The 127,963-nt window shown below is 37.6% G+C and overlaps 4 protein-coding genes and 1 pseudogene across 9 annotated transcripts in view; 3 read left to right on the top strand and 2 right to left on the bottom strand.

Annotated features, from left to right (window-relative positions):
* The window catches only part of GRAMD1C (GRAM domain containing 1C), an 87,095-nt gene extending 84,766 nt beyond the window's left edge, over positions 1–2,329 (bottom strand). For 3 of the 4 annotated variants that reach the window (XM_040621253.1, XM_040621254.1, XM_040621255.1), the window contains exon 1: positions 985–2,329. In XM_040621253.1, the coding sequence (XP_040477187.1) occupies positions 985–1,011 (27 nt within the window). In that variant the 5' untranslated portion in view covers positions 1,012–2,329. The remainder of the gene's footprint in view (positions 1–984) is intronic. The other variant, XM_040621256.1, reaches the window with a different exon arrangement.
* Positions 2,330–23,572: 21,243 nt separating this feature from the next.
* Positions 23,573–80,578, bottom strand: ATP6V1A (ATPase H+ transporting V1 subunit A). The gene is made up of 15 exons (XM_008708237.2): positions 80,480–80,578; positions 53,669–53,763; positions 50,821–50,949; positions 48,704–48,918; positions 48,284–48,421; positions 45,917–46,068; positions 42,209–42,371; positions 41,354–41,462; positions 36,574–36,696; positions 36,365–36,479; positions 35,289–35,352; positions 33,705–33,908; positions 30,427–30,521; positions 28,929–29,100; positions 23,573–25,930 (listed from the first exon to the last, which is right to left on the bottom strand). Exons 2-15 carry the CDS (start codon positions 53,751–53,753, stop codon positions 25,838–25,840), a joined length of 1,857 nt encoding a protein of 618 aa, XP_008706459.1. The 5' UTR covers positions 53,754–53,763; positions 80,480–80,578; the 3' UTR covers positions 23,573–25,837.
* Positions 80,579–81,307: 729 nt separating this feature from the next.
* Positions 81,308–107,629, top strand: NAA50 (N-alpha-acetyltransferase 50, NatE catalytic subunit). 2 transcript variants are annotated; one of them, XM_040621251.1, is made up of 5 exons: positions 81,308–81,637; positions 102,373–102,506; positions 102,927–103,046; positions 103,476–103,542; positions 104,611–107,629. In XM_040621251.1, exons 1-5 carry the CDS (start codon positions 81,630–81,632, stop codon positions 104,786–104,788), a joined length of 507 nt encoding a protein of 168 aa, XP_040477185.1. In that variant the 5' UTR covers positions 81,308–81,629; the 3' UTR covers positions 104,789–107,629. The 2 variants fall into 2 exon arrangements, with proteins under 2 accessions (XP_040477185.1, XP_008706461.1); XM_008708239.2 differs by having other exon boundaries at positions 81,309–81,637; positions 102,370–102,506.
* Positions 95,387–95,477, top strand: LOC121100603 (annotated as a pseudogene).
* Positions 107,630–122,709: 15,080 nt separating the features above from the next.
* Positions 122,710–127,963, top strand: part of USF3 (upstream transcription factor family member 3) — a 50,817-nt gene continuing 45,563 nt past the window's right edge. For both annotated transcript variants that reach the window (XM_040621250.1, XM_040621249.1), the window contains exon 1: positions 122,710–122,940. The gene's annotated coding sequence lies outside the window, so the exon portion shown is untranslated. The remainder of the gene's footprint in view (positions 122,941–127,963) is intronic.

The raw sequence follows: 127,963 nt of genomic DNA, 5'->3' as shown, positions 1-127,963 counted from the left end.
TCGGGGGGGGGGTAGGGGGAGGTTCATTCTGGCTTTATAGAGTGCCTGCAATAGGATCCTACCTCTTTAACTTATTGTGTGATCTTGGCAGTTAGTCTAAATCTATTTTCTCCACTCTATAGTAGGGGTAATAACTCTCTCTGGTTTATAAATTCATTGAGAGCAGGGATCATGTCTCTGTTGCTCACCATCTTATCTCAACACCCAGTGGCAGCGACTGGGGTGAATAAATAACTGATTGGGTTCATTAATATCTATCATGACTATTTCATAGTAATGACTTGAGAATCAATTGAAATAGTACATTCATTTGTTCATTCAACAATTATTTGAATGCCTCTACAATTGTGTAAATTGCAAAATGCCTCTCAAATAAAAGGTATCGCACTGATTGCAATTCTCTAAAAGTAAAATCGATACACACAACCAATATAAAAGTAATGAGCATCGTGTTCAGAAATGCAGGTACTCCTGCAACAAACGTAGGCCTTCACCCCAAGATTGACCAGCAAGTTCTTCCGTTTACCAAATAAGGCAGTAAACAAATAACAAAACTAGTTGAAACCAAAAGCTTGGTTGACAGCACAGTGATTTAAACTCGAGTTCTGGGCCCTTTATTCAAGAGCTGATAGGGGAAGCGGGTGAGACTGGATCGACGCGATGTTGGGTCAGAATCGCGACCACTGAGCCTGGGTCAGTGGGGCCTGAGGCTGAGACGTCTGGACTAGGACTTTCGGAACCAAATTCCAGCTCTCCGCGCCCACAGAGAAGCAGATGTTCCACTGTCGCCCGGAGGGGAAGGCTCGCAGAAAGCACAGGAAACCGTTTCCTCGGTAACAACTTTCCAAATTACTCCAAAGAGCACCAAGATAAGGGAAGGAGGGAATTAATTATCATAATTTGAGAGGGTTCAAACCACTATCCTGAAGAAAACTGCCGGTCCAGCCACCCTAGGGAAGCCGCCCCAAGCGAGGCGCCGCTTACCTGGCGGACAGTCAACGCGCCCTCCATCGCGGCTCCCTCCGCCGCAGCGGAACCGCGCACGCGCGCCCCGCGCGAGGAGGGGGCGGCCCCGCGCCGACCCCCACTCCACCTCCCCGGCGCGCGCTCTGGACTCTGGGCCCCGCGCGCCCCCGCAGCCAGATCTTCGAGGGCCACCTGGGGTCCTGGCGGCGTGTCTTGCGCCCTCTGGCGGCAGTTGCCTTTGGCTAACTCGTAAGGATGTAATGTTACTTTGTCAGCCTGGAGTCCAGTCCTTACTAGGGATCAAGATGAGGCCCCGTCCTTACCTACCTCCCAATCTCAAACTCCCGTGCCTGTGGTGAAATGACTTCCGGGCACAAGTCACTCTTCAGAAAGCACCCCTTCCCCTCTCTTTCTCACAATACGTACTCTGCTCCAATGTGCAAAATAGTGAATTGCGTGACAGTCTTGTTCCTTCAAATAAGGGCTTGAAGTTACTCATTAAAAGCTATTGAGTGTTGCAGAGCCTGGTTCCCTCCCTTCCAAAAGAACAGCTATAAAAGACATTCTAGAGCAATTGAGGAATATCAAATATGAAATATATGTGAAAGTTAGTGTTATGGAAGAAGTTACAATTTGTGGATAAAGTTATTGATATTCATTTGTGAATAATTAATACTTTGTGGAGATATTGGAGAATGTCTTTATTCTCAAAAAATTCGTGCTCAGGTATTTAGGAGTGACATGTCATGATGCCTGCAACTTGATTTCAAATCCTTCAACAAATATAGATACCATAGGCTGAAGGTGTCCTCCCCAAATTCATATGTTGACACGTAATCCCCCTCCACCGTATGTGGACACTGTAAGAATACTGCAGTCTATGAACAGGATGTGGGTTCCCACCAGACACAGAATCTGCAGGTGTCTCAAGCCTGGACTTCCTAGACTCCAGAACCGTGAGAAATGTTGTTGTTTAAGCCACCTAACCTATGGTATCTGTTGTTCTAACAGCCTATACAAACTAAGACAATAGATAAAAGAAGAAAGAGCAAAATAGCAAAATGTTAACAATTATTCCATCTATGTGGAAGGTATACCACTATTCAGCTGTACCCTTTCTATTTCTGTATGTTTGAAAATAATCATAATGTAAAGTTGCAGAGGGAGAGTCAAATCCACTTTCACGAAAAGTCAGATACTGCATATTTTTTAAAAATGTATTACATGTTAAAGAATAATTACCAAATAAGGTAATCAAGAAAGGATATGCTCTTGTCTTTGTCCTGCAAAACTTAGCATAAATTGTGTTTTCCTTCAATGTTGTGTACAAGAGTAGGCTGAATCAAAAATGCCTATTTTTCGAATTGAAGTCATGCCAAGAACTCTACTTTGGATTGAAAGAATTTAATATTGCCAAAATTTTTTTAATGGTACGAGATGAATGTGGTTATTATGTAAAATATTTTAAAACTATTTAAAATTTTTAAATTTTGAAACAATTCAAACTTACAGAAAAGTTGCAAATATGTTACAATAAGCTTTTCCCTGAGCAATTTGAAAATAATCAACAGTGTGCCCTATCAATTCTGAATACTGAGATGTGTTTCTCCCCAACAATCATAATATGACCAACAAAATTGGGAAATTAATATTATATTACTCTCTTCTAATTCTCACACTACATTAAAATTCAACCAATTGTCCCAATGATATCCTCTGTAGTAAGAGAATCTAGCCCCAGATCACATGTTACCATTTGTTACCATATCTCCTTCAATGTGCAATATTAAATGCCCCCTGCACAGACTCCCTCTTCATCCATCCCACCCTAACACCCGTTGCCCTGGAATCGTGGTCACTGCATTCTGTATGTACACCCTTCTTACTCTGCTCAGATTCTAAAACCCCTCACAGTGCCACCCCACTAAATGGTTTAAAGTATTTGTAAAGGAGGAAAAAAATGAGAATAACGATCCAGGGTTGGGCTAGGTGAATCATTATTTAGGTTTTAGACCCAACTTTTAAAGGATGACGTAGATTTTATTTTTTTAAAAAAGATTTTATTTATTTATTTGACAGAGAGAGAGCATGAGCAGGGGGAGTGGCAGGCAGAGGGAGAGGTAGAAGCAGGCTCCCCACTGATCAGAGAGCCCTACGTGGGGCTTGATTCAGGATTCTGGGATCCTGGGATCATGACCTGAGCTGAAGGGCAGACGCTTAACCAGCTGAGCCAACCAGGCACCCAAGGATGACATAGTTTTTAAATAGAGACTTAGAAGTTGAGGAGATAAAGAGGAAACAGCAAAGACTACGAAGGAATAGCCAGTGAGGTAAAAACCTCAGCCTGATGCCAAATAAAGTATTTCAAGGAGGATGAAAAAATCAGAGATGTCAGATATTGCTAACAGGTCAAGTAGGGTGAGAACTGAGAATAGTTCTGTATCGCTCTGTATTTAGCAATCTGGAGATCATTAGTGACCTTAACAAGAACAATTTTGGTACAGAGGAGATTCAAGAGAAAAGGAAAGGGAGTAGAAGGCAGTATGTATAAACAACTACTTGGAAGAGTCTTGCTCTAAATGAGGCAGTGAAATCGAGTGGTAGCTAGAGGGGAGATTTAGGGTCAAAGGAGGATTTGTTCTTTTGCTTCATTTTCAAATTTTTATTTGTTTTTTCTAAGATGGGAACAACAGCAGCATATTTGAATACTCATGGGAGTGATCCAACAGAGAAGTAAAATTTCGGATGCTGGAGAGGTAGAGAGGGCTGCTGGAGTGAAGATCTTGAATGGATAAAGGGGTAGGATCTGCTGTGCAAATGAATGGGCGGGCCTAGAATAGGAACGTGGACTGGTCATCCTTAGTATCACCAAAGAATATATGTCACAAGGGCAGGTAAGTGAATAGATGCAAAGAGTTGAGTCTGTGCAAGTTGTTTTGAGATCGCTTCTCAGTAATCCCTGACAGCCGGGAGATGGCAGGTACTCCTAGCAGGCCACAGTGGTCTGTTGAACACAAAAAGTCACACGTAACACCAGTGTTTTTAAAAAGCCACTCTACGACCATGATAGAGCAAGACCAAAATAAGTCCAGTCCATAATCATGTCAACAGAGAAAAAATGTGGACATGGTTCAAACCACATAAAGGACCAAATACCCCCCCGTGCTGGCTATTGGAGTCACTGCTGCTTCTCTGTCAAGTACAGTTTTCACTGCACTTTGTTCCTCCCACCTTCTACATATGATTTATTAAAATACCTAACCATAGAAAAGGCAGGAGTGCCCGGGTGGTTCATTTGGTTAAGTGGTTAAGTGTCCAACTCAATTTTGGCTCAGGCCATGAGCTCAGTGTTGTGAGATCCAGCCCCTCATTGGGCTCTGTGCTAGGCATGTGGCCTGCTTAAGATTCACTCTCTTCTCTCCCTCTGCTCTTCCCCCTGCCTCTCCCTCTCTCTAAACAAAAACAAAAACAAAACAAAAACCAGCTGAGTCTCAGTAAGAGAGCTTTGTGACATTTTCTTTTACTCTGCTACCATCCCCCACTCCACAACAGCCCACATTCCTGGTTCAAGTTCCTAGCCTTGGAAGGGGTAGCACAGAACTTATAAAGAATTGGGGTTGCTTGCTTTGACCTGTCTGGTGGCTCCCTGAAGGACAACTCAATGATTTGCCTTTATTTCACCTAACTCACAACTCTCGCAGGGATGGGACAGACACCTTAAAGGGGAGGGCTGGTAGCAAACAAATGAATTAGCCACTGCAACTGGGAGCAAAGGAAAACAGTTGAGGCAAACAGTGGGCTATCTGAAAAGTTTGGGAGGAAAGGCTGGGGAGTGAGGTCTTTGAAAAGCTCCTCCAAATTCCAGGGAATCTAGAAAGTCACACACATGCACAGAAGCATGCACAGAAGTGACCTAAGAAGGCCCTAAACTCTTGCCATGAGGCTCTGCACAGCAGGAAGGCAAAGCAAGTCTGAGCTGTAAACTGCCAGAATGAATGTTGTAGGCAGGCCAAAGCACCACCTGCAGAGACTACGGATGGATCTTTCTTTCTTTCTTTCTTTCTTTCTTTCTTTCTTTCTTTCTTTCTTTTCTTTCTTTCTTTTCTTTCTTTCTTTCTTTCTTTCTTTCTTTTTTTCTTTCTTTCTTTCTTTCTTTTCTTTCTTTCTTTCTTTCTTTCTTTCTTTCTTTCTTTCTTTTCTTTCTTTCTTTTCTTTCTTTCTTTCTTTCTTTCTTTCTTCTTTTCTTTCTTTTCTTTCTTTCTTTCTTTCTTTCTTTCTTTCTTTCTTTCTTTTTTTTCCTTCCTTCCTTCCTTCCTTCCTTCCTTCTTTCAGTTTTTGGAGTTTAAAAATCTCTGTCAAATCACTAGCTGACCACTAAAATAACAGAACAGAGATTTCTATGGCCACACATGATGAAGAGCATAAATTTACAAAAGTAGTTCAACTTATGAGTAGTCAAATTTATAGAGCCAGAAAATAGAATGGTGGTTTCAAGTGGCTAGAGGAAGGGCAGAATGGGGAGCTATTGTCTAAGAGGTATGGAGCTTCAGTTTGGAAAGATGAAGAAGTCCTGAAGGGGGACAGTGGTGACGGTGGCACAGCAACATGAATGTACTTAATGGCACTGAACTGCACACTGAAAATGGGTAAAATGGTAACTTTACCTTATGTATCTTTTATCACAATAACAACAAGTGGCTAGAGGAAGGGCAGAATGGGGAGCTATTGTCTAAGAGGTATGGAGCTTCAGTTTGGAAAGATGAAGAAGTCCTGAAGGGGGACAGTGGTGACGGTGGCACAGCAACATGAATGTACTTAATGGCACTGAACTGCACACTGAAAATGGGTAAAATGGTAACTTTACCTTATGTATCTTTTATCACAATAACAAAAACAAGAAGTACTGGAATGAGGAACAACAACAAACTCTGGGAAGGGGGGGCAATCTGATTTCCCAGAGTAGCCACATTATAATATTCAAAATGTCTAGTTTTCAAAAAAAATTACAAGGCTTCTGTAAGAAGAAACAAGAAATCATGGCCCATGTACAGGAAAAGTTAATCAAAACTGTCCCTAATAAAGCCCAGACACTGAACAGACAAAACTTTGAATCAACTATTTTATATATGCTCCAAGAACTAAAGGAAACTATATACAAACGTGGAAACTATGAGAACAATGTCTCACCCAATAAAGACTATCAATAAAGAAATTATGAAAGGGACCACATAGGACCTCTGGAGTTGAAAAGTACAATCACAGAAATGAAAATTTCACTAGAGTGATTCAATAGCAGATTTGAGCCAGCAGAGTCAGCACACTTAAAGATAGGTCAATTGAGGTTATCATTTCTGAGGAGCAGAAAGAAAAAATGAGCAGAATCTGAGGGATCTGTGGCACCATCAAATGGACCAACATACATACAATGGACGTCTCAGAAGGAAAGGAGAGAGAGAAAGAGACAGAAAGAATATTTGAAGAAATAATGGTCAAAAAAATAAGGAAACTCTTTGCTGATTATAGAAAGATCTACAAAATATATTGTTAAAGAACAAAAGTGAGGTGCAAAACTACAGATAGTATCAAATGTGCATGCTATGAACCTAACCAAGAGAAAACATAAGACAAATTTAAGTTGGGGGACGTTCTACAAATAATTGACTTAAATTCTTCAGAAATATCAAGCTCTTAAAAGCCATAGAAAGTATACTATTGCTCCATATTAAAGAAGATGAAAGACATATGGCAACTAAAGAAGATGAAAGACATACGGCAACTAACTCTAACTACAGGGTATGCTCTCGGATTGGATCCTGAACCGGATTTTTTTTCTCTATAAAGGACATTATTGGGACAACTGGAAAACTTTGAATAAAGTCTACAGATGAGGTGATAGTATTTGTTCAATATGAATTTCCATTTTTGAAATTACTAAAATACTACAGTGAGAATGTCCTTGTTTGCGGGAATATACTGTTGTATATTTATTTATGTTGAAGTCATGTACTTAGGTTTAACTCACTCTCAAATGACTCAGAAAAAAAGTGTGTGCAGGGAGAGAGAGATTAGTTAAGCAAATAAAGCAAACACAGAAATGTTAATAATTGGGGAATGTGAGTCAAGGGTATATGGGAAATCTTTATACTACTCTTCAACTTTCCTTATTTCATAAAATTAAGAACTGTTACAACCTGTCAAAATAAAGCCAAACCAGCCTGCGCAGGTGTGTGTTTTTCTGCAGTTGCACTAGTATAATCACAGAAAGGGCTGAGCTGGATTTCATTAGAGTTGAAGTTTACCAGGGGAATATGCTAAAGCAAGAGGGGAGCAAGGGAGATGAGTGTGCATGTGTGTGTGTCAGTAATGATTGTCCATGGAATCCAAACTGAGTCAGAGGCAATGTAAGGTTATACGAGTGTGAAAGACAAGTGAAAAATACTAAGCTTAAAGGCCGGTAAATCTAGTTGGGGTTAAAGGATGGCTGGTAATAGACAGCTACAATTAAGAGTTGTCAGCTCTATGTAAACAATGTGACAAGAAGAATCTCATTCTGTTTCTCACCTGGCAAAATTCATAAAAATTTGGATAAGGACATTAATTTTTTTTTAAGTTTGTATTTAAATTCCAGTTAGTTATTTGAGACACAAAGAAAGAGCACAGGCACAAGAGGGGGTGAGGGAGAAGCAAACTCCCTGTTGAGCAGGGAGCTAAGCAGGGAGCCCGATGCAGGACCCAATCCCAGGACCCCAAGATCATGACCTGAGCAGAAGGCAGATGCTTAACGGACTGAGCCACACAGGCGCCCCTCTCTTACCACATATTTGCTAAATGTCTTGTATCTGGTCTAAGGGCCCAAATTATGGTGAGCCCTATGCTTGCCAGGATGCTGGAAGACCCTTGCCCATTGACTTCCTTGGAAAGGATTTCTGTAAATGCTCAGGGAAACTGAGGCCCTATCATGACCCGTAGGCTCTGTTGAGTCGATTTTCTCCTGGAAGCCATTAGCCGATGGTGGGAGCACTATCCTCCCTCCCACAGAAAGATTGCTGCTTGCTGCTTGCTTGTTACTCTGCTGTTCTCTTCTTTTTCTTTGTTTTAAACTTCAGAATATATTATTTAGAGATACATATGTAGGTGGCGAATCTATGAATTTTTTTTAAAGACTTCATTTATTTATTTGAGAGAGAGAGAGATTGAGAGAACGAGTGGGAGGAGGGGCAGAGGAAGAAGCAGATTCCCTGCAGAGCAGAGAGCCCAACCCGGGACTCAACTCCCAGGACCCCGGGATCATGACCTGAGCCAATGGCAGACGCTTAACTGACGGAGCCACCCAGGTGCCCAGCAAATCTATAAATTAAAAGAAGGAACTGGTCAACACAGATGTCAGAGTAATGTTTATCTTTAAGGGAAGGAAGATGGATGCAATCGATGGAGGGCAGGTTTCTATGATACTTAAATGTTCTATTTCTTAATCTGAGTAATGGATACATATATATCTATATTGTTAAATTGTCCATGTAAATATTATATGTTCTTCTATATGCATGATTTATTTCATGGTATTTTTAAGTAACTAGAAAACAATTAACAGAAATAATTATCCTTTTATTTATAGTGTTGCTTATTGAACATTAGATTGACAGAAGTTTTTGTTTTGATTTGAATGGTTTTTGTAAGGTGCAAGTGGCTGGAATATATTTTTAACCTACTAGGGAAAAGCCAGTAGAGAAGTTTAACAGAGAGCCAAAAGAAGTTAAAGACCAAGAAAAGATTACATTTTCTGGGAGAGGAGGAAGAGATCCACTGGACAGAACAACTTTAGAGACTGGTCAAGGTGAAGGATACATGTGAAATAGAAGCTAGTGTTGGGGTAAAAGAGAGAAGTGCAAACTGAGAGACTGGCTACGTCATTTGCTAAAGGTATTGGGTTTCTAGATTGCATTTCATTGAACTGTGAATTATTTAAATCCGCCTGGAGCCAATTTCTGAAATGGGATGCCTTATATTAATTATCTAATGGAGCACTATAACTTATGATGTTAAATAAATAAACATAACTGAATTCGACCCGTCATCCCTCTCACCCCTCTCCTATCCCTGTGCCTTAACCACATCTATAACTTCGCAATTTTAGCATTGCTATTTCGCATAGGAACACTTTGCTTTTACAAAGATATAAGCAAATGTTTCACACTACTGATAGTGTAATTGAATTTAGAGATCATCAAACATATTGAGACAATGTTTTCTTTCATATAATATTCTTCCTGAAAATCAGATATATTTAGAAACTACATTGTCCATTTTATTGAATCTAACAGGCCATAGGAGTATCATTTTTAAAAAAATCTCTAGTGAGATCATTTGCAATTTAGCAGTTATAATTCATGGATAAGTGTTAATTCTGCCTACTAAAGGTAAGACTAGAAACTGTGTTCATTGAGATTAGACCTCAATGATAAATACATTCAAATTTTAAAATAGGTAGTATTTTTTGTGTGGCTATGTTTGTCGGAAGCAGAGACTACTAATACCAGTGCGTAACTTACCTTGGCCACACGATGGTGCATTTAAAATTAAGTACACCCCTTGGAAAATAGCATCTATATGTGATTCAGATCCTAGAACAGAAGAAAGATACAGAAGAAAAAGATGTGGACATGAATTCTCAATTCCCTTGAAATGAAGGCTACAATTTCTTTTTTTTTTTTAAGATTTTATTTACTTATTTGAGTGAGAGGGGGAGAGTAGGAGTGAGAGGGAGAAGCAGACTCCCTGCTGAGCAGGGAGCCTGATGTGAGACTCTATCCCAGCACCCTGAGATCATGACCGAAGCTGAAGGCAGACGCTTAACAGACTGAGCCACCCAGACACCCTGAAGGCTAAAATTGCAAGACCATCTTTTAGTGAAAACTCAGAACAAGATGCTTGCCTGACCATATTCAACATGGCTGGAAAAATCAGAGTATGCAGTCATTTCTACTCAGTGAGGATTTCTGTGGAAAAGAAAATGGAGCAGAGGGAGGAAATGGAAGGCAATGTATTCAGTTCAGTTCCCTGGAAGCTGAGTGTGAGCGGAATCATGTGAGTGATTTCCTGAGGGGAGTGCTGCTCTGAAGAAATGTGTAAGGGAGTGAGGGAAGCAGGAAAGGAGAGGAGACACTGATGAGGGATGTTGAGACTGATTCCACAGGGAGCTCTAGAGAATGAATGTTCTCACAGACTCATGTCTCCTTGAGGCAAGAAGATTGGTCTTTAATACTCTCATATTGGCTTGTGACCACTGAGTACGGGGGCCGGGGGAGCACGGACACAGAGTCCATAACCTTCTAGACATTGCCAGATGGGCCACTTCCTGTTGGTTGAGGGCAAGTTTCAGTACAAGTGTGCTGTGAGTTCTTGGCTGCCAACACACAGTTGGTCTGGTAAAGGAGCTATGGCCGGTTTACCAACTGGGACAACTACAAATATTATTTTTATTTGTGCTCTTTCTTCTTTTATCCTAACACCTCACCATTTACTTCAGATATGTATTTTAACTACAGAACTTTTTGGTAGTAGCTGTTAATACGTATTTAAACATCTTTTTATTTAGCATCTGGGTTCCTTGTTATCTAATACTTTTAAAAAGCAAAATTGAAAAGTTAAACTACTTTTCATAAAAGCCACTGGAAGTCTTCAATCTAAATAATGTATGTAGTTGGGTGTTTAAGGGAAAAGGCTTGAGTCAAATAGAAGTGGGTTTAAATTCTGGCTCCAATGTCTACTAGCTGTGTGATCGTGTGCAAGTTTCTTCTATGGGCCTCATCTGCTTATCTGGGGAAAAAAGAGGAATAATAGTTACTCCTTCTCAAAGTTGTTGTGAGGTTTAAAGAATACATGATAGAGTCCCATTTCTAGTTTTGGAAATAAGGTGGGCCACATCATTGGACAAAACTCCCACTAAGAATAACTAAAAACGTAAGATATTTTCAGAAATCTTCTGCAAATCATCAGAGATCTGACAAGATAATAAGAGTTATCAGGCCAATGTCTAAGGAACACAGAAAAATGAGTTGAGTAATGCAGCTGCTTTTGCCCTGAACCTGGCCAAACTCTAAGGTTTAGTTTTCAAGGCCCAGTGAAGAGAATGACAGAAGACAAAATCCCAGTGTGGAGACTCTAATGGGAACCATCTTCCCACAAAGCAGGGAGTGAACTTGAAGAAAACCCATCCCATATTCTCACCTACAAGAAATTAGAAGGTAGTTGGGGAGCACATACGTGAAAGTTTGTAATTATAAACCAACCATTATTCTGTCTTGCAGACCATATTCACACTCATTGGTCCAAAGAAACTTCAAGCTGTGAATTTAATATAAAGCCATCCTGGATGTCCTTTTTTCTAGAAGAATCTCACCTAACAAGTGTAGAAGGGATGATAAAATTGGATATCACAAGCATGAAATAATGAGCCTACACTTGTACTCTCCAATAGAGTAACCACTAACCACAATTTGCTATTTAAATTTAAATTAATTAAGGGGTGCCTGGTGGCTCAGTCCATTAAGAATATGACTCTTGGGGCGCCTGGGTGGCACAGTGGTTAAGCGTCTGCCTTCGGCTCAGGGCGTTATCCTGGCGTTATGGGCTCGAGCCCCACATCAGGCTCCTCCGCTGTGAGCCTGCTTCTTCCTCTCCCACTCCCCCTGCTTGTGTTCCCTCTCTCGCTGGCTGTCTCTATCTCTGTCAAATAAATAAATAAAAAATCTTTAAAAAAAAAAAAAGAATCTGACTCTTGATTTTGGCTCAGGTCATGATCTCAGGGTCATGGGATCGAGCCCCAAATCAGGCTCCAAGCTCAGCACAGGGTCTTCTTGAGATTCTCTCTCTCCCTTTGCTCCTCCCCCAGCTCATGTTCTCTAAATAAATAAATAAATAAATAAATAAAATCCTTTAAAAAATAAGTAAGTCTAAGCTAATTGATATTAGAATTCAGCTCCTCAGTCACAGCACTACATTTCAGTGCTCGATTGAGTAGCTACCATACTGACAGCACAGATTTAGAACATTTCCATTAACTGAAAGTTCTATTGGGCAATGTCGATCAAGGCAATAATCATCAATGGCTGCTAAGATCATTAGGTGAAATATAAGAGTCTTATAGTCAAGATCGGCTGACAACATGTAAACCCATGATCAGTTTTAACACACACACACACACACACACACACACACAGGATTTGTTTAAACACATAATCATCATAGGACTTGCATTCACAATCTAAAACAACTACAAGTCAACAAGAAAAAGCAAGACAGCTCAATTTTAAAATAGGCAAATTACTTGAACAGGTATTTCATACACCCAGTAAACATAGGAATGGCCCTCAGTCTCATTAACCATAAGAAAAAGACAAATTAAAACAGTAAGATGCCACCAACTACCCACAGATGGATTAGATTACAAAGATTGACAATACCAAGTGTTGATGGAATGTAGAGAACTAGAATTCTCATTTGCTGTTGTTAGGAGAATAAATTGGTAGAATCACTTGGAAAACTGTCAATAACTACTAAAGTTTTAACATAAGCATACCCTATGTCATAGTGCTTCCACTCCTTGGGCTATGCCAAAAATATGCATTCAAATGTACACCAACAGACATATAAAAGAATACTCATAGCAATATTATATGCAGTAGTCCCCAAATTGAACCAACTCAAATATTTATTATCAGCAAGACTGATAAATAATGATATAGCCACACAATTGAATATATAGACGGATGAAAATAACAATAAAATAATGGCTACCTGCAAAAACACAGATGCTTCTCACAAATAGGATTCGGAATGAAAGAAAGCAGATAATAGGGAAACATTCTAATAATTCCATTCATAAAATATTCAAATGTAAATGCCATGTCTTTAGACCTCAGTATTATGGTTACCTCTCGGGTGGGTTGGTGGCTTGGAGGGTCTTGTGGATGCCCCTAATGATCTGATTGTATGTCTGGTTGTTATTTACTTATGAGTGGTCATTTGGTGAAAACCCAAGCTGCACTTTTCTGTTTGTACACTTTAATAAGAGAAGTTTACTTAAAAAGATACCATATATACTGACATGCATAAATGAAGTGGATGAAAGAAGAAAATAAATGAATCCATGAGGAAGCAATTAGATCCAGAATATGGGGTGAAGACAAATCTATGACATGAATAAAAAAGAGGTCCACTCTAGATTTAAAAAACTAAAGAGGCATCAGAACCAAATGTGATGTGTGGATCTTATCTGTATTCTGATTTGAAAAAAAATAAATCCTAAGAATTTATTTAAAAACAATTGGGGAAATGTAAATACCATCTGTGTATTAGCTAATATTAAGAAATTATTTTTGCTAAGCATGATAATCGTGGTTATGGGGTTATGTAACTGTCAGTTATTGTGGTTATGTAAAAAAAAAAAGGAGAAGAAGAAGAAGAAGAAGGAGGAGGAGGAGGAGGAGGAGGAGGAGGAGGAGAAGGAGAAGGAGAAGAAGAAGAAGGAGAAAGAAAGAAAGAAAGAAAGAAAGAAAGAAAGAAAGGCCCTTACTTTTTGCAGATGGATTTTGAAATATTTAGTGGAGAAATTTCATGACAGGTATGGTTTGCTTCAAAACAGTTCAGCAAAAATAATAAATAAAATGTGGCAAAATATAAATAATTGTTCAACCTAGTTAACTGACATCTTGAGTCTTTTTATTGTTGTTGTTTTTAATTTTATTTTTTAATGTAATCTCCATCCCCAACGTGGGGCTTGAACTCATGACTCCAAGATCCAGTGTTCGATCATCTGAGGCAGCCAGGCACCCCTGGAGTTTATTATACCATTATCTCCACTTTTCTGAATATTTGAAATTTTTCATGAAAAAATTTTGTAAAAATTGAGTCTTGTGGTTATACGGGGTTAGGGATGGGTTGGAGAGCAAAGGGATGGTAGGAGGGAAGGAGGTGTGGTTACAAAAGGTCAATAGCAGGGATCCTTGTGGTGTTGGAACTGTTCTGTATCTTGACTAGTGGTAGATACCTGAACCTATATATGTGATGAAATTTCATAGAACTAAATACACACACACACACACACACACACACACACACACCAAGAGAAGGCAACCTGGGGAAATCTGAAGGAGACTGGTGAATTGTATCAATGCTATTATCCTGGTTATGATATTATACTATAGTTTTGCAAGATGTTACCACTGGGGGGAATTGAATAAAGGGTACATGTTATTTCTACATCATGTCCTACAAGTGCATGTAAATCTACAATTATCTAAAAGAAAGTTTAATTTAAAATTAAAATAAAAAATAAGTAAAAATAAAACAATGACATAGCCATGCAACATACCAGGTCTTTAGAAATAGTGATACAGAAGTTTATGCAGACAAATGGTTAGCTCTCTAACATGTATTATTAAGTAAAAAAGAAACCAGATATATAATAACATGTATATTATGCTTCTGAAGGTTTTTAAGTATGTATTTGTGTATATGGGAAATTTCCGGAAGTAAACAGAAAAAGTAGTTGCTTTTGTGAAGTATACCTTATGCTAGGGTTTTGTTTTTGTTTGTTTTTTGTTTTTAAAATTTTGTTGTGGTAAAACATATATAAATGCAAAACTTAACATTTAATTATTTTTAAAAATATTTTATTTTTTTTATTTGTCAGAGAGAGAGTGAGAGAGCACAAGCGGGAGGAGTGGCAGGCAGATGGAGAAGCAGACTCTGCAATGAGCGTGGAGCCTGATGTGGAACTTGATCCCAGGACCCTGGGATCAAGACCTGAGCCAAAGGCAGACGCTTAACCAATTGAGCCACCCAGGTGTCCCCTTAACTACTTTTTTTTTTAATTGTAAGCTCTACACCCAACATGGAGCTTGAACTCACAACCTGGAGATCAAGAGTCAGATATTCTACTAAACGAGCCAGCCAGATACCCCTTAACATTTTAACTATTTTTAAGTATACAGTTTAGCAGCATTAAGTACATTCACGTTGTTGTGCAGCCATCTACAGAATTGTTTTCATCTTCCCAAACTGTAATTCCATACCCGTTAAGCAATGATACCCATACCTCTTTCTCCCAGCTCCTGGCATCCACCAGAATACTTTCTATTAATTTGGCTACTATGAGAACCCCACATCAATGGAATGCTGTTGTATTTTTCATTTTGTGACTGGCTTATTTCACTTAGCAAAATAACTTCAATGTTCATCTATGTTGTAGTATGTATCAGAATTTCCTTCATTTTTAAGGCTGAATAATGTTCCATTGTATGTACAAACCATGTTTTATTTATCCATTCATCCAGTGGACACTTGAGCTGCTTCCCGCTTTTGGTGATTGTGAAAAATGGTGCTATGAACATAGGTATTTAAATAAATATCTCTTCAAGTCCCTGTTCCTTATGTCTTTTTGAAACAAAAATATTTTTAGAGAGCTAAATACATGCATTGCCTATAAAAATATTAAATGCTTAAGAATAAATCTAACAAGAATTGTACTGGACGTCTTTAAAAAAATTTTTTAAATAGATATAAAGAAGCTTTAAAGAAGATAAAAATAAATGGAATCATGTAGCATGTTCATAAATTGGAATATTCAGTATTTTAAAATGTCAAATATCCCTCAAATTTAGATTAAATATAGGGGTGACTCAGTGGCTCAGTCAGTTAAGAGTCTGACTCTTGGTTTCAGCTCAGGTCCTGATCTCAGGGTCCTGGAATCGAACCCCACATCAGGCTCCACACTCATTGCAGAGTCTGCTTGTCCCTCTCCCTCTCCCTCTGCTCCTTCCCCCGCTTGCGCGCTCTGTTTCTCTCTCTTAAATAAGTAAATAAAATCTTCTAAAATATTTAGATTAACTAGACATCTAATTAAAATTATATCTCATTCTAGAATTGCAAGGAACAGCCAAAATTAGAACAGCAAAGTGGTAAGATTTGTTCTGTTATATATCAAAATTTATTATAAAACTGCATTAGTAAAAACAGAGTAGTAATAGTACAGAGATAGACAACTACGAGCAATGAAAACTGATAGGCAACTCAGAAATTCCTCACTTATGTGAACTCTTGATTTAGGACAGAAGTGATACTGCATAGCCATGGGGAAAGGACGGGCTTACAGTAACTGGTTCTGCAAATATCACGCATTCCTGTGGAAAATGAAATTGGATTCTTCTACCTTCCACCACACCTAAATGTGAAAGACCAATAATTTAAACTTCAGAAGATAATATTAGAGAATGTCTTCATGAATTCCAGGATTTTCAAAACAAGACACAAAAAAGTCCCAATCATGAAGGATAAGTAAATTTGATGATATTAAATTTAAAACTTTTATTAATGTAGGAACAGATAATTATAAACAAGTGCTTAACCTATGTAAATGTCTGGTGGAACATGTGAGATTCATGAGGAAGACAGGGTGACTTTTTATTCCTTCACATTTCAAAATATCTAGTGTCTTTGGCCCTGCCCACTAAATGCCACTGGCAAAGAAGTCCCCATTCAAAACATGCACATGGGCACACACACACACACACACACACACACATGTTCACTGTGACTCATTTTAAAGACCTTCATAAATTTCCCAAACATCCCTAGGGATGATGCCACCATCATCCATTACTAAGAAACTGATCTTTGAGATGATGATGAGATTACCATCATGAGAAAGTCATGATCGTGGTTCATGGCTTCCTGGAATGAAGGTTACATCTTCCAATTTGTTTTGCAGATAGATATGGCCTTGTAACTAAGTATGGGCCAGTTTTATGTCGGAAAAGGATGTTTTTCTTATTCCTGATGGATGGAATATGCTTTGTAGGCTTGATGGCAGGAGCTGGAGCAGCCATTTTGGACTTGAGGATGAAAGACATGTACTGAGGATGGAGAACAAACAAACTTGAGTACCTGAAAGTCATGATCCATTTTACCAGTCCTGGGATGCTTACATTTTTGTAAAAGAGATAAGCTTTGACCTCATTTTAACCACATTATTTTGGATTTCTGTTACTCAAGTTAAACCTAATCCTGACTAAAACAGATATTTTTATCATCCCTATTTTACAGATAAGAAAACTGAGAGGTTCGGGGCGCCTGGGTGGCGCAGTCGTTAAGCGTCTGCCTTCGGCTCAGGGCGTGATCCCGGCGTTCTGGGATCGAGTCCCACATCAGGCTCCTCCGCTGGGAGCCTGCTTCTTCCTCTCCCACTCCCCCTGCCTGTGTTCCCTCTCTCGCTGGCTGTCTGTCTCTCTGTCAAATAAATAAATAAAATCTTTAAAAAAAACCCAAAAAACTGAGAGGTTAAATTAATTGCCCAAGGTTGCACAGCTAGTATGTAGCAAAGCTGGGATTTGAAAACCATACAGTCTAACTTGAGATCTTATGCTCTCACTGACCATGATATTTTGTCCCTGCTCTTAGACAAAGGGGCAAGAGCCTACTAGAACAGGAGCAATGGATGATGGGGATGATATTGAAAACAGCCGTGGTTTAAAGCTCTAGTAAGAAATGCACATATATATACATTTAATTAAACATATTATTGTCACTGTCATTCAGGAATTCTTCTCTCAAAAAAGCAAGCCCATTGTTCCTGTCATGTGTGGAGTAAATTATTTTAATGAAGTATCTAATTTTCGGTTCATAACATTTAAATTGACAGGATTTATACTTCATCCCAATTTGCTGTAAAATCAAGGTGCATCTCTCCCTTTCTGCTCAATATATAGACTCTATGGATTGTGTTTCTGTTTACAAAGTTTCAAGGGTTAGTTTAATCTTCTCATGAACGTATATTTTGAGGATTTGGTAAAGCGACATGGATCATTTTTAAAAAATTATTCAAGTATAATTAACATGCAGCATTATATTAGTTTCAGGTATACAACTTAGTGATTCTATATAGGCCATTTTTTTTATGGGCAAAGAATTGTAACTAAAGTTATAATCTAATCAATGCCTTGAGGGTCCAAGTAAGTTGATCACTGAATTTGGGATAAAATACAGGCGATGCGGCACACGCACAATCCCCGTTGGGAAGCCCAAAAAGACACCTCGAAGAAACAAAGCAGCTTTAGAAGTACGTTGTGCAATTTCCTACTTGAGCAGCTCTGTAAATAACAGGGATTTATTTAATTAGGGTTATTAAAAAGAGCATTCTAAGAGTGAACTCTCAAGCTTACCTGCAAGTAGTTTAAACAAGGTAGTAGCGATAAGTGCTCCTACAGGAAAAAATTTATTTGAAATCGTGTCTTGTTCAGTTATTCTATTTCATTTAATTTTTAATTTTAATTTTTTGAGTAAGTTAACAGTCACATGATTCCAACCTTGAGAAATATGTTTTATTATTTTTGAATGTCACATCTGGAGAGTTTTGCGTTTGATGATGAGTTTCTATGTGGAATCAAGCCAACATTCAGGGTCCTTTTAAAAAGTATTTGGCAAGCACTTCTATTTTAACAGGCACTACAACAGTCGTTCTGGCTGCTAACTTACAGGCAGTGTTGCTGTGGTTTCTGAAGACCACCTTCATGATTTTTGTTGCATCTTCTTACTGTGTAGAACTTTCTATACTTCATATTTTTCTTTAACAATAACTCACTTTTAATAATTACTGTTTGGCTACCTCCCTAAGCAAATCCTTGAAGCCTTGGATATGAAGTACTAAAAGTTCACCTCTGTACATTGGCATGTATGCTATTCATGTCTTTCTCTGAAAACCAGTTCATGGACAGAGCTGTGCTGTGCAGATCTCCCTTCAAGGAAAGCCATGCATGTAACATGTTGACCAGCTGCCAGGAGTGTTCAGTGGACAGCCTTCTGCTGTGAGCTCCTTCTGGGTCAGGTTTGCAGATGCCACCTCACCTGAGATTATGTCCTCACAGGGCAGCCTCAACCTGGAGTCCAAGGGAGGCAGGAGTAATAAGGGTCGGCCATTTCAGCCAGATGCGTGTCAACTGTGATTGGCGGGATTTGCTCCAGAGCTTCCTCACGGGAGTGGCCTAGTCTTTGTCAGGCGTGCTTTGTATTTTGATTTCCACCGTGCACACCTTGTTTTGCCCCTTCTTTACTCAATGTCGATTCTGAAGGAACGACTTGCACCCCCATCTCCATCTCAGCTTGTCTCTAGAGAATCTAACCTGCAATGCTGCGCTTGAGGAAATACGGTCCTAAATCGTGTTTTCAGGACAAGTATCAAAGGTCTTCATAATGGCTTTAAAATAAGGCACGAAACTTAAAAATAAAGGCCACGAATATGATTTTATGTGATTGAAGGCAATTTGGCTTTTATACAGGGTATCCAAAACTTTTAGTGCAATTTTAAGTCATCTAGTAAATGCTAGATGTTATTAGCTATTTGGAAGTTATACTAGTATAAGAGCTATTCAGATGACGGTTGAAAAATCAACCTAAAAAATTATCTTAATGGATTTTTTAAAGAAGAATTTGAATCCCAAGACAAATGCTGTTTTTAAAAAATGGAACTAAATTATACCTTTTGTAATTATATTCACAAACTAAGCCTGTGTATGACAAAATTCAAATATGTCACAGAATTTTGATTCCTTTTTGAATTTGCCTGCATATAAAGAAATAGGCAGAAGAGAAACTGCCCGTCTATTCAGTAAATACTGTTAACGATGCTGCTTGAAATCCATACATATAACAATTACTACTGTTCAAATGCCATGGTTTTGGAATACTTTGTCCTCCTGTCAGATTATTCAGAATCTAAATCAGTCAGAATACATGTAAATCAGCACAGCAGTGTTTAAGGTCAGTAACGAGGAATGTCTTAAATAGGATACATGGTTCAGTAAAATTTTGTAACTCTGAGATTGTGGCACAACTAGTTAACATTTGGAGGCTACTTACTTAGTCTCTTTTGTTACCTTTCAGGTCTAAGCATTGACTAAGATACCTGTTTCACGAGATTTGCCCCCTGCTAAGAATTACCTGGGATGTTTGTTAAATTGACTCCTGTACCTTTCCCCTAGAATACATTTCAATTCAGTCCATTTAGGGTGGGTCTGGGAATCTATCATAAATACAGCCCCATATGTTTCAGGGTTCAGAAACAGCTGATCAAGACACATATGCTTATTTAAAACATCAAACCTTCTTTTTATAGTCGTCCACTGCTACTTGGAGGACTGTGATATGTATTCATGGACGTCTGAACACATACTTGTGACTCGCTGTAGCATGTCTGTGTGGTCTCATTAGCTTCGCTGCTCTATGAATGGACTATTCCCCAAATCCTGGTCACCTGTTTGACAAAGTAAATTACTGGTCGCAAAGAGAACTGAGAGTTCCTGAACTGAAAAATTCAAATTTATCACCGCTTCTAGAAAAGTGCAAGTTTAAAATTCAAACAAAAACATGATTTGATTATTAGGTAGAACTTAAAAGCATTTTAAAACCACCTCTAAACATTTCTCAGTGAAAAACTACTTTATTTTTTTTAATTTTTAATTTTTAAAAAATTTTTAAGTGGAGCCCAACAAAGCTACTTTAACTAAATAGAAATCCTTCAGTGTTAAGTTTTTTTCTTTTGGTAAACTTACTAAATATGACATAGGTACAGAAAAGTGCTTGAATCATGTGTGTGAATTCTTACAAAATGAGCACACCCATGTAAGCAGGACCCACAAGAATCAGAGCGGCAACACCCAGAAATCCCCCATATGCTAGCCTCCTACTGTAATATCCCCCTCCCCACCATGTGTAACTGCTATCTTGACTTCAAACACCACGTATTAGTTTTATGGCTTTGAATTCTATATAAATGGAATCATATAGTGTGTGATCTTTGGTTTGGCTTCTTTAACCATTATTATTTGTGAGATTCATACATGTTGCTGCATTAACTCTCATTTCTATATACTGTTTCATCGTGTGAACATGCAATTTTCCTGTCCGTTCTTCCAAACTACCGTTTAGGTGGTTTTCAGTTTGGGGCTATTACAAATAGTGCTGCTATGAACATCTTGGTCCATGTCTTTTGGTGAACATATATGTATTCATTTCTGTTGTAGAAATCGGATAGACCTATGAATGGGATTCCTAGGTGATTAGGTATTCCTAATTCAACTTTGTAGATACTACCAGAATAGTTCTCCAAACTGATTGTACAAATTTATATTCCCACACGTATGACAGTTCTGGCTGCTCCTCGTCCTCAGCAACACTTGGCTTCTGTTCTTTCCATTTTAGTCCTTCTAGTGGGTATGAAATGCTATCACATTGTAATTTTAATTTGCATTTCCTTGGTGACTAGAAGCTAAGCATTTTTCTCATATATTAATGGGCTATTTTGTGAGGTGCCTGTCAGGTCTTTTACCCATTTATCTACCAAAATCTGTCATTTTTTTGTTTTGTCTTTGTTTTGACGTGTAGTTCTTTATGCATTCTGGATACAAGTCCTTTTATTTTATTTTTTTTTAAAGATTTTATTTATTTATTCGACAGAGATAGAGACAGCCAGCGAGGGAGGGAACACAAGCAGGGGAAGTGGGAGAGGAAGAAACAGGCTCCTAGCGGAGGAGCCTGATGTGGGGCTCGATCCCACAATGCCAGGATCACGCCCTGAGCCGAAGGCAGACGCTTAACCGCTGTGCCGCCCAGGCGCCCCTGAATACAAGTCCTTTTAAGGTATTTGTCATTAATTGTTCTTGTTCCTCCATACTTTGATGACTTCTTGTAATTTTGAAAAAAAAGGTTCTTTATTTCCAGACTCACCTCCCTAAACTCTGGTTCAAACTCTGTTTCTCAGTCATGTTTTCCTTCTTCTTAAAATGAGTCATCACACTGTCTATGACTACCTTGTTCAGCCAGTCATTTCTCCCCACTTTTCTTCTGGTGTATCTGTCTTTTTATGTCACATTTATTCAAACCAACTTCCCGGTTCTGAATGAAAAGTACATACATATGTATGTATGTATGTATGTAGTACATACATGATTTAGTACAAAGAGACACTAGAAATCAGAAGGCTTGAACTTCAGCTAAGTGGCAGTACAGCATAAGGCAAATCAGTCAACCTCTCTGGACTTCAATTTCCTCTTCTGTGTTAACGAGAAGGTTGGAATACATGACCCAAATCCTTATTAATCTAAGATGCTGCTTTATTGCAGAAGTATTAAACCCCACACCTGCCTATTTATAACCGTAATAGGTGTACTGTTTGCTGTTTAAAGAACATCTTCTCTTCTAGAAACTTCCAATACAGAGGCAGAATGTAGTGTGCTGATTAAGAGTATGTTCTCTGGCATCAGGCTGCCTGGGTTCAAGGAGTGTCCAGATTTTTTTACAGGGTGCTTCCTTATTTTGTAGAACAATGGCTTTTCGGTTACTGATTGAATGAGCTTTTTGCCCTGGGTTCTTGAGAAGTCTGAAGCAGTTGCTGGTTGTGTCCCACCTAAATCTTGACCGTGACTACCATTTCACTGCACACCAGCCCAACCTCCCAACAACCTGCACCCAAATCTCTTTGCGGGGTTTTCTGTGGCCACCAGTGCCCCATCTACCTGTATGCAAGTGCTGGGCATTGACTCTCCGTCTTTGTGGGAACAGCCTTCACTGGATGACTGACGAGCTGGCTGTCAATCAATGACGGAGGCAAGTACTCCAGTTCTCTTGCACCACAGGTGGGATAACTGAGGTGCATAGTCTTCGGCTGCTCCCAGAACTCCACAGCAGCGTTGTGCTTAATAGTCCAAAGTGTTATATCATTTAATAATGAATTTTTATTGGCTTCGTTCAATTCTGTCTTTACTCCCCTATGGGTGTGTCCTGAGGTCACATCCCAAATAAACTTCCTGTACTCAACTACTTGTCTCAGAGTTAACTTCTGGGGTAACACAAACTAAGAGGGGCCCTTAGAACAACTTCAGTGGCATTTTATCACAGCCCACTTGGGAAAGTTGCTTTCCTTCCCTGTGCTTTTATATTATAGCAATACATTAAAAGAATAACCCAGTGATACTGGGATATTACCAAGCGGACTAAAAATTACCCAAACATTATATAATGAATAAGCTTTCCTATGAATTTTTAAGTATTTCTCTATATAACTTTGACACTTGATAGTAATATACTAATACAGAGTGGTTCATTTCACACTCCTCTTTACTCCCTGGGAAATTTTAAAAATACATTTAAAGAAATAAAATATGTCCCAAGTAACATGTTGCTACATTGGATCTTTAATGATTTGGCTTGCAAAATCATGAATCACAAGACTTTAGTTCATTTGTCAAAAATAGAAATGAGTACCACTGATATCCTTTAATTTATAAGTGCATTTTTATAAACGATTCACCTTTTCAATTTAAAGTAATATTCAGGATGGCATGGGATGCTGTGTACTACACTTCCAAATCATACTGGTATATGATTATAGGACTTCTTGCAGTCTATCGTGAGGGCCCCAATTCAATTTCATGATCTTAATAATCTATAAAGAAAGGGAGAAACGAAAAATTTTAAAGTTCATACTGAAAACAGTAAGTCAAAATACAAATAGGTGGTAGGTTTTCTAGCAAATATACACACACACAAAAAAATGTTAATTTAAATCGACTTTTTATTCTTTCATAGATTTTAACAATTATACACAACTTTTAACATAAAGATAGTGAAATCTCAAGGATAAGGAGGCAATATATATGGTCTCTTCTATTCGTTCTTCAGGATGGAAGGAAATTTCCAAAGGGTACAATGTGTGAGATTTAACACTGGAAAAATACATATGAAACTTGTTTAACTGGCTCCACTTAGGACCAGGCATAGCACAATAAATATAGAACTACATCATCTTTTTAAAAGATTGTGGTAATTTTAACACATTCTTACCAAAGAAATATAATCAGTGACCAATTTGAAATTCTACAACATATAGGTGGAGGGACACTTACAATGAATATCAGAGCATCTTCCATCTCCAGCATCTTCACACCCATACATCAACATTCTTAAAAGGGAGTAGGAATTACATTGTAAATTCAGAACAACAAAAACAAACTTGGTCAAACTTTCTTCATCATATCATTCATTACTATCACAATCCTAGTTTGCTGGTAGGTTTAAGGTAGGAATAGAACATTTTTGAAATCCTTTTCATTTCCACTGGTCTTAGGGCCTCTGGGTAGGAGGCCACATTGGAAGCAAACTGATAAAGCAGCACCATTAAGTCCGCATCTCAACAAATCACTGCATAATTTTTATCTTCCAATATTCGGAAAGGTTAAAAAAAAAAAGATGCATGGAAGAATATCTACCCAGAATAGCAAGCCACTGTAAAAACATGCAATCTGCAAGGATTTCAACAAACTACAGCTGAATTCTCTACTCACGGCATCTTTCCTTAACGGACCAAAAGAAATATGTTACCTAAACATTAAATAATAATATACTGAGGCATAAAATAAATACTTTATTTATGCTATTTGGGTATTTGAGATTGTTAGACATGTTCATATACCCTTTCCTCTTCCCAAAGAGGAAGCAATGGTGCCAGCACTATTGGTCAGAAAGAGTTAAGGAGAAACTGTTGCTCTCAGAGCTGTTCTGCAGTGTGCCTTATACAGACACAGAAATTATTATTTTAGAACATATACTGAAAAGACAGGATGAAATGATCTTTTTTTCACATGACCCAGATTCTGTCATCGGCAGATGTAAGAATTAATTTCGCCCCTATTAAACAGAATGGAAACTGTTATGCTGTTATTGCTACAGATATTCCGAGAAATCTTTTGAGCCAGTAAACTGGTAAACTGGGTGTTCAAAAGTTCACTAAGCAAACAAACATACCAACACATGACACATATCATTATCTTGTAAAAATGTAATGCCACTCTGGCCCCAAGAATTACTACAGTCCAGCTGGTCCTTAATGGTGCAAACAGCCTTTAACCACACTGAATACCTTCTCTGTGGCATTTTACTGCCCATCACACTGCCACGTGATTCTTAGAAGCTCAGGCTTCTAAGACGTTTAAGGAAAAGAAAAGGGTGTGATGTGGATCAAGTTCCCGGTGATTGTTTTAAATGTGATTTTAAAAAGAATTTCCTAGTAACGTAGGAGTATAGTCCTTGATACTGAATTTTTCATACTGAAATAAAATATGCTTTAACAAGATGATGTTTAAGTTTGACCACCTGGCTCCTTTTCCACTTTTTTTTTAGAGGGTACTGATTCATATACTGTGCTGAGTCCCACAAATGCCTGTTTTAAAAACAGTAGAGTTCCCAACAGTTTCCTATAAACATTCCTGATTTACACTGGGGAAAGCAATGCATAATTGGAACATTAATCATTCATGTTTTTAAAAAAGCAATTATATCCTGCAAAGCAGTTACTTAGCAAAATGCTAAGCTGCAAATAACCTTACCACACAGATATTGAGTCATTTCACAAAGTACCTGTCAAAATATATAGAAATCTGGCCTTCCATTCCAAATCTATTGCAAAGAGAGTACATGCAGTAGTCCTGTTTAGAATTTCATGGCGATGAGGAAAGGGAAACCTAGGACAAGGAGGCATGTCACTCTACAGACAAGTTTACAGTAGTGTAGCCATTATACGTCATATTTACTACATTCACCACTTCGGAGAAAGGATCATGGAGGCCCTTCAAACACTGGACCAAAGGAATGTTTGTTTTATATAAGACCTACCAGATAAACAGAGAAACAAATGATAACACACATAGGCACTAGTCTCAAAGCTGCACAATAAAGAAGCAAAGGGTTTGGAGATGAGAAATTTAGGAAAATACACACATACGAGAGGAGCTTGCTGAGGAAAGGAAGGAAAGAAATCACAGTTCTAGTCTTCAAGGCTACGAAATGCGTTCTGCATATCTTCAAGAAGTTGTGCGTAGTCGGCCTTGATCTTTGCCTCACCGTCCTTCACTGGATCCTGAAGAAAGACATTACAGAACTCAACTGACCTTTGGAAAATAATTTTCAGAACAGGTACTTATATTGAACATATTTGGAGTATTAGGTTAAGTGAGATATACTGGCAAAACGCAGGCAGGAGTCAAAATTATCCTTATTTTCCTTTAAGAGTAGAAATGTATGTAAGGAGGAATAGTCCAACCTAACAGAAAGAAGACAAAATTTTGATTCCCCTGAAACTAATAATACACTATGTTAACTAAATTGCATTTAAATACAAAATTTAAAAAAAAAAGACAAAAGTTTGGTTTTGTATTTGGCTTGCTAACTGTATTCAAAGACCAATGGATTTGTCCTCAACAATATGCAAAATATGGGGAAATTATGCAGTATCACATATCAGATGCATTCTACTGCATGTACATGATAGTTGGAATTCATTTAGTCAAAACATAATTTACTGTTCAAGGTCTCATAATATCACGTTGGCACAGGGAAGTAAAATTTCTAAAATAATCTTAAAAGGCAACACATTTTAAATCCCTATGGAAAACAACTTAATTGAGCGGTATGTGTAAAAGAGACTTTAAAATATTTAATTTTCTAATCGAATTGGTCTACTTCTGGGAACCTGTAATAGGAAAATACACAAAACCAACTACATAAACAAAGCTGTCCATACCAACAATTGGAAATTTCCCAAATACTTAACAATAGAAAAATATTACTCTCCAGCCACAAAATAATGCTACAGAAGAATATTTAATGGCATAAAAAAATAACTGAGGGGCGCCTGGGTGGCTCAGTTGGTTAAGCGGCCGACTCTCGATTTCAGCTCAGGTCGTGATCTCAGGGTCCTGGGATCGAGCCCTGTGCCTGGCTCTGCGCTTGGTGAGGAGTCTGCTTGAGGACTCTCTCTCCCTCTGCCCCTTCCCTACTTGTGCTCTTGCTCTCTCTCAAATCAATAATAAATCTTTAAAAAGAAAACAAGAGCTTAAAAAAAAAAAACCTGAGATATGAATTTGATACAGTGTGCACCTAAACAGGAAAAAGATACCACCTTGAATCACACTACTAGAAATCATCACTATATTACTATCTCTTATTTATTTATTCATTCATTTATTTTAAATTTATTTTTTTTTAAGAGAGCTTTTCCCCTCAGGTCAGGATAAGAGGAGGAGGTCCACTAGCACCACTTTTTTTTTTTTTTAAGATTTTATTTATTTATTTGAGATAGAGTGAGAGAGAGTGAGCATGAGCTGGGGGACAGAGGGAGAGGGAGAAGCAGGCTCCCTACTGAGCAGGGAGCCTGATGCAGGACTCGAACCCAGGATCATGACCTGAGCCAAAGGCAGATGCTTAACCGACTGAGCCACCCAGGCACCCCTATTGCATATATTTGTATCCTCTTCCTATGAATGTATAATTTTATTTATTTCAGTATAATTAATATACAGTTTTGTATTAATTTCAGGTGTACAATACAGTGATTCTTTTTTTTAATCTTTTTTTAAAAGATTTTATTTATTCATTTATCAGAGAGAGCACAAGCAGGGGGAATAGCAGGCAGAGGGAGAAGCAGACTCCCTGCTATGCAAGGAGCCTGACATGGGACTCAATCCCAGGACTCTGGAACTGTGACCTGAGCTGAAGGCAAATGCTTAACTGACTGAGCCACCCAGGCGCCCCAATAACAGTGTACTCTTAATTCTCTTCACCTATTTCACTCATCCCCCTACCCATCACCCCTCTGGCAACTACCAGATTGTTCTCTATATGAGAATCTGTTTTTTGGTTTGTCTCTTTTTTCCCTTGTTTGTTTCTTAAATTCCATATGAGTGAAGTCATATGGTATTTGCCTTCCTCTGACTTATCTCATGTAGCATCATACTTTCTAGATCCATCCACGTTGCAAGTGGCAAGATTTCATTCTTTTGTATGGTTGAGTAATACTCCATGGTATGTGTGGGTGTATCATATTTTATCCATATGAATGCATAATTTTCAAAAATAAAATTTGGATCAAATTACATACAGAATTTTTTTGCAACCTGATTATTTTCATTCATTACATCATAAACATTTCCCCATTATCTTTGGATTTTCTTTGAAAAAAGCAGTATTAATGTCTTCATAGTATTCTTGCTATAATTGTACATGCCATAACGTACTGTTGACCCTGTTCCCTCTTGAATGACATTTAAGAAGTTTAATAATCTTTTATACACTCATATAAAAAAATCTGATTATTGTGTGTCAACTATACTTCAACTAAACAAAAAAAAAATCTCTGATTATTTCCTTGGGTTATATATGTTTTGAATTGGAATGACAGTACTCAAAGACTGTGACTATTTTAAAATTCTTGATAGAGTATCTATTTTTACAGATTTACTTTCAACCTATAGTGTAAACAAACACTATATATAACACATGGTCAGAAAATCGTTCTCAATTTCTCAATAGGTGATTAGTAAATATACTTCGATGTCATGACTTAGAAATAATTAAATACAACCCAACTGATCAAATATTTTAAAAAAATCTTACACATTCGAGCTTCTACTGATAATTTCATTTAATTATCTATTTACGTTGTGTACTTCAAAAAAAAAAACTGAGAATCCACCTAAAAGTCAAAAATGATGTGTAATAGGATACTTAGAAGTAAACAGCGTAAGACGGTATGGAGGTAAGACGGTAATAGATACTTGAGGAAAAATAATTGCCGCTCAGCCATGATTTTAGCTCTAAATTGCCTGGCAGTTAAGACAAAAGGGAAAACATGTCAGCATTTATTTTAGACATGACATACTATAATTTTTATCTCTAGAATTCCTATTTGAATGTAAATTCGCAGTCTCTTCTGGTTTTACATAACCTGAGCATGGGTGAAAATGAAAAACCCAAGTTTCACACACCAGGTTTGTGAATAAATAGGTTGGTTGTAAAGAGTTAAAAAAACAAAAAGAAACATTTCCTACCAAAAAAAGTTAAGTAGAAACAAAACACACCTTGAATTTCATGGAGGAAAGTTTATAGAGGATCTCCCCCATGTGCTCACGGATGATGGACCATGTGATTTTACTGTCGCTCTGTGCGGTGGTTTCAACAGCTCTGCGGGCCATGTCATAAAATGCAATCATGTTGGACAGCATCCCGACTGTCTTGTAGAATGGGCAGAACCTAGTGTATAAATGAAAACCAAAATGATTAATAAAAATAAAATCCAAAGCAGGTTCATACTTCATCTATAAAATACCAGAACATTAGCTTCTTTATTTGAAGATGCAGACTACTTATCTTTATTGGATGATAATAATGAATGGAAAAAAAAAAAAGTGGAAAAGACTAACAACTACCTGACCAGAGCTTTTGGGTAGAGATGGAATATGGGGATGGGTAGATGGAGATATTTATTTAAGAGTGATGTTTATTTTTATCTATTAAAACAATCAGAGAGGAAGAACAAATCAAACAGTACTGCTATAATCTAACAACTCTCTGAAGGTTTGTTTTTATACAGCGTAGTTAAAGGAGTAACCCAAATGGTAAAATAACCAAGTTGCAAAGACTCCTTGTGATAGTGGAGTTAAGGTTTATTGAGTAACAGAAAAGCAGAAAACTGCAATTTCCCAAAGTGAATAGCAGTCCCTCCCCCCATTAATGTGTTCATTTTCACTTACCCACACCTTTTAATAATGAGGACACACAAATTAATATTCAACACGGATCACATGCATGCTTTCCGACACATTTAAACACACTTGCATACATAATTTCACGTACATTCTGTATTATGCTTTCTGAAGAATTTTCCCTTGGTTGAATTATCTTTGTATGGGTGGCCAGAACTTCTTAAGTTCCTGATATAGATTTTTGAGGCTTACTGATTATATTGCCGTATTTTCTGCTTGTCCTACATTCTGGTAATTTTCCTATGTGTTCAGTTCCCTCTTCAGTCCAAATATGATTTGAGGGAGAAAAGCTAGCCTATGATGAAAGGGCTCAATTTATCAAAGTTTAAAAGAAATGGAGACTTTAAAGAAGCCACAGCAGTAATAGACACAAGTGGGACATCTAACAGAGACTATGGCAGAAAGAAAGAGACTAGGACTACTGGGAAATGGGGCAGGGAAGTAAGACATAATTACTTCGGAAAAGAGTAGAAGTGCCATGGGCAGTTGTAAGATGGAGGTAGTGAGAAAAGCAGCTGAAGGAGGCAATGATCCCCGGGCTCCACACCCTATGCCACAATCTAATCTAATTAAGGATGGCTGGATAATGAGTGAAGAAAATACTGTCATAACTGCACAAATGAGCAAAATCAAAGATAAGGGGACATATTAGATCGTTAGATATTTGTTATGAAAATACAAAATAAACCTATATATTTAGTCAGAGTTGTGTCTGTAGGAGGAAAAAAAAAAGGATTTCTAACGTGGAGGCAGCTCTTTCTTCAAAACTCAATAGAAAATCCTCAAATAAAAAAGGAAAATCAGGATAGGTTACCTGTCATAAGGAGTATATCCATTTTGTTGTAAGAAATCATCTTTGATAAGTTTTGCTACCTCCAGGGTGATTTTATCTGTTTCTGCTAGAGAAGCCTAGAAGAAAAAAAATTTTTTAGAAATTTACTTCCATAATATAGGACCAGTGACTGTAATCAATTAAGTAAGCAAAAACTACATAATCAACACACAATCATCTACCATTAACAAATTCACTTCGTAACTGCTTGTTGACTTTTTTTTTATTGTGGTAAAAACATGTAAGTTTTTTATCTTAACCATTTAAGTGTAGTTCAGGAGTGCTCAGTATACTCGCATTGTTGTGAAACAGATTTCCCTAACTGGTCACCTTGCCAATCTGACACTCTACAACCATTAAATAGCCGTCCTCCTTTTCCTTCTCTCCCAGAACCTGTTAACTACCATTCCACTTTGTTTCTATGAATGTGACTACTTTAGATGGAATCACACGGTATTTCTCTTTTTGTGACTGCTCTATATCACTTAACATAATGTCCTCAAGGTTCATCCATGTTGTAGCATGTGTTAGATTTTTCCTTTCTTTTTAAGGCTGGATAATATCCCATGGCATATATATACACACACCACCTTCTGTTTATCCATTCATTAATCAAAAGACAGGTGGGCTGCTTCTACCTCTTAGCTACTGTGAATAAGTGCTGCTACGAACATGGGTATACAAATAGATTAACGTTCTTTTTTTGATACTCTTTCTTCACATCCTGTCTTGCTAGCTTAACTATTTGAATTCTGAGTCTTGAGTTTTGTTTCAAAAAAAATCTATACATCCCAGAAACAGTTACTTTAAAAAAAAAATTACATGGTGTTTAGAACCCTGTAAATGCATGGAGTGCCTAGCTGGATTAGTCAGTGGAGTGTGCAACTCTTGATCTTGGGGTTGTGAGTTTGAGCCCCATGTTGGGAGTAAAGATTACTTAAAAATAAAATCTTAAGGGGGGCGCCTGGGTAGCGCAGTCGTTAAGCATCTGCCTTTGGCTCAGGGCGTGATCCTGGCGTTCCGGGATCGAGTCCCACATCGGGCTCCTCCGCTGGGAGCCTGCTTCTTCCTCTCCCACTCCCCTGCTGTGTTCCCGCTCTCGCTGGCTATCTCTCTGTCATATAAATAAATTAAAAAAAAAATAAAAATAAAAATAAAATAAAATCTTAAGGAAAAAAAAGAAAAATTACGTAAATGCAAAGTATAGTAAGCATGTACTTCTCTATGTCTGAGTGCTGTTAGAGCTGCTTTAAGTATCACTGTCTCAAAAGCAATCACTTTGGGAACCAGCCTAAACAGCCTAGCCGGTAAAGATTTGTTGGAAATTGTGGCAAAGACAGGCCCAGTAAGGTAAGTGCAGTCATTTGTCATCTCTGTGCAACTAAGCTCTTTAGAGGTAAGGATCAGGTCTTCTTTCTTTTCTTTCTCCTGTTTTTTAACTCCCTTTTATCCCTAATCCCCTCTTCAAACGGAAGTATTAAAATGTGTTTTATGTGTAACCTTTTATGTGCATAAATTCATGTAAAATGTGTATTTTACTTTGGATTAGTACTTTATGTGAAGCGGTCCCATTTGTGTCTTTGGCACTTTTTCAGATCCATCCATGTTGCTGTATGCCACATCATTCTCCATGGTATGCAATTTCCCGATTTTTTTTCTTTTTTTAGAGATAGAACATGAGGTGGGGGAGGGGCAGAGGAAGAGAGACAATTCCAAGCAGGCTCCACACCCAGCATGGAGCCCAATGCAAGGCTCAATCCCATGACCCCGCGATCATGACCCGAGCTGAAATCAAGAGTCAGGCAATGGGTGGCTCAGTCGGTTAAGCGACCGACTCTTGATTTCGGCTCGGGTCATGATCTTGGGGTTGTGGGACGGAGGCCTGTGTTGGGCTCCGTGCTGACCATGGAGCCTGCCTGGGATTTTCTCCTTTCTCCTTCTTCCTCTGTCCCTCCCCCTGCTCGCTCTTGCTCTCTCTCTCTCTCAAAGGAAAAAAAAGGAAAAAGAAAAAAAAGCAAACAATTATAAATAACTAATCAACTTCAAATATTTCTTCCACATTGGTTGAGATGTCCTTTTTCCATTATATTAATTACACTGGTGAGTTACAATAATAGATTTTCTGTGTTGAATCATATTTGCATTCCTGAGATAAACTTTACTTGCTCATGATACATTATTTTATTCTTTTTAATACCCTACAGAATCTAGGTTTTTGATACCTACATTCATAAACAAAATTAGCTTGAGATTTTTTGGTCTTAAATTCTTTGTCTGGTTCTGGAAGTCTTCTGTTTCTAGTTCCTCTTACCTATGGCCACAGTACTCATTTATAAATAATGAGTACTTGATATGTGGTAGCTATGTAATAATACTATCATTTGTAGAAAAAGAAATTAGGAAGTGACTTTATAAATCCTTCTGATTCCTAGCCCTGGTGCTCCTGCAAAAATATAATATATCCAAACCATGCCACCTCTAATTTGGCTGGTGATGGGAACATTCTATTTCAAGAAATAAAAGTAAATCAAGTGTTTCTTTCTCATCTACAGTATAACCAGGACTATGCCAAGTGCTACAAAGGATCAAAAAGAATACAAAGCCCTAATAATTTAGTTACTCCTTTTGATTGACCATATTGAAGTACAAGTCCCTCTTTTTGAATCTGGGCAAGATCTGTGGCTGCTTTGACCAGAACGTTAGAAGTGATATACTAGTTTTAGGGCCCAGGTTTAAGAGGCTGTTGGTTTCCACTTCCTCTCTTTTTAGTTACTCTCTCTGAGAGCCCTAAACTGTCACATGGAGGCACTACATAGAGAGAAAAATGCCCAGCCAACCCCTAGCTATTCTAGCCATCTTAGCCCAGGCACTAAACACATGAGGGAAGAAACTTTCAGATGATGCCAGCCTCAGCCACCATATGACTGCAACTGTACGAGGGGCCGAGCAAGAATTTCAATGGTCCATCAACCCCAAAACTATGAGCAGTAAAACACTGTTCAAACCACTAAGTATTAGGAGTGGTTTCTTACTCAACAATAGATAATCAAAACAATAATCATCTTTCTACCTTCCATAACACAAATAGGACCTTCAAATATCTGCTGGATAAAGGACAAGCTAAACTTCTATTAGTTCAAAAAATATTTAATATGTACTCATTTTGCTAGGCAAGAATCTGTATATCCAAGGTTCTATCTGTCCTTACAACCTGCCGATATAACTCACAGACCTGTCCTCCATGGGACTTAACCACTCACCTTTCCCACAAGTTGTACAATTTCTGCCAGGTCTTCTTCTTCCTGCAGAATCTCCTTAGCTTTGGTCCTCAGAGGAACAAATTCCGTGAACTGTTTGTCATAGTACTCGTCCAAGGCACGCATGTACTTGCTATAGCTGATTAGCCAGTTGACAGAGGGGAAATGCTTACGCTGAGCTAGTTTCTTATCTAAGCCCCAGAACACCTGATTTAAAAACAAAACAAACAAAATACAATGATTTTTCTTAAAAAAAAAAAAATTTTTTTTTTAAGTCTTAAAGTATACTTGTTTGTCCTAAATATGCAATTCTAATATTTTGGTCAAATTATCAATCTTTTTAGTCTATCCCACATATAATTGAAATAGAATACAACTTACAATTAAAAAACATATTCCTTTTAGTTTCAGGATGGATATTATCTATAAATCAAATTCAAACTGTATCTGAATTTCCTTAATAGTGTGGCAAATCTGATAGTTAGAAGAAAAATGAATGGACTCTTCTGAAGATTTATTATGGTGCCGTATAAACAGAGGAACCAGAAAATGCTTACTCAGATAGAATAGATTCTTCACTTTTGATTAAACATCTCGAAACATTCTGACTAAATTCAACTCCCTATGATTAAGGGCCAATCCAATAAGATCTAACAGTCATTTTTCTGAGGCCAAATGTTCACGTATTATTTTATGCATTCTTAACTTTGCTTGCCCTTTCCCTGAAATTGAAACTCAAAATGTTAGCAAAGATTAAACATCTTGAGAGTTATAAATATAGCCTCTGCCATTTCTTTTTATCAGATACTGACAGAAACACAAGCAAATATTCTCTTCTTCCCCCATGAATAATACACACGCTTATGAATATATCACATTTATTCTTTACTATAGCCCTGATTTGTATACATCTTTCATTTAGGCTTCTTTTGATGGCCAAGTTGACTAGCTATCCACTACAATTCATGCCTTGTCACTGGGAAGCAGCTGCGTAGGTAGAAGCTACATTTTCCAGCTTTGCTTCATCTGGGTGTGGCCAACAGAATGAGTGGGGTGACTGCATCTGACCCAGAGTTCACAGTGTGGGTGTGCCTTCTCCAGTTTCCCTCATGTCAGCCAGATGCAGACGGCTACCAGGCTAGGTGGTGGTGGAGCCCCAAGCTGGGAGTAACCCTGGTCTCTGAATTACCAGTGAGTGGAAAAGAGCCGCCCTCTGATACGATCATCTGCTTTAAACCATACTATGAGAAAAAAGAAACTTCTACTGAGTTTTTGCCATTACGCATTTTTAGGCCTATTTGTTTGTACAACTAGGGTTACTCTCACTTAAAGGCTATATTATTCTAACACTAAAAAAACTTTGCTATTCTGGATGTATTTTCCACTTGTAGAAATTAAGTTTATTATAAATCTTAGGCAAAGAGCTAAGAAAGAATGGACAGTATTAAAAGCTCTCCGTGACAAGAATGTTCCTAAAACAGACTTTCCTGTAGTGAGTAAGTTAAATACTTCACGATGACGTAGGTGACATTAGAGCAGAGCTGGGGCGGGAAAGCTCAGAAGTTGACTACCTAGGAAAAGATGTACCTGAACAATACCAAGAGTAGCAGATGTAACTGGATCAGAAAAATCACCACCAGGCGGAGAAACCCTAAATTTAAAGGGAAAATAAAAGTCATTAGAGAAGTTTAAGAAAAGTAACTGGCATATGAAAATAAAAATTGTTTAAAAGTCAATATTAATGTAAATAACTTTAGAACTAACCTTTTTTTTTTTTAAGATTTTATTTATTTATTAGAGAGAGAGAGAGCCAGACAGCACAAGCGAGGGGTGAGGGCAGTGTATGACAGTAAAGGGAGAGGGAGAAGCTGGCTCCCCACTGAGCGGGGAACCCAAGGCGAAACTCAAACCCAGGACCCTGGGATCATGACCTGAGCCAATAGGCGCCCCTAGAACTAACCTTTAGAACTAAACTTTAGAACTAAGAAAAACTTACATACAAATGTTAATAAAAATCAGTACTAAGTTGCAAATAACAATGGTAACTATTGAACACCTTCTAGTTCTAGAAATGAGAGATATAATCAGTTTCATGATTATAATCAAAAGATGATGGGGCGCCTGGGTGGCACAGCGGTTAAGCATCTGCCTTCGGCTCAGGGCGTGATCCCGGCGTTCTGGGATCGAGGCCCACATCAGGCTCCTCCGCTATGAGCCTGCTTCTTCCTCTCCCACTCCCCCTGCTTGTGTTCCCGCTCTCGCTGGCTGTCTCTATCTCTGTCGAATAAATAAATAAAATCTTTAAAAACAAACAAACAAAAAGATGAAACAGGAAGGAAGAAAAAGCTCTAAAAACAAAGTATGGCTTTATGTAGTGATCATGGATCTTCATTTTGTTTTTACCATGATACAATCTTACCCTTAACATGTCTAATTTTCTAAGTTCTTAAGACATTGTGACTTAAATATAATAAATCAGTGAAGTCAAATAACCAGAATATGCAGAGAGAACCTAAACATATACACTGTAAGGAGCTCCTTGGATGACCCTGGAGTGCAATCTTGGTTAAGAACTACTACCCTCAGAGGAAGCTGAATTTTTTCTCTTTAAAATAAATGACTTTTAATTTGTCTTTTGAAAAGTAAACAGTTGAGGTGCTTACGCTCCTACAATGCTGACACTTCCTTCTCTTTCAGGATTTCCAAGACATTTCACCCTGCCTGCTCGCTCATAGAAAGAGGCCAGACGGGCACCAAGATATGCGGGATATCCACTATCTGAAAAAAACAAAGAGAAATTTTAAGAGAGATTCTAAGCCAGTCCTAAAAATCCTATCAGCCTTCTTACGTGATAAGCAATACAAAGACTTACCTGCAGGCATTTCAGCTAAGCGGCCGGAGATTTCTCTAAGGGCCTCTGCCCATCTAGAGGTAGAGTCAGCCATCATACTGACGTGATAACCCATGTCACGGAAATATTCTGACAGCGTAATTCCTAGATTGGGAAGAATATTGCAAGTTACAATTCTACAATATACAATCCTAACTTTGTCACCCTTGAGAAAACTTTAAAACAATAAGTACATGAGGCAGACTGCTAGCTGTTCACCAAAATCTGTTTTCCCTCTTTTTTTGTGCACACAGTTGAATTATGTTTCCTGGCCTCCTTAATATTTAGATATGACCATGTAACTGACCTCAAGCTGATAGAATGAAAGTCAAAGTAATGAGTTCCATCACAAGGCAAGCCACACACCCTTCCATGCTCTTTATTCCTTCTGACTTACTGAGATAGAGAGGACTCCCAGGTTCCCTGAAAAGTCATGAGTTGAAAATGGAAGAGTACTTTTCAGCCTGGGTCTCGGCCCGGAATGACAGAATAAAAAAAGAGTTCCCTGACCACTTGAAAACAAAAATCTATTATATTAAGCAATGACAAGTTTGGGTTTATTTGTTGCCGTAGCCTATTCTAATATAATACACATTTTAAAAAGTAGGAAAAGACTTTTTCCCTATTCCTTGTTGAGATAATTAAGTCTGAAATTAATTTCCATTGTAGCTTTTATCTACATATCACACATACACATACCCAAACCCCCCAACTAATTAGCTTGTTTGGTTATTTTTCAAAAGTAGCAAATGTTATTAACCTGAGTAATATCTTAATTATCCAGATCATTCTGCTGTGCATATCAGGTTCCATTCTGTTAAATCACTTACGGTAAACCATTTAGAAGAGCCTAATATACAGAAAGAAGTCCCGGGTTCTAGTTTCTGTTCTGTCATTAACCTTAGCAAACTAGCTTCATTTCTCAGTGTGGTTTCTTACTCTGTTAAATTCCTGCTCCATCTATCTGTACATACCAGATGAAATGATATGTACAAATGCCCTCTGACGAGTACAAAGTACCATGTCATTCTAAGATATTAGAAAATTATAGTTGTTACTACATTGTAAGAACCCCAAAATCTAATGCCCTGATTCCTTTATTTTACCAGTAAAGAAACAGAGGAATATTAAGTAAAACAATATATAAGTAATATATAAGTAAAGTGCCCAAAAATTCAGCACTTTACTATTTATCATATTACATCTTTCAGAATAAGAAATACTGATACCTGAGGCTTCTAAAAAAATAATTCCATGATCAATGTCTTCAAAAAGTATCACCTCTCATTATTAAGGCTTAAAAAACCACATTCGTCATCACGTATTTCAATCTGATGATAGGATCAGGTCCTCTCTTATACCAGCACGGCTACATTTTCAGTCTCTGTGGTGATGTTCATTAATGCTTGTGTGTGTGTATTAGAAAGACTTGGTGGAAGAAACAGATACCCATGAGTAAACTTCAAAGGAGTTTCACAGACCTAACGATAACAGTGTCTACCAGTTAAAGGGAAAAAAAACAACATCTCAGACAAAATCAAAAGATGAACAAACTGGGAAAACACTGGCAACTCATGACAGATAAAAAGACTAATTTCAAAGAGCTTTTATAAATCGGTATGAAAAAGAACTCCTATCCAAAAGGAACACGGACAGGGGCGCCTGGGTGGCACAGCGGTTAAGCGTCTGCCTTCGGCTCAGGGCGTGACCCCGGCGTTCTGGGATCGAACCCCACATCAGGCTCTTCTGCTATGAGCCTGCTTCTTCCTCTCCCACTGCCCCTGCTTGTGTTCCCTCTCTCGCTGGCTGTCTGTATCTCTGTCGAATAAATAAATAAAATAAATCTTTAAAAAAAAAAAAAGGAACATGGACAGAAAGCAGTTTTCAAATGGTTAATACAGACAGGAAAGACGCTAGCTCACTGAAAGAACCACAGACTGAACAGGTATCTAACAAAGTAGGGATAGCAAATGCTAATTGTCAAATCTAGGTGCTGAGAACATCAGCGTTCACTGCAGTGTTCTTTCAAATGTCTATGTGTTTGATAATTATCCTAAGAAAGTGGTACAAAATCTGGCACTGGTGGAGATGTGGAGAAACAGAACTCTTGTTCACGCTTACCCCTTTTGAAGGGCTATCAAAATGTAAAATCTACGTTAACAGTTGTATGCTTGGCAATTTTACTTCTACAAACGTACCTTACAAAAATGTACAAAGAAACAAGCACAAAACATGAAAAGAAACTATAAAAACACACATGAGGATGTTTTAGTGATGCAAGGTTTGTGATAGCAAAAAAGCGATCAATAACAAGGGTCCGCCAGAAAGATGCTGGTTAAATCGGTTACAATGTAGCCATATAGCTGGGATACTGTGCAGCTATTTAAAAGAAGACTTCTTATCTTAAAATAGTAGATGAATATGTCATTTTCCCCTTCTCATACAAGTAATCACCAAACAAGGAAAACAAGAAATATAAAAACTCTATTATCAAAAACTAGGGGACATGTTTAGCCCTACAACAAAATAATGAGGAAAGCCACCTAAATGAGGTAAAACCCAAACAAGAATTCATCAGAAGCTGCACATCTCAGATTAAGCTTCTGCAAAACAAGGGCAAAACCAAGAATCCTCTGTTTGGAACACAGCACAAGGGATACAGGGTTTCTCGGGTCCAGTCTGGCATCAAGGAGAAGCAGGGAGATGGCAACAAACAAAACACATGTAGGCACTCCTTTACAGTAAGCAAAAAGTGGGTGAGGCAGGGTAGAAGAGAAAGAATTCATTGTAAGTGACCTTGCAGCGGTACACTTCCGCTGGCAGGAGAGAGGAGCAGAATAACTTACTTATACAACTCCATGCCATAACAAACTTCACAGATTCCCATAAAGAAACCCTGCCACCCCCTCCCATCTCAAGGTGAGTAATAGCAATAATACACATCAGTAGAGGAACTACACAAAAATACAAGAAGAAAAAAGACAGAAGAGCAAATATAATGATGGTCAAAGAACCTGCCAAAGAACAGATGAAAACTGTGACCACAATTAATTAATGAAAGAAAATGTTAATAATGCGTCCTAGCACAAAATAAAATCTCAAGGAATATACAGTAAGCTCAGAAAAGAGGTTTCATGAGCCAACAGAACTCAACAAAGAGCTGGAAGAAAAAATAAAGCCATTACAGAAATGAAGGTTTCATTAGAAGCAAAGCAGAGAATAAACTCTGATTATCGTGTGAACAAATGGACAAAAGGATAAATAAAAAGGATCAGAGAGAAAAGATACATGTGGAAAATAGACAAAGGAGATCCACTATGTCTAGTTTGAAGAAGATAACTATAAGAGAAAAAGTTTCAGAAATAATTCTTGAAAATTTTTCAAAAAAAATAAAAGACACATTCATAGGCTGAAAAGGTATGTACGTTTCAGGAAAAATTTATCGAAACTATCAATACTGGCATATATCCTAATAAAGTTATAAAACTTTAAAGAGAAATTCCTTTGGGCAAAAAGAAAAATCATCTATAAAAGGAAAAAAAGCAGGTCAGCTTCAGATTCTACCTGGTATTTTTTTTTTTTTTTAAAGATTTTGAGAGAGAGAGAGAAAGTTCACATGAGTGAGCACACCAGGGGAGACGGAGGAAAAGGGAGAGAACCCCAAGCAGACTCTGTGCTGAGTGTGGAGCCCAATGCGGGGCTTGATCCCACGACCCTGAGATATTAACCTGAGTCAAAATCAAGAATCAGAGGCCAATTGACTGTGCCCCCCAGATGCCCTTCTCTCCCTACCATTTAATGCTAGAATAAGAGGTCTCAAGGAAACAAACATTGATCCAAAGTATACCCAGCCAAACTACTATTAAAATTTAAAGGCAGCGGAGGGGCATCTGACTGGCTCACTTGGAAGAGCGTGCAAGTCTTGATATTGGGGTCATTAGTTTGAGCCCTGTGTTGGGTGTAGAGATTACTTAAAGAGAAAAGAGAAAAAGGAAGAAAATTTAAAGGCAGTGGAAAAAAAAAAAAACTTATGAAGAAAAAAGAATCCATGGAATGTAGTTTCTCTGAGCCTTTCTTGAAGAAACTTCGAAAGTCAGATTTTAGACAAGCACGAAACAAATGGAGAAACTGTAGCCAAAGGACTGCTGTGTGGACTGACTCCATTTTACTCTAGGTTTAAGGCTAATATGAATATTGTATATATGGTTAAACAACAGAATGTGAATATTATAAATCCTGAAAATGTAGAAATAAGAGTACCAAAAGCTGGGATAGAAGTGGGAACAAAGATGGGAAGTAATACATATAAACACACTGATTTTCTTATCTTTTATATCCAGCCATCAAAGCACAATAATTCAAAACTGATAATACAAGTTACAGAGATACAGGTATATTTGGAGTTAGAGCAATGGTAAAACATGTAGTAAAAAGAAAAAAAAAAACCAGTAGTAGAAAATGTATCATTTTACGTTCATGCTAGCTTTAACTTAAGAACAGATGTAAACTGCGTTTTTTTTTTTTTAAGATTTATTTATTTTAGTGAGAGAGAGAGAGAGAGAAACAGATGGTGAGTGAGTGGGGGGAGGGGTACCGGGAGAGGGAGAAAAGTCCCAAGCAGACGCCCCACCAAGCACGGAGCCCAACTTGACGCTTGATCCTGGGACCCTGAGATCATGACCTAAGCCAAAATCAAGAGCTGGATGCTTAACCAACTGTGCCCCCAGATATAAACTGCTTTTATTCCAAGTCATATACTCACCAGTATAAATAGAAGCTTCTCTAGCAGCAACAGGCATATTGGAGGTATTGGCTACCAAAGCTGTCCTCTTCATAATTGATTCCACCTTACCATCAACTTCCATCGTTAGCTAGAGGCAAACAATCTATTTAGATTCTCTGATTTCCAAATAGAACATTTTAGTCCCCTTTTTTACAACTATCCATACTTAATCCCTCTTATATTCAGTTCTCCCAAAGTAATATTTCCCATCACTCTAACCTTTTCTCCCTGCCCCACTGTACTGTAAGAAGTTAGACCTTCTTTCTTTTTTTTTTTTTTTAAGATTTTATTTATTTATTTGACAGAGAGAGACAGCAAGAGAGGGAACACAAGCAAGGGGAGTGTGAGAGGAAGAAGCAGGCTTCCCGGTGGGCAGGGAGCCTGATGTGGGGATCGATCCCAGGACTCTGGGATCATGACCTGAGCTGAAGGCAGACACTTAACAGCTGAGCCACCCAGGCACCCCAAGACCTTATTTCTAGTTCATAAATGAAATCCATGATTTTATGGAAAAAGGAATATTAGTTTAGCAACCTAGATCATATAAAACCTATATAAAGTTCCCATTCATAAATGCTTTGTCTATTTTATCTTTCTCCTAAGAACTGAAAACCACCAGACCGCAAAAAGAAACTTTAAAGTATTTGATCAATTCAAATTCTTTTCCTTGAACATACAAATTGAATCACAAATATAATTAGAAAATTCCTTAATGAGATCCTTGACAAATGAGAGCATTGCTCCAGATCCAACACAAAGCTTTATTAATTGCTACTGAAAGTTGATTAGTGGCATTTTCTCTAGAATTATATCTCAAGCTTTATATATACAGACCTCTGGGAAGTCCCGGAGGACTTCTGACATCTCATTTCCTCGTTCACCACATCCTACATAGATGATCACATCACTGTTGGAATACTTGGATAAGGACTGTGATATCACTGTCTTTCCACAGCCAAAAGCCCCTGGGATTGCAGTAGTTCCTCCCTGTACACATCTAAGCGAAGAAAACAAAGCGGATTACTTTCCTTGCTAATAAATACTAACAAATAAAGTAGATAAGTGACACAGAAATACCAAGTTAAGGAAAGAAAACACTTCGAAATACTTTCATCTGTATCTATATCTATCTATCTATCTATCTATCTATCTATATACACACAGATAGATATACAGATACAGATACAAAAATTACTCCCCCGTTGATACCTATAACTGTATTTTTTTTTATTATCATTAACCATCTCTACCATCTTTAATAGATGGAAAGTGAGAATCTATGCCATAATCTAAACCTGGGGAAAAGGAATATGAAAATAAATAAAACAGTACTAATGATCATCTTTGAAATGCTTATATAAATTAGTTCATGAAAGCACAATATAGGAATTAAAGCTAAAAGACAAATTTAAACAACTTTTCTAAGTTGTCTTCCGAGGCAAAAAATAAGACCTAAGAAAATCATATCCTGCCATAAAGGTTAATGAACGAAGACGTGTTAAGGTGTCATCGTCAATCCCGTTTTACACATTGAGAACTACTTATAAAGTACTTCCTAGGCGCTAAACACTGCTTGGAGATACTGGAGAGACACCAGCAAGACAGCCATGTTTCTGTCCACACAGAGCTCACATTCCAGTGGGGTAAAATGAAGAGGCAGCTGGTGATTACAGAGCCATTTAGCAGCTACGTTCAAACTTTCCCTACAAAGTGGCACCGAGGATGAACCACCCTTAAAGGCAGAGGAAAGTGCATGTTGTGGTGTGTCCGTGTGTGTGTGTGCACATGCTAAGTGTGTATGTAGAGCAGAAGGATGTGGAGAGGAGAAATGAAATGTAATGCTAAGGAAAATTTCTTGGTGATACTGTTTTGTTATAAAATTCACAGAAACACTGCCTTAATAATAAAGATAGATAGACTTCAATATAAAACTAATATGCATTAAAGTTTTTTCTCCTTCAAACTTTTCAGGACTTCGATAAACTAAGAGGGCATGTCCATTCATTCAATGGCTTTGTGTACCTCTCTCAAATCACTTTTAACTTGGGTGGGGAGGCAGGGCTGGGTAGACCCAGTTTGGAAGTTCAGCAATTCAACGTGAAAAAAGTGCTATCATAGAGAACATCCAAAATGCTATGGGAGAACACAGGAAGGGATGCAAAGTCTGACACTGGATTGGAGTGGGGTTAAGAGAGCCTTCTGACAGTAGCTAAGACCTGAAAGGAAACAGACACTAGCAAGACGAAGGGAAATGATGTTCCAAACAGAGGAGACAGCATACCCAAAGGCCCAGGGGCAAGAGGGAGCACTGCCTAAGGAACTAAAAGTCCTTCAGGATGCCTGGAAGATGGTATACAAGGAGCTTGGGCAGTCAAGTGGCTGAGATGATACTGGAAGGTGAGCAACTGCCAGATCACAGACGGTTTTGTAAGGAGTTAAGGAGTATTTGCTTTAAGAGCAATGAAGTGCACTTAGAGGTTTCAAGCAAAACAGTGCAGGACCAGATATGTGTTTTAGATGGATCGTTATGTAATATGGACAATCATTTAGAAAGAAGGCAAGACTGAAGAGAAGTAGTCTGATTAAATGTGATTATTGCAGGAATTAGGGTAGGATCCTTAATTAAAGTCATGGAGTAGGGATGAAAGATGTAGATTAAAAAATATCCAGGTAATAAAATAAAAGCACTTGTTCAATAACTAGATGTGGGCACGTAAGAATGATCACTGAGAAAAGTCACAGATTTTAGATTTGGCATCTACTGGATGGACCACAGTGACATCTGTTCAAAGAGGCAACAAAAAAGTTTCAAGGAAGAGAGTGGTGAGTAAGATGATGATTTTAGCTATGAACATACTGACTTTGAGGCACCTCTAAGGCTTCAAACGGAGAAGTATGAACAGAAATGAACATGTGAGTCTGGAACTCACATGAGATCTGGGAGGAAGATATAGATTTGGAAGTCATCATATTAATATTTAATATTTAAGTCATGAGAGTGAAATAAACTCCAAGAAATATCAAAATTAAGGGAGAAGGGACCTGAAATGGAGAATAAGAACTTGTGGACAGAAGCTAATAGGAAAAACAAAGAAAGAGCGTATTTCAAGGAGGAAAGAGTAGAAAGCAATATCCGAATTTGTAGGAATTAAGGAAATACTAAACTTATTTATTGAATTATCAGTATGGGAGTGAATGATGATGTCAACGAGAGCAGTTTCAACTGGGTGAGCAACATGAGTTAGATTGGGAAAAGTGGAGATGGCCAATTTATTTTTAAGAGGTCTGGTTATGAAGATAAGAAGACAAGTAGTGGAAGGTAGAAAGGGGAGAAGGGTGAAGGGTAGATTTTTTCAATAGATGGGAGATAATGGGAAGATAACCTTGAAGGTTACCTAAAGGGAGATAACCTAAAGGGAGGTCTTTGAGGAGACATGAGGTGGGATATACTCCAGAAAGAGGAAAGGAAGAAGGAATGAATGGAAGTGTACATTAATTGAAGGAGTTTCAAATGTGATGGCCTCTAACTTCTCTGTGAAGGCTCTAGCATGATCATTTGTTGCCAAACAAAGAAGGAAGAATGGAGCTGAGGCCTTGACGCAGGTGCAGAGGTCTGAAACTGCTGCTGAGGAGAGGAGGAAAATGGTAAACAGGGAAATGCAGGACTGCGACCCAGCAGTGAGGTACTAACTTGCACTGTGTGCTTGATTTTCTCAGCAGCCTGTGTGTAGACCTGGGAGAAGGGGATAGTTGGACTGATTCACTGTTGGGATTTTGCCGGGTGGGTGTAACAAAAACAAAGAAACAAGAAAATTTAGTATACTGGCAAATACGCAGGAAATTGACAGACGAGTAAGCTTAAGCTACATATATACTGAAGGATAATGGAAACAGGACGTGCTGACTAATAAGTCACAGGATCGAAGATCTTAACGAGAAACAGCGAGGACAACTGAGAGAGTAGGTTTCAGAGATCAGTGGTACATATGTGGGTTGGTGATCAAGGTTGAAGGAGTTACTGTATCATGGTTTCAGTCTTGTCTGTGAAGTAAATGAAGTCATTTGTTGAAAGTAAAGCAGGGTATGGCGAAGCCTGAGAATTAAAGAGGTTTTTAAGCAGTTGAAGAAAATGGCAAAGAGCAGACTAGAAATTAAGAAAGAGTCCTGGGCAGCATGAGGAGCTCCGCTGATTTTAGAAACCATCGACTTACAGTGATACCAATCTACTAATTCCAGGATAGCTTAATAAAGATAGTTATATCTTTGGGCACAGATTTTCTTCTGGAAATTTTATTTTTTTCAGGAAGTTTTAGAAAAAAAAAAAAACTTTCCTTTTGCCAACTGTGAAATAATAAGTCTTCAATGATTTGACTCTATAATAAGCATTGGCAATATATGAATATATTTAACTAGTTCACTATTATTTCTCTAGATAAAATTTATTATAGGATTAGCACATGAACTCTTTATCTATAAAGCACTGAAACAATAAGCACATACAATCCTCTGAAAAAAACGCACAGGACAACAGCTCAAACTTACGGAAAAAGGGCATCAAGGACCCTCTGGCCAGTCAACAAGGGATGATTAGCTGGCAGCTTCTCAGTGACAGGCCGAACTTGACGTACAGGCCATACTTGGACCATGCTAAACTTTTCCTTTATACCTTCAAATTCGAGCTCCAAGACAACATCCTATAAAAATACAGCGGGATGTTAAGTACAATCAAATTTATAAACACTCCTTCCTTTAAAATCAAAGTAATCCCAGATTCCTCTTGGGGGTGGAGAGGTGGTACATGGAAGTGGAGAAGGAGATCTGTACTTCTTATTGCAAATCTTTATATACAGTTCCCATTTTTTAAGCAGGTGCACTTATTACTGTTTCAAAAATTAAAATATAGAAGTTTTTGAGAAAGAGGTATTTCAAGTAACAGAGGAACAGTTAAATAAATTATATGGATATGCACAGGGACAAGTCTTAAAAGATATAGAAGACAGTCTTGGGACTGGGGAAGAAATGAAAACTTTCATAATTTACTTGTACTCTTTCTTTTGTTTACTTTATTACAATGTTCTTATACTGATTTAATTAAAAATACTTACCTATTAAGAACCCTAAAATACTTAATAAAGTTGAATATTAAATATTTACAAAAGCAAAAAGGTGAGTAATACTCTAACATTTATGAACACTGAGATGGTTTCAACTATTCACAAACAATCCCAACGTCCACAGACCTATAGAAATTAGTAATTTTGTTGATACGTGAATCTGAATTATCTACTTCAGAGTGTTTCTTCCATGTAGGAGTGTGTGAGTTTCTAAGTTAGTGAGTGAGTCAGGCTGGCTGACTGCCCAGAATCCCAATCTTAACTCTTTTGTTCTCCATATTTTATAGAGAATAGACTTACTCTTGTGAAATGATTAGAAAGTATTCTTTTATCACATTTTATTGGGAACAGATTATTTGTTACAATGGTCTTCTCAATAAAGTTATCTTCATACCCACAAAGACTATTATGAGTCTACTGTATTTGATATGATGTGACTATCAATAACATTAAAGGACTAAGTTTTAACTAGCTCATCCATAGTTAGAATTCATATAATCCATCATACAACTTATTATGTAAATATAGACTGACAGTTAAAATCAAAGTAAGTCTATTCTATGCCTAAAGAATCAGGGCTTTAAGTAATGTAGCATAAGTTAAGAAGGTAGGAAAATGTTATACTACATATTGATTTCCCTTAAAAAAAAAAACAAAAAAACCTCAGTAAGTTCTGCTTTTTGTATTCCCAAGCCCAAGTTTAAAAATAAAATCATATAAAAATCTTAAAAAGAATAATTATAGAAATTATTTATAGGAAACAACAGGTGTTGGCAAGGATGTAGAGAAAGGGAAGCCCTCTTGCACTGTTGGTGGGAATGCAAACTGGTACCGCTACTCTGGAAAATAGTATGGTGGTTCCTCAGAAAGTTAAAAATAGAACTACATTACAACCCAGCAACTGCACTACTAGGTAATTACCCAAAAGATACAAAAATACTGATTCAAAGGGATACATGCACCCCAATGTTTATAGCAGCATTATCAATAATAGTCAAATTATGGAAAGAGTCCAAATATCCATCCACTGATGAATGGATAAAAAAGAGGTGTTGTATGTGTACACACACACACACACACACACACACACACACACACACACTGGAATATTACTCGGCCATAAAAAAGAATGAGATCTTGCCGTTTGTGACAATGTAGGTAGATCTAGAGAGTATTATGCTAAAAGCGAAATAAGTCAGTCAGAGAAAGACAAACACCACAGGATTTCACTCATATGTGGAATTTAAGAAAAATAGATGAACACAGGGGGAAAAAAAGAAGCAACCATAAAACAGACTTTTAACTGTAGAGAACAAACTGAGAATTACTAGAGGGGAGGTGGGTGGGGGACGGGCTAAATGGATGATGTGTATTAAAGAGGCCACTTGCTGTGGTGCGTGCTGGATGTTGTATGTAACTGGTGAATCACTAAACTCTACACCTGAAACTAATATTACACTGTATGTTAACTAATAGGAATTTAAATAAAACTTGAAAAAACATGAATAAGGGAATCTAACGTACAACACGATGACTGTAGTTAACAGTATTGTACTATATACTTGAAAGTGGCTAACAGAGTAGATCTTAAACACAAATTAAGTACATGAAGTGTTCTGATGGAAATGCTGACTAACCCTATTGTGGTAATCATTTTGCAATAGATAAGGGTATTAAATCATGGTAAAAAAAAATTATGGGACCATTTAAAACCTACACATTAAGTATCAATTCTATGACTATTCAGGACTAAAATGGGACAATTATCAGGTAGGGCCACACTATAAATACTTACTGAGGTATCATAATTTCCAGGTGGAGCAATGTAAGTTACAGTTCCTCTGTTTCGTGGGGGTAACATGATTTTGTGTTTGATGAGTGAGTTCTCATTGACAATTCCATAAATATCTCCACCAGTGATGTGACTACCAACCTAGAGAACAAATGCATCTGCTGTTTAAGGTTCAAATAAACATCAAGCTGTTTAATGTTTAATTAATGTCAAGTAGATTCATCCTTGCTGCTATTATTTAAATCATTTGCCTCATTTATCAATAAAACATATTAGTTCTATAATTCTTCTGGTAGATTTAAAGAAAAATTTAAACTATGCTTCTGTGGTCTATTTTTATTTGACTAAAGTACAAAATAGTTCACTAAACATCCATTTCACATTCTTTCACCAACTTTAGAAATCTTGGTTATAAAGACATACCCGTAGGTTTTTGCAAGGTGTAAAATCCCATTTGACATCTCTGCTAAGAGCAGACACATTTACTCCTCTGGGAATGTAGATACTTTGAGTCTGACTGCTGATATCTGACAAAGGTCTCTGAATACCATCAAAAATAGCTCCCATGATGCCAGGCCCAAGCTCTACCGAGAGGGGTTTACCAGTGCGGAGTACAGGATCTCCAACAGATACACCAGCTAGAAACAGTAGTTGAGGAAAACTCACTATGTAAGTTTAGAGACTCTATAAGAAGGAAACACCACGGCTGAACAGGAAATGATACTTAAGAAGCTAGAGCTGAAATTCTCAAACTTTCTTAGTTTGCAACCTCCTCAGTGTTTAACTTTTTCACAGTGACCTATGACAAAAGATATATTTAATAATTCCATTTATTAAATAGTTCTATCCAACCAATAAATATGTATGTCTAACAACTGTCACTTTAAGAGAAGAATTTTTAAGTAACACCAGTTCTTCAAATGTGCCTATTGGGCACTGTAAAATTTTCAAACCTTAGAATCAGACTGAACACCTGTTCCACATTCATTTTTGTATGATACCTGCTTTTTAGCTTAACAATCACCAAACACTCAGCTTTGCAAAGACATGACATCACTGACAAGAGTATAGTGTGGCCAAATAATGAAAAGTGTCTATTAACTGAAGCTACTGGTTCATGTGATGTCTGACAACATGTCTGATATTCCTGTGTTAACCTCAAAAATTTTAAATATCCTGGCACATCACATGTGTTTGCAGCAGCTGCCCAGTGGGCCTTCTGCACAGTTTGGGAACCACAGAGCTAAAAAAGCAATACATCATTAATGCATTGTTTCAACTATACTACTGAGGAATATCAGTCCCCTAGAAAGGATATTAGTACCTGGGCAAAACCTTAAAATCTTAAGAATTAAGAAGTGGTTTTGAAAAGGAAAAGAATAAAACCTGCAAATAAACACACTGACACCATGTGCTCTCACATACTTGTTGACAGGAGTAAAATCAGTACAACTTTTACTGACGGCAATTCAGCAAAATCTATCAAAATTTAAAACGCATAAACCTTGACCCAAGAATCCAACTTCCATGAATTCACACTACAGTTACACTATAATACTGTTTATAACATATATAGACTAGACACAACCAAAATTTCTATCATTAAAGAGATCAATAAATTACGGTATATTCATATGATGGAATTCTATATAGTTGTAAAAAAAAAAAATAGGAGTTTCAATGAATTGCTCTAGAAAGATCTCCAAAATGTATTTTCATTTTCAATATGAAACTTTCAAACCTAGAGCAAAGCTGAAAGAATTTTACAGTGAATTCTTTTTTTTTTAAAGATTTTATTTATTTATTTGACAGAGATGGAAACAGCCAGCAAGAGGGAACACAAGCAGGGGGAGTGGGAGAGGAAGAAGCAGGCTCCCAGCGGAGGAGCCGGATGTGAGGCATGATCCCAGGACTCTGAGATCACGCCCCGAGCCGAAGGCAAATGCTTAAGGACTGAGCCACCCAGGCGCCCCTACAGTGAATTCTTTTATCTACCAGTTAGGTCTTACCATTAACATTTTCCTATACTTTATCACATACCTATCTATCTTCCATAATACATATATTTTAAGTAAAAAAGGCAAGGTGTAGAACAGTGCATATAATATGAGGTCTTTTGGGAAAAAAGGTTAGAAAAATAACATATTTATATTGGTTCATATATGCAATTAACAAACTAGAAGGATATACAATAAAAGGAATTAATAAAAATGGCTGCGTGCATGCTTGTATGTTTTGAAAATTGGCCAGATATAGGATGACAGTGGTCGAGAGGGTTGTCACAGTATACATGTTCATTTGTTTTTATCTTAAGTCTTCAAAGTTAAGAGCAATGAAAGTTCAGAAGAGAATACTAATTTCTTAAAATAAGGTCATTCATTCCTAGTACCTTTCTTCAAATTCCTCTATAAATCAGGTTTCTTTATAACACCAACATTTCATGCTTTTGATACTATTGGTTGTTGCTGCTTCTACCTTTGCCATAAGTCCTTAAATTCTGATTTGTAGAAAGTAGCAAGACATTGAACCAAAAAGGATACAAGTTTCTTCATACACTTGGATAGTAGCCATGTCACCCTCCAATCGGATAATCTCTCCAACCAACTCACTGTGGCCCACTCTCACCAGTTCATACATGGCTGCACCTGCCATGTCACAGGCTGTAACCACTGAAAAGAACAAATGAGTATTTGGTAATTTAAGATTCTGGGAATAGTTACAGATAATTGAAATATCTGATTAATCCAATAATACACCTCTCTCACATACTAAGAAAAATAAAACACCTGCTATGAAACATACATACAGTTTCAAGAAAATATGTGTTTTTAGCATATGATATACAGGTAAACAAAATAAATTTGTTAGGCTAAAGCTTATTTATTTCATTTACATAATACACATGAAAATTATTTTCAAAAAGTCTGAAGTTCTATATGGTAAAATCTTACCTAGCAGCATTGAGACACATTTTTTTGTTTTTAAAGATTTATTTATTTATTAGACAGAGAGAGACAGCCAGAGAGAGAAGGAACACAAGCAGGGGGAGTGGGAGAGGAAGAAGCAGGCTCCCAGCAGAGGAGCCTGATGTGGGGCTCGATCCCATAACGCCAGGATCACGCCCTGAGCCGAAGGCAGACGCCTAACCGCTGTGCCACCCAGGCGCCCCGAGACACATTTTGATCAACCCAAGTTGCTATAAAACATGGAATGATGGATTTGTGAACAATAAAAAAAACTTTAAAATTGGAACAAGAGCTTTAGCTAGTAGCATGGTAGAATGCCACACAATTATCAGTTTGCTGTGTTGTCACCATTCCTTTGAGAAATAGTATTTAAAATAACATCTTTAATTTCATTTCTAACACTTCATATTAGTGGTTCTTAAAACTCTACTGCAACAAGGACCCCTTTGATAAACTAATGACAGCACTACCTTGAAAAACTCACATATGCATCTAAAAATTTTTTTCAGGGGCACCTGGATGGATCAGTTGGCAGAGCATGCAACTCCTGATCTTGAGGTTGTGAGTTCGAGCCCCATGTTGGGTGCAGAGATTACCTAAAACATAGAATCTTTAAAAAATAATTTTTTAAATTATTTTTATTTTTATTTTATTATTTTATATATATATAAATATATAAAATATATTTTATTTATTATTTATTAGATCTTTCATCCTTTCATAAGGATGTTTATNNNTTCAATCAGTCATCACCACTGGGTGAAGTCCTGATTAAGAATCCCTATATCTTATGAATACTGAACCAGAATTTCTACTTACTATTTTAGATCATGCTGTCTAGTAAATAAGTTACTTTTCTGGTAGGCAGGGAAAGTTGTACATTTTCCGATATGTGTGGGAATAACCGTATTTTTAATATTTAGCCTTCTGATATAATTAATTAGAACTATGTATTGGGTAATATTCAAATGGAAACAATTAAAGTATTAATATTTAATTAACTTGGATTAGAATAATGAAGATTTGCTAATTTCATAAATATTTACCTCTATACCTACTATATAAGAAGAATAGTTAAGATGAACTGAAATGATAGAGACAACTAAAATTTTATTTTATTATTTTTTTAAGGGGGGAGGGGAGAGGAAGAGAGAGAATCTAAAGCGGGCTCCCCACCTAGCACGGATCCCGACTTTGGGCTCAATCTCACAACCCTGAGATCACGACCTGAGCCGAAATCAAGAGCTCGACACTTAACCAATTGAGCCACCCAGATGCCCCTAAAATTTTATGTCATATTTCATAAACCCCAAAATATTCCACTTCTCTACCATTTCATTAAGTACTTAAGAATAATAAAAAGGTTCCAGGAGCAGTTTACTACAAGTTTCAGAGAAATATTTTTACCTAAACTCTTTTGATGGTGTTCTTTTTTGTCTTTTCCCTAAAAGTTCTTGAGTGTTGCCCAACTTTCCTAAAGACCCTTCTGATCATCAAAGGGAAAACTGTTTCTCAGAATGGCAAGAGATTGAAAACAGTGAAATGTATTTTTGCCAGTGAGTTCATGCTCAAACACCAAGTTCTAAGCTGTAGAAGCTTTGTAGGGAGAAATAAACAGTGTGACTGACTGACTTCATTTGCATAAACACCAAAAAAGGGTCATCACGTCTATTGTGCTTAAAACAAAAAAGCCACAGCATGAGGTTTATAAAAAGACATAAGGAAAAATATCCATGGCACTAAGAACTATAAATCAATGAGCAGGTTTACCTATGGAAAACTGTGAATCATATTTTGCAGTTGGAGTAAAATGAATACTAGAATGAGATTTATCATTTAAAATGCAGTACCGCAAGTTTTGGCAGAATAAACAAAGTTTTTAAACTGCTTTCTATTATTCTCACGTCATAAAACTTCTTTCCCACAGATAGCTAGTTATGCGATATACGAAATAAACGTTCAGAAGGATTTATACATGTAAAGAGCCAAGGATGATATTGTTGAGAAATGCTCTGAAAAAAATTATTTAAGTTCAAACCACATAAACATATATTTACTGGATGCCCATTATCTGCAAGGTATTACATACTAACATCTATAAACTTTATATAGCCTTTTTACCCCAAATTTAACGAAAAAAATTTAAGACATATCTAAAACTCTGAACACCTATTATACATTTACATAATAAATAGGATATCACAAATTAGTGCCCAATAATTATCAAATTAAGATAATGAATGCCAGAGAAGATCTTATGATAGAGGTATTACCTCAGTGTTATAGCAACTATGAAATCTTTTAGGGACAAATAGAATTTATATGGGTGAACAGAAACCTGTGTATTTTACCTAAAACACCTTGAAAAGACATTAATTGAAGTTAGGAATCTTTACTATTGAGATTATTACATATTACTTACCAGGTCCTGAGACCCCATGCACATAACCAAACGTGCTTTCTTTATCTTCATCAAGTATTTTGGGTAGCTTGGAGAAATCCATCATGTTAATTTACCTACGGTTAAAAAAAAAAGTTATAATTACAAACCCTAAAGCAAAAGAACTGACATAAGTAGTCAACTCTCATCATCAGTCTATTTTTGAGCTATTACCACTTCTTCAGAGTAAAATATAAAATTCTTAAAATTTGTTTAAAAGTATTTCATTTCTGTAAGTCAAGCAGAGAAAGACAATTATCATATGGTTTGACTCATTTATGGAACGTAAGAAATAGGAAGATCAATAGGAGAAGGAAGGGAAGAATGAAGGGGGGGTAAACAGAAGGGGGAATGAACCATGAGAGACTGTGGACTCTGGGAAACAAACTGAGGGCTTCAGAGGGGAGGAGGAGGAGGGGATTGGGATAGGCTGGTGACGGGTATTGAGGGCACATATTGCATGGTGCACTGGGTGTTATATGCAAATAATGAATCATGGAACATTGCATCAAAAACTGGGGATGTACTATATGGTGACTAATATAACAAAATAAAAATTATTTAAAAAATGTATCTCATTTCTGGGTGGTCTAAGTTATTAAAATTCAAAATCACATATTCCTATGCAAAGTACTCCAGAGAAAATACCAAGGAGCATAATAAACAATGGCTTTTCCAGCCCAACACATCTTGTCCCCACTGCCATTACCACTCTAACCTCCTCTCCAGCTACTCTTTCCCTTAATCATTCTGCATACACATACTTAACTCTTCGCCATCTCTCAAAAACATAGGCATTCTGCCCCAGGATCTTTGTACTTATCCCCCTGCCTGGAGTATTCTTCTCCCAGATAGCCACTCCTATACCTCTTTTAGGTCTTTACTAAATGTCGCCTTCTCTGAGGTGCTTCTCTGGTCACCTATTTAAAATTGCAACATACCTCTCTCCTTCTCTGCTTTACTTTTCACCATTTGACAAATTATATCTTACAATAAAAAAATTTTAAATGTATTTTTTTAAAGATTTTATTTATTTGACAGAGATAGAGACAGCTAGCGAGAGAGGGAACACAAGCAGGGGGAGTGGGAGAGGAAGAAGTAGGCTCATAGCAGAGGAGCCTGATGTGGGGCTCGATCCCATAACACCGGGATCACGCCCTGAGCCGAAGGCAGATGCTTAACCGCTGTGCCACCCAGGCACCCCAAAAATTTTAAATGTATTATCTATCTTTATAATTTTTCTGATAAACTATATCTTACAATATCTTATCTATCTTTATAACATTTCTGACAAATTATATCTTATAATAAAAAAATCTTAATGTATTATCTATCTTTATAATTTTTCTGGAAGCAATTTTCCTTTTTCTTTTTTTTTTTTAAAGCAGAACACAGAACAGTTTAAGAAATTCAGTTCAACTTCTTTATTTTATAGGTGTGCAATCTCAAAAACCCAAAGAATGAAATATTCAAGTCCAAACAGAAAACTGGTTGCAGATCCCAAAGTAGAAAGTTTATTTTTGATTGCTGGTCTAACTTAATAATTATTGGCAATTTAATAAGGAAGATAAAGTATATGTACATATAAAAAGCTAATAATGTCCCCAAACAACCATAAAGTAAGGGTAACAGATCGATAAGTAATTGAGTACCAAATAATACACACTTATTTACCAGAAGTACAAAGATTAGAATGTTTAGGGAAGACTTCTTGAAGGTGAGGTAGAATTAGCACAAACTAAGGAGGACAGCAAAGGCATTCCAGGTGGGGGAAATAACAAGAACAAAAGAATGGAAATAAAATTTGCAGGAACAGTTAACAGATCAGTCTGACTGGAGTAAAAGGTTTATACTAAGGCAACAGCAAAAAATAAGGATGCAAAGGTAGAGAGACTAATGTGTGGGTCTTGAAATGAATACCAAGTGGACTTTAAGCCTATAAACAATAGGAAACAACCAAGGGGAAACTGTTATGAGAAGGATGATGTTTAATTCAACTAACAGATTTAAGCAGGGGAGGGAATGCAGGCAAGCTGAGAAGCTGAAAAGCTCTGGAAATAGTTATGGCTTGAATGTCAATGGAATTCAACTTATTAAATGTTTATTGAGCTCCTACCTTGAAAAGGCACTGTGTTGAACTTAGGGAATAAAGATTGTGAATAAAGGAGTTTTCACTGGCTTTAAACAAATGTACTATAAAGCAAAATGACTTTAGTGTTCAAAATTACAACACACTGGGCATTAGCAGTATAATGGTAAGCACAGCTGCCTTCCAAAATAACAACACACTGGGAGCAGAGGAGAAATTGATTCAGATGTGGGAGAAGTGCAAACCAATATGGATGAGGTAAGGCGAACAGGTAGGTGGAAAGTAAGTTCTGAGGCTAAGTTGAGTCCAGATAGAATACAGAAAGAAAAAGGAAAAACAAACCTGAGATTTGGGGATTAATTCAGGCAGGGTTGAGTAGTGTTTTTGTCTTTCTGGAGCCACTGAAGGATCACTATGGAACCATATACTCCACAGGGCACAATCTATAATCCATTAACCAAGATATCAAAGAATTGGGGAGGAGAGTGTAACAATGAAGTCATTAACAGTGGAGTTCTGGCTTGATGCTCTTCAGAAGGAGAATGGTAGATAAGTCTACCAAGAAAGAACCAAGTAATTAAAGAAACAAGTATGAGTGAAAACAGAGATGGAAACCACATGGAGATAGAGGAGACTTGAAAGTAAGAAGAATATGATAAAAGGGTCAAGAAAAGTACCAAGAACTTAAAGATGGCCTTGGTGATAAGGTAGAGACTACCAAGGCTGGTAATTTATTGATAAAAGTTGGAGTATACTTAAATCCACTGGAAACAATGGAATTGAATTAGAAAGAAAAAAATAAACCACATATCACAGTCACAAGTGTCACAATAAAAGAGACAAAAGATTTTTGTGTTCTCAACAGGAAAATTAAATTGGAAGAAGGGCAGTTGAGGGAAGAAGTAAAGAAAAGGGGAAATTGGTTTACTAGGATTTTCCGGCTTCCTAAAGATGCAGTAGAAGGGACTGCTAAGTAAGCAGGTATGGAACTGCAAATGACTGGACTATAAAAAGAACAAATTTTTCTAGAAACCACTTAGATAATAAGAAAAAAACAAAGTTTAAAGACAAACATTTATTTGGGAAATGGGCTGGGCAAAGTCTTCAAAGAAGTAGTGAACAAACAAATAAGTTCAAATTTTAATCTTCAGAAAAAGAGATTTTCAAAGTCAGAAGACAACGTGATAATAACAGTCTAACCTCTTCCTCAAATACGGGTATTTCCTACATGATACATGGTCACCTGCCTATCAAAGTGGAAACAGCATGAAATTTTGAGTCAGCAAACTTTGAACACCCTGGTTCTACCAGTGACATGATGCAGGAGGATCTGGACAAATCATCTCTTTGTACCTTCAATCTGAAAAGTAGGAATAATGCTAATACCCATCCCAGAGTTGCGACTGAATTACAAATTGTTGAACGTTCCTTGTGAAATGTAAAATGCTTATAAGAATTTCATCAGTAATACCACTATTTAAGCAGGGCTTCAATGTTGAAAAAGCCATTCTGTTTTTTAAAGATCTCCTCTTAGTGTCTTATATCCCTCATAAATCTACTTCCCCATCGCTTCTACCCTCTGGCCCTATTTCTTCCAACTGCTGTGGCCACACAGAGGATGTCCCTCTCCCAAGGAAATTCTCTGTAGTGCCTTTAACTCTCAAAAAAAAATTTCAGATCTTTCTCTCCCAAGGCTACTCTTTTCTGGAAGGATTTCATAATATCAATGCTTGTCTTATTTATTTATTTTTAAAGATTTTATTTATTTGAGAGACAGAGTATATGAAGCGGGGAGGGGCGGGGGGGGGAGCAGTGGGAGAGGGACAAGCAGACTCTGCGCTAACCGTGCAGCCTGATCCTATGACCCAACCCAGAGGATCATGACATGAGCCAAAATCAAGAGTTAGGTGCTCAACCAACTGAGCCACCCAGGTGCCCCTCAATGTTTCTTTTAAAGGGGAGCAAATAATATAAAAAATAGTATTCTAAATGTTATACAAGTAAGAACTGAAGAGTACCATTTCATCTGTCCTGGCTGCTTCTTTTTATTGAAACAAGGTTTTGAGTCAGACAGATTAAGTTTGAATTTATAAATTATATCCTCAGGCAAATCAAATTCTTTCAAACTTTTGAACCTCAGTTTCATCTGTAAAATCTAATGGGGTTGTTGCATGGTAACTTTTACTTTTAGGTAAAAGTAAGCCTAACAGAAAAGTAAAAGCAATGACTACTAAATGTATTGTTAATACAAGCTTATCTTGCCTAATTTCTAAAAAGCACCTAGTATATTCCTACCTTCCTTTTACTTGAACAAAATCTAGTCACTTGGCTAGTTTTTTTCTTAGCTACTAAGTGTATTTTACCGTAACTTTATTTTCTAAAACTAGGTAGATTTTAGGCATCCAGGATGTGCCAGGTGCTGTGTGTTACAGGTTGAAAATATAAAATATAATGGAGTAGTAAGATACAATCTCTCCCCCAAGGAACTTCTGGCCTGGTGGGATAAAAAGGCAAATAGGTAGTTATAACAAGTGACACATACTCTCATAGGAGCTGTCAGGCTGATCTGGAAGAGCACAAAACAAAGGCATCAAACCTGGACTTGGGCAGGACAGGAATGATTTAGAAAAGGGTAAGCAAAGTCTTGAAGGATGAACAAGGAGACATTAGAGTAGAGCTTCTTCATAGATGATTCAAATCTTCCAGGGTTCATGAAGGTATTCTGGAGAGAGTTCAGAAGGCAATACAGGTATCTGTTCTGATTTTTAAAAATAAGTATTTATATACGTTCCCTTTAAAACAACAGTGAGAACCTCTAAATGTATGAGCAATGATTAGTGGAAATCAAAGGGGTTATTCGTGATTCAGCTGCCTTGTGGATTTATCACTCAGCTGAATAATCCTAGCCACCATGGAAACTAATGATTCTATAGTTTTTAACTGTATTATTTTTAGGCATATATTATTTAATTTATGCCAAAGACAACAGACGTTAGAAACAGTGACATCAAACTAGTAAGAGAATTAAGAGCCTAAATAATAATTCTATAAATTTAGAGATACTTTTACCAGATCCACAAACCTGCATTCATCTGATTAATATTCTTATATAGCAAATCAAGATGATTCTACTTTTTAAAAAGTCAATGTTAAGAGGAGAAATATATGAAAATGATTATGTGTAACTTAGCTTCTTCTACACCATTGTGTTACATGCACAGAAGTGGTTAAATACATCCCCAAACCAGCTATCTTTCAGGACAAAATAAGAAAATTATGAAAAGTTTTTAAAACTTTTAAAACTGAGTTTTTAAAATATAAAATGAAAAAATTTTCAGGACTTTTGTCCATTTTATATGTTTTAACACAGTTAAATTTTAATCTCAGCTCCAGCAACTCAGACCCTTCTGCTTGGTGTGCTCCTGCCTGGAAAGTGTTTCCTCACTCCCATAAATAGTCCCCCGATCCCATTGTTATACTCAATGCTCTTACCCTGCTTTTCTTCATAGCACTTATAACTAACTACGTGAAAGAACATAATTCTTTTTAATTCACTTTTTTATTACATGTGTCACTCCCTACAATTCAAGTTTCACGAGGGCAAAGAAAATAGTGCCTGGGCAAAGAAAATAAGTACTCAGTGAATAGTTACTTAATAACTTCATACCCACTAATACCACTTTCATTTTACAAATGAGAAACCCAAGAAATGGAGATTTAAGTAACTGCCCAAGATCACAAAATTGGCAAGCTTTACAGGTGGGGTTTGAATCTCAGCAGTCTGACTCCAATGCCTCTGCTCATTAAGCCCTGCACTCTCTGCCTCAATTAACTAGGCTGATTTCTAACATTTGCATCTAAACAATCCTATCCGGTAGGAAGGACAGCAGTCTCTGCCTCAGGGCAACAGTGTTATCAAATTAGACAGGGAGATGCAACATCCAGATTCCCCTTCAAAAAAGGACAGAAAATGTCATCAGCAGATAGCCAGCAGCTGTCACCCCAGGGTTGGCCTCAGATGCAGAGAGCTGCCTGGCCCACCTTCACATCCTTCGCGGGCCACCTGCACCTGGTGACCGAGCAAAGCGCAGGTATAAAGACCCAGCCATGTCAACAGGATGTAGGATGTTTTCACAAGTTACTACTCACTTCAGATCTCCCCACAGGGTCAGCTAAGGCTTTTCCAGACCTGAATTGCATTTCAACTTCTTCTGTGCGCAATTCGGCGTCTGCCCCCTTCCCTTCACATGTGTTGATCCCCAGCAAACATCTTATACAATAGACTCTTGGCATCTGATTCCAGAGAACCCAAAATGCTCAAATAATGAATAAAGTGAATAATTGCTCCCTGGATAATGAAACTTAGACTCACACTTGAACCACAACGATCTTTGGCCTGTTTTCTTAGTTATCTTATAACTAGTTATTCTGCAAAGGAGGAAAGAAATACAAAAGTGGCTTTAGAAAGTAGGGCACTTAGGACAATGCTTGGGCTAAGTCAAGCAACTAACGTAGAGGTCAGGTTCCCATACAACCAAAGCCTTAGTTTCGTCCAGGAACTCACTTTTTGTCCTTCAACATATAACTTAGATAGAACCCACCATCAGTAGTTATAGGAAAAGAAGTCCCAATTAAGAGTTTATTTAACTTCTGAAGTACTTTTTCTGATAGAGTTGGAAAATATGTTTTGCAGGTCCGGAAGTTTTTGGCTCCAACTTCTTAATACTTCAAAAACACTTTAAGAAACTTCCATAGACTGGTCCAAGGTAATGAGCTTTTTTGAACATTAAATTTTCAATTCTCACAGCACTGAGATAAGGGTTCCCATTGTACTTCCAAATATTTTTTACCAAAGCACCTCAGTAGGAGAAAAACAAGTAAACAGTGAATAAATACCCCTCTATCTCCTCCCAATCTTGACAGAGAACAGGATGTTACAGCAGTCTACTATAAGCAGGGAAACTTCATTTTTTAGCAAGCGAGAGAGAATGCACACACTCGAGTGAGGGGGGCACAGGGGAGACACACAGAGAGAGGGAGAGACAGAATCTTAAGCAGGCTCCACGTTCAGCACTGAGTCCAATGCAGAGCTCCATCTCAAGATGCTGAGATCATGACCTAAGCCAAAATCAAGAGTTGGACACTTAATGAACTGAGACACCCAGGTACCCCCCAGAAAAATTTCTGTGTATGCTCTTGTACATTCTCTTAATCCAAGTAAGTTTTGCACTCTATTATATATAGTATCTGTTTTAAAAGATAAATATGAAATTGCTTCCTTCCCACAGGTAAAATAAAAACTATTTGTTAGATAGACTTATATTGACTTAATCACAGAAAAAGACTAAGCACATAGCAGTTTGATAAGCACGGTCACACAACATACTACTTTGTATCCATTAATCACCCTTCATTGTTATGTATGAAAATAGTGAAAATAAAAATACTCCACACTAAAATCTTCCGTTTCATTATTTAATGCTTATGCCTCTACGTGAAAAAGCACAGGCTTTTAAAGATGTATAAGACAACAACATCCCAAAACATTTTAACTTGAAATAAGCAAATCATATTGCAAGTTACATTACACTGTAAGTTAATCTTATCCCAAATCTCCATAATATCCAAAGTAACATATGATTTCATGCTACATTAAGTTTTATATGCTATTTATTAACTCCTTCCTATTACAATATACACTTATTCTTGTTGCTTTCCATCATTTAAAAAAAGCATGATACCTACTTTAAAAAACTTCAAAACAATGTGGCATACATAGCTGCACCCAGAGAAATCAACTCAATGATTATATAAAAACTTTGCCTTTACTTGTTTGATTTCTACTTTGAGGATAAAAAGTAAATGCAATTTACAACTAAAATTCCTACAGTGACAAGTTGTAGGGTTTTCCACCCATATCTATAAAAAATTTAAAACAAAACCCTGCTGTAGAAGGGGAAAAATCCAGAAAGTTAGCACAGGCAACCATCTGCTCTAATGAGTCAGCAGTCTCTTCTCCACGCTGCGGAACACTGCAGTAGCAAATCACAACACCAGAGGCCCAATTCTGTTTCTTCCATTTTACAAGGTCCTCTCTAAATTGCTACTGGTTGGTGCACTGTATAGTAATTTCATCATTCCAGAAATAATAGGGGTTCCTGGGGGGCAAGTATGAGGTGTTATGTAAGAGCTATATACCAAGGTTCCAGGACAATATTATTTACATATAAAATCCTGGGGCACTTAATACTTCATTTTGTACACAGTTTACCTTCTTAGAAAAGGGCATCATAAATCTGTTTGATATTCTTATGGTTAGTCAAAAGTTATAAAAGAAGTAGAATTCCAGCTAATAACACTACCTAGTATTTATAGAGTACAGTACTACATCATTTTGTGAAACACTTTCCTACTCATTTTATTTAATCTACCCACCCAGCAACTCCATTAGAAACGTTTATGCAGCAGATGACTATGCTTAACTAGTTTCTATTTTTATCTTGCCAACAAAACCCTAAGTTGGCTCCAATTTTGGTAAGCCCATCAAGGTAATTCTAGTTTCTTTGAGAATAACTGGCTTGGAAATGAGCATATAATGATGTTGTGACCAGTAAAGAGGTAAGGCAAAGTCCGTTGGAAAGCTTGTGGAAATAATTTCTTTGCTCTTTTATTTTTTTAAGATTTTAAATTTTTTTTGAGAGAGGGAGCGAGAAAGAGAGCACAAGCCAGGTGGAGTGGCAGGCAGAGGGAGAAACAGACTCACCCCTGAGCAGGGAGCCCGATGCAGGACTTGGTCCCAGGACCCTGGGATCAGGGCCTGAGCTGAAGGCAGACGCTTAACCAACTGAGCCACCCAGGCGCCCCTAATTTCTTTGCTCTTTTAAAAGATACAGGCCATGAGAAACACGTTTTTCCCCTTGCGATGTGCTCATCTGCACGAGATGTACAGCCAACCTGGGACCTTGTAGGGCGCTAATCTAAGCAGACAGGCCACTTTGCATTTGGGTCCCTGTTGCTTTTACTGGTCTACTAAATTAACCAATCTAAGAAGAAAAGAAAACGTTTCAAGAATAAATATTTTTATATTATACATATTTCATATTGCTATTTAAAAAAAGGAGAATGGGGGCCCCTGCGTGGCTCAGTCGGTTAAGCATCCACTCTTGATTTCAGCTCAGGTCTTGATTTCAAGGTCATGAGTTCAAGCTCTGCATTGAGCTCCATCCTCGGCATGGAGCCTACTTAAATAAAAAGATAGATAGATAGATAGATAGATAGATAGATAGATAGATAAGAATGGATAGACCAAAAAGTTAAGAATAAAGGCAAACATAAGGTCACTACTTAAATAGCTTACAAAAATTACTGAGATGGACAATAAGGAAACATGCAGACAAAATTGGGAACCAAAGTGTAGAGAAGTACAGAAAAATCACAGATGGCAAACCGGACTAACAGAATCAGGAAAAATTTACTCCTATTGGAATAAAACTTTTTGAGGACATGCATACTACACCCCTCCATTTATCAAAATAAAGGCATTCTTGTAAAAGAAATAGTAAATATAAAAGCTAAGGTGGACACTTAAGTGGGGAATAGAATTCAAACTATCAGCTACATACCTATACGTTTACTGACAGGCTTGCCAGCAAACAATTTTTTTTTTTTAAAGATTTTATTTATTTATTTATTTGACAGACAGAGACAGCGAGAGAGGGAACACAAGCAGGGGGCGTGGGAAAGGAAGAAGCAGGCTTCCTGCTGAGCAGGAAGCCAGATGCGGGGCTCGATCCCAGGACCTTGGATCATGACCAGAGCCGAAGGCAGATGCTTAATGACTGAGCCACCAAGGTGCCCCGCCCACAAACAATTTTTATAGCATTTCTAGAAATTAGCAATTAGATTCCTTTCACTTCAAATTTTTATAAATAAAATTGTACTATAGAGTGTGATAGTCCAAAGCTTTAGTTAAAAAAAACAAAATACTGTATTTACTCTATAAGTTCTATGTTTGAATTTATAGGCTAGAAGCCTATGATCAATGGTAAGCTATTATATGAATATACTTCAGTATCCCTGCTTTCAAGGAGCATGTTTATTATTTTTTGGCCTCTCCCTACACACAGCAAAGTACCTTGCACAGCAGTAATTTGATAAAAATGTCTGAAAATGAAAATAGATAATATCAACTATTCATTACACACATATTTACACTCCAGGCATTATGTTAAAAAATGGGCACATACTTAACAGCCTTATGACATTAGTGGTGTTTGACTAGGAAATAGGTTTTGAGACTTAAGTCACCCACTCAAGACGACACAGCTACAGAGTGGTGAAGACCAGATTTAGTCTGGTTTTAACATGTAGGCATTTTACAACAAATAATTCAAAAGACCTATTTCAGCCAACAGCTCTATTACCTTTTCTTTTTTAAAACCAAAGTTGCCTGTTTTTCATTAGTAACTGACTCTATACTAGAATTACAAAGGTTAAAGATTAATATGCAGGCAAAAGGGAGATGAAAAAAAGGTGACAGATTATTCACAAACTAAAGAATAAGTAGTAGACCAAGAATTGACTGCTCCTAAAATATCCATCTCTTAAAAAACTAAGATTTTTTTTTAAAGACTTATATATTTATTTGAGGTAGGGGTAGGGAGGGATAGAGGGAGAGAACAAGAGAGAGAAACAGACTCCTCTCTGAGCACGGAGCCCAGTGCAGGGCTCGATTCCACCATCCCAAGATTGTGACCTGAGCAAGAATCAAGAGTTGGATGCTTAAATGACTGAGCCACCCATGTGTCCCCCAAAATTAAGATTCTTAAGGAACAGTGCATAATGCCATATTTTACTAGTGCCTAGCTTTATAATACAAACCTAACCAACTGATAATAGGAAAGAAAGAAAGAAAGAAAGAAAGAAAGAAAGAAAGAAAGAAAGAAAGAAGAGAAGAGAGAAGGGCAATGAAGTGCAAAATAAATGGGCACATCTAAGTGGAAAATGAACATCTTTGGAGCAAATAAGAATATTAATGAAAACACCCAATTCTGTTACTGTTAATAACAGGGAATAGTAGTGGAAACTTGGTTAATAGACTGTCATAAATTTGGAACAATGAAGCTATATAAATAGTACCTGAGTGAGAAATTCCTCTTATTTTTCTTACTTCTTAGATAAAACTTAAACTAGAGTGTAAAAAAGTTCTGGTGAACCTGACCTTAATATCCCATTTGACTTTTTGTGAATTTTTAGAACATTTTCTCGATTTCAGGTTGAAAAAAATGAGTCCCTGAGGAAAGTCCCTTGATTTATATCCTAAATTTATCTAGGATATAAAAGCCAAGAGAGCCAAATGATATAAATAGTAAAGAAAATAAGCATTTATTACATATTTTTCTTTAAAATTTATTTTCAAAAGCAACAGTCTTACAATTTTTAACATACTCAAAGGTGGTTGGTTAAGTGTCTGCCTTCAGCTCAGGTCATGATCTCAGGGTCCTGGGATCAAGTCCTACATAGGGCTCCTTGCTCAGCAGGGAGCCTGCTTCTCCCTCTGCCTGCCTCTGTCTTTCTCTGACAAATAAAATCTTAAAAAAAAATATACTCCAAGTCTCATCACTTAAATGTTGACTTATTTCCTCACAGTTTTTGACATACTTATAATCAATACTGTAATCTATTCTCACATATTGTTATTCATAAGTATCATCTTAAACTGTAAAATATTTCATTAAAGGGATACCATAGCTTACCTAATAATTCTCCTTACTGGGTACCAAGACAGCTTCCCACTTTTTGCTATTTCTGTTTTTTACACTTGCTAGTATACTTTTATTGATTTTAACTTACTGACTAGCGGAAGCCGAGGTAAGGCAAACAACTAAGGATCCATAATGATACTCTTTATGCTGATGTCTCATAAGAGCAATTCTTACATACACACTCCTACCTAGAAGTAATGCCATATTTCATCTAATCTAAGATACCATCAATTATAACATACTCTTCTATTACACTCCAGAAATTTCAGGACAGGCATTAATTTCACAGTTGTTAAAATGTGGGGGGAAAAAAACGTATTTCCTAGAAACAATAATAAACCGTTATCAGAACTGAATACAGGACAATAATATTTATACAGAAGGAGGTCAGACTTGTCAATCGTCATTAGAACCAAGGCTAAGAAATAGAAAAACAGATTTCTAAACTGCTAAAATGACTGTCTTTAAGTTTCTACATGTTTCAAGAGACCTTCATATTGTCTTGACTCAATTTATGCACAATTAAAAATTATTACCTAATATTTTAGATTACTACAGATTTAAAGTAACAAAACACCAAATTATTAGAGAGCTATACTCCAAGAATAAATAAAAAGTAGATAATGAAAGAGACTGTGAATTAAGGGTCATAAGAATGACCTATAACCATCAAGGAAAGGTCAATTTGGGTTTATTATTTTCAAGAAATACAGAAAGCAATCTGGCAATATGCAACAAGGCCCTTAAAATAAATGTTCAAACCCTCTGATTATAAATTGTACCTCTGGGAATATATTTGACATATGGATAAGGATTTATTTACATATGTGTTAAACACTGCAAAAGTGAAAAACTAGAAATATCTTTAAGATCTAATGACAAACTGAAGTTAGTTTATCTGAAATCTTACAGTCTTCCCCCAAACCCCAGTGTATTTAATAATAATGAAATTTCTTGTGTTAAATAGTCCGCAAGTCCAAGTTCACAGTACCAAGCACTGTCCTTAGCAAATTCTCTTCTGAGAGGATCCTCAACCTTCGTGGCCTCTGAGCACTGCAATGGCTGTTTGGCTTTTGGATAGGTTGTCTCAGATAAACTGTGGCTGAAGTGATCGTACCAATTTAAAAAAATGTCAGCAGTCATGTATGAGAACTATCCCCTTTAAAAGTAATCAACCTAGAAATTTTTCAACTACTTAAAAAAAAAGGCCACTGCTCAAAATAATAAGAAACCTCTCTTGAAAACTGCCTACAATTACCGTATCACTCTTTGAAATGTTAATTAAGGAGAAATTTTCTGGATTGTTTAGCCAAGCAAACATACCACAAACAGCCAACATGGCCAAATATAAGCAATACACATATCTGAGAACAATGTATATAGAAGAGTCAGCACCAACAGTGTTGCAGTGAAAATGCTATTACATTTGTATTATAAAGTGATATTTATGTATTCAAATGGATCTGTCCTGCCATTTATTTCATGGATGGAACAGAAGAGATAGGTTTACAAAGTGTACAAAGACACATTAACCCAATGTTAAAAGAAGCATCACCATAAACAGGTTCACCTTCAACTCAGGAGTTCATAAAATCTCTGCAATGAAAATATGACTTAAAGGATAAAGTGTGCAAAGAAGTGGGAAAGAATGCTGCCTAGTATAGGTGAGAAAACACTTCACAACATGGACTTAAAGGTATGACTTCAATCAAAAGTTCACAGACACTTCCAATTCAGAGGGCAAGAAGCTGCATTTCTAATGGTTTGCCTAGTATTCCATGCAGTCTTCAATAGTGCTCCTTTGTCATACTTGCTACCACTGTAATTACAAATCTGTGAACAGAGTTGTTCAATGTCTGTCTCCACTGCCAGACTGCAAATGCCAGGGAAACAGGGACTATACCTGTTTCATTCGTTGAGTACCCCAATTACATAGTAAAGCACACTGACACATAGTAGAGAATTACAATATCGCTCAGTGACAATACTGGCAAAGGCTGTGTGGGATATAAGCACGCTCATTCATTGCCGAGTGAAAACTGATACACCATCTTTGAAGTGCACTAAATACACATTTTGGCCTAATGCCCAATGGCCAAGATCTAAAAAAGCCAGTATTTAGCTGAGGCCAAAGCTAAAACCAAATACCATCATCACAGAATGATCTTCTAATGTAAAAACTTTTGTTAGAAGTTGAAAATCTTGAAATTTTAATGGCTATTTTGATTATGATTGCTGGAACACCAAATCATTCTACAAAGAATAGATAAAATCTCTATTCTTCCTGGTATTATTATTTAAAATTTTATAAACATTTATTAGCTCAAAAGGGCTATATAATACAGATATAAGTGGACAACTGACTTTTGACAAAAGTGCAAAGGCAATTCAGTGGAGAAAGTTAGTTTTTTAATAAGTGGTAGAACAAGTCTATATGCAAATGCAAAAAAAAAAAAAAAAGGTACTTCAATCCACACCTTGTAGCATATACAAAAATAAACTAAAAATGGATGGTATACCTAAATGTAAAACCTAAAACCATAAAACTTCCTTTGTGATCTTGGACTAGGTAGATTTATTAGATAGAATACTCAAAACACAATCCATAAAAGAACAAATTGATAAATTGTACTTCATGAAAATTACAAACTTTTGCTCTTCAAAATATTGTTAGAAAAAAAGCCAAGTCCCAGACTGGGCAAAAATAATTGCAAAGCATAAATGTAATAAAGGACATATCTAGAATATATTTTAAAACTCCCCACACTGGATTAAAAAAAAACAATTAAAATGATGAGCAAAGGGTTTGAACATATACTTCACCAAAGAAAATATATGGATGGTAAATAACTACATGAAAGATGCTTAACATCATTAGAAAGATGCAAATTAAAAGCAAAATAAAATGCCACTCCACACACAATAGAATGGCTAAAATTAAAAAGACCATAGGAAATGGTGAGGATATAGAACAAGAACTATCATATACTGGTGGCAGGAATGTAAAATGATACAAGCATTTTGAAAAACAATTTGGCAGTTTCTTAAAAAGTTAAACATACACCCACATATGATCCAGCCAATCTACTCCTTGGTATTTACCCATAAGAAATGAAAGCATATGGGGGCACCTAGCTGGCTCAGTTGGTAGAGCACAAGACTTGTGATCTTGGGGTTATTAGTTCAAGCCCCACAGTGGGTGTAGAGATTACTTAGAAATAGTAAGATCTTGGCGCGCCTGGGTGGCACAGTGGTTAAGCGTCTGCCTTCGGCTCAGGGCGTTATCCCGGTGTTATGGGATCGAGCCCCACATCAGGCTCCTCTGCTATGAGCCTGCTTCTTCCTCTCCCACTCCCCCTGCTTGTGTTTCCTCTCTCGCTGGCTGTCTCTATCTCTGTTGAATAAATAAATAAAATCTTTAAAAAAAAAAATAGTAAGATCTTTAAAAAATACCTTAAAATAAAAACAATTTTAAAAAAATGAAAACTTAATGTCCAAAGACTTTTATATGGATGTTTATAGCAGCTTTATTCATAACAGCCAAAACCTGGAAAGACAACCCTAATATCTATCAATAGATGAATGGATAAACAAATCGTGGTACAGTTACAAAACAGAATAATACTCAGCAATGAAAAAAATTAAACACTGAAATGCTTAAAACCTGGAAGAATCCCAAAATAATTATGCTAAGTAAAAGGCAGACCAAAAAAAAAAAAAAAGGTTCTATTTAGGTAAAATTCTAGAAAATGCAAACTAACCTACAGGGACAGAAAAAAGATCAATGGTTGCTTGGAAATGGGTAGTGGGGAGGTATGGAAGGAAGGAATCACAAGGCAGCATGAGAAAAAACCTTTTGGAGGTGATGACATGTTCACTATACTGATTGCAGTGATCGTTTCACAGGTGTATACATACATCAAAACATCAAACTGTACACTTTAAATATGTGCAATTATGTCAATTATACTCAATAAAACTATTTCAAAAGCACAAAATATTAGCAATATGACTCCTATAGGGCATAAATGCTTACACAGTATATATCACATTCATTTTTGCTTTTACTTGTCGACTAATAGTTATAAAAGACAACACGGTTTATGAAACTCATAAGAGAATCTTAACCCCAGGAGAATCACAGGAGGAACCATGGAAAACAGCCAATCAAGTTTCTGTCTGTTTAGAATGAATTGATGTGGCTCCTGATAAGGCTGTATGAGCACACTTCAATATTGTCAAGCTCAGCAAAGCCTGGGAATACTTAACAGCTCAGGAATACAGAAGTCAGATATGCCTTCAAAGTACTTACTCGTCTATGTTTTTAGAACAGGACTTAAAGCAGTATCTTGGATGAAGATTTGGGAAAATCTTAACTCTATCTTGAATGAATTTTTGACATATGAGATATAGAAAGGTTTGTCTTCCAAGACACAGGCTAAGCTCTAATATTTTGGATATCAAAGTTGCTATGGTTCAATGACTCATTTGGAGGATAAAGATAAGAGGGAGAGTTACTGTCTATTGTTTTATACTGCTCTAATTTGAAGTAGAAATAGTTCACAATAAAGAACTGAGAGCCTGTTTATCTCTGCCTCTTTATAGGTATTTCCCCCACCCTCGTTATCCAACAGTATCTTTGGGTGAGGATGAGATCATATTTAAACACACACACACTCACATCCCGCTGAACAATAGCAAGTACCATAAATCTGCATTCTAGTACTGTAGGTATGTTCGAGCACTGTAGGTACACGAGGCTGGGACCTGAGCAGATTCTGTACTGTAAGTGTCTGCTTTGTATCCCATTAAAGAATTTGGTGTGTGTCAGCCTGCTTTTGAATTAATGATAATTTTTTCCCTTTCTTGAAACAAATGAGACAGAGGACAGTGAGGAGAAGTATATTTAAAACAATTCGTGGATGTTGCACCTCAGCTGAGTAAAACCTCCCACTGCCTAATTCTGCATTACCTAAGACCAGGACTTACAGATAACTGAAAACCCATTTGTCACAAGAAAATACATAATTATTCATACATTTAGGTATCACACTCTCAGTGGTCTTATTAATTGGCAATCTGATTCCCTATTTATTTGAAAGCACTTACATTATTGTTTTAGTACATAAAATTGGCAACTTTCACAATTATTAACAATCGTAGCATTTTATTCTTTTAATAATATACATTGACAATTGTAGCATTTTGCTCTTTCAATGGTACACATTCAAACTTCAATTTATAGCATTTCAATGCATAAATCACATAAGCAACACTTCGAATCATAACGTGAAAACTTACCATTATTTGAAAGTAACAAGAAGTCTAAATGTCATACTTCGTTCTTATAGTGACATTGTTCCATTGAGTAGATATGATGGGTAGTCTATGCTATCACAAGATGGTAGATCACTCGTAATTCAGGGATGCTAGAAATGTTCAAGGCATTTAGCTACTCAGCTTCCCAAAGACTCAAGCTAAATGATTTGGCAGATTTAAGCACAAATCTAAACTTCTGTGCATTGCTAAATTGGAAAGTAATTTGGCCATACCCACCAAATTTCAAAATGTACATATCCTTTGACTCAGTTCTTCCATTCCCAGGAATTTCCTTAATGTATACAAAATGTCCTATTATCAAAATATTATAGCCTGTTTCTTATAGCAAAAGTCTGGGAACGTCCATTACTATGGAGACTAGTTAAATAACTTGTCATAGTAAAAACGGCTGGTAATACTCAGCAGTATTAAGATAGACTCTGGAAAGAGATGCCCTGGATTCAAATCCTGAGTCCTATTATGAGCTGTGTGACATTGTTAGGCATTTAACCACCCCATGCCTAATTTGCTTCATTTATTAAATGGGGATAAATACAGTACCTATTTCATAAGGTTTCTGTAAGGCTTCCATGAATGAATACAACTAAAACATCAAGAAAAGTGTCTGGATCAGTAGTAAACTCTCAATAAATGTTACATATGATGATGATGATACATTAGTACAACTGAATACTAGACTATTATTTAAAAGAATGATGTAGTTTTAACTGTACAAATGTGGAAAAATCTCCCAGATAACATTGTTAAGTGAAAAATGTAATGTCCAGAACAATGTGAAGCAGTACTACCTTTGTGAAAAAAAAAATAAGGATTGGGAGAGGAGAAAATACACATATATAAGTTCATAGTTTTTACTGCATTTGTACATGTATTATCCATTCAACTTGATTAAAAATATTATTGAATGATTGAATGAGTGCTAAAATAATTAAGCCACATAATAAAATTACTACATATATCTAACTGAACAAAAGAGCATGGTAACTAAATAATAATGGCAAATATTTACACAGATCTTTCGTTCCAATAGTTATCTAATTACTTTTCTTATATAATTCATTTAATCCTCACAACACTTAACAAAATAAATACTCTTATTATCTCTATCTTAAAACTGAGAAAAATGCAGAAAGATAAAAGCAACTTCCCCCAAAGTCACACTGCTAGGAAGTAGCAGAGCCAGGATGTGACTCAGTCTGTCTCCAGTACTTATGCCCTTAACCTCCTTGCTATGTTGTCTCTCAATATTATTTGAAAATTACTTATTATTTACATATATCTCAATTCTTTTCAAAAAGAAATTTGTATGGTTTGTGATAAAGAACATATATGCTATTAAGTTAATAATATTGGTAATGAAAAGAGAAAAACAAAAAAGATGAACATGAGAAACAAATACAGGTGCTTTAAACATACAACAAATCCAACTCTAAAGCATCTGCCATTTTCTTTTTTTTTTTTTTAAGATTTTATTTATTTATTTGACAGAGATTGAGAGAGCACACTTGCAGAGGGGGAAAGGGAGAAGCAGACTCCCCGCTGAACAGGGAGCCTGATGCAGGGCTCCATCCCAGGACCCTGGGATCATGACCGTAGCCAAAGGCAGACTGAGCCACTCAGCCGTCCCTGCCATTTTCTATCATAGCCTTGAACGATGTATTAACTTCAGCCTCTTAAAAGGACTGAAATAAAGTATTAAATAATTGTCAATACTTTCAATTTTGCCTCTTTAAAGACATTCTTATTTGAGGGGCGCTTGGCTGGCTCAGTGGGTAGAGCATGTGACTCTTATCTCAGAGTCATGAGTTCAAGCCCCACGTTGGCCGTAGAGCTTACTTAAAAAAAAATATATATATATATATATACACATATATATGTGTATATATATATAAAATTTTATTGGAAGCTTTCCTAAGGAGAGTTACTCCCGTATTTCATTTTTTGGGTTTTTTCTATTGACTAAAACTCAAATGTGGACTTTTCCTTATTCTGATTTTGTCATATGATTAAGTCAGATGATATACCCCATATTTGTGCAATATGCTCTGTATCTCCCAGGCATAAAGAATTTCTGGAAAATTTAATATCCACAGCAAAAATAAAGAGTATATTTACAACCCAATCTGGTAATGTCTGGCATTTCCCTGCACATTTTTTTTTAAACATATATTTTTTTAAAGATTTTATTTAACAGAGAGAGACAGCCAGTGAGAGAGGGAACACAAGCAGGAGGAGTGGGAGAGGAAGAAGCAGGCTCCCAGCGGAGAAGCCTGATGTGGGGCTTGATCCCAGAACGCCGGGATCATGCCCTGAGCCGAAGGCAGACGCTTAACGACTGTGCCACCCAGGCGCCCCTCCCTGCACATTTTTAATGACAACTTCTTATTGGGTACACAATGGTTACCACACATACAAAATTAAGGAGAACTTATGGAGTTATCAGGACAATTTATACACTTTCCCCTTAACCATGAGAATAAATAAATCAAAAAATATTTCAGGTAATTGCCATTTCTGGTCATTTCAAGTGGTATTTTCCTCCTTATTAATTCCTTCTTTGCCCTATTAGAATGTTTATTTTTTAAATGTCAATGGTTTTGTTTTTTGTAATTACAGAAACACTATGTTCATTGTAAAAATAAAAACACAATAATACAGAAAAGCGTTAAGGACAAAAGTAAAAATCTGAAATGCCCATCCAACCATTCTGACATGACCACTAAACATCTTTTCCTGCAATTGATCTTGTACAGACATGCGTAAACAGTTTAACATGCACATGTTATTGTGGGGGTACTCTTTTTTTCTTTCCTTCTTTTTTCTTTTGCTTATTTCCTCCTTCCAATGTTAACAACTGTTTAAGCACATACAAAACTCAAAGTGTTTTCTCAACTGTTTTACAAAAATGGGATCTCATTACATACATTTCTCTAACTTTGCCTTTGTCACTTAAGGTACATGATGGAGATCCTTTCCACTCATCAGTATAGCTTTAACTCCTATTTTTTTAATAACTTCAAAAATATTCCATGATATGCCTATGCCATGATTTATACAATACTCCTATTGACAGCTATTCCCTTTATTCCCAGGTTTTTGTTACTATAAAACATTGCTGCAATCAACATTCACGTAAATGCTTGCTTGTCTTTCTTTTTTTCTTTCTTTTTTAAAAGATTTTATTTATTTATTTGAGAGAGAGCATATGAGCGGGAGGAAGGGAAGAGGGAGAGGGAGAAGCAGGCTCCCCACTGAGCAGGGAGCCTGACAAGGGACTCAATCCCAGGACCGAGGGATCATGACCTGAGCCGAAGGCAGATGCTTAACTGACTGAGCCGCCCAGGCACCCCTACCTTGTCTTTATTTCTAAGATCCCACAGAATGGGACGGCTGGATGGAAAAATATATATATTCAGTATTAACAGACACTGCCTGATTGTTTACTAAAAAAAACTGTAACAATTCACATCCCCACTAGCATCCTATGAGAAAATCCTTTACCGCGGATCCCTACTAGCAGTAGGTTTACCACTTTATTTTTGCTAGTCAGAAGAGTATTTCACTGTTAGCGTATCAATTACTAGTGAGGTTTTGTCTTTTTTTTTTATGTTTGTTGAATGTCTGGATTTCTCTTCTATGATGTTCTGGTCACACGTTTATCTATGTTTCTATTGCATGTACTCTTAATATGTACTAGTTTTTACATATATTAACTCTTTATTTGTTATACATATTTCAAACACTTTTTTTCCAAACTGACTTTTGTCCTTTATCTTTGCCATTGAAAACTACTACATCTAGTCTGTATGTACAAAGAAAATCCAGGGGATTAATGTTTTAAGTATTTTACTGTTTACATTTAAGCTTTTAATCCCTCTGAAATTATTTTGTGCCTGTGCTGCAAAGCAGCAGCTCAATTTTATTTTCTTTGAGACAGTCAAGTTGTATTGGTTACATTTACTATATATGTGCCATTTTCTCTGAATGGATTGAAATAGAGCTTTGTCATGTATTAGATTCCTTTATATGCTGGGATTTACTTCTGCTTTTAAAATTTTGCTGTGCTTACATAAGCCTAAAAATACATCTGCACTGATAAAATTAAATAATTTATTTAGTTATCTGGATAAATTGAAACATTTTCACTTAAGATATTCAGATAATTAAGAAGAAATCATTATTTAAATGTCTTAATTCTCCATATCAAATTTAAAAAAAATTTTGCTGCCCAAAGCAATGACTACTGATGGTGGAAATTCACATACACAAAAGGAAGAGTAATAAATTCTAAATCTTTCTTTAATCTCCTAATCCAGGGATAATCACTTATTTTGATGCATTTCCTTCCAACTTTTCCAATATGAATATATAATCACTGTGACATAGTTTTTTTAATCATGCTCTTTCTTCAGTTTTATAAGTATTTCCCAAATTAGTCTTCTCCATTTTACTTTTAAACAAACACTCCTTTTTAAAAAATTAAAGAAATAACTAAAACAAAACACGAAGTCTGGTTGTTTTTCATTGCTCAAACACATCTGGAGCTCTTCTGGATCACATCAGGCATTATCCATTTTATTGTCAATGAAATATGCTTAATTATCTTTCAGAAAAGAAACAAAACATGACATGTTGTAGGTATAATTTTTAAAAAGGTATATCACCAAAAGAACAATAGTTTTTATAGACAGCATTAAGATTCAAAACTTTTTGATTCAAAATTTTTTGAAACCAAAAAAATAGCACAGGTCAGATCCAAAAATACCTGAATACCAATTTTTAAAAACAGGCTAATCACGGTTGTAAAATTTATTAAATAGAGCTAACTACGAACAAAAATAAAGGGGAGTTTAAAATAAATTAGTCATATATAATTTTATTCACAGTAGTTAACTAATTCTAAAAATACCTTTGATAATTTAAGTAAAAAGAAGAATCTATACTTATACTATGAAAATATACATCCATTCCAGTCATCTTTATAAATACACACAAAAACATATATGTATATATATATGTATTTACTATATATACAATATGTATATACTATATGCATAAAATACACTTATACAAACCAGTCACTTTCGTTTCACAAGAGGAAAAAAGAGAATTGTAAAACTTTTAAAGTCTCTACAGAAGGAAATTAAATGGAAAACACAGACCACAATTTACTTCACCAAAATATAAAAGTTGACATTAAATTCATTAATCTCCCCATAAAAATCTTTCCTTAGAATAAATGAGTAATAAATTTTTCAGGATTAAGGTGAAACATTAACTCATGATAACTATACTTCAATTATTGTTTAATTTACTGGTATTTTCCAATATAAAACCACTAATCTTTGTGAATCATCAATTTAGAAGAAAATTTTTTTACTCCAGTTCATGTCCCTGTCATATTCTCTACATTCCCATCTACTTCATATGAGGACAAAAATTAAAGACATGTAAAATAAAATGCAAAAATTGTAAACATAAGCATATACTCAAAAGTTCCTGCTCTATAGCTCTGCACAATTTTAATATATTTCTATAACCCACTGTAAGGATAAAAATTTAGAAACAGAAGAACTACTCCTTAAATTGATTCTACATATTAACAATCATAAGCTTTGGAAAAATCTATATAAAAAATATTAAGTCACTGCAGTTGCCAAAATAATGGGAATTTGTTGATATTTCTCAGCTTCTATTGATAAATCTGTTTTAGAATCTCTGCTATAAGTACATTTTTCTAGTTCCTCTATTTTTTGGTAATAGCCTCATTTCAAATTCTATTCATTTCTCTACACCCCAAACCTGTTCCTCATTTTATAGGATGACTTAAGTCTCCTTTAAAAATACAGTATACAGGAGGTGCCTGAAGGCTCCGTCGGTTAAGCGACTGCCTTCAGCTCAGGTGATGACCTCAGGACCCTGGGTTGGAGCCCCGCATTGGGCTGCCTGCTCAGCAGTCTGCTTCTGCCCCGCCCCTCTGCTTCAGCGCGCGTGTGCGCATGCTCTTTCTCTGTCTTAAATAAACAAAATCTTTTTTAAAAATACAGTATATAAAACCAAACCAGATATGAGTAAAGCTAACAAAAACTTACAATGTACTAGGCTCCCTGTATTCATAGTCTAATTTAATAGCACCTATGGGATAAATTGAAATATGAGAACATTTAAGCTTAGATTAAGTAAACTGTCCAAGGTCACACAGCCTAAATAAGTCGTAGGGTCAGAACCTGAACCCAGGTCTGTATAACTGGGAAATCTATTCTCATAAAGTCTACATTATATTGCTTTACATTTATATATCACTTAGTTTTTAAAATACGTTCACATAGATTATCTAGGGCTTATCTCACCTGAACTTAAGATACTCGTGGGAGAAAGATTCTCAAGTATCAAATCCTAAGCCTCCACTCCCAACTTTACTCTAAAAAGCATGTAACTAAAGTAGCAAGGCTGAACCATCACCCTCTGATTTTCGCTCTAGTGCTACATCACTTGTAGCCTATACAGAGCCACATTTTTAAGGACAACTCACTCTTCTTCCCTTCCCTTTCATATTTGGACAATAACCATACCTACTAGTAAACATGTATGGTGTGAAAATAAGTTGGTCACTGCATTACTAAAGTCTGTCTGATGTTTCTGTCTATTCTTCTGATCATGATTTGGATGGTTATTATTACCAATTTATATTTGAAAACAATACCTAGTACAGATCCTTAGAAGGATCTATGATTTTTAAGAGGTTTAAAACTAGTTTAACCTTCCTGTCTAACTGTCAAACATTCATTCAATAAAAAAATAAATAAAATTTACTGAAGACTCATCAAGTACTTCAGCATCCTGGTTCTGAAGACACAAGAGTAGAGACACCATCCTTGAACTCCTAGGAGCTTTATGGTTTACTAAGGAACAGCCCAGCCAACAGTAATCAAATAAAATGTGGTAGAAGTGAAGAACAGAAAATAGTGTGTGTGCTATAGGACTGAGGGGCTAGTTCTGTCAATAGGGGGACAAAGCATTCTTGGTGGTGCTGATAACCCAGGCAGAGAAATGTTAAGGAAGACCTCAGAGTAAGCCCACAAGCAGTGTCAGGGACCTTAACACAAAAACTCTTGTGGGTCATTTACTGTTGGGACTACAGCAAAATTCCCTAATGAATGTTACGGTTTCTCCATGTAATACTCGTAAACTGATAAAAAGCTGGCTTCAGGGGCACCTGGATGGCTCAGTTGGTTAAGCATCTGACTCTTGATCTCGGGTGGAGTCATGATCTCAGGGCTGTGGGATCAAGCCCCAAGCCTCCGCCCTGCGCTCAAGCGTGGAGTCTGTTTAGTCCTCCCCCTCCACTCCTACCCCAGCTTTACCTCTAAAATAAATAAATAAATAAATTCTTTAAAAAAAAAAAAAAAGCTAGTTTCAGAAATGGCTTCCTAGCTTCAAACCACTTGTTTGTGCATGAATTATGCATAATGTTAAAGCTCTTTTTCGCACTCAACTTTAACAGCAATTTAGTCACCANNNNTTCCTGCTGTTAATTTCATTAGTGGGCAGAGTTCCCTAAAATTGGGGAAATTGTGAAGTAAAACTGCAGACTCATTCACAACCTCCTTCATATTGACATCTTCCCCTCTAGTACTCAATGCTCTTCAGCTGGTTTTTCTCTTTCCTACTTTGGTCTCACCCAGACAGGACTGGTTTGGACTTCCAGGGCTTTTAAAAAATGTGTCCTATTTGGTGGAATGTCACCTGGCCAATGAAGCAACACTGCTTATGTTTTTCTTTCCTCTAGAGATCAGAGAACTTCACTCTGGAGCAAACTAATGGATGAAACTATATTTATTTTGGTAGCAGGCATGGCTACATAACCATGCCAGTAGAGTAGGACAATAGCACAAAATGCCAAAACTATAAATTCAGGGTAGTGGTCTTATTACTTAGGGAAAGCAAGAAACATTTTTAAAGTTATGTTTTCTAGCAAAGAGCATCAATAGATCAGTTTTTTTTTTAATCTTGAACTTAGTATAAAAAATATTTTATTAAATTAATATTACACTAGAATTTTAACCTTTTGTTCCCCTTAACAAAATCAGTTTATTGTAGAGAATTTGGATGATACAGAACACAAAAACAAATCTGTGACATCCGTGACTCAAAGATAAAGATTCCATCTTCTTCACTTTTCGGCCATCTTTCTAATGGATTCTTTTATTACATTGGCTATAAAACTATAAGGTTTAACAAAGAACATGACTTTTCAGAATTTAAAAAACTGTAATTTAAATTTTAAAAATCAAATCTGTAATTTCTGTAAGGCCTTTCAATTTAAAAGAACCAGGGGACTTTCTGAGTTTGCAGTGTAAATAAAAGAGTTTAACCCCAAACTGAAAAACACTCTTCCCTAAAGCACCTTGTTTAGGGTCAAAACATTGGTTACTACATTACATATGAAATGGGAGTGCATCAGGTTGGGCAAAAACCTAAGCAAAATAATTTCTGTATTTTCACAAGACACTATTCATCAAAATCTGAAGAAGTCACTCGGAGTTATACAAATAGGGAAGGCTAAGGAGGAATATAAGTGCTTCTTAATATAAATTCACCACTGGTCAAGGAATTAATTGGGAACAGCAATTAACAGGATTTCTGGTAGACACGACAAAAGAGAATGTCAAAGGCAGAAAATAAGAAGTAAGCGATATCTTTACTTAACCTTCTTACCTCTAAATTTAAGGTCAAATACATTTGGTTCCATTATATTTCCAGCCCCACCAGTTTCTTAAGAATACTTCCCTGTGGGGGAAACCCACTTTTCCATAAGCTAGTCTGGGTCTCCTGCAGAGCACGAAACCGCAACACCATCATCTCTCAACGCCTCCCCATTCAATTGAGACTGTCGCATTACCAACACCTCCTGTTTTGAAGCTAGTGTATCTTTATTCTTTCAACTGTTTTCTCCCTTCCTGCACCATAAAATCAGAGAAGAGAAAGGTAAAAGCCTGCTTTTACCCTTCCAGGCCCAACCAAATTATGTGAACATCTACAGAACCCCTCACACAGGGATGTCAGATTAAAAACTCAGAATTACTGAGAAAGCACATTCGGAGCAAGCTTTACAGTGACTCCGCAGTGAGGGCCACATCAGTGACATTCTCTCCCAAGCCTGTCTCACCGGAGACGCCTCTGCCTCCAGGGTTTTTCCTACCTCCCAGCTTCCCAGCCCAAGGCTGAAGATAAAGACCGAGCAGGGCCTCTGCAAAAGAATGAGCTTTGGGGAATAATACCTGGAGACTACTGCAGACCCTGAGAAATGGCTGAACCAAACCCACTACCCGAAGCCCCAAAGACTCCAAATAGGGAACCATAATGGCCGCACTCACCCCCAACCCCAGGAAAGGTGGACGTCTCACCCCTAAGTGACTGGGGCGACCACAGTGGGGGAAGCGAGGGTCAAGAGAACTGGAGAAAAGAGCTGCTAGCCAGCGCAGGGTGACAGCAGGGAGAAAGCCCCTGACAACGGAGGCCGCCGTTCACACTTTCTCTTCTCTTCCTCTTCCCACCCCTTCTATTCCCACCAGTTGCCGGTTACCGGTCGCAGCTCACCTGCCGGGGCGCGAGGTGCAGAAACACTACCGATCAAGGACCAGAGGCTCTGTCACTGCGGGAGGGGAAGTCTTCAGCTGCAGAGGGGGGCGGGCCTAGACAGTCACGTGACCTCGAGCTCCGCCCTGCCGCCCCCAGGCAGGCGTGCTGCATTTTAGGGTCCTGTATTTTCGCGAATGGTTTGAACATTAATTTTCTTGCGATGAAATCAGAGAAAAAACAAAAAATACACAAAGATTGTCGCAAAGTGTAATGTAGAGGGCGTGCGTGAAATGGGTTAAAGTGCATTGCTAAGGAAGTGACGTTTATGCTATGATCCAGGGACCGGAAGTGGCGGCGGCGTTCTGGCCCACAGTGGCCCGCGGGTAAAATCCCAGGCTTACTCCCCGGCAATCACGTGACGTTGAAACTTGGATCGTGCTGGACGGAAGCCAAGTTATCTGGCCGATTGTTAATTACGTTAGTCTTAAAACCGTCTCATTTTGAGTCTTCCACAGATTTCTTTACATTTAGAAGAACCATCTTTATAAAATCCTATTAGGAGACAGCGTTTGAAGGTCATTGTGGAGTCTACCAACCGGAAGAACAGGACCGGGCCGGGGAAGATTGATCTTGCTAAAATTGGAGAAAAGAGGGAGGGGTGGAAAAATCCGGAATTTAGCGCCAGGGCCTACCGGTCAAGCCCCACAAGTAGTGTCGTAAGGGATGGGAGGAGAAAGATGACGCCAGAGGCCACAGCCCAGTAGGAAAATGGAGGTCCTGAAGTGGAGGGGGAAGGGTCCGCGGAGGCCAGCAGTGCGGCTGCGCGCGAGGCGGCCGGCGCGCCGGCGCGCAGAGGGGGCGGGGTGAAAGGTCACAGCGCGGCGGCGGGTCTGGCTGGCTGCGGCGGCGGCGGCGGGCGGGAGTGGGTTGCCCGGTGTGCACGTGTGGAGAAGCGGCGGCACAGCGCGGCGGCGGGAGAAACCCCCGCCCCCTCCGGAGACGCAGGGCTGCGCTTGACTCTTTCGGCCTCCGTCACCCGCTCAGCTCCTAGGCGGGGAGGCCGGCTTGTGGGGGTTGAGTGGCCCGAGCTGAGGGCGCGGAGAGCTCAGGGCGGCGACGACAACGGCGTTGATATCGGTGGTAACAACGGCCTCAGCAGGCGGGGAAGATGAAAGGGTGAGGAAGGGCAACTGGGCAGGGCCGGGCCGGCGGGGGAGAGGGGCTGCGAAGACGGGGAGAGACTCCGGGCGAAGACCAGGCGGAGGGAGATTTTTGGGCTTCTCTCTGCTCAGCGGAGGGGGCGGATGCTCGGCGCGGGGCTGTTGGCGGGCTGAAGGGCCAGCAGAGGCAAGACCCGGGGAACCCAGGATTTCGGCCCGGAGGACGAGTGTGGGTTGAACAGAGATTAGCAGCTGAGTGGGGCAGCAGGGAAAAGCTCATGTGAGGCGCCGTGGGCCTCCTACCCGGGAGTGGACGGCTGAGCCACCAAGGCCCGCCACTCCAAGTGGAGTGGTCTGGTTGTCCTTTTCAGATCCAGGCTCAACCCTGGGACCTGCGGTCTTTGACACCTTTCAGTCTTATTCACACTTGGGAGCTGTGCAGAACCTTCTGGAGGGAGAAAGAATTGGAATAAAGAGCGTGGAGATGAGTATTAAGAGCTAGTGACTCAACTGGATTTGGGTTGGGTCAGAGCGAGTGGAGGAGGGGGAGAGAGCGTGAGCTCTTTAGTCTTGGGGTGCCAAAATGTTTAAGGAAGTATTGTTGATCAGTAGGTGGAGCTATTGCTTCAGTAGTTTGCTTTTGCCCGTGTGGTGGGGGCGGGAGGGGGTTCTTGGTTACTACTACGAAGCTTTTTTCAGGTGGCTAGCAAAATGAATATTTTTTCAGTTTCGTCTTGGATAAAATTAGGGATTATTTTGGTTCAACTATTTCCATTTGGATAACACCTTTCTATTAAATTATATACTGTTAAAATATTAATTACATAACACGGTGTTTTAAAATATTTCCTAAATTTGTCGTTTTGGGGCTCTCCTTTTATCAATGTTAAAAGCTTTCTGAGATGCCTGAATTTTTTTCTATTATAGCAAGTCGGTTAAAGAATTGTAACTGTGTTGAGTTAGTGAAGCCTTTCAAACTGTTCAGTCTTTTGGGGATGAAATAAAAGTCAGTCTTCGAAATAATCTTACACTGCCTAAAACAAGACTCTCGTGTGTATATGTGATTGGGGTCGAAGAGGTCCAAGAAAGGTTAATTGGCCTTACGTCTGTAACATGATTCCTTACTCTGATTTTGCTTTAAATATTGGAAATTCATTCTGTTGAATTGTATGTTTTACATTAAAGTTCAGAAATCATGAAATTTTCATAGTACCTGCACTATTAAACATCAAGTTCTGAAGAGTTCCGATCAGGATACTGATTGAGGTATGGGAAGTGTTTGTAGCACTTGAATCATGATCTAGGAAGTTTGGATATTTTATATATGATACAATATAATTTAGTGAGATTTTTCTTTTTTTCCTTTGAGCATGGATGCTTTCTTTTACTCATTTTTTATTTTTTTTTTTAAGATTTTATTTATTTGACAGCACGAGCAGGGGGGAGGGAGAGAGGAAGAAGCAGAAGCAGACTCCCCGCTGAGCAGGGAGCCCTGGGGGGGCTGGATCCCAGGACCCTAGCACCTTGACCTCACAAGAAGGCAGACGCTTAACTGACTGAGCCATCCAGGCATCCCTCGGTTTTTATTCTCATCAGCACACAATACTTCTCATCTTGTTCTGTTAGAGTACTAAAAATGAGGCTGAATAGTTCCCACAGTTCAGAGTGCATGGATTTATAAAGGAGGACTTCCAAGAGATTATTCTGGGTGTTTAGATTCAAAATCTTTGGTCTAGCTCAGTCTTGCTAGGGTGTAATGTTCTTTCTGATACCTAATGGACAATAGAAATGGGGTCAAACAGTGGTATTATTCACAATCTACCTTCAGTTAATACACTTATGAGGCAATTATCTTTTTACTTAAAATGGTGATTTACGTGTGACAACACGATGGTGGCAAATCCCCAGAAACGAGTAACTAAATTTAGAGGAAACTTATAGTTACTGAATTTGTACCGCAAGCCAGCAACTATCCCTGAAATGAAGAGTCTTTAAGTCTAGTTCTATCATTTACGGTTGGAAACTTGAATTTGTGTTCCTCATGGTAAACTTTTAAGATGATTTCACAGGAATAGTTCCTTTAACTTCCCAGATGAATAACGACCAGGTTAGATGGGACTTTAAATTTTTTTTCATATTTAAGTCTTGTATTTAAGGCACAGAAAAAATGAAGACAATAGACATTATTTAAAAAGATTCTAAGGTCCTTTAGTTCAAAGACTTGTATCACCATGCATAGTGTGGTTAGTGTTGTAGTCCTGACTCTTGATTTGGAAAGGCCTATGAAAATAAAACCTTGGTCCTGATTATATATTTTCGTATGAAATTTTATTTGCTAAGTGTTTTATTGTATATTGAGCTAACTGAACTGTAAGTTGAATAGAAATATGTAAAATTGGAAACATGAAGAACTTCTAACTCTAAATCGTCTATTTAAATGTTTTATATTATTGCCTATATTGCCTATCATTTTCAAACTTCTAAAACTTACTATTTTATTTGATTTTTCTTCATATTTATACTTTGTTTTTATTAGTAGCAGTAGGACATTCCATTGTATTGGCAGGTATTTGCCTTTCTTCCATAGTAGATAAATTTCCAGTTTTTAATTACTGCATGTATTTATATGCATGGTCTAGAAACTTGAGGGTGTATTACAAGATGTTATTCCCTTTGTACTGAAGCTGCTTGTTTTTATGGACCGGGGATGTTGTAGGTTGAATTTGTGGATGGTAAGCTGATAATTTTTATCTATTGTTCCTCTCTAGGAAGGTGATATTCAAGCAAGAAGTCACAGCCATGACTGAGATGGCAGTATAACTAGTCAGTATAATAGAAAGTAAAACTGAATCCATTTACCTTTAAATTGTAGCAAAGAGGTATAAATCAGTTCTATAAAAATATCTTTAGGGGCGCCTACGTGGCTCAGTCCATTGAGCTTCTGGCTCTGGATCTCAGCTTGGGTCTTGATCTCCTGGTAGGGAGTTCGGCACCATGTTGGGATCTACGCTGGGCAAGGAGCTTACTTTAAAAAAAAAAAAAATCTTCAACAAGATGTGAATACATGGAAAGTAAAGATGGGGAAGTAGATAACAATAATATAAATACAGTATATAGGACAGTGTACTTCCAAAATAGAAGATTTTGCAGTCAAAAGAATCTTTGTTGAAGTATAGTTACCTCTGACAGCAGATGGACTGGGAAGGAGCACAGCAGAGTTTTCTGAAGTACTCCAAATATTCTCTATCTTTACTTTGGATATTGATTGCATAGATGTATACATATGTTAAAAAAGTCAATGAGCTGTGAACAAGATTTGTGCTCTTTACCATACAAATTCTATACTAAAGTAAAACAAGTTTTTGGGTGTGTTTTTTTTTTTTTTTAAAGGTTGTATTGCTGTTTTTGTAGGGGGACAGGCAGTGAGGCTGAAGGAGAATTCAGGAACTTTTGTAAACCTCCAATTCATACTCCTTGCTTCTATAAAGCCAATAATTTGTGGGATGTGGATTGAGATAATGTATTTTAAAATACTTTGTAATATTCCCTTGCTTTGTTGAGATGAATTCACATAAAATATAACCTACCTGTGCCACAATTCTTTAGAAAATCAATATGGTGGTGTAACCAACATAAGGAGAAATAAAATAAACTATAATAAAATATTTATTTCAATATGTAAATGATCAGGTACAACTACACCATAAATCATAAGATCAGATGTTTCCATCTGTCTGTAAATAAAATCATTATATAATTTAGAAAGTAGATCTGCTACCAATACAGATGTGTGTATTGGTGACTAATGCTGTGTTGCCATCTGTGTTGTGATTTTTTTCCAAAAATGGTGGACAACTGTTGGTAAAGTTCTGAACAAAGAATAATCATGAATTTCGGGGTTGAAAAAGATTTTTAAAGGTTATCCATGTAAAACATTATCTTTCAAAGCCAGTGTTTTTGCCAGACCAAACTAATATCTATATTAAATTTCACTTTTACATTTTCCATTTTGGCCTGTGGAAATCCTTCTGGTTTTCTTTTACACGTATTAGCTATGATGTAACTTCTCAATTATTTAAATGGTTGTCCTTTTTTTTTTAAAGGACAGCCTACAGAAACCATTAAAATGCCCATTGTAACCAATAGAAACTTCCTTTTCATCACAAATGAAAACTATGTATTATAATTTAATACCTACAAAACTATGTAATTGTCCTATAGCGAACACTGCTTTCTCTTGATCTCTTCCATTGGTTCCTATATACATTCATTGCCTAACTTATTGGAAAAATGCTCGTCCTGTCCTGTGCAACACAGTAATGCCTAGCTACAGTAGGCTGTTGAGCAGTTGAAATGTGGCTTATGTTACTGAGGAACTGAATTTTAATTAAAATTTTAATTTTAAAAACTGATACTCAGAGTCAGTTGGACAATTTTCAGGTATGTTTGGAACAACCTGGATAGGTGAATCTATAAAGTTTGTGAAATGTAAATATAGATCAAGTATTTTCAAGGAAAATTAGCATCCGAATTGAGATTTACAGTGTAATGCACACGGGATTTTAAAAAGACTTGGTTTGGAGGTGCCTGGCTGACTCAATCAGAAGAGCATGTGACTCTTGATCTCAGGGTTGTGAGTTCAAGCCCCATGTTGGATGTAGAGATGACCAAAAATAAGTAAATAAACTTCAAAAAGACTTAGTATGAAAAAAAAAAAGATTTTTTTTAAAAAAGTGAAATTTTTATTTTGATTACATGTTGAAATTATTTCATCTATTTCTTTTTGCTTTGTTAATTAGATATTAGAAATTTTAAAATTACATATGTGACTCAAATTGTATTTATTTTGGACAGTGCTGTGCTAGACCCTGAAAAAAAAAGTTGGTGTAAAACATGATCTTTTTCCATAGGATCCAATTTTAGATGGTGTTTTTAAATAGTAAATGTGCAGTTTGTGGGCCAACAGATCGTGTATGGCTGTGATGAAGGATTCTGAAGCCACTCTTGGTCTTAGATTAAAATACTGAAATCCAGTCACCTTGTCTGCCATGATGGAGAAGGAATAATTGCCTTTCCTGAGCTAGTGCTATCTGTGTTCTGCCTCTTTCATTGCTGAAGCTGTTAATGGAAAACCTTGTTTCTAAGTCCAGAGGCTTTTCTCAGTCCTGGATAGTGCTGCAGTGAATGCTTGTTTATAAAACTACTTGACACACATCCTTATTTCTTTTGGATAATTCCCTAGAAGTGAATTTTTTTGGATCAGAAGTTACTGGCATTTTTAAGTGTCTGATATTTGGTGCCAATTGACCTCTAGAAAGATAGTAGCAGTTCATACTGCCAGCAGTGTGTGAGAGTGCCGTTATCTTCTCCAAGGGCTGATGGCGAAGGGGAGGACATTATGGCTGCCATTTCAGCCGTTGTTGGTATAAATTACCTTCTTCTGGGATGAGTGGCATAGATTGAGCATTTGTAAAATGGTAGAAATAACAGTTTCTTTACAAATTGGGTTTGAGGACATATTCACATAATAGCCTAACTCTAGTTTTACTTTGCAGATTAGATGATGAATGGTATTTCTCCCCCCACCTTTTTTTGTTACTGTTAATTTGATTACTTAGTGAAGTTGGACATTTCCCACTTTTACTGGCCATTTGTGCATGTTTGTGACTTACCTGTTACTTGTGTAACTTACCAGTTTTTAATATGGATATTGGGTGTGTTTTGACTTCAAATTGCAAAGATAATGTTCTTTAGAAAAATGGGGTTGAGACATTCGAATTAGTAAATATTGTCAGAGCAATGCCAGTTTAGGACCCAGATCATGAGAAGAAATTTTTTACGGATGGAACTTGTTACGGACTAGGTTAAGCAAGAATTGTACTTAGGAGCATTTTAAAGATTTCTTATTTCTCTTTCCAGAAAACTAAAGTATATTTAAAGATACACTTAGATTACCTCCCTGCCCGTCCACGTAGATTATTATTCATAGCAGAACTTATCTTTTTTTTTTTTCAAAGATCTTTATTTATTTATTTATTTATTTACTTGGAGCATGCACACAAGTTGGGGGAAAGACGGAAGGGCTGGGAGAGGGACAAGCAGACTCCTCAATGAGCTTGGAGCCCCACGCAGGGCTCAATCTCAGGACCCTGAGATCATGACCCCAGCTGAATCAAGAGTCAGACACTTAACAGACTGAGCCACCCAGACTCCCCAGCATAATTTATCTTCTTAAAGGAAACTTATTTTAACACAAAAAGCATTGAACTAAAAGCAACCACATTTTGTAGTTCAGTGTGCCACCAATGATAGTTAGCAATATGGTCACTAATAGTTTTTTTGGACTTACTGGAAGTAATTCATCAGTTCTTTGATATATTTGAGGTCCTGCCCTAAGTCTTGTAGTTCAGCGGAAGAGGTAAGGTATAAAAATAATTGCTTACAGCAACACAGAGGTGCTGTGCCTTGGAAGGGTACAAACAGTATAATATAGTTAAGATGAGGTAGAAATCTCAGCAGGATGACAGGTTAAGGCTTCGTGAACAATTAGTATTTAAGCTGTGCTTTGATAAATTCTCAGTGGACTGATTTTAAGTTAAAGGAATTTATACGTTAGAGGAATTACTCTTTCATGTAATTTACTTGAAGGCAAGAGTTTAGAACCAGATTACTGCTAGCTAAGAAAAAATTATCTACCCTAAGCCCCTTGGAATTTTTTATCAAAGGACCATGGACATACTTTGATCCTTGCTAAAATACTTTTTAAGTTTTATGCAAATCCCCTTTACCATTAGTACACCTTATATAAATGTTCCCAGTTTGGTATTTCTCTGTCTTAATAACCTTGAGTAAAGATGACTCGTTTGAGGGGAGTCATATGTATGGCTGATCTTGCACTACAATGGAAATTTGTAGACATAGGCCTGGTTCTGGTTTTATTGATAAATGGCTGTATAACCACAGGTATATCTGTCTGGGCTTCAGTTCCATCATCTGTGAAATGAAGAGGAATGGATCCAGTGGCTTCTGAGGGCCCTTCCAGATCAAACACTTTCCACAAGAAGTGACCAAGCAGTTAAAATTTTGTGCTAAGGTGTACTTAATATTCACTTAAAATATAAATGGTTAGACTTTAAGCTTTCTGTATACATTACTTCATTTTCTCTTTTTCCAGTGTAACTTCAGTCAGACTTTGTAGAGAGAGACGTACTTTTGTGTAGTCATACCTCCATCTTGTGGCCCTTCAGAATATTGCCACTAAATTTAGTTTTTATAATTTTGGGCATAATTGACATTTCTTTTGATAGCTAAAAACATTTGACGCTTATTATCTGATGTTGCTGTGCTAAATACTTAACATGCATTATCATTGTATCACAGTGCTTGTTTTAAGCCACAGGTAAAGGTTTTCTACCATATTCTAAGCATGAGGGTGGTATGAGATTTGACTAACAGATTAATCTTGTGGTGCTGATAGAAATAAATAACTAATGGGCTCTATAAAGTAGGGGGCAGGTAGCTGTGTTTAGATCTAACAACTTGGTATACATCGGCACTTCTGCTATATCCGTTTTCCCTTTTTAGATCCTTATTCTAAACTCTGGTAGAAGAAACATTGAGGTTTGTTACGGATTTGAAAAACAAGAAAAAAATGACATGTCACATGAATTTACTTCAGCCAAGAGAATAATTTAGTTTCTTTAATTACTACTGTATCAGTTTTTTACAGTTAGGGTTGTAAACTGGTGCCAACAGGAACCTGGGACCAGGCAGATAAGATAAATGAGTAAAAAAAAAAAAGCAGAAATGTAGGCTTTATGTAAAAGCTTCTGATTTAAATATTAGCAGCCAACTTAAATTAAAAACAAGGAACTGTTGAGTCTAACAGATGTAGCAGATTTCACTTTTTGTCCAGGAATTTCGGGCTTATCTACAGAGTGGAGGTCCTCGATTGATAAGAGAGTTTATGTTGTTAAATTACACTATAATGTGGGGCACCCAGGAGGCTCAGTCAAGCATCTGATTCTTGATTTCGGCTCAAGTCATGACCTCAGGGTTGTGAGCTCAAGCCCCATGTCCGACTCTGCGCTCAGCGTGGAGTCTGCTTGGGACACTCTCGCTCCCTTTCCCCCTGCTCATGTGTGTTCTCTTTCTCTCTAAATAAATAAATCTCTAAAAAAAAGAACAAGTTACATTGAAATCTTATCTGAAGTAAGTAAACAGTGTAGTGAGTAATAACCAGGTTTCAGGAGTCAGGCTGATTTGAATTTGAGACTAGCTTTCAGAACTAGCTGTGTCACAAACATAAACGCTATAGTGTAATAATACTGTGTTACTTACATAGGGGAAATGATTTAACGTTTCTATGAAATCCACTTCTCTCTGCCCATCTTTAGCCTTACTTTCCCTCACCAAAATTCTCGGATATGGAAGTTTATACCTACGCATTGGGAAGTTTATTACTTTAGTTGGATGCTAAACTTGTGTGGTTAACATAAGAAGCCTTAATTATTAAAGATTCCACAGTGGGATGTGGAAATCTGAGTTTTTAACTGGCAAAGTGATTCTGGTGTATAGGCAGGTTTGGAATCCATTTCTGGATTTTGTGCCACTACTTCTCCAGACTTTTTCCCTACTCTCTTGAAAATTGTTTCTTGGACTTCTTTATGGGCTCCTGTTTGTTTACCCCTAAAATTCAAGTGTTTCTTTTAGTAGTTGTGTTTTTAGATGTTCTGATTCACTATGATTTTCTTGGTAACGTGATCTGTTCACATAATCAGAGGATATATATTACGCGGTATTTATATTTCAGGAAATAACTCTCAAAGTGATGTGTTAAAAAAAAGAATTCTTATGAGTTAAATTAATGTAAAAGCTCTGGATGCATTCCCCCTACTATCTAATTGTTTTTATCTACTTAACACCAACATTGCTTCTAATCACAGGTAGCATTTAAACTACATTATATAAATAATTTTTTAAATGATCATTCTTACCTAAAACATGTTTGACAGTAGTTTTAATGGGAAAAAAGTGTCAGGACATGTGGCCATTTACACCAAAGGCAAAGACTATGTAACAGGCTATCCTGAGATTGATGAATTTAGAAGAGGAGGTCTGTACCAGAATGGAAGGCTCATTCTTATCCAGCTCTTATTCAACTTCTTTTCTGGAAACTGAAGGCTTGGTACAGCTGGGAATTGAGGGGTTGTGGTTTTTCAAATGGTCGAGAATAAGTCAGGCCTCAAGTGCTTTCTACCATGAGTTTTAGTATCAAAAATAGCATGTCTTTGTTCTTTCTTAGCCAAAGTTGCTATAAAACTTAACATAAATGCAAAGTGCTACAGCTTCTGGTTCCTTATATAATAAGTAATGTATGTTTTATTTTTTATTATGGAAATTTACAAGTACCTATAAAAGTCAATAGTCCATTGAGCCCTCAATGCATCAATTCCAATAGGTAGTATTAATTCTTATGTTCTTTTGTCTTTGCCTGATCAGTACTTTCCCTTTTTCCTTTTTTGCTGGAGTACTTCAAAGGAAATTCTTGATATACTATCTCATTCTATCTGTAAATAGTACAGTATGAGTCTTTATCATGAACGACTTAAAAAAAAAAGTATAGGGGCGCCTGGGTAGCGCAGTCGTTAAGCGTCTGCCTTTGGCTCAGGGCGTGATCCCAGTGATCTGGGATCGAGCCCCACATCAGGCTCCTCCGCTGGGAGCCTGCTTCTTCCTCTCCCACTCCCCCTGCTTGTGTTCTCTCTCTCACTGGCTGTCTCTCTGTCAAATAAATAAAATCTTAAAAAAAAAGTGTAATACCGTACACCTAATGTCATCTTATGATCTGATACCCAGTCTGTATTTGCTTTTCCTCATTTGTCTTACAAATGTCTTTTTTCAAATCAATCCCAAAAGGTCTACACATTTTAATTGGCTGAAATGTCTCATCACCTCTTAATCTGACAGTTTCTCCTCCTTTTTTAAAAAACAAACTAACTTTATTTTTTTAAAAAACACTGTATTTATCTAGGAGAGAGAGATAATGAGAGAAAGGTGGGGGCAAGCACGAGTGGGGGAGGGGCAGAAGGAGAGGGATAAACAGGCTCCCCATTGAGCAGGGAGCCTGATACGGGGCTCAGTCCCAGGACCCCAGGATCATGACCTGAGGCGAAGGCAGATGCTTAACCAACTGTGCCATCCAGGTGCCCCAACAACTTCCTTTACAATAGTTTTATAGTTTTTAGATTGACATTTGTGAAGATGGTACAGAGAATTTCCAGTTTCTGCTATTAGTAACAGTTTACATTAGTATGGTACACTGTTAGAATGAAAAGGCAAACCAAAAATTGGATCGAAATAGTTCAAATTATATAGCTGATAAAGAATTTGTATCCAGAATATATAAAGAACTCTTACAACTCAATAAAATAAGCAGTCCAATATAAAAATGGGAATTATTATTAGTTACTGTAAAAATTTTAGGTTTATTCTCAGGCCTAGACCATGGGCACAAAACTTTTCATCAAAGAAGATGAACAGATGGCTAATAACCATGCAGAAGAATGCTCGACATTATCAGTCATTAGAGAAATGCACATCCAAAGTGATTATCACTTCATAACACTAAAATGGCTATAAATAGAAGGACACTAAAAAGTGTTGGTGAGGGGGCGCCTGGTGCTGCAGTCTGGATAAGCCTCCAACTCTTGGTTTCTGCTCAGGTCATGATCTCAGGGTCCTGGGATTGAGCCCCACATTGGTCTCCTCACTCACCAGGGAGTCTACTTGAGATTTTCTCTTCCTCTGCCCTTCCCCCTGCTCTCTCATATGCACTGTCTCTCAAGTAAGTAAATATTTTTTAAGAAGTGTTGGTGAGGTTGTAGAGAAACTAGAACCCTAATGCATTATTGGTAGGAATGCAAATGGTGCAGCTGCTTTGGAAAACAGTTTAGTAATGTACTAGTTTTCCATTACTGCTATAACAAATTACTACAAACTTAATTGCTTAAAAACAAACTATTACCTTCGTTCTTGAGATCAAAAATCTGAAATGGGTTTTACTGAGTTAAAATCAAGGTGTTGGTAGGTATGGTGATTTTAAATAGTATCCCCCCCCCAAGAAAAATTCATGTCTGCTTGGAACCTCAGCACATGACCTAATTTAGAAATAGGGTCTTTTCAGGACGCCTGGGTGGCTCAGTCGTTAAGCATGTGCCTTCATCTCAGATCATGATCCCAGGGTCCTGGGATTGAGCCCCGTGTTGGGCTTCCTGCTCAGTGGGGAGCCTGTTTCTCCCTCACCCCCTCCCCTCTCTTCTGCTTATGCTCTCTCTCTCTCTCAAATAAATAAAATCTTTAAAAAAAGAAAAATAGAGTCTTTGCGGATGTAATTAAGATGGTCATGCTCGATTACAGAGGGCTTTAAATCCAATGACTGGTGTCCTTATAGGAGGAGGAAAGGGGACACACACACAGAACACCAAGTGAAGATGGAGGCAGACATTAGAGTTGTTATTGCCTCAAGCCAAGAAATATCTGAGGCCACCAGGAGCTGGCAGAGGCAAGGAAGGATTCTACTCTGGATTCAGAGAGCATGGCCCTGCTGACCTGATTTTGTACTTCTAGCCTCCAGAGAGTAAATTTCTGTTTTAAGCCACTCAGTAATAATTCCTTAAGGCAACTCTAGGAAACTAATACAACAAGATTATGTTTCTTCCAGAGGTTCTAGATGAGAATCTGTTTCCTTGCCTTTTCAGCTTCTATAAGGCCACGTGCATTCCTTGTTTCATAGTCCTTCATCTTTTAAGCTTGCAGTGTAGCAACTTGAAGTCTCTTGTTTCTGCTTCTTTTGTCCTATTCTCTGACTCTTAAGGACCTCTTTGATTACATTGGGCCCACCCAGATAGTCCTGGTTAATCGTCCCATCTCAAGGTCTTAATCACATCTTGCAAAATGCATTTTCCATGTAAAATAACATCTTAAAGATTCTTGAGGTTGGAACATGGACATCCTTCGGGGCCGTTATTCTACCTACCACAGGTGGTTTCTTTAAAAAGTTAAGCAGGGTGCCTGGGTGGCTCAAGTCAGTTAAGTGTCTGCCATCTGCCTTCAGCTCAGGTCATGAATCCAAGGGTCCTTGGATCAAGCCCCACATCGGGCTCCTTGCTTAGCAGGGAGCCTGCTTCTCCCTCCCCTCTGCCTGCCGCTCGCCCCCCCCCCTCGGTCAAACAAATAAAAATCTTCAGACAAAAAAAAAAAAGTTAAGCATATTTACCATACAACCCAGCAATCCCACTTCTAGGTATCTACCAGAGAAAAACTAAAGCTCATGTCCACACACAGACTTGTATGCAGTATTCATAACAGCATTATTTATAATGGCCATGAAGTTAATACTGTTAAAATGCCCATCAGATGGTGAATGGATAAACAAAATGTGGTATATCCTTAGAGTGGAATATTGTTCAACTGCTGATATATTACATCATGGATGAACCTCAGAAACATTATGCTGCATGAAAGAGGTGTAGTAGTGCAAAAGATCACATTTATTTTATAATTCTATTTATATGAAATGTCCAGAAAAGGCAAATATATAGAAAGTAGGTTTAGTGGTTGACTTTGGGTAGGAAAGGGGATTTACTTTAGATTTGCAGAAGGGATTTGTGGGGTATGATGTGAATTTCTAAAGCTGAATTGAGATGACGGTTGCACAACTCTGTAAATAGTCTAAAAACATCGAACTGTACATTTAAAACATGAATTTTATGGTGTATAAATTATACCCCAAGGCTATTTAAGAGAAAAATAAATGAAATGTAAAAAGTGGGAAGGGGCCTCAGATTATTTGCAATATACTAGCTTACAGAGGACATGTATCCATAATACACTTAAAACCCAGTTAGAGAACCCAGTTTGCTTTAAATGGGCAAAAGATATGACTAGCTCCTTTACCAGAGAAGTTATATGAATGGCAAAGAAATAAATGAAAACATGTTCAACATCATTTGTTATTTAGGGACATGCAAATTAAAACCACAATGAAATGTCACTGCACACCTGTTAGAGTGGCATAAATTTTTAAAGGTTGACAGTGCCAAATGCTGAATGCAGAACAACTGGAACTCATACATTTAACCCCGCATTACCTCTCTTAGTCAAAAGAAGTTGTGAAAACTTATGTTCACACAAGAACCTATAGAGCAGTGTATGTGTAGGCCCAAATCCTTTCAACAAAAGGATAAACTGTGGTATGTCCATACTATGGAATATTACTCAGCAAGGAAGGAACTGTTGATAAAACTGTGTGGTAAGTATCAAAGGCATTATAATGTTGAATGAAGGAAGCCAAGCAAATGGCTCTGTATTACGTGATTCCATTTATGTGGCATTCTTGAAAAAGCAAAGATATGGGAAACAGAAAACATTAATGGTTGCCTGGGAGTGGTGTTTGAGTTGAAACTCTGTGGAGGGTTATGAGGGAGATTTTTGGGGTGATGGAACCATTCTGTATCTTGATCTAAATCTTGATGGTTATCATTATGCATGTTTGTCAGAACTCAGAACTATACACCAAGAAAAATGAATTAAATATTATGTAAACTTTAAAACCTTTTTTTAAGCTAGAATGAACATTGATCCCCCAAAAAAGGCTTGAAAAATAAAGGAACAACTAAGTATATATAGAAAATTTGCAAGCTGATGGACTTGAATAGACTATATCAATAATTAAGTCTGGACAGACCAAATGCTTCAGTTGTCAGTGCTTGCTTTGGCAGCATATATACTAAAATCGGAATGATACAGAGAAGATTAGCATGACTCAATGGGATGACAAAAATTTCCCCCTTTTTCTGTCATGCTATTTTTTTTTTTAAGATTTTATTTATTTATTTGAGAGAGAGAGACAGCCAGCGAGAGAGAGAACACAAGCCGGGGGAGTGGGAGAGGAATGAGCAGGCTCCCAGCAGAGGAGCCTGATGGGAGGCTCAATCCCAGACCCTCGGGATCATGCCCTGAGCCGAAGGCAGACGCTTAACGACTGAGCCACCCAGCCGCCCCTCATGCTATTTTATTTTTAAAATTTTTTCTTAAAGATTTCATTCGTTCATTCAAGATAGAGAGCCCATGTGCCTGCGGAGGGTCAGAGGGGTGGGGAAGGGATAGGGATGAGGAAACTCTTCACTGAGCATGACTAAGATCCTAACTTGAGCCAAAACCGACCTAAGAGTCGTTCACTCAACCAACTGAGTCATGGTATTTTAATAAATAAAAGTAATACTTGCACATTGCATAATATTTAGAATAAAGAATTGTGTAATAAAAAAAAGACTCCCATTGTCAGATTGAGGGAAGAAGACTTAAGTATATGCTGTTTACAGAACACACTTTAAATTACAGGGATATAGGGACGCCTGGGTGGCACAGCGGTTAAGCGTCTGCCTTTGGCTCAGGGCGTGATCCCAGCGTTACGGGATCGAGCTCCACATCAGGCTCCTCTGCTATGAGCCTGCTTCTTCCTCTCCCACTCCCCCTGCTTGTGTTCCCTCTCTTGCTGGCTGTCTCTCTGTCAAATAAATAAATAAAATCTTAAAAAAATAAATAAATTACAAGGATATAGAGAGGTTGAAAGTAAAAGATGGTAAAAGATATGATGCAGCATTGATTAAAAGAAAGCAGTATGTCTATTTTGATGAACAAAGTAGATTTTAATATAAGGAAATATTAACAGCAAAAAGAAGGGCATTTCAAAAGGATAAAAGGACCAGTTCACCAACTTATATAACGGTCCCAAGTATTTATGTTCTTATAATGTAACTTGGAAATACATGAAGCAAACATTGACGAAACTGAAGAGTAAGAAGGAACACTTCCAAACTTTTTTCAAGGCCAGACATAATCTTGATTGATAAGAAAGCCTATCAGGAATATTACGAAGAAAGAAAACATTTCTCAGAAGAAGCTTTCTTGAGGTATCGTTTAAATGAAGGAGGTAAGAGAGTAACCTGCAGTCAAGGATGGAGACGCTATCAACAGAGAAAGCTACAGGTGAAGCAGATTTGGGGGGAGGAATCAAAGATTTAGTTTTGGATATGTTTAATTTGAGGTGTCTACTATAGATGCTTTGGAGTTTAGGAGTGATCTCTAAGCTAGACAGATTTGGAAGATGGCAGCATTTAAAGCGGTAAGATTATTGGATTGAAGTCAACCAAGAGAGTAAGTGTAGATCGAGATGACAGCCAGGTATCATCTTCATGTGCAAGCACCTCATAAAATTGGTGGCTCTTCCTCTCCAGTCCCTGCTTCCACATTTACACAAAGCACACCTTTTTTTTTTTTTTTTTTTTTTTTTTGTAGTTTCATGGTTTTATTAACACAAATGCATCATGCACATAAGAGGTCTACATTCATTTTCTTGCCTGCACAGCCTGGCATTGGGATTGGTAGCTCTGATGGCCAACTGGCTGCTCTTTCCTCAGTGGCTTTGTGGTTCTTGGAGGAGACATTTTGAACAATCTCTGCACAGTAAGATTTACTGCATGTTAACAGCACTTTAAGCTCCTTATCGTTGTGGACTAGGAACTTCTGGAAGCCGCTGGGTAGCATGTGCTTTGTTTCCTTGTTGCTGCTGTAACCAATGTTGGGCCTCAAGATCTGGCCCTTGAATCTTCTGCACACCCTATTACCACTGCCTCTTGAGTGTCAGCCAGTTGCACTTAATTTTGAAATATTGGTCTGACTGGTGCAGAATGAACTTGGTTCACTTTTAATGATCTTGGGCTTCACTGGAGGTCTGAGGATTGCTGTGGTGCCGAGTAAGAGTAGGAGATGGCCCCCCTCAGCAGGTAGCCCAGAGGAAGAGAGCCACAAATATACTTTGTTTTACCAAATCAAACCCCCTGTAATTTGGGGGATACATTGTTGCTATTTTGTTCATGTTCTGCCTTCTCTTAGAATTCATTTCTTGGTGCACCTGGGTGGTTCAGTCTGTTAAGCATCTGCCTTCAATTCAGGTCATGATGCTGGAGTCCCGGATGGAGCCCCACGTCAGGGCTCCCTGCTCAGCGGAGAGTCTGCCTCTCCTTCTCCGTCCCCCACTCCTGTTCTTTCTCGCTCACTCTTTCTCAAGTAGAATCTTTTAAAAATTCATTTCTTGGGGCACCTGGGTGGCTCAGTGGGTTAAGTGTCTGCCTTCAGCTCAGATCATGATCCCAGGATCCTGGGATGCAGTCCCACATCTTGCTCGCTGCTCAGCAGAGAGCCTGCTTCTCCCTCTCCCTCTGCTGCTCCCCCTGCTTGTGCTCTGTCAAATATATTTTTAAAATTTTCATTTCTTGCCTTCCACAGAACAAACTCTTAGTCACCCTTCACATCTGTTCCCAGGATCACTTTCATTCTAGTATTTTTGTACTTTGTGTGCATGTGCTATTACTAAGACATTGTATTTTACGTATGTGTAATATATGTATTATTTGTATATATATTTTGTGTGTGTGAATATGTGTAATAAATACACTCAGACACTGTTTCCTAGGTATAAACTCCTTTGCTTTCCAGGTGTTAGCACATAGGTGTTCGAATATTTATTGAAATACCTGATTTATGCTTTGAATAGGTAACTATTATGTTCATAAGAACTTTAGAAAATTATAGATTCACAGATACAACTCTTGGACACTCTTTTTAATTTTCCAGTGGAGACTTGGGAATTCCTGGGTTTTTTTTTCAAATTCCTTCTAACTTTAGAAGTTCTTTTAACTTCTAAAAGCTTGTTGGTTGTTTACAATCATGTTCTCATTTTCTTGACATTTCTATATAGCACTCTGTTTATACCTCTGATACTATACATTCTTTGCTAATTATATTTACAAGTTGCTATTACTCTGATATATTTAGAATATCCACATCTTAAAATAATTCAGAGCTAAGTGATCAAGATTACAGAAGTATTCCATTTCAATCAGACATGTCATGTTCATGAAAGTTAAACTGTATTTGAAGGTGAAATTTGCTGACAAAGTTATATTTAATAGCTATTTCTTAAGCTACCCAACAATATTCATAGTATCCCAATTGTGTTTTGAAATTATATGTGTGTGTGTGTGTATTATATATATGTGTGTGTGTATATATATATGCATAGAAAAATATAGGAAGGCTATATACATCAAACTTCTTTCTGGTGATAGTCTTAAAGGATGTTTTCACATCCTAAGTCATTTCTATGGTGATGGACCTTTTTTTATCAATACATGTTTTTTTGTTGTTGTTAATTAGGCAGGAAAAGATTAAGCTGCTTATTCCCTAATGATTTAATACAGTGTTCTCTATTTAGGATTGATCTGCCTACTCTGATGGAAACTTTTTTAGTAAATTTTTCTTAGATTTAATCTAGCACATAGATTAAATCTTTTCCTTCTGTATGAAGTTAAGAAATACCTGGTTATTATCCTTTTAAAAATTATTAAGATACTTGAAGCCTGGCAGTTACCTAAAAATCATTTTTTTGAAGTTTTTACTTACTTTTAAGTAATTTCTGCATCCAATGTGGGACTCAAACTTGACCCCAAGATCAAGAGTTGCATGCTCTTCCAACTGAGCCAGCCAGGCACCCCACCTGGAAATCATTCTTAAACTTTTTTAAAACTCATGATCTTTCACTTGTAATTTAGGAGCTTGACTTCCTAGATTAAGTTTTTCTTTAGAGTTGTTTATGATTAGACTTCATAATGTAGTCTTTCAATGACTTAGAGTCTGAATTTTTTAATTGCAATGGATAATTTTTACATACTGTGCTTTAAATACAATCAACAAATGCTATATTATATTTAAAATAAATTACTGTACCAAATTTGGGGTGCTATACTCAGTGAAAGAGTAGCATTATGCTAAGTGAAATAAGCCAGACAAAGACAAACACTGCATGGTATCACTTGTATGTGAAATACAAAAATAAAAAAGTCAAAACTCATAGAAACAGTAGATAAATGGTTGCTGGGGTGGGGGGAATAAGGAGAAGTTGGTAAAAAGGTACAAACTTTCAGGTGTAAAATAAAGTGTGAGGATCACCTAATGCATATAATTGAAAATTGCCAAAGAGTAGAACATAAATGTTCTTACCAAAAAAATGTGAGGTGATACATTAATTAACTAAATGGTGGGAATCCTTTTTCTAAGGAACACACCGTGTAGGTGAGATGTGAACCCTGTACTTTTTTTTTTTTTTAAAGATTTGTTTATTTCCGAGATGGGGAGGGGCCAAGGGAAAGGGAGAGAGAGACTTATAAGTGGACTCCCTGATGAGCTTGGAGCCTGATGCAGGGCTTGATCTAATGACCCTGAAATAACGACCTGAGCAGAAACCAAGAGTCAGATGCTTAACCAGCTGTACCACCCAGGCACCCTGTGTTCCAAGGGTTTTGTATTTTACCGTATAACTGTATCTGCTAATAAAAAGGTTTGTGAATGGTAGATGGTGGGTAAGTGAGCCTAAGTAGGTTTTAATCAGAAAAAGGTTTTGGTAGGGGCGCCTGGGTGGCACAGCGGTTAAGCACCTGCCTTCGGCTCAGGGCGTGATCCCGTGGGATCGAGCCCCACATCAGGCTCCTCCACTATGAGCCTGCTTCTTCCTCTCCCACTCCCCCTGCTTGTGTTCCCTCTCTCGCTGGCTGTCTCTATCCTGTCGAATAAATAAATAAAATCTTTAAAAAAAAAAAAAAGGTTTTGGGTAAAATGTTATTTCCTTCAGGCTTAAAGAAGAGAAAGCCAGGGTCTGCTTTAATGAAGAGGGGAATTGTCCTATGAGTGAGATACAACCTAGTTAAAGAGGACCTGAATCTCACAAAAAGAATTCATTTTAGTTCTGAAATACTTAGGAGAGGTCGTATTTACCTCTATTTACTTAGTGTATCTAGAAATTGGAAGAAAATCTAACAATGAAATCTCTATTTTCTACGATGATGTTTGCATCTTAAGAATTTGTGTGGCCACTAAGAAACTGTGCTCAGATTTTAAGAAAATGTACAAGATATGCAAGGGTGGTTGGTCACAGTAAGTAATAAAAAACAGCATAAAAATGAAATAACTGAGGCAGATAGGCTGAAGTTCCAAAGGAGCATAATGGTCTGTATTCTATTTTCTGATATCTAAATTGTAACATTCAAAGAATGTTGTTTTTAAAATTACCCACTGTTCTTTATATTATTATTATTTTAAAGGTTGTATTTTTAAGTAATCTTTACACGCAACATGGAGCTCAAACTTAAAACCCTGAGATCAAGAGTCTCGTGTTCAACCCCGGCGCCACCCACAGTTCTGATTACACATTTTTTGTATATGGTTTAAAGCATTTTTTTCCTGTATATTATATTAACAAAAACTGTTTTAGATAATTTTTTATTACATGGATTTAGAATGTGTTTCCTCCCCTCACACAAAACAATAAATCAGTGTTTCTGTGCTAATAATATAAATGTATCATGCATGCTTTATTTAACCAGTTCCCTACTGGGGACACTTAGGTTTTCCTTTTTTACCATTACAAAAGTGTGATGGTTAACATTCTCGTGTAGTCATTTCTCCAACAGAGTTTTCAAAACCTATATGCATATGATGTAAATGATTAATTAGGGTGTGTTGTTTGCTTTTCCCTGCTATTGCCCAATGCTGTTGTGATCTGGAACTAGCACCTAGCACCCAGTGAGTAGGACCCACATTTTCTAGCTACTTGGATAGCATCAGATTGTTTTATTTTTCAACTCATTTTTATTTTGATTTGATCTTATTTAAAGGATTTTATCATTTGTTGTGATTTTTAAGAAGGCCAATAATGTGTGTAAGCAACGTTACTAATGATAGTGCTAGTGGTGTTCGGGTTTGTCTTTCACATTTGATCAACCTTCAGTTTATGGTAGTGATAGTGACCTGAGCTATTGAAAAATCCTTTTGTTGACGGCCTAGATGCAACACAGCTTTGTTACTGTGAGTCTGAATCTTTTTAGCCTTAATTCCTTTTCCCATGGAACCAATTGTTTTGATGACTTTTTTTTTTTTAATAACTACTGTTGCATTCTTGATAAGTAGTTTTCAGACCCCCTCCCCCATGTGGATTCCCTTGTTTCATTTCCAGAGATTCTGCCTCTGAAAGTGGGGTGAGGTCCAGGAATCTGGATTTCGAATACCACCCCATATGACTGTTCTGGTCGTTCCTAGCTCAATTAATAGAATATATACAACTTTTGCCTATTTGGATTATTTTTTCAGAATAAATTTCTAGAGTAGGATTACTTCCATAAAGGAGATGTACCTTTCAGGCTTTTTGATACGTAGTACTAGATCGTCTTCTAGAGATGTTCCTTTGCATTTTTGCCATTCCTATTTGCCACCCCCTTGCCAACATTTGGTATCATCAGTCCTTTTGATCAGTAATAGACATCTAAATTTTTCTGAACTGGTAACTACAAGGAAAATTTTGGCATTTACATAGAATATTAGTCTGACCTTCTTAGTAATTGTTGCTTACCATATTTATCTCTAAATGTATACAATTGTATGAAAGCTACAAATTGAATCTGGATGGAATGGCTGGCAGAATCTTATAAATGGTAATCTTTGTAGGAGTATAAAGTCACTGTGAAAGGTTGGATTTATCAGCCATGTAAAAAAGACTTGGTACTCTTCTAAATATGTTCATCTTAACAAATGAAGCTAATTATATTTTATTGAGTACATTTTGGTTTGTTCCAGTAGCCGGATCGAGCTGGGAGATGTGACACCACACAATATTAAACAGTTGAAGAGATTAAACCAGGTCATCTTTCCAGTCAGCTACAATGACAAGTTCTACAAGGATGTGCTGGAGGTTGGCGAGCTAGCAAAACTTGGTATAATATGGTTTTTTTTCCCCCCTTCATTTGTTTTTTTGGTGTTCTTGACCCTAGTTTTTGATACTAGAGCAGAGTTAACTAATTTAATCTCCTTATTTTACAAGTGAGGAAATGGGGGTGATTCAGGTTCTGAGAAAAATCTCAGAGAAACCAAGACAATATTTGAATTTTAAAAAGAAATGCTAAATATCTTTTCTAATTCATTGTGTGCCTATGTTTTCACATATTTGTCTCTACTCTAGAGGAGACTTAAGTCCCTAAAAAGAAGCGGGAAATTTTTGAAGCTATTGATATTCAGAGTAGCTGATAAAATTTATTGCCAATAGCAATAATTTAGTTCTTATAGAAGGGAAGAAAGATTGAATAAAATGTGTTATTGTGTCTTTGAACTTTATATTTTTATATTTTCCATGGCAGCCTATTTCAATGATATTGCAGTAGGTGCAGTATGCTGTAGGGTGGATCATTCACAGAATCAGAAGAGACTTTACATCATGACACTAGGATGTCTGGCACCATACCGAAGGCTAGGAATAGGTAAAATTTTTTGTCTTGTTTTATTTGTTTAAAGAAGCATAAACACATTGTTACTGTTTCTGACCCAGTGAGTCAAACCATTTCTTTTGGGAATATTGGGAAAGAATTATACTGAATTATATAAGATGGAAAATAACTTTATTAACATATTTCAACTGGAAGCCCTATATAGATTTGTTATCAGTGTCTCTTTGCTTTTTCTGTTTTCCTTTTACATGGAAGGGCTTGTATATAAAGGTGGTTTTTCTGCTACGAGTTTTAAACATACATAGATAATGTAGGGAAAGAACAAAATTTTCAGAAATCAGGTTGTCTTGTGTTTACCTCAAATTCTGTTAGGACACAGTAAGTGTTAAAATGGCAATTAGATGTGTAATGTAAAGATTGACTTTTATGAAATTACTAATTTGTTGTTTGTCTTGTTAATAGGAACTAAAATGTTAAATCATGTCTTAAACATCTGTGAAAAAGATGGCACTTTTGACAACATCTATCTGTAAGTGAAATGATTAATTTAATGTTCTTATCTAAAGAATGTAATAGATTGACAGTAGAAATCTTTACTGGAAACTTTAAAATCTGGTTACTTATTTCATTGTCTTTTGGAAAAACCATGAAAGTAGTAGTTACGAAGTTTCGTTTTGTTTCAATAATAGATAAGGAATCTGAGATAAAACGTTCTCATTTTGCTTTATTATGTTGGGGTGGGAGCTACAAAGTCACAGAGATTAAACCAAGATTAAAACTCAAGTCTTCAGAATTAAAGAATTGGTATCATTAATACTACTTTCTCATGCTGTTTGTTCTCTGGGTTTTGTTTAAGGTTCTCAGTGATGTGTTCATTAGTAATAGGGTTTAATAATCAAAATTAGAGAGTACCTAGCTGATATTATATTACTATAACATCAGTATTATAGAACTCAGATTAAGAGCCAAGATTAGATCACAATAATGGATTTTTAATAATATGGGTATTAAGATTATTCTCATTTTAACTTTGGCAGTGGGAGAGATTATATATAGAGATATAATGAGATATAATGCTATTTTGGAGAATAATTGAAAAAGCTCAAATTATTTATTTTCAAAATATAGCATGTTTTTTATAGATCAGAGAGGATATATTCAGGCATTTGAGACTCTAGTTATGTTATTTTTCTGTCTTTTTTTTCTTCCTGCATGTGTTAATATGGTCTTTGAATCATCCCTGTGGTTATTTACCCATTTTTAATTACTGGAATCTTTTCTCCCCTTGCAATAAAAAATGTTATGCTAGCTAGGGTACTTTGCCCTTTGTTGATTTTAAGAGTAAACACTATTTCTGAGTCTCCTAACCTCAGCCAGCTGTCTTGCAAATGTAATAGTTAGGTTAAAAGTGTAATTTGTCATCAAAGGTTTTTCTGAGATGAATACCTAATCTTTGTTGATTGCTAGTAATTATGAGGGAAATCTAACAAATGTGTGCAGTATTCCAGCTCTAACCAATTTGAAACTATTTGTGGAGAATACACAAAGGCTGATGAAATCTTAATTTTTTTTTTCCTGATACCCTCCTATATCTCAGGCATGTCCAGATCAGCAATGAGTCTGCAATTGACTTCTACAGGAAGTTTGGCTTTGAGATTATTGAGACAAAGAAGAACTACTATAAGAGGATAGAGCCCGCAGATGCTCATGTGTTGCAGAAAAACCTCAAAGTCCCTTCTGGCCAGAATGCAGATGTACAAAAGACAGACAACTGAACAAATTAGAAATGAACTTTCTTGCACTTGCTTGTCGCCAAATAAAAGAAAGGCCCATTGATTTCCCCCCCCCTCTTTCTTTTCCCCCTCCCTTCTTGTTCTTGTTTGTCCTCCTTTCTTTCTTTTTCTTTCCTCTAAAAAAAGATTTAATACTTCAAGGACTTTCAAAATTAATCATGTTTGGATTGCTTTAGTTTTCTTATTTTTGTGAGGTGGTTTGATTGTAGGAAGGAGGAGGTATAGATCTGTTTGGTTTCACAGTTAAGATAATATGGTCCCCAAAAATTGGGTGTCAGTGTCGATTTTCTTTTTTTTATGTCCTGCTTTCACATTGAAGGGCAGAGCCTACAAAATGTTGTATATATCAAAAGACAAAAAGAAATAGCAGCAATATCTTGTTCTCTAATTCAAAGACAAGTTTAGTGTGTATGTGGTACTTTGGGTTTTTCAAGACTGTGGGATACTAATCCCTAGACATTGCCTTCACTCCACCTTTTGTCCTTCTGAGTGTTGTCTCAGGAGTTGGACCATTGTTATCCTTGTAAGAAATACTAAGCTTATTTTGGTTTTTTTTTTTAAGCAATTCTTTCTTTCTTCCTCGCTGAGGGTGGGTGGGACAGTTTGGGTAGGTAGTGTTTTACTTTGGTCTCAGTATTTGAGTTAAACTGCTTTTTGTTAATGAGTGGACTGGTTGTTAGCAGGTTTATTTTTCCTGCTGTTGATTGTTACTAGTGGCATTAACTTTTAGAGTGTGGCTGGTGAGATTAATTTTTTTTAATATCCCAGCTAGAGATATGGCCTTTAACTGACCTAAAGAGGTTTGTTGTGATTACTTTTTTGTTTCCTGTCCTTTTTCTTCGGAAAATCCACAATAGTTAGTCTAACCTTAAAAATGGGAGTTGATGTCCTTATAGGTCAATACCCCTAAATAAACCTGAAGCAGGTATTGTCTCTTGGACATTTTAAAAAACACCGAAAAGGAAGCTTAGATGGACTCGTGGCACAATAAATGCATCTAATGTCACCTAATGCAGACTGTTAAAAGCGTAGCCACGGAGCTTTGGATTATGTAGGAAAGAATATCTAGACAGTATTTTTGAGAATAACATAGCTGTGCTATTGCTTATCTGTTGGAGAACATCCCAGATTTGCTTATTTTCTGTGCCTATGATACTGAGCTTAAGGATTTGGGGGAGGGGGAATTGCTAAACATATTGCTTCTATTCTTGGAAAAGTAGAAGTTCAGAAGTGTTAATAACATAAATGTCACTGTGACCTCCTCTACTGATGGGACTGGTTTATGCCAGATCATTTTCTGGCACATAGGGAGTGGCTTGGATGGGTTGATAACTTTTTGTAAGATAGGAGACATCTGAAATTTTCATGTTTTCCTACATAGCCCCATATCCAATTTTAAAATTTTCTAGATTGCCAATACTGGTGGCCCATGAAATGTTCTCATTAGACTTTAAAACAATGCACAGGGCTTGAATTTTCTTGTCATTTGACTTGAAAAGGAAGTTTGATTCATAATATTTATCCTCATGTAAATTCTGATAATAGAAATCTCATCTCTCCAAATATGTTAAATGACAAAATTATTTTACACAATGTTTATGCACATTTTATAATCTTTTTTGAGAATGTGAAAGTACAAAGTACAATAGACTTCAGCAGTCTTAATTGAGTGCCAACAGTAATACAGGAAAAGGAGGATAGTTGAATGAGTTTATAGTATTTGAATCTTAAGAGAGTGAAAATGTAGAAAAACCATGGTGGTTTCTTGGGTATCAGTTTCTTCAGCAGTCCAAATATAAGCTTAGAAAAAAAATTAGCATTAAGCACCTTTACCTTCATGGATAAGCTTCAGCTTGCTCTTGCCAAGAGAAGAGTGCTTGAGTTACAGAAGGCGTACTTAGTTTGAAGAATTCAGCCTTTGTGTAAACTTCCAGATATCAAAATAGATTTTGATATACGAGTTTTCTGAGATGACACTGCCTCTATTTCTATAACCATTTCACCTGGACTATCTAATCAGTCCTATGAATGTATCCCTAAATGTGGTTATTGAAAACTGAATAGCTGCCTCATGACAATTAAGTACATGTTATTTAAGGAAGGGGAAAAAATTAAATTTTGAATTGAGTGTGTAGGCTCCCTATCATTATAGTTTCTTTTTCCATACTAGACAATAACTTTACCTAAATTGGATGTTTGAAAAGTTTAGTTGTCCTACATCAGACTTGTTTGGAAAGGGTTAATTGTCCTACATCAAACTTGTATTAACTAATTCCATCCATTTAAGGAAGAGGAGGATGTAGAAGCTGGGTACTGGTTCATTTGCCTATGAGTCAGTAAAGACTCAAGTAATGTCCCATGTTGAGTTGGTTATTTTGGAACATAAAAATTGTTGAGGTAAAACAATTCTATTAACTGGAAGATCAGAGGATATATCCATCATATTTTTTAGGACAGATAGTTTTTACTATGGAGCAAAATAGGCAAAAATTATCCTTATGGTAATTGCATTTAGGTTCTAAAGAAAAGAATCTGCAGAGAAATCTATGCAATTTATAATTTGTCCAGACTAGTTTTCATTTGGGGAAAGAAGTTCTAAAATCTCCCCAAAGCAGTTTACTCATCAATTGAAAGTCCTCCGAAAATAGAACTATTGGGAAACTGTGGTTTATGGGGTGGAAAAGAAAAGCTCCCTCAGTTTTTTGGAGGGAATAACTTTAAAAATACTTAAATGGCTAAGTTTACTTGGTGCAGTTAAAAATTAAACTTGTTGATTTTAACATTGCTGTTACATCTGAAATAAACTTATGTGATGTTCTGGTAGTAATCTATGATGTCTGGTAAATGTCAAAGAAAACCCTGCGCTGTGTTGAATACTGAGATCGGCAGTTATATGTAGTCATTGTTTACTCTTGGCCATACTGTTTTATTTACTTTAACATTTTTTAAAGATCTAACTTAAAACATTAAAATAGGCCAAGTGCAGTCCAGGCCTCCTAATTCAGACCTTTTGGAACTTGCTAGGAATACTGCTGAGTATCTGCAGTTCTGTCCCAGTGAGAGAAACATAAGATTTAAGGAGAGGTCTTACTGCTGTGAAGTTTTAAATGTAGTTGTTAAAAAACAACTGACACTTTAAGCTATGGTCTAATTAGTGTGCATTGACTACAGGTAATGTATATTCAAAATTTTTTCTTTTTGTTAGCAGTGAGGGAGGATTTTAGTGGTTGAGTTGGGAATGGCTTAAATTTTTTTCTGAATACCAAAGAAACATGAATTTAAAATTTTGTTATTAACAAAATTCATTCAGTATCTTAGAAGTGTTGTAATTAGAATTTCGCTCATTCAGGAAACAACAGGTGATCTTTGCCCAGTGTATCTGAGTTATCATTGTGTAGTACATCATCCCTAAATTTAGCAGCTTAACCACAAACATGTATGGTCACCCACAGTTTATGAGTCAGGAATCCGGGAGCATCTTAGCTGGGTGCTTCTGGCTTGAGGTATCATCAGCTTGCAGTGAAACACAGCCAGGGCCACATCATTGAAGGCTTGACTAATGCTGGAGAAGCAACTTCTAAAATGACTCACTCCACTGGAGGGACTCAGTTTTTCACTATATGGGTGTCTCTCCAAGGCTACCTGGGTGACAAGTGGTATCTGGCTTCCCCAAGAGCAAGTGATTCAAGAAAGTCAGTAGAAGCCATATTCTTGTATGACCTATCTCCAGCAATATACCGTTTATTCCTGCCATATTCTGTTGGTCACATAGACCAACCACTGTACCATCCTGCTGCAGTATGGGAAGGGAATACACAAGGGCATAATTAGCAGGAGATGGGGATCAACGTGGACCTCCTACATTATGCTTAGAGAAAATATTGGGTTTTGTTGACAACCAAGGCAAGGTAGTTAGAAAGCTTCTGTTATCTTACTCTCTGAAGGGTTTAGTTTCGTAAATGAGGGTTACAAAACACTAATTTACCATTCAGAGTATAAAAGAAAAAGAAAGTGGGCCTGAAAGTTCTGTTCTAATGGTTGAGTTTGGCTAGGTGGGGGTGTACAGTAATCTGTCTCCCAGATTGTGCTTTTCTAGCTGGGTGATTTGAACATTCCTGAGTTGGGTACAGCAGTAGTAAGGAGTGGTGAGCCTATAAGAATTTCAGGGAATAAATCATAGCAGAGGGTCCTGAATTGGATTTCCCCTTAAGGCTATCCCATAGGAATTTAGTCCTAGTTTATGATACAACCAGGTAACAGACATATGGGGAAAAAAGGGCTTGAGTCAAAATTTTAAATGTAGGTATAGTTATCTTGATAGAAAATTGAGGAATGTGAAGTCAGAAAGAATCAGTTCCTGGGACAGAAATTCTCAACCTTTCCAATTTTCTAAAACACTTGATTTTTTAGGTTAAAAAAAAAAAGTTTATTGAGACTCAAAGTTTACTCCAGGAACAGTTCGGAGCATAAAGTTATTACGAAGCAGTCACTACTTAACATAGAATTTACTTTTTTCTTTTTTAATTCCTACACCCAACATGGGGCTTGAATTTACAACCCCCAAGATCCAAGAGTTGCATGCCCTACCAAGTGAGCCAGCCTGGCACCCTCAGCATAGAATTTAAATCTCAAAGTATTAATGACCTGTTTTATTGTTAATTTTTAAAGAAATCTTAAATCCACCATTTGGGAAGCTACCCTATCAGGAGGGAATATTTTGCAGTTTGTGAACTTTGATACTCCTGATTTACTGAAACTAATTCACCACATAGTTCTCTGTAAAGATTTGAACAATCTTTTGAATCATTTGTCACTAGCAGTCTCCTACACTTAAGTATACTAAAACTGTTAGGTATGCCATGCAGGTGAAATTTGAATACACAACTTGAAATAATTTGTATATATAACAATAAAAATCCGGTAGGTTGAAGGCTGTGTTCTAGCACCCTTAAACCAGTTTCACAACTGTCTTTGTTCTTACCATCTTCCTGTATGAGAAAGTTATCTGCCTTTTGCTGATATAAATGTTAAAAATTGTTCCTACAAATTAATATTGAGCACCTACTATTGTAAACTCTGGGAATATGTGAGTAAGCTAGGTAGATAAGAGGGCCTCTTTAAAAGGAAGTAAGCTTCTAATTATTTAGAATTCATATCTAAGTAAAGGCTTGCCTCTACTAAAATAATGAGCAGAGCCTCCAAGGATGTTGACTTTACCTTAACTTTGGAAGGAACTCGGTGGAGACGAATATTTTCTACACTGACTTGCTTTCTCATAACATTGGTTTGAGTAAAAACAAAAAACCTAATTCCCATAGAAGGGCTGAGACTCAAAGTATGAGAGGGAGTGTGAAAGATAGGAATATGCAACAGAAACCATTGAATTTACTTCGTAGAGGTTCTGCTTGTACCTCTGGACTCAGCCTATCCCAGTCGCTACTTCCTTGAGGAAGCTACAATTTAGAAACAGCAGACTAGCTCAAAACTGGCATCTTAGCTGGAGATAGTACTGTCAGCCAAATTAGGAATGACCTTCTACACAATTTGACCTTTTGCACCAGAATCCAAAGTGTAAACTTCCGCATCCCTAGGTCTCCATCATTTTGGGTTTTGCTCTCTAACAGACTTCTTCCCCTGATGATGGATATTAGGAATGACCACCTATTGGGGACTTTTTATTTATTTGGTTGTGGTTAAAACACTGTTAACTCCTGCAGTTGTAGCTACCACAACTATCCCATACTTACTGGCTTCCCCTTTTTCTTGCCAAAACTTTCCGCCTACAAAGAATTGTCTAGGGTCTTCACTCTAAATCCAAAATTCAGCTAATAATAAACCTGGGGCAAATTTAGGGCATGGTTCCTGGATTATTGTCAGTCTTTAAAGTTTAAAAAAATACAGTGGTCGGGGCGCTTGGGTGGCACAGCGGTTAAGCACCTGCCTTCGGCTCAGGGCGTGATCCTGGCGTTGTGCGATCGAGCCCCACATCAGGCTCCTCCGCTATGAGCCTGCTTCTTCCTCTCCCACTCCCCCTGCTTGTGTTCCCTCTCTCGCTGGCTGTCTCTATCTCTGTCGAATAAATAAATAAAATCTTTTAAAAAAATTTAAAAAAATACAGTGGTCCTTATAGGACTAAGTTACACTGCCTTACATGAGATTTGGTCAGGGGGTGTACCCACAATAGGTCAGGCACTAACAATAGAGAAATGAAAATGATGGGCATGGCCCCCTACCCTCATAATCTTTAACAGTCTGGTAGGGAACAAACATTTCAGATGCCATGAGGTAGTTTGTTGGGGTGGGAAGTATAATACATTTTATAGAATTTGGGGGAAACCATTTAAGACAATTTGACTTTGGTTCTCACTACAAAATGACTATTGTTACTATTGTTCTATTTACACAGGTTAAAAAAAAAAGATAATCACTGTAAATGCTATAAAGCTTTGGAATTGAAAAACCTAAGATCTCTTAGCAACATTTTAATACAGAACAACTAAGTTTAATAAAAGTTAGACACAAGGGGCACCTAGGTGGCACAGTTGGTTAAGCCTCTGACTCTTGATTGCAACTTAGGTTGTATCTCAGGATTGTGAAGTCAAGCCCTGTGTTGGACTCCACACTCAATGGGGAATCTGCTCGGGATTCTTTCTCACCTTCTCCCTCTGCCCCTCCCCCCTGCTCTAAAATAAATTTAAAAATAAATAAAAGCTAGACACAATTATCAAGAGCATTCTGTCAGCACTCACCAGCTAGAAAATGAAAACTCACAAAAGAGGAGTAAATGAGTAAAAACCATGAGTTTATACAAGACATGAAGTTCCTTTGGAACTTCCTGAGAGAATTAATGGAAGAGAAATACCACGTTCATGGATGTAAAGAGTATAAAAGTGCCTCTAAAAATGTCTGCAGAACAGTGAAGTCCCAACAATATTCTGGGAGGTGTATCCTCTGAGGAAATAACAGAAGTCACAAAGTTTTAAAAATATGGTTAGATTTAACAATTACGAATGTATGTAGTAAAAAAAAAAAAACAGACTGGAAAATAGTTAAGACAACTTTATTTAAAGAGCTCATATTTAACAAAAACATGAACATCTTACTTTACAGAGGAAACTCACAAAGGAGATATAAATAATGGGAAAGGGGATTCTAATAAATAGGCAATTCATAAAAAAAAAAAAAACAAAACTGTGGCTTTATTTTAGCCTAATGTCAAGAATTTGAAAATATGTGTGTCCTGCCAGGCCTAACCCTACTTCCTTGCAGGGGATTCATTTGTTGCAATAACATTTATTCAAAGTTTACCATATATCAGGCACTGAACAATGCTCCGTACAAGTTCTCTTAATCCACACAGCAATCTCTGGAGGTAGAACTTTCACTAGTTTCAGAAACAGGCTTAGAGAAAGTAACTTTCTCAAGGTCACAACTAGTTAAGGGTCTGAGCTGGGATTAGTGTACATATTTTGTGACTACAAAGCGCAAGCCATAACCACTCACTACACTTTGGGGAAATAAATCTTACCGAAATAATTACCAAGTTAGGGGAAGCCACCTGTGTAATGTTCACGATGAATAACTGGAAGCAGCCAAAATTCTGAATAAGGGGCGCCTGGGTGGCTCAGTGGGTTAAGCGTTTGCCTTTGGCTCAGGTCATGATCCTGGAGTCCTGAGATCCCCACATCAGGCTCCCTGCTCAGCAGGGAGTCTGCTTCTCCCTCTCCCTCTGTTGCTGTCTCTGCTCATTCTCTCACTCTCTCTCCAATAAATAAAATCTTTAAAAAACAAAAAAAATGCTGAATAATAAGAGAAGGTTAAAATATAGTATGTCAATATTACCTAGCTTTGAAAAATAATATGATTAAAGTGGAAAAAGGCAAGATATAAAATTGCACACAACAAAGAACAGATGAGACAGATAGAAAATAAGCCAAATGAAACTTTAAATCCAAGCACATCAATCATGACATTGAACGTGAATAGTTTAAATGTCAATTAAAAGGCAAAGATTCTTCATACTGCATATTAAAAAAACAAAACAAAAGCTCCCTATAGAAAACCCACTTTATAAGGGGTGGCAGAGTCAGTTAAGTGTCTGACTCTTGGTTTTAGCTCAGGTAGTGATCTCAGGGTCCTGAGCTCGATCGAGCCCTACCTCGGGCTCCATGCTCAACTCCAGGCAGTTGAATCTGCTTGAGATTCTCTCTATCTCTTCCTCTGCCCCTCCCCCCACCATGCTCTCTCGCATCCTCTCTTTCTCTCAAATAGATAAATAGATCTTTAAATATAAATGAACCAATAAGTTCACTTTATTTTTTTTTTAAGGCTTTTTTCTTTTGAGAGAGTGTGTGCCTGTACGTGCAATGCGTGGGGGAAAGGGGGCAGAGGCAGAGAGAGAATCTTAAGCTGGCTGCATGCCCATTGCAAAGCCCTATTCCTGGACTTGGTCTCACGACCCTGAGATCCTCACCTGACCTGAAATCAAGAGTCAGACGCTCAACCCACTGAGCCACCCAGCCATCCCGGTAGGTTAACTTTAAAGAGAAAAGGGTGGAAAAGATATACCATGTAAACACCATTCAAAGGAAAGCTGGAGTGGCTAAATGGATATACCAAGGTAGATTCTGGAAAAAAATTCATTTCCAGGGATAAAGAAGGATATTTATGATAAAAGAACCAATTCATCAGAATATAATTTTTTAAAAAAGATTTTATTTATTTATTTGACAGAGATAGCCAGCGAGAGAGGGAACACAAGCAGGGGGAGTGGGACAGGAAGAAGCAGGCTCCCAGTGGAGGAGCCTGATGGGGGGCTCCATCCCAGAATGCTGGGATCACAACCAGAGCCGAAGGTGGACGCTTAACGACTGCGCCACCCAGGCGCCCCTCAGGAGAATATGATCTTAAATGTATATGAACTTAATAACAATTTCAAAATACATGAAGCAAAAACTGACAGGTGAGATAGACAAATACAATTAGAGATTCCAAACTCCTGGTAAATGGTAAGACAGGTAGATAGAAAAAAAGTAAAGTTTAGAAGTAGTGAATAACATTTTTAATCAATGACCTAATTAAATGTATAGAATATTTCACCCATCAACATCAAAATATACATTCTTCCCAACTGCACAAAGATTATTCTCCCAAATGGACCATATCTTGGGCCATAAAGTAAGTCACAATCCCTTTAAGATAGTTAATACCTTGCAAACCATGTTCTTTATCCACACCAGACCAAATCAATAACTAAATTATCAATAGCGAATCTGTCTGGAAAATCCCCCACATATTTAGAAATTAAAAAATATGCTTCTGAATAACTCTTAAGAAAAAATTACAAGTGAAATTAGAAAAATTTTGAAATGGAAAATGAAAACAATTTATCAAAACTGTGGAATTAAACTAAAGAAGTGCCTAAAGGATCACTTATAGTATTAAATGTATTAACTATTAAGTATTAATGAATATTAACTTATTAATATGTTAAAATATTAAAGATCTTGACTCAAGAAAATAAGCTTCCACCTTAAGAAACTAGAAAAAGAAGAGCCATGGGGCACCTGGGTGGCTCAGTCGTTAAGCGTCTGCCTTCGGCTCAGGGCATGATCCCAGGGCTCTGGGTTCGAGGCCCACATCGGGCTCCTCCGCTGGGAGCCTGCTTCTTCCTTTCCCACTCCCCCTGCTTGTGTTCCCTCTCTCGCTGGCTGTCCCTCTCTCTGTCAAATAAATAAAATCTTAAAAAAAAAAAAAAAGAGCCAGTTAAACCTAACATGAGCTGAAGGAAGGACATAATGAAACGCAGAAACCCATAAAATTGAAAAAAAAAAACCAATATAAAAAAAATAAGGGGCACCTGGAGAGCTCAGTTAGTAGAACATATGGCCCTTGATCTCTGGGTCATAAGTTCGAGCCCGACATTGGGCATAAAGTTTAGTTTTTAAAAATTAAAAAATAAAATCTTTAAACAATAAAACCAAAAGCCACTTCTTTGAAAAAATAAAATTTGTAAAGCTTTCTTCTAGCCATATTGATCAACACCCCCCCCACCCCCCCCGCAGACATACACAGGGAAGAAAAAAATTACCAACATCATTAATTAAAGAGAGGTCACATCACTAGAGAACTCACTGGCAATAAAAGGATAATAAAGGGATTTTGCAAACAACTGTATTAAATAAATTCAACAACTTAGATGAAATGGACAAAATTTTTGAAAGACACAAATCACTCAGGTCACTCAAGAAGAAATAGAGTCTAGCAGTTCTGCGAAAGGTTAAACAGTTACCATGTGACTCAGCAACTCCATTCCTACTATATACTTAAGAGAAATGAAAACATACGTCCACACAAAAACTTGTACATGAATGTTTATAGTAGTATTATTCATAGTAGCCAAAGAGTGGAAGCAACCCAAATGGCCATTAACTGATGAATGAATAAACAAAATGTTCCATAACCCATACAATGGAATATTATTCAGCCACTGTGGGTAAATGTATGGTATGTGAATTATAACTCAAAAAGCTGCCATATATATATATACCAATATATATATATATATATATACCAATATATATAAAATATTTTTAAAATAAGTAACTTGAATAGCCTTATATGTCTGAAAGAAACTGTAGTTAAAATCTTTCCCACAGGGGTGCCCAGGTGGCTCAGTTGGTTAAGTGTCTGCCTTCAGCTCAGATCATGATCCCAAGGTCGTGGGACTGAGCCCAGGCTCAGGCTCCTGGCTGAGCAGGGAGCCGCTTCTCCCTCTCCCCACTGCAAGTGTGCTCTCTCTCTGTCAAATAAATAAATATAATCTTAAAAGAAAAAAAAAATCCTTCCTACAAAGAAAATTTCAGGCCCAGATGGCTTGTCCTGTGAATTCTAACAAATATTTAAGGAGGAAATAATATACTTTTCAAGAAAACAGTGGAGGAAAGAATGTTGCCTAACTCATTTTATGAGAACAGCATTATACCAATTATTGGTACCAGTATACCATTACACGAAACTTGTAAAACATTACAAGAAAACTATAGACTAATATTCCTCATGAAGACAGGAAAATCCTTTTAAAAAATTAGCAAATCAAATACAGCAATTTATTAAAAGGTTATATCCTGATTGAATAGAATTAGTCCCAGGATTAAAAGCTTAATTTAACAATTGAAAATCAACTGGTGTAATTCGTCATATTAATAAATTTAAAGGAAAAATGTGATTATCTCAATGAGATGCAGAAAAAAGTATTTGACAAAATTAAACATTCATGATAAAAACTTTAAGAAGCCTATAGCTACCATCATATTTAATCCAGTGAAAACATGCATTGTAAACCTTTGGGAAGAAAGCAGGATGACTGTTCTAACCCTTCTGCAATAGGGCAGTGGAAGCTCTCGCAGTCCAGTAAAACAAGAAAAAGAAATAACGAGGGTGCACATTGGATAGAAAGAAAGAAAATGGTCTTTATGTGCACATGACATGATGAAGCAGAAATGCTATAGTTTTTTTTAAAAAAGCTACTAGAACAGGGGCGTCGGAGCGGTTCAGCCAGTTGAGCATCTCCCTTTAGCTCAGGTCATGATCTCAGCATCCTAGGATTAAGCCCTGCGTCAGGCTCTCTGCTGGGGGGAGGGGTCCACTTCTCCCTCTCCCTTTGCTCCTCTCCCCTGTTCATGCTCTCTCTCTCAAATAAATAAATAAAATAGTTTGTTTTTTTTTTTTAAAGCTACTGGAGGGGCACCTGGGTGGCACAGCGGTTAAGCGTCTGCCTTCGGCTCAGGGCGTGATCCCGGCGTTATGGGATCGAGCCCCACATCAGGCTCCTCTGCTAGGAGCCTGCTTCTTCCTCTCCCACTCCCCTGCCTGTGTTCCCTCTCTCGCTGGCTGTCTCTATCTCTGTCAAATAAATAAATAAAATCTTAAAAAAAAAAAAAGCTACTGGAACTAATAAGTGAGTGTAAAAAGGTCACAGGATACAAATATCAATTGTATTTTTAGTTATAACAATTGGAAATTGGAATGTGAAAGATAACATTTAAAAAATAAAAGGTAACATTTATAGTAGCATGAATATGAGATATTTAGGGATAAACTTAACAAAATATATGCAAGACCTGGATACAGAAAGCTATAAAACACTTCTGAGAAAAATGTAAAAGATCCAAATAAATGGAGAGAGATAACATATGAATCCAAAGACTCAATATTGAGTTACAACTTCTTCCCAAATTGAATTATACATCACCCCCAACAAAATTTTAGCAGGCTTTTTTTTTTTTTTTGACTTGACAAACTGAAGTCTATATGGAAGTGAAGGATCTAGAACAGTTAAAGCAATTTTTAAAGGAACAAGAAAATTGGAGGACTTACAGTACTTGACTTCAAGACTTATAAAACTTCAGTGATCAAATAACGTCATATTGGTGTTAAGATTGACAAACAGATCACTGGAACAGAAAAGAGTCCAGGAATACAAGCCTACATATGTGATCAATAGATTTTTGTCCAAGGTAGAAAGACAATTCAAGAAACGAACGATGGTCTTTATAATTGGTGCTGGAAAAACTGGATTTCCCAATGCAAAAACATAAACTTTGATCCATACTTTCACAGTATACAATTAGTTTAAAACACTCTGGATCTAAATATAAAACATAAAACCATAAAATTTCCAGAAAAAGAATAGGAGAAAAAAAATCTGTGTGACCTTGTATTGGTTAAAGATTTCTTAGATATGACACCATAGGTATGATCCATAGAAGTAACTGATAAGTTGGACTTAAAATTAAGAATTACTATTTGAAAAATATTGTTAAGAGAATGAAAAGACAACCCAGGAACTAGGGAATTATATATACTGCATATCACATATCTGATAAAGAATATATATCCAGAATATATAAAGAAATCTTGAAACTCAATAAATAACAACAAAAAAACCCCAATAAAAATGATGAAAGATTTGAACAGCACTTCACAAAAGATACACAAATGGCTGATAAGTACATGAAAAGATGCTCTATTAGTCATTAGGGAAATGCAAATTATAGTCACGATGAAAGACCACTACACACCTACTAGAATGACTAAAATTTGAAAAGAATCACCATATTAAGTGTTGGCAAGAATATGGTACAATTCAAATTTCATACTCTCCTGGTGGGAAGACAAATGGTACAACTTTGGAAAAACAGTTTGGCAGTATTTATTTATTTATTATTTTTAAAATATTTTATTTGTTTGAGAGAGAGAGAGAGCATGAGCGGGGGAGGAACAGATGGAGAAGGAGAAGCAGGCTTTTTCCCCTGAGCAGGGAGCCAGATGGGGGCCTCGATCCAAGGACCCTGGGATCATGACCTGAGCCAAAGGCAAACGCTTAACCGACTGAGCCACCCAGGCGCCCAATTTGTTTATTATTTTTAATTGAAGTATAGGTGACATAAAATATTACAATAATTTCAGGTGAACTTAGTGATTAGGCATTCATATACATTAGGAAATGCTCACCACAATAAGTTTAACACCATCTGTCACCATAAAGTTATTACTATACTATTGACTATATTCCCTATGCTATACTTTTCATCCTCTTGACTTATTTATAACTGGAAATGTGTATCTTTTAATCCCCTTCATCTATTTCTTCCACTCACCCACCTACCTCCCCTCTGGCAACCACCAATTTGATCTCTGTATTTTGAGTCTGTTTCTGGTTTTTGTTGTTGTTGTTCGTTTGATTTGTTTTTTTTTTAGATTCCACATATGAGTGAAATCATATGATATTTGTCTTTCTCTGTCTGACTTATTTTACTTAGCATAATACCCTCTAGGGTATCCATGTTGTTGCAAATAGCAAGATCTCATTTTTTAATGACTAAGTTTGGCAGTTTTTTAAAAAGATACACTTACCTATATGACTCAGCCATTCCACTGGATATTTACCCAAGTATTAACCAAGGAAAATGAAAGCAAATGTCCCTAAAAAAGATTTGTGCACAAATGTTCTAGTATCTTTATTTGTAATAGTCAAAAACTGCAAACAGTCCAACTCTTCTCCAACCAGAATATAGACAACATATCCATACAATTGAATACTACTTAGCAACAAAACCTACTAAATTATTGATAGACACAACAAACTGGATGAATCTCAGAAAAATGGTATGCTGAATGAAAGTAGACAAAAAAGAATATACACTGAATGATCCCATTTACATAAAATTCTAGAAAATGAAATTGAATTATAGCAACAAAATGCAGTTTAATGGTTGCCTGGAAAACAGGATGAGAGCAAGAGGGAGGAATTAATATGGAGCATGAGGAAATTTGAGGACAGGATGAATACATTATTTTTGATTGTGGAGATGGTTTCAAAGGTGTATACATATGTCAAAACTTACCACGTTGTACATTTTATTTATATATTTATGTATTTATTTTTCATGTAAGCTCTACACCCAACATGGGGCTTGAACTCAGGACCGCAGACCAAGAGTCACACGCTCTACCCACTGAGCCAGCCAGGGGCCCCATCTTGTACATTTTAAATACGTTCAATTTGTTGTTGGTCAGTCATACTTCAGTAAAGCTATTTTGTTTTTGATTTGTAAAGTCACAGATGGGTGAAGATATTTGCACAACACATACCTGAGAAAGGACTGTTACGGAGAACATACAAAGAACTTTCACAACTCAGTAAGACAAGCATTCTAATTTAAAAGTGGGATAAAATTCGAACACTTGGGCGCCTGGGTGGCTCTGTCGGCTAAGCATCCAGCTTCGGCTGGGGTCGTGATCTCTGGGTCCTGGGATGGAGCACTGCATGGGGCTCCCTGCTCGTGGGGGAGTGTGGTTCTCCCTCTCTCTCTGCCCCTCCCCGCACTTGCGCTCTCTCTTCCCCTCCCTCTCTCAAATAAATAAATAAAATCTTAGGAAAAAAAAAAAAAAGACTTGAACATTTTACCAAAGAGGCAACTGGCCGATAAACAGGCAAAAATATTCTCAGCATCTCTAGTAATTAGAGAAATGCAAATTAAAATCACGAGAAACCACGTCATTCCCACTACACTGGCTAGAATTAAAAAGACTGACAATATCCAGGGCTGGTGATGCCGTGGACTCTCTGGAATCCGCATACATAGCTGTTGAAAATGCGAAATCTTGCAAGCACTCTGGAAAACAATTGGGCAGTTTCCACGGGAAATACGGAAGTACATTTCAAGAGTTGAGTTGACCGTTCATTTGCATCTCTGCCATTTATTTCTGAAACCTCTGAAAAGAAAACGCCAGCTCAAAGCGCAGATCAGCGTTCGGGGCTCGAAGCGAGACCTCACGGACATAGCACCAGACGGCGCGGGGAGCCCAGAGGTCGGGGAGAAGAGGACAGCACACCGCCCGTGTCCGCGCCCCACCAGGCCCGCACTCGGGTTCCCAGGAAGGAGGCACATTGCACAGCCCCTGCCTCTGGAGACACGAAGGGGGTTGGTGGAGCAGAGCTGAGAGCAGACCCGCGGAGCCGCAACCCCCCCAGACCACGCCCTCTGGCGCGCTGTCAGCGCCCCCCCTTTCCTAGTCAAACATCCCCAGCAATAGAGAAAAAGAGTTGTTAGGAAAATGAATTTGAAGATGCAAGCAAGGGGCTTGTACCTCATGCGAACAATCTTTCAGAGCCACCGAAGGGTCGGTCTTAAGTATGTGAGTGAAAACCAGATTCACGTGGACTGTGTGAAAAATGGACTTGACCTGGAGGCAGGGAGACCAGTTTCACTCGGCCCCCAAGTTTTACCACCAGTATATGTACTGCAAACACATGCCAGCTAGACCGAAAATTGGACTGGTGCGATTATTTGATGTCATGCTATCATATTCAGTGCAGTAAACCAGTGTTGAATGCACAAAGCCAATAGAAAGCTCTATGATTAGGATTTCAGCTTCAGTTAGGAATGAGGATAAAATTAAAAAGCTAATATTCAGATCTTATCAAACGGGAATTCCTCTTATTTAACACTTCCAAATCGTTCTAGAATCGTGTTAATGGGTTAATTTTAACAGTGGTCCAAAGAAACTCTTAAATTCTGTTTTCTTGAACCACCAAAACTGTGTTATTTTACTTTAGACTCGATAAATTGTAGTTTAGAAAATCATACACACCCTAGATATGATGTTTATTAACCAGAAATTTTTTTTTTTTTTAAAGATCTGATGTATTTATTTGAGAGAGACAGAGGGAGAGCACAAGAGCGGGGTTTGTCAGAGGGAGTGGGAGAAGCAGAATCCCCGCTGAGCAGGGTACCTATTGCCAGGCTCCATCTCAGGACCCTGGGATCACGACCCGAGCCAAGGTAGCCGCTTAACTGACTGAGCCACCCAGGTGCCCCAACCAGAATAGCTTCTTAAAAAGAATACCTTATATTCTGATCACAATGGAAATTATTTCCTACAGCTGGACATATTAATACTATATAATTTCATGGAGTTGCTCTAGCATTACTATTAGGTTCTGAATTGTAGGGTCTTTCTCATCTGCAGCTTTGATTTGTTGTGCTAAGTCCATTCAGAGGTTAATTAGAACTACATATGCAGAGATAGATGAAAATTTTAAAGAAAAAAAGTGTAAAAGTTCCAGTTTATAAGCAACGTTAAGGGCTTTCTGTTTTATCATACCCTTTAAACTGCTGTACAAACATTAAGGTGAAGTTACTGTTTAACTTTACACTTTTTCTCAATACAAGGTCAGCATCTTCCGTACACAGGCTCAAGTAATTCCCATTATGCCATGCCCTGTGTGCACCTTCTGGAAGTTACCTGGTCTGGCCCATGGACCCCTAATATCTGGTACATTTCCAAATCTCGTTGTGGAAGCGCTTGGAAATCTTTCACTACCACTAGGTGGAGGACACCTGTTTCAGGAGGGGAAGAGTTATGAAATACCAAGCGAAAAGAGGAAAAGGGAGTTATGACCACTGTTCCAGGGCTCCAAACCCATTTGGGAGTTAGGGGACCCTCAGGTCTCCATTCATTACTCGCTGCTCCACACCTCTCAGATGCAGGTCTCTAGGAACTCAAGATTGAGGTTCCAAACCCCATCCCCCAATGCCACATACTGTTTTCCCCCAACTGGGAGGCTCCCAGGACATTTCTGAACACGGTCATCTCCAGCTCAAAGGAATCTGTGCTTTGTTGCAAATGAAGGATGACAGATTACCACATCCTACAAATTCGAGCATCGTCAGGTCGGCAACGATCTTCCAGGGAAAGGGCAGTCGGAGACGTCTGGATTCTCTTCTTTCTTCCCCACTTCTTGTGACGGAGGCATCATTCTCCTTCCTACCCTCTAAGCTAAGAGGAGCTCTCTAATCGTTCCTGCAAGTCTTCCATGCCTTCTTCCTTTTCAGTTTTTCCACTTCCAAACTGTTGAAAGAGGTGACAAGCAGCACAGAGAACAAGATGCAAAGTAGTTTCTTAAAACACCTCCTTTTCTAGGCTCTCAAGGCGTCCCCTTTAAGGAACCAGGCCCACCTCTCTCCCAGTCACCTACTGGCTTTCCTTGCTGCCCATCACTCTACCTTTAAGAATATTTCCTGTTCCTTCAACCCAACTTGCACACCTCCGCCCCCCGGCCCTCCTCATTGGGCCACCCGAGGCCCGTTCAGGCTTCGGTTTTCCCTCCATCTCCTCCCGCCCTCTAGCCAAGCGCATCGGCGTCCGGGTTCTGATTGGCTACCACGGCAGCCTCCCCGGGGCCGGGTTGGTGGGCTGAGTGGCAGGGGCGGGCGCGCGGCGCACTCAGGGTAGGCTGTTCGCGTGCCGAGCGGCGGCCGCGGGAGGGGCGGGGAGGGGTGGGGGGAGGGGGGGCTGGGAAAGTTGAGGCCGAGCTGCAGCCGGGTCTCCGGCCTTGAGGGCTCGGGCTCGCAGCGGCGGCGGTGGCCGCAAGAAGAGGCGGCGGGGGCGGGGGGAGAGGAGGGCCTGGGCCCGCGCTCCCCCAGCCCCAGAGGAGCAGGCGGCGGCCGCGGACGGAGAGATTCGCCCGGGCGGTCGGACACCCCTGCCGTACCCGCCTGGGATCATGACCCAGGCGGGGGTCGCCGCCGCTGCCGCCGCCGCGGCCGAGACCGCGCAGCCCGCGGGTGAGTGACTGCGGGAGGGGGCCGCTGACAGCCGGGGCGGGGGGCGGGGGCCGGGGCTGCGGGGGCGGCTCCGGGGGGCGGCTCCGGGCTCTGCTCCACCCACCCCCTCCCGGTCCCGGAGACGAGAGCTGCGCAGAGTGTGTCTCCTTCCTGGGGACCCCTGAGTGCGGAGCCCGGTGGGGTGCGAGCGTGGGCGCTGTGCCTGTCCCTCTTCTCCCCGACCTCCGGCGCCCCGCGCCCCCTGGTGCCAGGCCGGTGGGGGACTCGCGCTGCGGCCCGGCCCCCAGCCACGCGCGGGGCGAGAGAGGCTCCACGCTGCCCTGGGTGCATAAAGACCCGGGCATCCAAGTTCACACCGGATGGCCTTTGCCTGCCTCCTTCACCTTTTCCTTTCTCCTTCATCCCCTCTTCTTTCCTTGATCTCTGAATTTTCCTCGGACCCGCTGGTCAGACTCATGCGACTTGCTTCTTAAGTCTCACGCCTTTAGTCAGAGAGTTAGGTTTGCGTTTTCTTTTTAGAATTTTAGAAGCCTTTCTTTTCCTTCCTTAATAGGATTGGTACAAGCGAATGGCCAACTCTTGAAATCCGGCTCCGTATTTCTTTTTCATGTTTCACATTTTGATTGTTGGGTTTTCCTCTACTCACTGCCCCCTCCCCGCCCCACGGTTACGTTGAGATATGGTCTTTCGCGTTTATTAACTTTATCTGGAAATAAGAGACTGCACAAACCTACCTATGTGTGTGCTGTGGGCTTCCAACTTATGTCCTCACACCATTTTTACCATTAAGTAGATATAGTGACCTAACACCACCAAAAATAAGATAGTTGTGGCTAACTTAATTTCGCATAAAGAAGACAGTTGCTTACCTATAAGCAAAGTACACATTTCTTGAATAGACACTTTGGTGAGTAACATGGACCCTGAAGCAGGACCCTGAAGCATATTCGTTTCTTTGCTTTTTCTTTAAAAACAAGTGAGCAAACAGACCAGCCTCCTTTTTGAAGGATCAACAGGCTGTCATACTGTCTAAACATCTTGATGACTTTTTTCTCCCACAAACACTGGTTAATGTAGCACAGAGTTGTTGTATGGGATACATTTGTTGTTTCCCTTTATTTGTGAAGTATTCTGACAGTATTTGTTACAAAATAAAGTACTTTGTAATCATTGCACATCTGAAACCAGGAATAGTATAATGTCTCCAGGTATTATAAGAGTGAATACTTAATCTCATATTTTGCTCTGGCCTAAATAATATGCCTTTTGTATATGTAGGTATTACACTCTCTCTATATTTAAAAGAGAAATTTTGTAAAATCCAAACATGGATGCAGCCTAGAACATTCCTTAATATGAAAGCACTTCACTACAGGGATGTAAGGGCAGCATAGGATTGAAATATTTATTTTCTAAATTAGTTGTCTAAATTATGGAAGTAAAATTCTAAGTTTCAGACTGTGCAGTCAATGAACCCATCATGTGAGAGAAATGGATGCGTTATTTTCTGATTTTCAGAGCTTAGCATTGTCAACAAGGGAAAAGAAACACTTTAAGAAAACAATGTTTAACTCAGGTTAGAAGATAAGCTTCAACAGGTAATCAGTTCAGAACTGTTACTTATAAATAGGGACTGAAATCAAGCTTAGGTCTTAACCCTATCTGTCATGCCTTACTTTTCTATCCCCAGGCCCAGTGGTTCTGAATCTGGACTGTAGAGTAGAATCACTTGTATGCTTTTACATTTTAATGTCCTCACCACTCCCCTCAAAGATTCTCTTACTTTTGATATGAGGTGAGCGCTAGCCAGAGGTACAGTTTTTAAAGTTCCCCAGGTGTTTCTATATAGCGGTCATGGTTGACAACTACTGAGTCTAGAATGGTGTCCAAGCCACCAGGCTTGTGTTCCAGGCTCTGCTAAATCAGGCCTTCACTCGTGTGTCTAGTTTTTTACCCAGTGTGTCCAAACCTTTGGACCTCCTCATGGTCCCACAACCATGTAGTTCAGATCTCTGCTTTTGTTAATGACGTTGGTCTTTCTCAGCATGTGGACAGTCCTCCCTGTGCTCTTCTCCCCACCGATGATAGTTCTAACTCTACTTTTATGAAGGTTTTCCTAATAGAGCTCTCTAACTCTTAATGATTGGTGCCCTTTGAACTTTTATGCCATATGTTGTTTAAAAGACTCCCCTTATACTTACACCATGTGGTGGTTTAATTTCCTTTGTATGTGTGTTTCATTACTCTCACGCTTAACGGCAGGGGGTATTTTACTTTTTGGCTCTTCTACAGTGGTTTGCTATGAGTTGGATTGGTTTGCTTTGGAATCCTTCCGACCCTGCTTGCAACCCTAGTTTCAGGTTTGATTCTATCTCAGATGTTTCTGTTGTGGTAGGTTTCTCACACCTTGACTTGCATTGAATTCACGAATGGATGTCAGTGTCTTCCATATCTTTTCCTTATTTCTTCAGTAGGTTAATTATTTTTTCCTCTGTGGCCTCATAAAATTTTGCACTTATTTCTGGGTTAAGGCTAATCACGTTGCCAAAGGTATGTGTTTATCCACCTTTTCCACCAGACTGCTCCCTAGAGCCTCCTTGTTGAGCAACTCCAGGCAGTGTGTTTCACTTTGTATTCTATTTTTTTTTTTTTTTAGAGTAGACTCCACGCCCATCCCGTTGTATTCTTAAATACCATTGCAGCACAGCAAAGCTGCAACCCCTGACATAGGAACTGTGGTCTCTTCATCTTTTAAGTTTATTTTTTTTATTATTTTTTAAAAGATTTTATTTTTAAGTAATCTCTACACCCAACGTGGGGTTTGAACTTACAACCCTGAGATCAAGAGTCGCATGCTCCACCGACTGAATCAGCCAGGCACCCCTATCTTTCTGATTTTAGGACCTAACATAGCACTTGTCATTCAGAAAGACTTAATAAATGTTTGTTGAACGAGTAAATGACTGCCACGTTATATATCATGGAGAGGTAGCCCTATACATCTTTAGCATAGTTGATTTGACATTGATTGATTTGCTATTAAATATTTTTATGCTTTCTCTTATGAATTTGTTAAGGGTTAGTGGAATTTAAGTAATTATGGTTGCGGCAGACCCCTTAAATTTGTAATCTTACTTCCAATATGCATGGGGATATATAGCTTGAGTCTTTTACTCTGAGCTCTAAAGGTTGACTCTTGTTATCCATAAAATATTTGTGGAACTCTTACTAAGAGAAAAGCTTTTAACTGTCCAACTGGATAATTTTTCTTTTTCTCATTAAAATTTCCCTATGAGTACAACTGTACTACTTCAGAAGGCCAGATCTTTTAATTAGATCAGTAGAGCGTGATAAGTTGCTCCTATTAATGTGCTAATACTGTATTTTAAATTCAGTTCATCAAGTATTTATTGAGTGCTTACCATGTGCCTAATACTCATAGGTGCTCAAGAGTACGGAAATAGTAAACATTGGGAACTCAGCCCTTAAGAAGTTTTTAGACTTATAGGAAGGATTGGGGAATACCATATCAAATAATTAAGGGACTGAACACAGTATTCATTAGATGCTAATTTAAATATAAGTACCCCAAATCTAAGATGCAGTGGTTGATACTATGGAAAATTAGGAAAGACCAGGTACTGGGACACCTGGCTGGCTCAGTTGGTTCTGTCTACCTTTGGCTCAGGTCATGATCCCAGGGTCCTGAGATCGAGTCCCACGTCGAGCTTGCTCATCGGGGAGCCTGCTTCTCCCTCTGCCTGCTGCTCTCCCTGACAAATAAATATATAATCTCTCTCTCTGACAAATAAATAAATAAAATCTTAAAAAAAAAAAGAAAGACCAGATATTCTTTCAATAGAAATTTATTACTCCCATATACTGAGTACTAATTGTTGAGGATACAAACATAAAAGATGCAGTTTCTGCCGTTTAGAAGCCTTACAGGCTAGTGGGAAAAACCAGTAAGCATGTAGAGTGTATTTTATGTTAAGATATTGTGGAGTATTATGTCAGGATGTTTGGGACTAACCTCTAGGAATCAGAGAAAGTTTCAAAGAGGATAATTAGGAGTTTACTTAATTATAGTAATAATAATAATAATATAATAATTAGTTACATTAATTAATAATTAGAAGTTTTCAGTTGGAGGGGCGCCTGGGTAGCGCAGTCGTTAAGCGTCTGCCTTCGGCTCAGGGCGTGATCCCGGCGTTCCAGGATCGAGTCCCACATCGGGCTCCTCCGCTGGGAGCCTGCTTCTTCCTCTCCCATTCCCCCTGCTGTGTTCCCTCTCTCACTGGCTGTCTCTCTGTCACATAAATAAATAAAATCTTTAAAAAAAAAAAAAAAAAAAAGAAGTTTTCAGTTGGAAGGTTGATATGAACATTCCAGACAAACATACAAGGCATGGAAATGAGAGGGAGCATTTCTTGATTAAGGAGCTGCAAGTAGATCGATATCAGTAGAAAGTGGTATGTTAAGGAGTATGGACTTTGGAGTCAGACAAACTTTTATTCCTGATTGCTTTGAGCCCTTGCAGGTCTTGCCTGTGTAGGGTAGCCATAGTCTACTGGTAACTTCACTGCTAGTGGTAGTACAAAGAGGTACCCCAAGATTCTTCCAGTTTCCATGTATGCTTCTGTATCTTCCCTTTTAACTATTGCCTGGCAGCATATGTAGTCCCAGATAGCCTTACCTCACAATTAATGAAGCCATTATTGGGTCTCCTAGTGAAAGCATTCTCACCTTAGCTACTATCATTTCTTAAACAGCAGAAGCCACAGTGAAGGTGGCAAGGAGAAGAAAGTTGATTTCTCTTTGGTTATGAGCAATGTAAATTGCCTTTGGCTAACTTAAGCAGAGAATTTATGGATAGATTTATGGGTAGATATTGGGTAAGCTCACAGAAGTGAAGAAAGGCAGAATAATCGAAGCCTTGGGAAGGCCTGGGGACATAGCTTCTAAGATCACATGGGCCCATGGGGCTAACTCAGCCCTAGCCACCTTTCTGCCTGGTGTGGTC

Source organism: Ursus maritimus, unplaced genomic scaffold (genome assembly GCF_017311325.1).
Source record: "Ursus maritimus isolate PB19 unplaced genomic scaffold, ASM1731132v1 scaffold_4, whole genome shotgun sequence".
NCBI lineage: Eukaryota > Metazoa > Chordata > Mammalia > Carnivora > Ursidae > Ursus > Ursus maritimus.
This window is presented reverse-complemented; position numbering and strand designations above follow the sequence as displayed.

Bases quoted from the DNA above. Each gene is read 5' to 3' on its own strand.
- ATP6V1A (XM_008708237.2), bottom strand. From the start codon at position 53,753: ATGATGGATTTCTCCAAGCTACCCAAAATACTTGATGAAGATAAAGAA. The intron at 42,372-45,916 runs GTAAGTTTGAGC...TTCTTCGCTTAG, and splicing joins GTCCTTGATGCCCTTTTTCC to ATGTGTACAGGGAGGAACTA. The intron at 33,909-35,288 runs GTACATCTTTTC...TTTTTAAATCAG, and splicing joins CTACTCTTGGTATTGTTCAG to GTGTTCTGGGGCTTAGATAA.
- NAA50 (XM_008708239.2), top strand. The intron at 102,507-102,926 runs GTATAATATGGT...TTTCCATGGCAG, and splicing joins TGGCGAGCTAGCAAAACTTG to CCTATTTCAATGATATTGCA. The intron at 103,047-103,475 runs GTAAAATTTTTT...TCTTGTTAATAG, and splicing joins ATACCGAAGGCTAGGAATAG to GAACTAAAATGTTAAATCAT.